Genomic DNA, 144179 nt, shown 5'->3' on the forward strand with positions numbered 1-144179 from the left:
CAAGAGGGTAAGACACAGAAAGAAATTTCTGAACGAATAGGCTGTTCCCAGAGTGCTGTATCAAGGCACCTCAGTGGGAAGTCTGTGGGAAGGAAAAAGTGTGGCAGAAAACGCTGCACAACGAGAAGAGGTGACCGGACCCTGAGGAAGATTGTGGAGAAGGGCCGATTCCAGACCTTGGGGGACCTGCGGAAGCAGTGGACTGAGTCTGGAGTAGAAACATCCAGAGCCACCGTGCACAGGCGTGTGCAGGAAATGGGCTACAGGTGCCGCATTCCCCAGGTCAAGCTACTTTTGAACCAGAAACAGCGGCAGAAGCGCCTGACCTGGGCTACAGAGAAGCAGCACTGGACTGTTGCTCAGTGGTCCAAAGTACTTTTTCCAGATGAAAGCAAATTCTGCATGTCATTCGGAAATCAAGGTGCCAGAGTCTGGAGGAAGACTGGGGAGAAGGAAATGCCAAAATGCCAGAAGTCCAGTGTCAAGTACCCACAGTCAGTGATGGTCTGGGGTGCCGTGTCAGCTGCTGGTGTTGGTCCACTGTGTTTTATCAAGGGCAGGGTCAATGCAGCTAGCTATCAGGAGATTTTGGAGCACTTCATGCTTCCATCTGCTGAAAAGCTTTATGGAGATGAAGATTTCATTTTTCAGCACGACCTGGCACCTGCTCACAGTGTCAAAACCACTGGTAAATGGTTTACTGACCATGGTATCACTGTGCTCAATTGGCCTGCCAACTCTCCTGACCTGAACCCCATAGAGAATCTGTGGGATATTGTGAAGAGAACGTTGAGAGACTCAAGACCCAACACTCTGGATGAGCTAAAGGCCGCTATCGAAGCATCCTGGGCCTCCATAAGACCTCAGCAGTGCCACAGGCTGATTGCCTCCATGCCACGCCACATTGAAGCAGTCATTTCTGCAAAAGGATTCCCGACCAAGTATTGAGTGCATAACTGTACATGATTATTTGAAGGTTGGCCTTTTTTTTATTAAAAACACTTTTCTTTTATTGGTCGGATGAAATATGCTAATTTTGTGAGATAGGAATTTTGGGTTTTCATGAGCTGTATGCCAAAATCATCCGTATTAAGACAATAAAAGACCTGAAATATTTCAGTTAGGGTACAATGAATCTAAAATATATGAATGTTAAATTTTCATCATGACATTATTGAAAATAATGAACTTTATCACAATATGCTAATATTTTGAGAAGGACCTGTATTGTCACGTTACACACCCGAACTTATCAATAAGAATCTGAGAGTGTGATGCGTATTTGTATTCACCACCCTTTATGCTGATACCCCTGAACAAAATCCAGGGCAATCATTTGGTTCAGAATTAATCCAATTTGATGATAAAGTAGTAAAATGAAAAAGCCCAAGAACAAGGCTCCATGGTGACAGGAGACATGAAGAAGTCAAAGCAAACATGCGGAAGAAAGTTCTCTGATATGAGGAGACCATGAGCTTTTCGACCTACACTTCTTGGCAAGTGGAAATTTGCATTCTTGGTCATTTCACTGTAGAATGCAAAGTACCTGATGGCTTCTAATAATTGAAATATAACTCACTGCTATAAAATTTTAATAAAGAAGATACAATTTCATCAATATTCCTAGGACAACAGAAATGCATTTTAGTATTGTTGCATAAGCTTTATTAAATGTGAAATGAGAAATAGGGCTTACATGTCTTGTTACAAGGCCCAAAAAAGGCTAAGAAAAGACACACTTACTGAAAATAGCAAAGATTCCCGCCAGTAAAGACATTTTATCCTTTTGTGGCAATAATTTTAAAATTTGATTTGATGGCTATATGTCATCTCCATACCCTTCCAAACCCTAATTTTGAAAACAACTGATGGAGATATACAGATTTGTGCTGTCTTTTTATTGAAAAAGAGAGAAGCTGGCTCTTTGCTTCCCTCACATGCTTCTCATCAACATTTAGTGAATAAACACATTACTTTAAAAACTGTTTTGGGGGGATAGAAAAACCAAAAAGAAATGTTTTTAATATGCTCAATTAACTTGTTCAAGGCTGAGCTTTTATTTTGATATAGATTATTGCAGTTTTTGGTTTAACTGAGTATTTCTAGGTGTTTTTACTTCAAAACACAAACCGTCTGAGTGCAAGCGGAGGCATGCAGTTTGTATAAACTGCAATGATGAAACATTTTTAAAACGTGTCTCTTGTAGGACTGATATTACTTGAAACGGCAGCAATAAGCACTATTTACAACTTACTCGTTTTAAAGAGGACTGGGAGTATGAGTTTATGCAGCAAAAGTTTAAGGACCAGATTAATGCTTTATCAGACACATCCTGTAGTTTTTTGCTGTATAATTTATGCTAGATTAAAATACATCTCTACACTAATGCAACATTTTTTATGCATGATCTGCAGTGATTATGTCATGATCTGATCAATAGATCTGTTCATTTAGAGGTTCTTACATGGTCATGATATCTTTCAGTAAAAAATATTCTCTGGCAGCAGTCCTAAACCACATTTTCATGATAACCTCGACATTATTGATTTATTGCATCAGAGTTGCAGCACGGCCTATTTTCTTATTTAATTAATGGCTGTTTTCCTGTGGGAGCTGAATGAAATCCCATTTTGAAGAAAATCGGAATGAGATGGCAGGATAAATAGGAGGAAATGCTAATTTTAAGTCTAAATGACAAAATATAAATAAGACATTTGCAATTCAAGTTGGCTAACAAGGCCGAGCTGATGTTTAATTTGGGCAAAACAACACCAGCAGTTCTCCGTCTTTCACAAAAAAGAAGGGGTTGCTTGGTGTTTATTTTGCTGTGTCAGTACAGGGTTTATTGATTTGAACTATATTAATTTCCATTTTCTATTAATTCACTTATCTGTGCGATTGATGGCCTTGATAGTCTTGTCCATTCAGGAAAGAAAAGAAACATCAAACTGATGAAATCTGACTGAGGATGAGTCACAAGAATGGGGCTTATATGGTGCTCAATTGTAATGCATATTTTCTGAGATTTTCTCTTTGCTTTTTGCTGCTTATGAAATATAGTGCAGTTATTCGTTTAGTTTTATGGCCACTAGTGGTGATGATTTTGTTCTGGTGGGCAAAGGCTGTAATTCAGTATTTTATCTGTTCCTGTCATAATATGTCAACGTGAAACCGCGTTTGAGTGGACAGAAAGTCAAAGCAGTGTGAATTAGATTCGTTTCAGGTTATTTCAGTCGCTGAACACTATAATGTTTACCTTCTTCCAGGCTTAAGAATATAAATCTTAGTTATTAACTTCCAGCTCTGAGATTTTGTTGTGGGAGGTTCAATAGAAAATATTTCCAAAACAAATAAAAAGAGATATGACCTTAAAATGTTTGACTTTCCTTATTAAATCTAAAGCTTGCTGATCCTTGATTTCAGATTGACCCCTTAACTGTAAAATCTTTTTTCAATGGTTTTTGCACACAGTGATTCTTATTTTGAGCGCAGGGGTTTTGAGACACTTTGGTTTTATATTTGTTTTATTAACAAATAGGGGGAAAAAAAGCAGTATAAGTTTGCAATGAAGCAAACACATCACAAACACATCCTAATACATTATGGAGGCTTAGTTCATAAACCTTTAATGTTGTGTTCCATTTTCCTAGATATTATTTTTACCACTATTTTATATGACATTTTACAAAAGTAATACAACATGAAGGAAAAGCATTTCTTTTCACTGGCATTGCACGATTAGTTTAAGAATACATTTTAAATGCCCACTTTAGTTTTATTTAGAAGTGAAAAATTTTAAACTTCAAATTGGAAAAAATGAAGGTGAAATGGTGAAGGCCATTTGAACTTAAAATCCCTAGTGGAAAAGTCTGAGATTTCTCACCAACCCTGAAATCACAATTCAAAATGGCATCCTTGATAAAAAATCCAGGGTACCTGAATGAAAAAAGAACATCTTATTTGCACCGCTGAGATTTTTCTTGTCTTTAAGTCAGTCACACATACAAAATACTAAAACAACATCTGAATGGAACATATCTTATGTTTAAAAGAACAAGATGTGGAGAAACATATTAGCTTCTGTTGCTCGGTCAATGAGCAGAAAAGTAAGTAAATCCCTCTGGCTTTTGAACTGGGAACTGGGACACACTTGGAGTCATTCCCAGATTTATGTTTTTAACTTCAGAGTGAGCTAAACTCAGGATAGGCAGTCACCACTGACTCCACTGTCTTTCCCTGCCTTTATTTTACATTTGTTTATTCATATTTAACTTAAAAATAAGTTATATCAAAACTTCTTATGAGTGTAACATGGGTGGCAGCGGAAGTATCCCTAGTGGTGATCCTTAGCATTATGAACTCCCCCAACTTTTATCCCAAAATGGTAAGACTGCTGTTATGTAATCGTGCGACCAAAGCTGATCTAATTACTGAAAACAAAACTTAGCTGGGTTATTTCTTTAATCTGAAATACTCTTGGGACAGAAATTAGGTGGTTTCTAACATTAGAGAAAAAAATGTGACTTTAATTGGGGCTCGAATCATGGCTCTGTGTGGAGGTTTCATGTTATTCTCTGTGCACACATGTGGTCTCTCCAGACCCTCTGGTTTCCTCTCACAGTCCAAATAAAAGCGTTTGAGTTTAACTGGCCAGTCTAAATTGCCATAATGTTTGTCCAACGTGTCTTTTTGTTGCCCTGTGACAGGGCTTTTCCACCAAGCAGTACCAGTGCTTAACCAGAGATGGTGTAAAGTCAGTTCTTGTGTGATAACAGAAGGCCTAATCTAACAACCCTGATTTATTAACATCATGCAACAAGTGGTGCTTGTGAACGCCTCACTCTCCCAACCAAGCGATTCTTTCTTAGCACCAGCAGCACTGAAAAACAGTCTTTACAACAGGATTTATGTACTTAAATATATTAAAGGTCAACAATGGTTCAGGACTGAGCCAGAAAAGGTTTTATGGTTTTTGGCAGAAAATAACATCTGAAGCACAGCCCTATATGTTGTTTATGCCTACATAAACTGTGTGACAGGTGATAACAAAATAAATAACAGGAAGATCAATTATGCCAATAACTGGTTTTTCTGTTGCCAATCCAGTGTATCAGTCAATTTTATTGATTGTGAAGCACAGCGTTTTTGAAGCTTCTTGTTTTGTATCTGGCTGATCAAAAATTAAACTAAGAGTTTTAAACATGGAGCTCGCAACATTGGGCGCCATAAGCCCCTGTCCACTAGCTTCTGACAATAGCAGTTCTTCGGGCTCTGATCCAACTAGCTGCTAGGAAAGGACTTTTTTTCCAGTTCTAGAACCGGAGCTTGCAGTTGTGGAAACATTAATAACAGATGCTAAACAAGCACTACAACAAGTTTAGCGCAAGAAACAGAATGTGGGGAGAAAGAGGCTCGATTGACTGGTGACTAGTCCAGCTGTAGCCTGTATTTCCTATCTCAAGCACATTAACTGCTGTATGTGGACACCAGCCCATCTGTTAACCTGCAAAAGGGTTGAGGGGCTATAGAAACTAGATGGATGACTGGATAAAATCCATTTATTGCAAACCATATATTAGATGTTTATTAATCTATAACTAATGTCATTTTTAATACATTCTTAGGCAGCCATAACATTGGTCACTGTAGCCAGTTTATTTTGTTGAAATCCTTACAGTATATTGGATCAAACCTATAATTCAACCTTACTGTTTTAAATTGCTCCAGGAAAATAACCAAAACTGTTTTGTTTTTTTTTGTACCCATGAGCTGTCAGAGTGTACCTTAGTAAAGGATTTGAAAATTAATTAGCCAGCTTGCTGGCTGTTCAAAGTCTTTCTACAAGCAGGATACAGAATCAATCACTTTTACTCAGGAAGAAACCAATTTAAAATGAAACTCTTTGATTTATACAGGCATATTTTTTACCTTTTTTTGTTTTTGTTTCCTTAAAGGACTCTTTGGTCCAGCTAGTACACCAAAAATGAAGTTGTAATCAATGTCCCACCCCCTTCTAGCTTCTAGCTGAGCCATAGCTGGCCCATTAGGGTTTTAATATGCTGCATCGAGAGCTCTCTCTACATGTAGCAGAACAGTTACACCACTGGGTATAGATCTTTAACAACCTTAATTCATAGTCAAAGGGACATAATGGTGCATGGCAGGTAATGAGCAGAGTATGCTATGTGGAAGCCAGCAACAGCATCAGTTCAAATACATCCCAGGGATCTCCAGTGATCTCCTCTGTATGCAGCAACACACATTTTTCGCCTGTATGTGTACTTTTGTGTGTTATTTCAATAAGAGAAAAATTGTATATTTAAAATGTCAGAGACTGCATATTCCTGAAGGTCTTCACTCCAATTCTTGGAGTATTATTCTATCACCTTCATCAAATGAGTGCTCGCATTTCGCTCCAGATGACGTTGCAAGTTGTCCCTTGTTAAGCAATGTTTTTGCAGATGCAGCTTATGAAGCGACACCTCGAGGTTTAACATTGCAGACATCCTCAAGAGTTGTGTGAATCCCATTGCACCAACTGAATTACATTTACATTTACAACTGTGATTAACTTAAACACTGCTGAAGGAAGGAATAAGGTAACTCTCCTTTGAAGCCAGTCTTCCTTCTTTACAGCAGTGGCATGGGCAGAGGTTTGTTTCATCAGATTTGAAACACAATCTCTTTTATTTCCTGTAACAAAAAGTTATATATTTTGGAGTGTGACTCTGCAACATGGCATTTTAACATAGCTTTAAGAGTCAGAGAAGAGTAAGGAAACCCATTTGATTTAACCACAGGAGGGGTGTCTTATCTGGCTGAAAGAATTTAAGAAGGCGACTGTTTTAAAAAGCTGTGCAAAGTGACATCTCCACAGTAGAATCCTGAGCCGCACCCCACCGATCACCAATCTGAGGATGAATCTTCATGCAGACTCTCTGGTGGTAAAGATAAAGAGCAGCAAAACAGCCAAAGTGACGCTTTTCAGCTTTACTTATGCAACATAATCGAGCAGAAGTTATCTTGTGAAACAATTTGATGAAAGCCTGATAGAGCAAAACAAGGGAAGAAGAATAAGAGAGATAAAACACGGCTGGGTGAGGCAAAGTAGAAAAGATGAAGGTGGTCGGGATTTATGTTTGATCCAGCTCTTCTGGCTTGCGGCTGTCATGTTGTAATTAAGGTAACAAATGATGCTGACAGTGCTCTGTTTATCGTCAATGTACTCGGTAGTGTGAGTGAAATATCTTGGAGGAATTAGTCTGTGGCTAACAAAATATATTCTGTGAGGTTTTTGAAGCTCCTGGGTAGAAATATGCCTGCTGAATAATCATCTGGTTTCCAGAGGGTTGCTTTCACTAAAGAATGAAATCTGCACAGACAACACAAACAAAACAGTTTAACAGCTTATTCAAAATAAGGTAACAAATTACAAAATATACATCAAGTTTTGCTTTGCCCTTTTAATACTATGGCCATACGAAGGCCATGAAACATTTCTCACTGAATTCAGAGTTAAACTAAATGTACAAAAAAAAAAAATACCTCAGCTTTCAGTCCACTGATAATACTGGCTTTGAGGTTTCTGAGCTCTTCTGCTATGCTGAGATGCCTTACTGGTTTTCCCCGCACAGAGGCACACAGAAGTTCAGAAATTTTGAGGTTACTTTGAAATAAGTCTCGACTGAAAGTCTTCTCTGCAGCTTTCGCATGACATGCATGCCAGCTGTTCTTTCATCCGAATCCACCTCTGTCACCGCAGCCCTAGACCACAGCAAACAAAAAGGATGCTTTACTGCAGTATCAGCTGTCTACAGGTCCTTGAAAAAGCATTCATTGCTTGTTGAACAATGGATTTTTGTCATGCGACAACCACAAACCTCAGTGTACTTCATCGGGATTTAATGGGAGACACCAACACAAAGCAGTGGATAAATGTAAAGTGAAATGAAAATGCATGGTGTTACATATATTTTTTTAAATAATAAATTGAAAACTGTGGCATGTAATTCCTATCCTTTTGCCTTTTCCTGATACACTTAAATAAAATGTAGTGCAAACACTTCAGAAGATATTCAATTAAATTAAGTAAATGGAGACCGTCTGTGAGTGATCTAGTCTCGGTGTAAATCCAGCCATTCTGTGAAGGCCTGAGAGGATTGTTAGAGAACATTAGTGAACAAACAGCATCATGAAGACCAAGAAACACAGCGGACAGGTCAGAGAAAAAGCTGTGGAAACGTTTAAAACAGAGTTATATTATAAAACAGATCCAAAGCTTTAAACAGCTGACTGATCACCATCTTAACAAGGCCTTAACAAAGCCTTCGTTCACTCGAGGAGCTACAGAAATCCACAGCTCAGGTGGCAGAATCTAACACTATTACAACTATTTATCATACATACCACATTTCTCAGGGAGTGGCAAGAATAAAATTGTTGTTGAAATAAAGCTAGAAGTAATTAATGTTACAGTTTACAAGAAAACATGTATGGGATACAACTAACATGTAGAAGAAGAAAAAATAAGACCAAAACCTTATGAGTGTTTGGCCTAAATGCAAAACAATGTGGGGGTTGGAAAATGAATGGTGCACATGACCCTGAACACACCATTCCCATAGTGAAGCATGATGGTTGTAGCAAGATGCTATGGGGAGGCTTTTCTTTAGCAACGACAGGAAGATAATCATAGATGATGGGAAGATGCATGGAAATAAAAACAGGGCCATCCCCAAAAAATCCTTTTAGAGGCTGTTTAAGACTGTGGTGGAGGTTAACCTTTCAGCAGGACAATGAAACTAAACATACATAGAATAGAACGAGTTAGATTGAAACATATTGGGTAAGAATGACCTAATCAAAGTCCAGAACTAAAACAATTTGGGAATCGGTGGCAAAGCTTAAAAACTACACACAATATGGCTGACATAGAGCTATTTTGCAAAGAAAAATTAGCAAAATAGTTTTATTTGCAATAACACAAAAGACAGTTAAAACTTCAGCAAAGGATGGTTCAAAATATTGATCAACAGGGTTAAATGCAACCACACGCTGCATTTTTTTGTTTAAAAAACTTTATTTTACTGCATCACATAACAGGAATTCTTCTGCAAAGCACTGAAAGGTTGATGCTAGAGAAATTATCCTGTGAAAAAATCCAGCTAGTGATTGCTGGTTGCACAGACCTGACTGCAGCTCGTAATGAAAATCACTTCGATCCCATCTAGACTTGTAAGATTGAACTGTTTGACAATTAATCTCACTTTGCCACCTTCTTTCTTCTCGCTGAAGTGAAATCATGCTAATCACATGCATAATTGAATTATACTATGAGTGTTTACTCCTAATTCCTCTTTAGTACAAAATGACTGGCTTCCCTGGCCCTGAGATGAGATGCTTGAGTGTTTGAGCATGTGTGCAGTAAAGTGATTCAAGATTTTTAAATTACAAATCGTTTAATAATTAAAAATTCACATTCTAATTTTGAAGCAAGGATATTGCTTTGGCCTTTTTTCCAATAATCCATCTGTGAAGCATCTGTCTTCCTCAAGAGTCCAACTGCACATTCCTCTGCCAGCCTGTGGGCAGACCTGGTACATGGACGGAGACATAATGACTGATTGGAGGATAACAAAATCATGTGGGTGGGAGGAACTGAAAAGCAGGAGAGCTTTCCTAGTTTGAAGTTTCAGATCCCATTTATGGCCCATGATGGATGTTTACTACTCTTCCTGTCTCACTCTCTATGTCACCATCAGACGGTATGCAGAAGGGAAAAGGCTCACAGAGACGGATGAGTGAAAGAACTCAGTCTCCACAGAGAATATAGGTACCATATTGCACGTATTGTTCATTACATCCACATAAAGTTGAACTCGATTCTGAACCTTCAGCTCTGGTCAGACGTTTACATCATACTAATTTTGAGCTTTTATAAAAATGTGGTGCACTGGTTTGAATGATCTTTTTTTTTTGACTCATTCTCATGTTGGACCCCACAACTGTGTCCAAGTTGCAATCATCAAGTCAATTTGAAGAGAAGTTGATCATTTTGGAGGTAGTCCTCCTTCATTAGTTTTGCTCACTTTGAGCAGTGCACCGGTACCATTGTCACTGAAACAGACCTTTACCATTAATTCAGTTTCAATTAAATTTTACGATTATTTATACAGGGCCAATTCACAACAAATACCATCTCAAGGCATTTTCCAAAAACTTCAGTTCAATCGGGTCATAGAGACATTTAAAGTTGATTACATACATTACTAACTGATCCTATGTATTAAACAATCCAGTCAAGCTCAGTCCATTATTTAAATTGGTAAAAAGCTTTCTATCTAAGCAAACCCTATCAAGTCACTGAGTTTCGGCATTCACTCCTCCTGAAAATTCATGTAGCGATAGCTTGCATTGTGTTGTTGACTTTGTGGCAATCCCTCATACTGAGGATCTATGTAGTGACAGCAGAAAGGAAAACTTCCCTTTAACGGAAAGAAACCACCAGCAGAACCAGGCTCAGTGTGAGCCGCCATCTGCAATGACCGACTGGGGGTTCAAGAAGCCCGAGCACACACACACAAAAAGAAACACAGACTAACTGATCCAGGGGTACTTTTCTATGTTAAAGAAAAAGTAGAGTTAATAGCAGTAGTAGCTGCTTTAGTGGCTTAATCTAGTTAGAATGTTGCGGCCACCACCATGTTTGACAGTCTGTCCATTACTTTTAGGTTTGAAAGTCTCACTTAGACCATCCAGACACTCCGCTAATTGTGGGCAGAAGTTGCAAAATATTCCAGTGTTTGAACTTACCAATTTCTTTCATCACCTGTGACAGTTTGGTTGAGACAGTTGTAATCTTCCCACAGTTTAGTGTTCTGACAGAACACTGATCTCAAACACACATAAAACTAGGTTTGAAAGGGATAAAGCTGGATAACATTAAGCCTCCAGAATGGCTCTGGCCTAAACCTAATTAAAAATTTTAAGACTGGCACAGATGCTCAAGAGCATCTGTGCCAGGCACTCAAATAATTTAAATGAGCTCCACCAATTCTGACAATGAGAGTGGTCAAATAATCAGTCAGAACTACTGTATGTCAGAGGCTTCTGTGCGATATGTATGTGACATCAATCCAAATATTATTGGGGTGTATGCATACTTTCAGGCTGTACATATAATTTTGACATGGTGTATCAAGTTTTATAGTGTTATGATCACTCCACCCTGAAACAATGGTCCAAATTCATGGTCCTTAAGTTAATGTGGTCTTTGTGCCAATGGTGTATGTATGTTTACCTCTGACTGAAACTGACTGATTATGAAAGTGAAATATTCAAAAACCAGGTAAATATCTGCTAAGATCGTCAAACTCTTTGTTAGAACCAAAGAAAAGATTAGTAGTGTTATGTGTCGGTATTAAAGGAGAGTTGAATTCTCTCCTCTCTTTCTTTACAACTGAATGATTTTGCTGCAGGAACATGGATGCAGTATCTGAGTGTCTGACACCGATGCCTCGCAGCATAACGTGATCCGATGAAGGGATGGTCATGAATATGTGCTTCCCAAAGCAGAAAACTGTTCCTCCTGATGAGAGGAATGAGGTCGGGGTGGTAGGGCAGTCATCATTCAAAAAAAAAAAAAAAAACCCACACAGCAAGTCTATACAGATGCAGCTGAGAGGTACTTAAATCAGAGGCTGAACATGGAGGATGAGCGCCCTCCTCTGGTAATCTTGTTGATCTCCACCTGTGGAACTCCAAAGGACCATTTATCCAAACCAAAAAAAATAAATAAGAAGGCATCTGAGTCCATTTTCAGAAAGCATTTTTAAATCCATTTTATTATTTTATAGCTAATTTACAACAAGCGCTTCACTGAACTGGAACATTTTATTTTGCTTCATATTGTCATAATTGAATATATTCTTCTGCATCAGGTGTAACTTTGTAATCAGTCTTTTCTGTAAAAATTCATATACTTTATAAGGAATATCACACTATGATACGGATGGCTGAGAGAGAGAGAGATATTAAGAAATACATTGAAACCCTCAAAGAAAGAAACTGAAAACATACTATTCAATCAATGTGTGTGTGTGTGTTGTCACTTCTGTGCGTGTAGTAAATGTAAATGCATGGGTGGACATGCTGAGACTGTGTATGTGTTAATATGTGTGTGTTTTTCCCACCCAGAGTGTGTAAATGCAGTTAAACTGGACCGTGGCTCCCATGGAGGATTCTCGTACTTGTTTCCATTTAGGATAGTGATGGCCGAGAGCCACGCAGGAAAAACCAAACATTATTTGTATTTACAGCATTTTGCATCCAAGACCCAAGAGCTTTCTCAACGTGGGGGACCAAAAAAAAAAGAAAAAAGAAAATATACACTCGATATGGTGCTTTAGTGACAGTTTTTAATACATAAAACAGATGCATCTCAATAAACCAGAATATCATTAAAGTTTATTTCAGTAATTCAATTTTTAAAAAGTGAGCCTCGTTAAATAGGTTGCTTCATAACACACATTGATTTATTTCTAGATTTTTTTTCCTCTTAATTCTGATGATTATGGCTTACAGCTAACATAAACCCAGAATTCAATTTCTCACAGTTAGGGCTAGCATATTTTTAAGACTATTAAATAAATATTTTAAGTGCATAAATGCCAGCCTACCTAACAGTCTGTCATACTGTATGGTGTATGCATTCAATACTTGATTTGTGCTCCATTTGCATGAATTTGCATTGCATCAATACGCCGCTGCATGGAGGCAATTGGCTCATTTGCATTCTTGGCTCTGATGTTTTGTCTTTCCTTTGTAAATAACCCCACATATCCTCTACAGGATGAAAATTTATTAACCATTCTTTTGCGCAGGTGTTTGTACTTTTGACAGTGTGGGAAAAACTGAAATCAGCATCTTAAGTAAAGATTCTGACATTGACATGGTCTCCAGAGCAGGATAGGCTTAGCACCACACACAGACCCAGCCCATCTCCTGGATTGGTCTGTGTGTGGTGGCTCTGTAAACGGAATCTGTTCACCGTCCACACCTTGTGATTCTTCAATGGGCTTGGCTTTCAGGTGTTTTGATCCTTTTTCCACCAGTCAGCAGTCTTCCAAATGACTGTTTAGGTCATAAAATGACATCATTGTAAATTAACAAAAAGTTTTTATTGGTTGTATGTAATGGGATGGATCTTATGCAAGGCATAATCATAAAATTAGCATTAATAGTTTGAAATATAACTGTCTGTGTGTAATGAATGTATATATGGGTTTCGCCTTTTTGAACTGAATTACAGAAATAAAGTAATTTTGATTATAATAATTTTTTTCTGATTTATTCACATGCACTTGTAAACCAAAACCAAAAACTGTCATTCATTAAATCTCAGCAAGTTCACTTTGGGCTGAGAGACGCAGGTAAACAAAAACAATAAATATGAATGGTTATTTCCATCAATACTTCCATATTCACGCTTATAATTCAGAACAAATAATACAAACACATGCTCCTAAAAATCTTCATCTCGATCCATTTTTCCTTCCAATTGCTGTTTCTGTCCCTTTTCTGACATCTCCAGCATTTAATATCTGTCAGTGCAAACTTCATAGATACTCTTTTAATCTTACACATAAAACCATCTTCATTGCATAACATCATAGCAGTATTGCATTACATCCTCACGTGTGTGTCTCACTCTCTCACGCACACACCCACAAGCTCACACCACTCATTTAATCTCATTGAATCTGACTGCACTGTTCAATGGTTAGGATTAATTGGAATGTATGTACCTGACTGTTGTGAAGTGCCTTGAGACAACATGTGTTGTGAATTGGCGCTATATAAATAAACTGAATTGAACTGAATTTATGTATTATGCATCATAACCACCATAAGCTGGATTCCTCTTATAGCATCATCTATATTTTATACATAATGGACAATTTCCTGCAACAAACACACACATTCAGTCACTCGGAGACACACAGCTGCATTGCACGTTTTTCAATAAGTTCTTTTTTTGTCATTTTGTTTCAAACACCATCCTATCATATTTACGTCAGATCAAAGCTCTAGTGCGAGGTCTGCTTTACACCAGCTTTAAACAGTTCATTTTGTCCTATCTGTATAACGTTTTGCTTTTTTAACAACAATAAAATGAGAATATGGGTAAACCCAACACCCAAAATGCAATTATACCCAAAAAAACCAATGGAATATTATTTGGAAATGTTGATTTTTCTTTACAGACTTAGTCCTGTTAGAAATTGTCATAAAAAAGATATATATATTTATATATGTATTTATATATAGAGGCCATTTATTTTCTTTTTAGTCTTTAAACATGACTTATATTTTATTTGTGTGGATTCAAGAGGGAGAAAGAAGCAGAGAAAGGTGGAAGAGAGACAATAAAAGAAGACTTATTCCTCCCCACACACAAAGAGGAGTTTCCACACATGCACAGCTGTGCAGAGATGCTCACAGATACAGACACACACACACGCCATGGCTTAATACTGCGGCCACTGGAAACAGTGTGTAAGTCTGCGCATTGAAAAGGGATCTCCTGGAAGAGTGACCGGCGAGGTGTAGCCGAATGCTCTGCTGTTTGTGCCTAGAGAGAGATAACATTCATCCTGGATTCTGACTAGCAGGTCAGAACAGCTGCAGAGGGGTCTGCCAGGTTTACAGCTGAGGTTCCAGCTCCACGTGTGTGTGTGGGGGGGTCACTGGATGGGGTGCGAGGTTGTACGTGTGTTTGAGTGCGGGTGCATGTGTGCGTAAGGATATAGAGGCTAAACTGTGTCGGAGCATCTATTTTCACTCAGAGCCAGCCTCTCGTGGCCATTTCTCTTTGCTCTTCTTTCTTTATGAGACATGCTAAAACACTCCTTCACAATAAGGAGGCAGAGAAGAATAACATACAGTACCTTGCAAAAGCATTCATTCAATTGAATTTTTCCACAGTTTGTCTCGCAGCAACCACAAACTTAAAATGTTGGACTGTACTTTCTGTTCAGCTATCACATGAAATCCTAAAATAAATATTATAATGTTGTGATTTTAAAATGAGAAAATGTGAGAAAGTTAAAATATTTTTGAAAGGTACTGTACCTGTTAGCTGTTTTTCCATTTCTTGTGTGATATTTCCTGTGTTTTTCTCCACCTCCATCAATGAAGATGCATGCCTTAGCATAATGAGCTTTTAATCAAAATGAATTACAACGCCTTTAAAATCTGCTTCACAATATTTAAAATGGGCAACAGAAGAAATGTTTGTCTTGGTTACAGAGATGTTATTTCAAGTGTGCACCAAGAACCAAGAAGAGATTCACAAAAAGTGCTGAGAAAAGACTCCTGGTTAAGGGGGGTCTCACCAGGATCTGAAGCATTCTCCGAAGAGGCTAGGAGGTGCTTTCAAATAAGAGATCCAAAAAGGGTCTTTTTAGAATCTCCATCCCAGGGATCACTGTCGCATGGAGGTGCTCAGTGGGGACAGGAGACTTGAGATAGGCAGAGGTGATGTCCATCCTCTGCGTTATTCCAAGCTCTACTCAGACACATCTACTCTTTTAGGATCCACAGGATGCGGACTGCAGCTCCCATCGGGGATCAAAATGCAAGTAAAATGAGCCAAAAGTGGCCATCTGTGTTTGGATTTCACTGTTTAATGGCAGAAAACTACATCTGCATGTAAACCAGATTTTAGTTGAACATAGGTTAATTTGGCCAATTTATTTTGGTGAAGCCATGGTTTAAAACCAGTGTGCATTTTAATGCTAAATACCAACTGATCCTAAATAGTATGCCTTCATTAAAGTGAAATTACAATAAACTCTTTTCTAACAATCTCTTTCAGTTTAATTACACATCAGCTTGTTCACCTCTTCTATAAAAGTGTCTCCTTTTTTGGTATCCTTACTCGCCTCATGGTGTCGCTTCCCGTGGTTTCTCGCTCTTTGTAGGCATTTGTCTCTCTGTGTCATTAAGCAGTGATTGCCTAAGCACTGACTTCACTGGAGGACGGGGGGACAGACGGGCAGGCAGGCTCGGCTGGCTCGGCTGTGAGGGGTGGAGGGCGGCGGTGGTCTGTGGTTGTGATGGTCGGGAGGTGAGGGCCGGTCGGGCGATCACAGCATCACAGCCTCTCCCGAGTGGGGATCCAGATGTAAGGCCCTGATTGCTCCTCAATCACTGTCTTTACTTTGTGATAAACCTCTTCAAAGCTGTCCCCGTCCACGACAGCTGCGGAAGAAAAACAAAGCCTAAATGAGGTGAACAACATAGGAGGCTGTAGAATGTATAGTATTTTGCAAACACCAAAAATACACACTCTCAAAATGATTTTTTTCTCTCACTCTTTGTGATTAGTTATAAATTGTGGTCGGCACCAGATTTGAGAAGAAACCTGGCATCCATGTTCTATATATTGGTAAGATTTGCCCTAAATGTGTCTCTAAAATGTAAAAAAAAAACGCTCTGAGCCCTCCCAAAAGGCACCAGAAGGGCTCAAAGCGTTTAACTCACTCAGTTATACAGAAGCAGCTCATCATTGTGGAGGTAGGCTATGTGACCATTGCTACGTGTTGGCATTTGAAGTGAGAGAAAAGAGAAAAAAATCCATCCATCCATCCATCCATCCATCACAGCTTATCCTTGCAGGTTTGGGGGTGCAATCATTGGGTAAGTGGTGGGTTACATCCTGGAACGGTCGCCTATCGATCACAGGGCAACCCAGAGACACACAGAACAAACAGCAACGCTCTAAGTCACACCTAAGGGCAATTTATAATGTCCAATCATCATAACAATCACGTTTTTGGATTGTGGGCAGAAGCTGGGGAATCCAATGAAAACCCACGGGAAGAACATGCAAACCCAGGGAATCCTGCTGCAAGGTAACAGTGCTAACAACTGTTCCACATCGCCATCCTATGAATCTACTAATATAGTTTAGGGCAGTAAACAAAAAGCTTTGGAGTTGACTGTGGCTCCCTAGGAATCGTAGTCGTCTTGCAATCAGAAGGTTGTGGGTTCGATTCCAATGTCCTCCTGCCATATGTAAATGTGCCCCTGGGCAAAGCACTGAACCTCAAGTTGCCTACCGATCTGTGTTTCGATGTGTGAATGTGTGAGTGTGATTGGGTGAATATGGCTCTAGTGTAAAGCGCTTTGAGTGATCTGTATGACTGGAAAGGTGGTAGATAAGTTCAGTCCACTTAAAGTAACCCTTAATTAATTGCACATTTCAATATTGACTCTTAAGGTTTTAAAATTTGAACGTATTTCATTCAGTACATGGGGAGCATCGTGGTGCATCTCATCAGTTAGGTATGCTTGTTTGTTCTTTTCTTTTTTTGCTTAATTGATCATACCTTACCAGATGAAAAATAGGTTTACTTCCTACTTCTATTAGTGAGTAGCTCTCGTCAATCTTTGTGTTGATCAATGTTTGCACTTCCACAAAAAGTCTAGTCCTGAGAATATACATAAAACTCTCAATTCTTTTTACGACATGTAAAGATCTTTAAAAGGGAAAGAATTTAACATTTAAACAATTTTTTATAGATAAAGAGACTAATTGGTTTATGAAAATTGGTATAGTTTAATGAAGCTTAATACCGCCACTTCCCTCAAGAAATAACAGTGCTGCATATTGTTTTGCTAGAAAAAATATTAATTTCTAAAGGTGTCACAAACTTTTAAACGCAGCTGCACCAATGCAGTCCTGTCATTATGTCACTATTTTCACCCAATATGTGTGTGCTCTTACCTGAGAAGCACTCGAGGAAGTCCTGTTCTAGTTTAAGGGCTCGGTCCATTGCTTTCCTGGCCTGCTCCTCTGTCAGTCGAGTGTTGATTTCTCTGGTAATGCCATATGGAGAATCTTTATTGGAAAACACCTTTTCCTGATGCATTAATAAATATTTAAGGCATAGTTTTTAAAATACGTACAGAACATTCTCTAGTGACTTGGGCCGGACAAAGATTGCAATGGGATGAAGTTGAGCAGCTTGTAGTCTACGCACAGCGTTAGCTGAAACATCCAGGATGCAGTGTTTTCCTTGCTGCTCGGGAGAAGCAACATTGACATACATTATGTTGGGTTATGAATAGAAAACAACCAATTTAGTTTTGATTAAGTTGCTCATTGGATGGACAATATGACGTTGGAGGCTGGATTAAAGACACCATGTCCCACATTCAGTGCATTGCAAAGGTATTCATAGGACCTGAACTTCTCGCATTTTCTGACGCTGCGGCGAAATCTAAATTCATTTTATGGGGATTATATGTGATAGAACATAAACTAATGCATAGGTGTAAAGAGGAGGGAAAATGACATGGAGTTTTTAAAAAAGAGTGTTGGGTATTTGTATTCATTGTATAACTATCATTTATTCAGTTACAGTTGAAGGTCTATTGTAATATCTCTCGGACTTTTGCAGAGCTATGGACGGAAGATTTTGACTGTTCTTTGCAAAACAGTTATAGCTCAGTTGGACTGGATGGAGAGCGCCTGTGAACATCACTTTTCAAGTATATTCACAGCTTGTTGATTGGATTCAGGTCTGGACTATGACTGAGTTATTACAACATGTGAATGTGCTTTTATCTAAATCATTTTATTTTAGGTCCGGCTGTATATTAAGCACAATTATCCTACAATGGAAGGGGCAGTCTCAAGCCTTTTGTAGCCTCTAACAGATTGTCTTTTAGACATGCCCTCTATTCAGCTTCATCCGTCCTGCTAATCGGTTCTGACCAGCTTCACTGTTTCTACTGAAGAAAATAATCCCCACAGCATGATGCTGCTACCACCATGTTTCATTTGGGAATGGTCAGGGAGAAGTTAGTTTCTCTCCAAACATTGTGTTTTGTATGTAGGTCAAAAAGGTGAGGAACTGTCTTCCACATTTTTGCTGTGTTTCCAACATAGAATTTGGAAAACTGTGGTGCAACTGTAATTGTTATTGCTATCATTTAATAATGGCTTCTTTTTCAACAACATGGCAACAATGCTTTTCCATAAAGACCAGATTTGTTAGGAAGCCTACTAATAACTGTCTCGCCAATAGTTTCTCCCACCTGTGCTAAGAACCATGACAGAAAGATTTGTAGTTAGGCCATTTTCAGTTGTTGAATTCAGTGCTCCATGACATATAGAGGTATACTGTTTTGAAACATAATTCTGCTTTAACCTTCTCCAGAATCTTCTCCCACCCGTTTACTGTGTCCCTCTTCATAATGCTGTAGGTTTACTAATGTGCTCTAACAAACCTCTGAGTCCTTCACAGAACCATCGGATTTCTACTGAAATTAAATGACACACAGGTGGACTGACTAATCAGATGGCACCTATCATTGGCCATGTATTTTATGTAAGGGTATCAGAGTAAGGGGGTGGAATCCAGAAGAACCAAACACTTTTATTTTTATTTGCAAAATGTACCAAAAACTACATTTTGTTTTCCTTTTACTCTACTGGTATTTGTTTGTTTGTGTTGGAATAGCACATAAAATTCAAATGAAATCTGTTGAAGTTAATGATTAAAGTGAGAAAATGTGAAAAGAAACAAGGGTTATGAATACTATTGCAACGCACTGTGAGGTGTTTTGCGTTTAAGTTTTCCCACAAATAATTCTAGATCGTTAAACAACATAATCCTTGTGTCTGATATAATACATGCAGACCTACGGGGGTTGGACAATGAAACTGAAACACCTGTCATTTTAGTGTGGGAGGTTTCATGGCTAAATTGGACCAGCCTGGTAGCCAGTCTTCATTGATTGCACATTGCACCAGTAAGAGCAGAGTGTGAAGGTTCAATTAGCAGGGTAAGAGCACAGTTTTACTCAAAATATTGAAATGCACACAACATTATGGGTGACATACCAGAGTTCAAAAGAAGACAAATTGTTGGTGCACGTCTTGCTGGCGCATCTGTGACCAAGACAGCAAGTCTTTATGATGTATCAAGAGCCACGGTATCCAGGGTAATGTCAGCATACCACCAAGAAGGACGAACCACATCCAACAGGATTAACTGTGGACGCAAGAGGAAGCTGTCTGAAAGGGATGTTCGGGTGCTAACCCGGATTGTATCCAAGAAACATAAAACCACGGCTGCCCAAATCACGGCAGAATTAAATGTGCACCTCAACTCTCCTGTTTCCACCAGAACTGTCCATCAGGAGCTCCACAATGTCAATATACATGGCCGGGTTGCTATAGCCAAACCTTTGGTCACTCATGCCAATGCCGAACGTCGGTTTCAATGGTGCAAGGAACGCAAATCTTGTTCTGTGGACAATGTGAAACATGTATTGTTCTCTGATGAGTCCACCTTTACTGTTTTCCCCACATCCGAGAGAGTTACGGTGTGGAGAAGCCCCAAAGAAGCGTACCACCCAGACTGTTGCATGCCCATAGTGAAGCATGGGGGTGGATCAGTGATGGTTTGGGCTGCCATATCATGGCATTCCCTTGGCCCAATACTTGTGCTAGATGGGCGCGTCACTGCCAAGGACTACCGAACCATTCTTGAGGACCATGTGCATCCAATGGTTCAAACATTGTATCCTGAAGGCGGTGCCGTGTATCAGGATGACAATGCACCAATACACACAGCAAGACTGATGAAAGATTGGTTTGATGAACATGAAAGTGAAGTTGAACATCTCCCATGTCCTGCACAGTCACCAGATCTAAATATTATTGAGCCACTTTGGGGTGTTTTGGAGGAGCGAGTCAGGAAACGTTTTCCTCCACCAGTATCACGTAGTGACCTGGTCACTATCCTGCAAGAAGAATGGCTTAAAATCCCTCTGACCACTGTGTATATGTCATTCCCAAGACAAATCGACGCTGTATTGGCCGCAAAAGGAGGCCCTACACCATACTAATAAATTATTGTGGTCTAAAACCAGGTGTTTCAGTTTCATTGTCCAACTTCTGTATATAACTACTGAAACAGCTAGAGGCCATTCATATTTTAAGGCAGTTGTGAATTTTGGGATTTTGCTGTCTTTTTATTTGTGGACAGGGAACCATTGGTGCTTACTTGCTCAGCCACCTCGCGGACGCTCTGCACGCTGGTGCCGTACAGGTGACTATTGTATTGCCCTGCTTCAATGAACCGGTGGCTCTGGATGTCCTTTTCCATCTGTTCCCTGGAGGACACAAAATGGTAGTCTCGCCCGTCCACCTCATAGTCCCTCTTAGGCCGTGTGGTGTCTGTCAAATGAAGGACAAAAAAAATAATATAATGCAAATGAACATGCTGTTATGAATCTCAAAATCAAAGCAATTACTTTTATGCAGACGTTGCCCTAAAAATGCTGTAGGTGGCAGCAGTGACATCAAACAAAAAGCCCACAAAAGATCAGTCTTTTAGAGCGACAGCAAAATTACTTACGGGGTACACAGGATCCAAACTTATCAGGGAACTCAGACAGCAGGTCGTCATTTATCCTGTCTTTCACCGGACCCAGAATGATGATCGGCCTCGCGTAATGTACTTACAAGGAGAGACAGAGAACAAACAGTGCAACTTCAGTCACAAAAGAGAAATAAAAACAAAAATGAAATGTCACATTAAAGACTTGGATAGTGGGCTTCAAACATGCCTTTGCGTGGTCTTACCTTCCACTTGAGTAACTGTCTCATAACTGTGTGGGTTTTTATCTCTCCCTGGTGAAAGAACACAGCACTAATGAGCCACAGTTCTTTTCATTATTTCAAGATCAGATTCAGCTTTGTTTCTCTCTGTGTGTTTCTGAATTCAAACGTACTAAGCACAATGCAATTTGAAAGCCTACGAAAGACATCTAGGATAAATATTGTTGGTGTGGTCCAATTTAAACTATGGGGTTCAGATAGACAACTATGATGACAGCTGTTTTTTTTTTTTTTTCAACAAATCCTGCTCATTGGAGTGAGAGTTTTAATTTTCTGCATTGTAAAACGCAACACCCTACAGAGTAAATTTTCATATATTTTCATAGAAGTTGGGTTTATGTAAATAATATGAAACTAAAAATATGGTCCTATGTTGCTGTCGTGCCCATGTAGATTAATTCCAGAGTGACTTATCTTAATAATCAAGACCTCAAAAAGTAACATTATATGATGAGCAAGCACCCTGGAGAGTTAGTCCAGGTGGCGATGGCTTCAAGTGACCAATCCAAGTCATACATTTAGAATTGTATAGTGTTTTAAAAAGTATTCACAACCCTCGAACATTTTCACATTTTGTCATGGTACATCTAAAAACGTAATAGGTTTTATTGGGAATTTATGTGGTAGACCAAAACGAATCAGCACACAATTGTTTGTGCAAGTGGTAAGAAAATAGTGTATAACTTAAAAAAAAATTGCAACCAACTAAGACCAATAAAACATTTCGTAAGCCTTTTTGGTCATGTACTCTGATACCCCTAAATAAAATTGTTTTAACAAATAGACTACAACTGTGTGTGATTTAATCCCAGTGAAACTACATCTGTTCTGTGAAGGCATCAGGGGTTTGTTGCAGAACATTAGTAAACAAACAGCATCAACAAACACTGCAGACAGGTCAGGGATAGAAGTCTAAAGAAGGTTTAGGTTATAAAACAATATCCCAAGCTTTAAAAACATCTCAGAGAGCAATGTTCAATCCATCATCTAAAGATGATAGAGAATACCACAACAGTAAACCGGCAAGGACAGAACGAGCTAGGAGAGCACTGTTCATAGAAGCAGCCAAGAGGCCCATGGCAACTTTGTACTAGCTACCGAGATCCAGAGTTGAGGTGGGATAATTTGTTGCTAACTAATATGGCATTTATGGAAGAGTGGCGTGATATATGCCATTGTTCAAAGAAAGCCATAACAAGTATCCGGCAGTTTACCACTAGCCATGTACGGTACAAAGTAAACATAGAAGAAGATACCCTGAACAGATGAGACCAAAGTTAATCATATGGTGGTGGCAGCGTAGTGCTGTGAGGATTCATTTCTTCAGTAGGGACAGGAAAACTGGTCAGAGTACCCTAAAACACTAGCAGCTGCAATCACAGCAAAAGGTGGTTCAACAAAGTATTGACTCACGGGGTTGAATACAAATGCATGCCACACTTTTTAGGGGTTATTTTGTGAAAAGTTATGAAAATGTGATTTTTTCCACTTCATATTATAATCTATCACATAGCAACCCCCCGATAATAAACATGAGCACATCTTTATGCTAATTACCTTGAGTACCCACACTGTCCCGACCATGGTCCTACAATACAGGAGAACAAAGATTATAACACATATTGAAAAAATCCTGATTTAAACTGTATTAGTGAGTGAACATACCCTCTCTTTGGTGTTAACACGAGACCACTCTTTTCTTTCCACCCTGTTGACATGACAAACTCTAATGACGGCTCCTTGCCAAACACAATACTGATTCTGCAAAGTTCTTATTAGCTGTTCAAACACAATGCAAGATCATTCGCTGACCTGTGCTTACTGGGGATGAAGCCAACCTCCTCAGCCTCATTCTGCGGGCTGACCTTACGGGCCTGCCACCATTCTTCATCTCCACAGTCCAGCACATGCAGCACGTCCCCAAACCTGAAGCCCAGGGCTTGACTGAGGAAGCCACAGTCAGCTGTCTTGTCATAGTCAAAAAGAGCCCTGGGTGATGTAAGAGTTCAGAGCAAGCATTTAATAAAGATCCTCTCAACTTATATTTAACCAGATTTATACCAAAATGTCAAGTTTTAAGGAGGCCTGTAACCAGAAAAAGCCATTTGCATTTCTTCTAAAAAGACCATTGCCATTTAGTTCAATAAGCTTTTAAAAACTGTTAAGCAGAACAGTTCATTTTATTGATGACAAACCAACCTATGATTGGATATTTTAACTCTTAGTGAGATTTTCTTTTATTTTCCTTCCATGTACAGATACTTTAAAAGTACCTTGGTGTGTGTGTAAATTACTCCCTGTGACCACATAAAGTGAGTATTAAATATTCTAAACTGCCGTAAATAAAGCAAAGCAATTGTAATTTGATCAGTTTTTAAAAATTAATACTATATTGGTTGAAGCTAGAATATTAACAATCTTATTTCTAATTATAGAAACATATAACGTTAATTCTAATATGATTAAAATTCATTTTAATTTCGATCACCGTCTCTTTCAGTACCTGATGTAAAAGCCTCTCTTCGGGTTACTCCTTAATGTCGTGGTCCCAGAGCCCATACTGCTGTTCATCAACTGTTCCCTCAAGTCATGGATTTTAGCCTCAAAACGGCTGTACTCTGAAAGAGAAAGATTACACATACTTAAAGTCCAACTAACTGACTCATAACACTGTCATTTTAAAAGGCCTAAATCATAAAATTGTAGAGCCAGGAAACCTAAAAATATTCAAAGTGTGAAATATAAATAAAACGCACTTTTTAGACATAAAAACAGCATTTGGACCCATGCCTTTCTAGAACAGAAAGGCACTACCCGATGTGACAAAAACCCCTTTTGATGGGAATGTGTTGAATTGATGTGAGGTTACTGGCAAAAATAGCAAAGGATTTAGAGAGCTTCATAAACATAAAAAGGGGCAGATTGATCCTCAGAGTCTCTCCACTTAACACAGTTCATGCCAGATCTAAGACTGACAGCTTGAGCCAAGTCAGCAATCAGACCATTAACAGGACTGCAGGTATTGTTTGTGACCATGAAGTTTCTTAGATACGAAAATATGTTGTCTTAATGTGATTTTTCTCTCCCCTGTTTGTGAAAAAAAAAATGGATCACGTCATCAAAATAGATCATTAATTTGTCTCTCCACACATTCCTCCTAAATGCTTACACACAATACTTAGCTGCAGCAACTCATTTTCCTGTGAATGAGAGAGTATTTGACTGAAGCCTCTCCTCCAAGAATGAAATTTGTAGCATTAACCTGAAGTGACTTTTTAGAGCCAAACATGTTGTTGTGGTAAAATTAGTATTAGATTAAAATAAAGCTTCAGTAGCGTGCCAGATGTCCTTGGAGCAATGTTTGACTACGGTACAGTTATGCATTTACACTGTCACAAGTTAATCATGGCCTGATTGTAGACAAGTGAGACCTACTGCTGTTTTACACAACCGCTGCTTGGAAAAAAGGAAAGGTGAGAACATGTGCACAGCAGAGTAACAATGATAGTCAGAATTGGAACCGAAATTACCTGGACAAATTTAATTCTTTTGTTTTTATCAAAATTGTTCATCACAAGGACTTCTTTTCTCACAGAACACCTGAAGAACTGAAGCCAGACTGGGCTCACCCTATCCCTGGGTTAGGTGACGTTTTGATAGAACTTTTTATTTTTATATATTTCTTAACTTGACATGGGAATAAATATAACTATAGTAAAATGCAAGCTTGAACACAACTGATAAGGAAAAGTTTTATAAAAAAAAAAAAAAAAAAGACAATATGTACCTTGTAGAAGTAATATAAAAATAATTGTGTCAGGATTTTTCATCACTGAATGTGTTATAATTGTGATTCCACCTGCGATTTGATCAAGGGTTTTAGTCCTGCTAAAGATTTTAGTGTCACTGCTATCACTTTAGGATATATAGTGCTTGCCACAGTAAACAAATGAACAGACTTTGCCAGAGGTAGCAAACCAAAATCAAACTCATCTCTCCACTGGATGACACTAATCTAATGAAACCTCATAAAAAGTTAATCATCGCCCAAACAGATTCTCAGATGACTTGATGTAGTCAATTTTATGCTAAAAGCTGCAAGTGTTACTGCTCGAGTAATCAGTAAGGCAATCTATGTAAATTATATGGAAAGTGGAGTGAAAATGTGTGCTGCGGTTTTACCTTCAGGCCTGTACTGAGCGATGATAGTTACAGTCTGGCCAGCGTTCTTCAGAGCTGCGGCGGCCTGTTCATGGGTGGCCATGCGCAAATCCACGCCATTAACCTAGTAAATGTACACACAGTAAGAGTGTTTACAGCCCCATCTGGTAAATCAGTGCCTGCTGCACTGAAATGCATGTGTGTTTCAGATTTCTGATGACAGAAAATGTCGTTACACTGAGGATCTGGTCGCCCTTGTGTAGCTCCCCGCTGAGGTCAGCTGGACCTCCTGCCAGGATGAAGGAGATAAATATGCCCTCTCCATCCTCTCCCCCGACAATGTTGAAGCCCAGACCTGTAGAGCCTCGGTGGATCAAAACTCTGCGAGGTTCTCTGGAACCAGAATTCATCTAACTGGTTATCCAAACTCTACTGGGAAAATTGTAAATGCTGTTATTAAAAATAAAACATTATGTTTCAAAGAATCACCTAGGTATGTCATCATCTCCCATCAGGCCATGTAGAACAGGAGAGAAGCGACTCGGTGAGGTGGGAGTGAGGGCTTGTGGGTAATCTGATCCCAGATAGTTGGGGTGGCTAAGTTCAGTATCCATATGAGAATATGCTGCAATAACAAAGAAGAAACCAAAAGAGCGATCACATAGCAGGGCAGTCCTTTACGTAGAATATTATACTTTCATCATTTTCCATTGTTCCTTCTTATGAATTTATCTTGAGCTCATGTACTTTGTTACAGTCACTCGGTAAGTAACTAAAAAAGTCTGAATTGTAAAGCGTTTGTTATTAGAAGTACAGAAAGAGCAAATTTTTGTGATACATCCCAAACCATTTACAGTAACTTAGAAATGCAGACTTTCAGTATAGTTGGTTAAGAAAAGGGAATGTAGTCACATTAATAGCTTTAGCATTATGCTAACACTGCTGACATAGCAGAGCAGCCCTCAAAATGAGTGATACAAATCTGCACAATGTTTAAACTTTTAGCCACAAAAATGACATTTCAACACCGCACTTAGTTGTGAAGCTATGCGCTATGAAAAAGCATTTGCCTCAATTAAATGTTTTAGAAAATCAGACAAATTTTAATATCAGACAAAGATAACCCGAGGGTCATTTGTGAACAAGTAATCGTCACCCCTTGTTAGCGAACATTTTTAGTTTCACTAGCCACACCCAGCCCAGATAACAACCAGACCTGGTGGGTTAAGAAATCAGTGATCCTGTCTGACAACATGAAGTAGACTAAAATATCTTAACACGTCATGCCCCAATATACAGAAATTGAAGAAGAGATAAAGGGAAGGATTACAAAGCCATTATTACTATTACATTAGCTAACCTTTCCAGGGCTGTGTGGCCCGCCAACATTACTTTAAAAGCACTTCAGTGACTCATCAAAGAGACCATAAAATAAGCCAGAACAATATCTAAAGCATTGCAGGCCTTACTTGAAGACTGGGCAAAAATCCTGGGAGAGATCCAAGGCCAAAACCATTGCTGATATAAAAGGGTACAAAGATCTGCCTTGCATTTGACAAAAAGACATCTTGATGACTTTTGTATGGAAAATATTCTACAGACTGACAACGCAAAGGTGTCTCTGTGTGGAAGGTATGCGCCCCAGAACATCTGGCTTTAAACTTAAACAACATTTCAGAAAAAGAACATATAACAATAGTTAAATGTGATGGTTGTAGTTTGATGTTTTACAGCTGAGGTCAATGATCCAAAGCACATCAGCAAGTCCACCTCTGAGTAGGTCAAAAAATCTAAATGCAGGCTTTGGAATGGCCTAGTTAAAGTGTAGACCAAAAGTGGTCATCAAACCATATTTGGTGGTAGTTATAATGTTTAGGTGCAATTACTTTTCACATAGGGCCAGGTCAATTTAGATAGTTTCTTTTCCATTGTTAAATGAAATAATCATTTGAAAACAGCCTTTTGAATTTCCTAACATAAAAATGTTTGATGATCTAAAACATTTAAGTGTGACTAAAAAGCAAAAACAGAAGAAATCTTTAAAGGGGCAAATACTTTTTCAGAGCACTATACATTACCTGCTTTCATCCTGACTGTTGGTCTGTAACCATAAAGAACATATTAACCAAAAACAATCAGTCACAAATTAAAAAGCTGTTTTCAAACTTGCCCTCCGGGTGTGGTGCAGGGAGGAGAATAAACAAAGCTTTTTTGGTTCAGGACCTTCAGACTCGGTACGATTAGAAATCCCCAGGTTTCAGAGTTTCAATTTTCACTCAAAGCTGTCGTAAAATAACTAATAAGCTCACCATACAGAAATTGCAACATCTAACTCTAGTAACTCAAAATTGGTTGACTGCTTGTATAAACTGATGCAAATGCAGCTTTGATATATTATTGGATGACAAAAGAAGTGTGTTTAGATGCATCCTTTCCAGAAAACCCATCGTTATATATGAAACTGAACCAGGAAAGTAAAGATTTGCACCTTTTATTTTAATAAGGCTGTATATTTATGAATCAGCTAATGTCCTATTTTGTTTGAATGTGAATTTTGCATTCAAACAAAATATTTCAGGTGGAAAAACTTGGACCTAATCATCGTTCAAAATTAAAAGATTGCAACACTTTTAATAGATATACAGAAACATATTCAGTATCCAGTTTTTCTCTCATACATCCAGTCTTGCAGTGGACACAAAGTGAAAAAAACACCTCAAAAATAAAGAGGTGCTTACTGCTGGTGAGGTCCGGTGGGTTGTATGAGTTCGTCAGAAAGAGGTTGTTTGGCTTGGCCACCCTGAGGTACACCACCTCCGCTGTGTTCTTCAAAGCTCCCACCGCGTCCTCATGCATCACATCCTCCAGACACACGTTGTTCACCTGGTTTTGGTATGACATGCAGGTGAACATGAGCAGGATTATGTTAACAGAGTACTGTAGAAGTGATAGGAGCATCCAGTTGTAAACACTTAAAGAGATAGTTCAGCAATTTTGGAGCAATCTTTGGTTAAAATATTAGAAACAGTTAATATCTTATCTGCAGCAGACAACTCTGTTTGTGTTTTAGTATGGTAGAAATCTAGATTCGTTGTTCCCAAATACTGAAGGTAACACATAGTCTGAGAGACCAAAGCAGAGTTCTAACATCTTACAACAACTCGGAAACATATTTGAACAATTTGATTCCAAAAAATCCTGGAGGCACAAATCTGTGACTCCATTGTTTGTTAATTTCATATAAAAATTTTTTGGGCATGGTCATAGTTATTTTGGTTGAACAGCATACTTCTGTTTAGAATTGAGTGATGGAGAAATAAAGGAAAAAGAGAGAAAAAGACCCCGAATTACATAAAATTGGGATACAATATTATATGTTACATGTGTAATAAACCCTAAATTCATTCAGACCCCTTGCAGATTTTGATTTAAAATGATTTTCTTTCACCCAAAAAGCTTGTCTCTGGTTGCTCTGATTTGAAATTATGTAGGCATCTCCCAAAAGATAACAAGGCAATGTTCAAAGGCCTTAATTATTTTAAAAATCTTTTTTTAATGTAAAATGGAAGTAAGAGGCAGTGACCTTCCTTGTGTGAAACTCAGAAAAGAACATATGAAGCATGCCTGGTCAAAGTAACTGCTTCATAGAGAAGTAAAGAGGTGTAAGAAAACCCCTTTCATAGCTGTTTTAGTAATGCTACAAGCGACCGTACAAGGATAAGTGGTTATAGATATAATTAATGCAACTTCATACATTTTTTATCCTACTTTAATCAGAAAGTTACTATGACTGGATGTTCTGCTCACAGAATGTGTTTCAGACAGGAAGATCATCAGTGGCACACCGCCTCCAACCGCTATTTCCCATGTAACTAATTATCAACGTCTTCAGGTGTGTTTCCACTGCAGGCACATTTTTGAGAAACAGCGTAGTTTTTTTGTGGCTGTTTTCCTCTTTCAGCCATTTCCACTGCAGGGACCAGGACCAACAAGGGTACCAGGGTAGAAATCTACTCAAGAAAACTGCCTTGGTAGGGAGGTAAGACGTTTAGAAGGGACCCTGATCTAAAGGTGGATCTGTGTAGTGGAAAGATCTTAAACATTTCTCACAAGTTACATATTATCAGCATTTTGTTATCTCTTTTATTACCTCATTACCCTCTTGTTTTATCCCACAACATTTAAACCTGGCCACTCATGTTGAATTTCACAGTCTTTTACAGAGTTTGCCTTCAAATACATGGCTAAATCTGCCAACGTTTGTGAAAATATTTAATTAGAGCAAGGGCGGACTTCTGCTTTCAACGTTTTACTCAACAGGAGACGGCATCATCCAATCTTTTTTAAGAGATTTTAACAGAAAAAAAGCTAATATATTTGTCAGCATTTCTGTTATCAAATGCAATTTAAAGCAATCACAACTGTCCAGGATTGTTGATCATTCACTGATTTTAGGTTTGAATGGAGCAGACACACTGCAACATGTGTTTGTAGTTACATTTTTCTAAAAGACATCTTGAAAGGATTCATTTTTAAAGGCTTGTGGATTTTTACAAACTTTTCTGAGTTAAAACTGGTTTTAAATTCCAGCTATTTAATTTTTTTAATCCCATTCTGGACTCTGCTCTGGCAGTGGATGCACAACCGACTACAGGAGGAGTGACATAATCTTCAGAAATGGTCTGGTTTGAGACCTCCTCCAGCAGAAACATACACAAGAAATGCCCTGGATAGATAGAAAAGTTCTGGGAGACTAACTTCCATAGAAAAAAACATTTAGAAAACCATAGTCGAAACATGTCTTTTGTAAAAAAAAACACTTGATAAAAACAAGATGACAGTTTAAAGGTTCATAAAATAATTGTAACAATTTAAACTAGTCTTAAGACAGAAGAAGTCCCCTTTGGGCTTGGTCACTCTTGGTAAAGGTATTAGTTTCAGCCTCATACACTAAACCTACCTACAAGGGCAGTTATCTGCTGCAGTTAAGATATTAGCTGCTTATAACAGGACCTCATTTTCAAAAATGAGGATCTGTTAAAACTGTATCTGTGTCACTCTTTAAATAGTCAGACAATGTAATAAAATTTATTTTTAGAGCTACAATACATTAGTTAAACATGGAATCTGTAATATTGTTGATATTAAAGTGACTTGTGTTAAACAAAAAACACATTTTCCCCATTTTTTGCATTCAATCAGTCACTTACAACTTTATTTCTGTGCATTAGTTTCTCAGTTACTATTATTTAAATTAGCTGAGGCTGTGATTAACTGACCAAAAATTTAAGCAGAAACACTTAGCATCTGAAAACATAGTCATTAGGTAACTGCTTCTCAAGCATTACTCTGAAAAAAATATATTAGACATACATTGCAGTGCTGTTTAACTCTCTGAACAAAATCATTTTGTGTTTGGTTTAAAATAAAAGCCTTTTCACCATTTAGTGGAAACTAAGAATCATTTTGGAGTTGCTAATGTCAGTTTCTGTGTTGCCCAGCAGATGGCAATAATGCTGCTTGAGAATCATTATAGCTGCACTCCAGATAAATATTTACAGAATTCAATTCTACACACATATTAGGATGTTAATGGAAGTATTGTCTGGCAGTATAAGACACAACTGTAATTATCTTGGCTCTGGATACATCACGACTGCTTCAGCACACAATATGTGAGCGTGTAAATGTGTGAATATGTGTCCATTTGTTCAGAAGATGCGGGTCTCAGACAGTTTGTGACATGTGCTGTGTGTGTGGGTGCTCTGGGACGTTTTAATCTTTGAGTGACCGACCGCTAAGATCTTGTCCCCGATCTGCAGGCGCCCATCTTTATGAGCTGCCCCTCCTTCGATGATCTTGGTGACGTAGATGCTGTTATCTCCCGGTATGTGCTGGTTTCCCACCCCTCCGGCAATGCTGAAACCTAATCCTGGGAAAAGGAGAGATACGAGGGTAGCAGAAAGTGTGGGTTAACATGGAGCAGATTTGTAAAATCCTGAGGGCAGAGCTTAGCTGGGTACAAGGCATCAGAGAGCCCACACAAAAACGGTTGATGGGTTACATGCTGTAGCCATGTACCTTTAGGCCCTTTGATTAGTTTGATTTCGGTGACTTTTTCTGCTGCTGGTTTTCTGCGGAGAACATAGAGGCGGACAATAGCACCTGCCTCCTTCAGGGCCTCTACAGCTTGGCTGTGTGTCACTTCCCTCACATCAACATCATTCACAAACAGGATGCAGTCGTTAACGCTAAAAAAATGGAGAGAGAGAGAGAGAGAGAGAGAGAGACTGTGGGTCGGAAACGTAAAAATAGAATGACTTGTGCTGGTAAAACTATCGAATGGCATCCTCCAACAGTGGACATCTCAATGTTAGATTTTTAAATAAATTGATTTTCAGATGATTATTAAGATGGCTTTATAGACTCTTTGAAATACCAGCATATTTTAAATAAATACCTCTAGTACTTTACCAGCAAACTGAGAATTTGTCAACAAGAAAATAATCCGAAGCATTATCTAAATGATGGTTTGTGGAATATTGCAAGACCCTCACAAATGTATATAAATGTGGAAGTTTTAATCACAGAGAAGTATTGATTACCCCAAAGTGAACCAATAACTGCTGACATATACAACATCTAACTATGTCTTTAACATAAGGTGACACATTCGTAGTTTTAAGTTCATGAGTATTTCCACATATTTATCAAACAGTGCACCAACCTGTTGGATAAAATGTTCCGAAATTGCTCCAAGAAGTACCTTGTGCCTACTGTAAAGTACAGTGCAGGACACTGTGGACCTGTTTCTTTCACAGGCCATGTCAGAGCTTATGGACTCCTTAAAATATCAGGGTATTCTACAGATAACTCTGGTAGACTGTACCACTTAACTGAAAATCCTTCCTCATTGGGTTTGAAACAAGATAATTAGCCAAATTTCATTTAAATGTTAGTTTGTAGAATTTTGGAAATCTCTAAAACGTACGTGTTGATCAAGATGGGAAAACATTGGAAAGCAGTGATTGGAAAAAAAAAACAACAATCAATGCTGTCAATGTCTGATTATGTTTTTACTATGAGCTGTGACATTGGAATGAAATGTTCCTAAACAGCTCCAGCAACCACCTCAGTATGGTGGAGTATGGTGATCAGTGATGCTATGGGCCTGTGTCTCCTGAGGCCCTGGGCAACCTTGTGCATGACAAGGACTCTTTGAAAACACCATATTTTGAATTAAAATCTGATTAAATCTATCAGAAAACTGACAATGGTTCATCATTGGGTGTTCAACATGATAATGACCCAAAACATAATTTAAATGAGGGTTTGTAGAAGGTTGCAACACTCCAACTAGAGTAGTGAATGTTGGAGTATTAACCTTAGAAAACCACACACTGTCAAAAATAGCCCTGCTAATGCTGTTTCTATTAAAAACCTTTTTTGCTCTTTGCTCATCAGTATTTCTACAGCTCAGCTGTTTGTTCTAATCTTCAAGGAGTTTGTGAATACGTCATGCAATTTGATGTTGGTCAGTAACACTACATTTTATGTTTTAAATGACGAGAACTGCAATCATCTTAGAGCACTTTGTTTTTAATACAAACAAGTTTTCTATTGTTTTATTTTTGTGTATGTCCCTAAAGGTGTTGAAATATGTTGCTTGTGTCGAACTGTAAAAACTAATACGGACACTTTCTGCTCTAAACAGTCATTTCAGACAGACATTTTTAGGTCAGCTGAAAATAGGAAGATGCCTCTATGCTTGTCTTGTGTATTGCAGCATAATCAGTGAAATGGTGAAGCAGTACATTTACTTATTCTAAGAGGGAATCTCTTTCTGCACTGTCTTTTGGAGGAAAACAACGCTTTTTATTGTCTATAGAGGGAAAATTAATCCTTTATTGCATGCGACTGTAATGAACACAGCATTCCATGCCTTGAACTTTAATTTTTAATTAGATGTTAAAGGTCTAATTTGCCACAGCCCAGTAAGAGCACAATATTTACATGTAAATTTTGCTGCCATTAGTTTTCTCATGATTTGTTTCAAAAATCAATTTACACTGTTAGTCAGCCGTGGACTTGTTTCTTTTTTTTGTTTAAAAGGCAACCCGTATTCAAAATATAAAAGACTGTTATTATCAGACAGTTTGAGGTTCGTAATGAATGCTGCTGAGCAGGATGGACATTTAAAAACCTGTCTCTGCCACAGTTTGCTATGTATTTTAGCTCCAGGAACATTCATGCATCCTGGTTTGCTTTCTGAGTCCTGTCAGGTCAGAGGGGCAATCATACCTGAGCCGTCCATCCTGAGCTGCAGCCCCTCCTGGTATGATTTTGGTGATGAAGATACTGGGGTCATCCCCTACATGAGGGTTGTCTGTACCCCCCGCTATGCTGAAGCCCAGGCCTGAGTTGCCCTGCAGTGGCAAACATGACACTTCTATCTGGGACATCTGATTTTAGATGCAGTACTTGTGAGAGATTATAAAGCAAAAATATGTGGAAAAAGATGTGAAATATGAATTCCCCAGACTCACTCTTTCCAATGTGATTTCCTCATACTCGATTTCTCCTTCTGTTCCATTTACCTGTCAGAGGAAGCCATTATCATTAAGAGAAAGATTGATTTTACCTTCCTCTATGATTCCAGATGCACAATACATTTCAATAAAGCACAATTCATGAAGACAAGTCATTTGGGTTGGATCATTATGTGGGAATGTGAATTAGTATTAGTGATTGATTAAGGCAGCACTTCTCTCTGAGCCTGATCTCACCTCTGAATGAACAACTTAACTAAAAATACCAGCCTTGCTGCTGTAATTAAAAAAATCCCAGAGGGAAGGGAAAACTTCCATAACTACTGTTTATAGGTTCTGACCCAGAAAAATGTTTTCTGAATGCAGCATCCATCCATCCATCCATCCATCCGTCCATCCATCCATCCATCAAGACTGTTAAAGCGACAATGTTTGCTATTAATTAAAATCAAATTAATATAATGTTAAAAAATTGGTGAAAGGATAGAAGACCTATATTTGGACATAAAATTCTTTGTAGGAACCCTATATTTCTAGTATTTAAACCAACAGCACTCAGAGTTAAACACTCAACAATGACTTTGTTGCATTAAGGGAAATAAATTGTACTGTACATTTAACACTTATGAATTATAAGGACAGTCAGGCTAGCCTAATACAACAAAAGTAACAATATGAATGGAGCATTAAACTTTATTCTTACATATGGCGAGCCATCAAGTGTGTCGGTGTTCACCACCACTGGAGGAGTGTTTCCCTGGAGGCAGAAGGGAAAAAGAAACATTAATGACACAAAGCAATGCAGAAGCTCCGATATGAAGCTGAAAGCTGCGGCGATGGCTATCTCGGCTCCTAGCCATGATAAGACAGTTCTCACTCTGCTAAAAGACAGAAAGCACCACCATTTGTTGTTATACCATCCATAATGGACACAAAAATAATCCACGCCAGCTACAATGTTCGTTCAGACTTAGCTTCTTGGTGTTTGCTTTGTGTTGCAGCAGCTACTGGCTTAATTAGATTACAGCTTGTATATAGTGCTATTGTAAATTGAGATTTTATGAATACCGAGGACAAAGATGTCCGCCTCCTGTCCAGCAGATCTGGTAGGGTTTGAAAATGTTTGTATTGTTTATCACTCATGTCTGCTCTAAGCGCTTTTCCCTCCTACATGCCACAGAAAGGGATAGGGGGGAGACGAGTGAGTTATGTTTACCAAGTCCTCACTCCCTCTCTGTTTAAAATCAAGACGCATGAACCCTAACCTTTCTGACCCCTTTTATCAAGGGCAGGGTCAATGCAGCTAGCTATCAGGAGATTTTGGAGCACTTCATGCTTCCATCTGCTGAAAAGCTTTATGGAGATGAAGATTTCATTTTTCAGCACGACCTGGCATCTGCTCACAGTGCCAAAACCACTGGTAAATGGTTTACTGACCATGGTATCACTGTGCTCAATTGGCCTGCCAACTCTCCTGACCTGAACCCCATAGAGAATCTGTGGGATATTGTGAAGAGAACGTTGAGAGACTCAAGACCCAACACTCTGGATGAGCTAAAGGCCGCTATTGAAGCATCCTGGGCCTCCATAAGACCTCAGCAGTGCCACAGGCTGATTGCCTCCATGCCACGCCGCATTGAAGCAGTCATTTCTGCAAAAGGATTCCCGACCAAGTATTGAGTGCATAACTGTACATGATTATTTGAAGGTTGACGTTTTTTGTATTAAAAACACTTTTCTTTTATTGGTTGGATGAAATATGCTAATTTTGTGAGATAGGAATTTTGGGTTTTCATGAGCTGTATGCCAAATTCATCCATATTAAGACAATAAAAGACTTGAAATATTTTAGTCAGTGTGCAATGAATCTAAAATATATGAATGTTAAATTTTCATCATTACATTATAGAAAATAATTAACTTTATCACAATATGCTAATTTTTTGAGAAGGACCTGTATAACACATGAATATGCTTTGATCAAAACTATTCTATTGTAGATCAGTTGTATTGTTTTTAGTCTTTATCCTCGCTGAAGGTTGATAACCTTCTAAACCTTCTCCACAGTCTCAAGTCTTTAGCAGCCTCTAACAGGTTGTTCTTAAATATTTCCATGAATTTACCTTAATCAATCTTCCCATCAACATTGATCAGCTTCCTGGTTTGTCTCAAGCCTACATGGCTTGAGACAAACTTTAAATAGGACTTCTTAGTTTTTTTCAAAAACAGTTTTGCTCTTTGCACTCTCCTTGAACTCCTTCACCACTTTATCCCTGACCTGTTTGCTGTGTTCCTTGATCTTCATGATCTTGATGGCGTTTCTTCACTGATGTTCTCTGACAACCCCACGAGGCATTCAAAACACCAACATTTAATTACATTTCACAAAGGTGGTCTCTATGTAATAGACTCTCTATTTTCTCTTACTCTATTCAGTGGGCAACGTCTGAAGGCAATTGACACCGGATCCATTCTGGGGTATGGAAATTAGGGGAGTGAATACAAATGCATGCCAAACTTTTGAGATTTTTATTTGTAAAACAGTTTAAAAACTGAAAAACCAACACAACTTTTAAAAATGTATATCTTAATATCTACTCTAGAAGATTTGTTTGCTTTATGGCTGAAGTAAAGAACCAAAACTCAATTTCATTTTTTAGGTTTTAGAACAAACAAAAACAACCCTAAACCTTCATAAAAAGATAATGACATAAAATAAATTCCATATTTATGAAAAATGAATAACAGTAAGCTCATAATTTCCGACCTAATTACTAAAGACTATAAAAATGCACCATTAATGTTGTTCACTTTTGGAAAATCTGTGCAGATATTGCGTAAAACTTATATACTCCTACAATGTACCTTTTAATTACTTTACATTTAACAACTTGGCTCAGTTATGAGGAACCACTACCCCGACCCCAAAAAGCCCTATTCATTGCAGTTCTCTGTGTTATCATAAAATTACAAAAAAAAATGCATAGGAGTTTAGGGTTATAATAGTACCCAACAGTACCTGAAAAACCTCAAAGTTCATGAATACTTTTGCAAGACACGATACATATAATCACTGGAGCATCATGGATCTTAGCTCCTCCAAAAGTCATTTCTGAAAGATGCAGCATACTAAAAGCACAATATGCAAAGTCAAATAAGAAAGCAAAAGTTTTCATATTAAAAAAAGCACTCCTACTACAGTCCAGCTCCAGAAATCTCTATTGTAACTCGTAGATACATTTAGGTACATTCATGTTTCTGTCTAGGATGCATCCCGTCATCAAGGTAATCTTAAAAGATAGAAACACAAAGTGAGGCGTTTGTTCAATGGAAAGCACATCCTGTGCTTTACCACACTGATTAACATGGAAGACAGTGTATCTAAAGTGCTTACAACAGCAAAGAGCATGAAACTAGCCTGCTGACCTTCACAGACCTGACAGCAGCGACACACACAGACAACAAAACAGCCACACTCAATTCATTTCCCAGCTCTTAAGATAAACTGCCTGCCAGCAACAATCCTTCATCTATGCACTGCGCATATATCTATTATATGTTTTAATCAAAATGTTGTTATTGCTGATGTTGTGGCATAGGTATAAAATAGCTTTGCTGTTTAATCATTTACGAGGAATCACAAATGTTAGTATGAAGTCACAGCAGCTGGGAATAAATAAAAACCCCAATATTAGTGAAAATGGTCGACCAGGTCCCAGGGGATGTTGGAGACATAGAGTCCGAGTGGACCATGTTCTCCGCATCTATTGTCGATGCTGCTGCCCGTAGCTGCAGCCATAAGGTCTGCGGTGCCTGTCGCGGCGGCAATCCTAGAACCCGGTGGTGGACACCGGCAGTAAAGGATGCTGTTAAGCTGAAGCAGGAGTCCTATCGGCTGTGGTTGGCTTGTGGGACTCCTGAGGTGGCTGACGGGTACCGTGAGGCCAAGCGTGCTGTGGCCCGGGCTGTGGCAGAGGCAAAAACTCGGGCCTGGGAGGAGTTCAGTGAGGCCATGGAGAAGGACTACCGGTCTGGCAAACCGTCCGGCGCCTCAGGAGGGGGAAGCAGTGCTTCGCCGACACTGTTTATAGTGGGGGTAGGAGACTGCTGACCTCGACTGAGGACATTATCGGGCGGTGGAAGGAGTACTTCGAGGATCTCCTCAATCCTGCCATCACGCATTGCGTGGTGGAAACAGAGGATGGGGACTCGGGGTTGGACTCTTTCATCACCCAGGCTGAAGTCACCGAGGTGGTTAAAAAGCTCCGTGGTGGCAAGGCTTCGGGGGTGGATGAGATCCGCCCTGAGTACCTCAAGTCTCTGGATGTCGTAGGGCTGTCATGGTTGACACGCCTCTTCAACATTGCGTGGCGGTCGGGGACAGTGCCTCTGGACTGGCAGACTGAGGTGGTGGTCCCCCTTCATAAAAAGGGGGACCGGAGGGTGTGTTCCAACTACAGGGGGATCACACTCCTCAGCCTCCCTGGTAAGGCCTACGCCAGGGTATTGGAGAGGAGAGTCCGACCGATAGTCGAACCTCGGCTTCAGGAGGAGCAGTGTGGTTTTCGTCCCGGCCGTGGAACACTGGACCAGCTCTATACCCTCTACAGGGTGCTCGAGGGTTCATGGGAGTTTGCCCAACCGGTTCACATGTGTTTTGTGGACCTGGAGAAGGCATTTGACTGTGTCCCTCATGATGCCCTGTGGAGGGTGCTCCAGGAGTATGGAATCGGGGGCCCTTTACTAGGGGCCATCCGGTCTCTGTACAAGCGGAGCAGGAGTTTGGTCCGCATTGCCTGCACTAAGTCGGACCTGTTCCCGGTGCATGTTGGACTCCGGAAGGGCTGCCCATTGTCACCGGACATTTCTAGACGCAGCCAAGGGCCGGAGGGGGTCTGGTTTGGGGACCAGTGGATTTCGTCTCTTCTTTTTGCAGATGACGTTGTCCTGCTGGCTTCCTCTAGCCAAGACCTACAGTATGCGCTGGGGCGGTTCGCAGCCGAGTGTGAAGCGGCTGGGAGGAAGATCAGCTCCTCCAAGTCCGAGGCCATGGTACTCGACCGGAAAAGGGTGGCCTGTCCTCTTCAGGTTGGAGGGGAGTTCCTGCCTCAAGTGGAGGAGTTTAAGTATCTCGGGGTCTTGTTCACGAGTGAGGGAAGAATGGAGCGGGAGATCGACAGACGGATCGGTGCAGCTGCCGCAGTAATGGGGGCGCTGTGCCGGTCCGTTGTGGTGAAGAGAGAGCTGAGCCGAAAAGCAACGCTCTCAATTTACCGGTCGGTCTATGTTCCTACCCTCACCTATGGCCATGAACTTTGGGTCATGACCGAAAGAACGAGATCCCGGATACAAGCGGCTGAAATGAGCTTCCTCCGTAGGGTGGCCGGGCACTCCCTTAGAGATAGGGTGAGGAGCTCGGCCATCCGGGAGGGGCTCGGAGTAGAGCCGCTGCTTCTCCACATCGAGAGGAGCCAGTTGAGGTGGCTCGGGCATCTATACCGGATGCCTCCTGGACGCCTTCCTCGGGAGATGTTCCAGGCACGTCCCACCGGGAGGAAGCCCAGGGGACGGCCCAGGACACGCTGGAGGGACTATGTCTCTCGGCTGGCCTGGGAACGCCTTGGGCTCCCCCTGGAGGAGCTGGAGGAGGTGTCTGGAGAGAGGGACGTCTGGGCGTCTCTGCTGAGTCTGCTGCCCCCGCGACCCGGTCCCGGATAAACGGAAGACGACGAGACGAGACTAGTGAAAATGATTAAATGAGCAAATGTGTGTTTTTTTAAGCATAAAAACATTTTCTGACAAGACACCTATAAAACTGAGCAACATGGATCACTAAGCACAGATAACTAAAGAAGGATTCTTTTTGTTTTTGTTCTACCGTTTCAACTTGTCTGTTATGGCTTCATATAACTTTACCGTAGGATATCTGAGATGAGCTAATGGATGGCAAGTACAGTACATACAGTATAAAAAGAGTAGAAATTCAAATTATAATGTGAGGTTTTTGTAATGTAGAGTAAAGATGTCTCATATCAACACATTTTCCGCCATCAAGGAGACAGATCCATTTAAATACAAACACATTTCTTGGGGGTAGAATGTTATATATAGTATTAGTTTGATGGTATGTATGTTAGTCACCCCGGTTTTAGGGAGAATTTTGTTCACCTTTTGTCAAGATACCCAAAAGATTTCTGTCAAAACTGACTGCCATTTGCAATAGTTCATCATTGCATCCTCCATGACCATGATGGTCTTGCAAAAGTAATTCCAGATCATGATGCTGGCATAGTGTTTCATTAAGGGATGGCATTTTTGAGCCAAACATTCCTTTTGCAATTGTGGCCTAAAAGTCCGACTTTGGTTTCTTTAGATCATAATTGTCCTAAAGCCATTCCTGGATGTTTTCCAAGTTACAGCAGACTTTTTTAATGCAGCCCTACCATTAGCTCAGATATATGGAGAATACGGGAGATTATTGTCAGACGAAGAACAGTAGAACTTATATAATTTATACATTTATTGCAGACAGAGTGATAAAATGCAAGCATTTTATAATGTTAATTTAGATAAAAATGGCTTACAGCTAATGGAATTTAGAAAATCAATTTCTCAGAAATTGCGATAATTACATAAAATCAACAAATACAAGGATTTTTTTTTTATCTACAAATGTCTTCCTACTCAAAAATGTGTCCATGTACTTTACAGTATATGTGCTCAAAAAATCAGAGGCTCCTTTTTGCATGAATTATATCATCAATGCAGTGTGGCATGAAAGTGTTCAGCTTGTGGTTCTGCTGAAGTGTTAAGAAAGCCCAGGTTGCTTTAATAGTGGCCTTTAGCTTGTCTGCATTGTTGGGTCTGCTGTCTCTAATGTTCCTCTTTATAATTTCCCATAGATTCTGTTTGGGGTTTAGGTCAGGCCAGTTTGCTTGCAGATTCAGCAGAGTGATGCAAAGGTCATTAAACCAAGAATGAATACTTCTGGTAGTGAGGTCAGGTCCCATATCCTGCTGGAAAATTAAATCAGTATTAGCATCTCCAAAACTGCTGATTCTGAATTCTCTTTAAGAACAAAAACGTTCATTTTAGAGGCAGAGGCAACTAACACTGCTGTGAAGAGAACAGCACTGTAAAACATAGACTTACTATTAGCAGACCCATGATGCATTTCAAGATGCATACATTATATCAATGCAGCAGAGGTACAAGATTAAGTCACAGTGCACTAACATTTAAGTTGACATGACCCAGCACAATGTACAAAATAAATACACCTTTTATTATTGCGTTTTGCACAATAAAAGGTGGCCTGAGTGTAACTTGGTAAACATGTTATATCTAAGCGAGAACATAAAACTCTTCTGGGCTTGCCCCAAATAGCTTTGGCTGTTTTATTGCTCTCTGTTCGATTGTAATGCTGCCTGTGTAAGAGCTTCATTGTGTAGCCTGGGTCCACTGTAGAACACTACGTCAAACACATCTTTATCTGGAGGGAGAGATAATAAGTATAGCCGGCAGAAACTAAGCCTACAGTGCAGACAATTTCCCTGCAAGGAATTTGACAGTGTCCTCTCTCCCACTCTGTCGAGTCTTTCAGCATCAGGGCTGTGAGGATTCACAGGGCTTTGCTGCTCTTGCCCACCTATATTTCAGTACAATTCAGCCAAGCTCTTTTCTGGCATGTCTGTACAGGCAACATTGCTATTCATCCTCCACACCAAGACCATAAAGTATCTGTATGCAGCAAGCTTAATTCCACAATTCAAACCTGTAAAATAAATGCATGCTTTAAAGCTGTAGATTTCACAGTGCTGTGCAATGATTTTGTAATTTTGTCACATTATGCAAATTTATGGTCTCCTATTCAATGTCACATGTATATTAATAAAGCAAAAATATTTAGAAATGATTACTAGCTGGCATGTTCAGAAGGTTTTTTAATCAATCACTGTCTAAGTCTTTGTCTAAACTCAACTCTCAGTTCTATCTGTGATTATGTCATATGCTAGTGTATACAAATGAATTGTAGGCTAAAAACCCAACCATAGGATTAAAACCAAACCCTCAAACTTTAATGGTAACTGGACTAAATTTATAAAGGCCTTTTCTAGTCATACTGACCATTCAAAGCGCTTTACTCTAGAGCCACATTCACCAAGTAGCATTCAAAAATGCACACACATTCCTGCACTGACACACAGATTGGAAGGCAAACTGGGGTTATGTGCCTTGCTCAGGGGCACATCAACATGCTTGCAAGACAGCTCTTCCCACTGTGCCACAGCCACCCCAAAGAAAACTTAAGGAAACTAAACTCAACCAAAAAAGTGATGACAAACACATCAGTAACTTTTTTTTTGGGTCAGTTCATCTGGTACCAATACTGGATAAATACACAATTTGGAATTATTATATTTAAAAAAAAAAAAAAACAAGCATCGACAGTAGATGGTTCATTTGTGGTATTAAACCAAAATTAAGGTGGTGGTTTTTACTCACTTTTGACATTATTCCTCATTCCTATGGTAACTATTACAATTTCATGCATTTCATGGTCAGTTATGCAATTTAGGTCATGATGCCATTAACTGACTTTTACGACAGCTAAAAGCTACTTTCCTTACTTAGGCATCAGTGCCAGACATTAGATGTAATGACATTTATGAAGCCTGGCAATCAATTTTTATTTGTATGTTTTATCCACACATTATTAACTGCAACATTAACATTTGTTGCAGGCCCAACTGTCAACAAATCATATGAAAGCAGAGAAGAAACATGCTAGTATTAGCCTAGAATAAGGCATTAGGCCTTAAACTAGACTGCATTATAACATAGTCAGCAGAAGCAAGATGTGAGTTTATTAAAGACTGTAGTTGTGTGTGCTGAGTCAGATATATGTTTGGAAATATAAAATCACTCCTGGGGAAAATTATCTGTTGCTGAATCACTGTCTAGAAAACCGGATCCTGTGGTTTCCCAACCGGTGGCCTTGTCTCAGTCTTGCACTTGCTGGACTCAGAGACCTGTCAAGACCATGGCATATCCTTTTTTAAACTACAACTTGGTATTAAAGTCCTGGCTGCACTTATATGCAATAATAAAGATTTTACTTTGAAAATTACAGTGGTGCTACCAGTGCCCCTTTGTGCTGAGGATGTAGCAAACTTGGGGGTGTTTTTTCTGATTGTACAACACACATAAAGAAAGAATGCTAAGTAAGAGGGGTCCTCCTCCTCCAGCTGTCGCCTCCACCTCCAACTGCCTGCAGCTAACGTTAACAGCATCTGTTAACATTTAGCTGGATGTATGTGCCCTTCACAGTTGTCTAATTTGTCTTTTTAACATGTAGTCAGCTGTTCAGAACACGTGACATGTGGTAGAGGGTCTGCCTATGTATAAGTTTGGGTTTTCAAATGAAAAACGTTGGAAGTTGGACCACTGCAACCAGTTTGGCTCTGGTTATTGGTTAGCAGACAGATATGCTTTGAACATATGCAGCTACAACTATATTTGTATATATTAGTACAGAAATGCTCATGAAATGGTTTGGTCTTGGTCTTGTCTGGTCATGACTCAGTCTCGGATTAGGTGGTCTTAACTACAATGCCGGTAATAAGGATTAAATGTAATGTTTTATTTTAGTGCATCTACTGTGCATGGCACTGATTTTAATGACTCATCAGACTGGAACCAAACTTCTAATCCCACTCTCACTACAATATTTGCAATGATCACTTTTGAATTCACAGATTCAGTGACAGAACATAAAAGTTTTAGCATTGACAACAGCTTTGTAATGGTATGAATCAATAAGCAGCACGTAAGCAACCTAAATGTCTTTAAAACTTGCCCACCATCTTATGACGTCGATACTTCTTGGCTTTCCGTACGTTATTGAGGAATCTTCTGCCCATCTTCTTAGCGTACCACACAGACATGAACATCACGTTGTTGTTTCAAAAGTGCTGGTAATCCACACCAAATTCTGCTGGGGTCCAAATACAACCAACAGAGGTATGCTGAACAAAAACTCTAGAAGCTTTGAAACCCACAAAGTGCAACAAAACAATGAGTGTAAACACATCCAGTGGGTCTTGGCCCTGGCACAATGAAGAAACCATGGAACACCCAGACTGCTTCACAAAATAAATATCTGTTTCAATTAACACGTCCTCTTTGAGCCTACACTCAATCTAAATAAAACATGATACCAAAGTTAGACTGCCTCAAGACAAGGAATACTGCTTAAAACCATTTCAGATCCAGGATCACAGAGTACGGCCCAATTAGTGCTTTCTTCTTCCTGAGTGTGCACTGGAGACTTCAGTTGAGAATGTTGAGCTCCATCCACCAACTTTGAAGTTGCAAAAATCGCTTTTAGTCAGCTCTTGGTTATATCATACCGCGTCATCCGTCATCAGAAAACACGAAAACATGACAAAAAAAAGTGGATCTCTCGTTCCTCCGGTCTCCTCGGCCATGCACTGCAATGACGGTAGCTCTCTGCTGCTGCTGGTCTGTGCTCAGAAAGAATGCAGTTCAGTTTTATTGCTCCCACTGTTCTGTACCCCTCCCATCCTTGCTGCTGAGGGAAAGAGTGGGGAAGTTTGATGCCAATTAATTAGCTGTCTCTCTGTGTAATGTCTGCACTGGTGATGTGAGAGGGGGAGGATTTATTCTTTGACTGAACCTCGAAGGACAGGCAGCTGAAACTGTCCAGACTCCTCCACAGAATAGTAAACTGAAAAGAAACTGGACTCTGAGATTCTGGTCTGCAATCAGAGCAGGAATATTTTGAACATGGCAACACTAATGCGGAGACACTGATCATCACAGTTTATCACTTATGACTCGGTTGATTTTGGTAAAGAAATTCAAAAAGACTCTTATTCTACTCTATTTATATGAGGCTAACTGCAATTTGGGTCTGAATCCAAGATGTCCATGCATGCTGGTATTTTTAAGCCATGTGCTATTTCATCTAAAGCTTAGGTATTTGTCACATCTCTTGTAACACTATAGGAATGGGAAGTTGTGGTGTCCGCATTTAACCTCAATTACTGTTTGTGCAGTGTTTTCTACAACAGCCCAATATTTTACAATTTACTGCTTGTGCAATTAATTAAAAAACTACCCAGATACAATGATGTGGAAGAAAAGAGCCGGAAATTGTAGTACAGTGGAAATAGGAGCTGAATACCTTCCCCTAATAAGAAAATACAAAATAAATGGACTACAAAAGGTTAAACCAATAATCGAGTGGTTTGACACTATTTGAATACTAAGTGGCGTAAGCGTCTAGTAGTATTTATTTAGTTGTTTCAGGTGGCATGTTAAAGAAAAAATGAAGCCATACTAAGTTTTATTACAATAACTATACATATGGCTTGCGATAACCAAACTTTTACATGGCCATTACTCACCATGCATCCACAGCTTCCACTCCAATAGTGCTATGTCACAGAAAAGCCCAACTTTGTGCGCTGGTGCTCCAAAACAAGAAGGGGAGTGCTTCATGCTTGTCATTACTGCTAACCATTTTTGCATTGCTTTGGTGTGGTCTGCATTGGCTTAATCTGCTCATTTTCTGTCATGGCACTTAGCAAAAATAAAAAATAAACAAATGTGAACGTCATGCTGACACTGTACTGTGACAGTTTAGTACAAACACCTTTTGTGTATTGTGACAACCCTAATAAAAAAAATTTTAAGGGATGAACCAGTGTTGTGTCTACACAAAACAGACAACTTAGCAAAGAAACGATTTAAATAGAATCTTTAGCCATTTTGCTATCACCACATGGACAACATATACTAGATTTTATTTACTTAAATCCATGAATACACAGTTTGTCGGTCATAAAACATAGGGCACCAGTAAGGTTATTCCTAATGAATCATTAAGTCCAAACATCCAGGATGTATGCATCTATCAGGTCCTGCATCATGTCTTGCAGGATTTATTTCCTGATTCTTAAAGACTTGCATTACAGATACTGTTTATCTACTGCAGAGACTTTTCCACTCATATTCCTCATACTTCCTAATATGCTGCCATGGTCAGGTAGAAGGACTGTACAGAAAATGTATAAAAAGAACAAATGTTAAACTATCTCCAGAAAGCCTAGAAAACTACAGATCAAGACCACTTCTAAAATGACCAGAAAGTATGGTTCTTTGGACCACCCCTAAAACTTTATGCAGTCCTGAATATTTTTAGTTTTTGCCTTGAAAACTATGGGAAATTGGGAACATTAACTGTCACCTTTAAATTTAGCTTTTCTTTCCTGAAAGAAACATCTACCATAGTCATGTAATACATGTGCACCACGCACACAAGCACATACAGAGGCTATGCAGAACAAATACATTTTTGTAAGGACATGCTGAAAGACGAGCCTGTCAGCTGATGGTCTCATACTCTATAATCTCTAACTGTCCTGCTGTTCTGAATGCAGAAACATCTCCCACTTCTCTTTCTTTCTCTATGTGTGCATATTTTTCCCTCCTCCTCTCTCCCCTCTCCTTCCCAAGAGACCTGAGCTGCGGCTGCACAGTAATTACACTGAAGCTGCAGGGACATATTTAAACATTTATTAAAGAAAAGTCAGCAGGTTGGAGAAGATGAAGGTAAAGCCACATACTGACCAGACAGGAGTGCACAATAAATAAGGAAGGATTTCAATAGAGGAAAAAAACAAAAGGAAAACACTAGAAAACAGTAGCTGTATTGGGGTATTCAAATTGATGCATTTGTGTCAAACACATCTCAAAAGAGTTGACTGTTTTATATATAGTAGGTGTCTAAAACTAACTCAGCTCTGTAGTAAAGAAACAGAAACATTAAATATAATCCCAGTCCTCAGACCTAAATCCTAAATGAAACCTGTGAGGTGGGCTGAAGAGAAGCTTGAGAGAGGAATCAGGACTCTGGATGATTTGGAGAGACTGCAGGGTCTCTTGTTTTACACATCTTTCCAGGGTTGACAAAAAATAGGTCAGAGTCTAAATATTTATAGCTTCTATTTTATTTCTACATTGCCAGGACATTGTTTTCCTGTTGCTTGGTATCAGTGTAACTTATACAGCTTGATCAGATTCAAAAGTTCTTGCTTTATCTGCTTCCTGCCTGCTTGTCTGCCCCTAGAATTTGACTGCATTTTGGTCTTTTATCTTCATCTCCAAATTTCTGACAGATGAAAATTAAATTAAACTTCTATTTTTGGTTTCTGTTGATGATGTTAGAATCTTAAAACTAATTTGGTGCGGTAATACTTTGCTTCATCTTGGCCATGTCTTTGTTTGCCGATTTCTGTTTTGACAGCCCAACGTCTGTTTTATTGCTCATCTTTGTCCAGCCTATGTAATGTAGATATGTAGTTTGACACTTATTAGTTGTGAGCTATGAACAACGACACTTTGTTCTTGCCATTTTAATATTGTATTCATCCGCCGTTCCATGAGACTTTTCCAGGTTGAGATCAAGGCAATATGTTAGAAATCATTTGTAGTTGAAGTTGATTGATTCAGCAACAAGAGAAAGCTTCGTCTCCTTCAGCCTCATCTGCAACCCTCTAATTTTGAGATATTCCTAGAATACCAACAAGTCAACCAAGAAACCTGTAGTGTCCGATATTCAGAAACATATACTGTTCATAGGAAATGCTGGGAAAGAAAGGAGGTCTGTTAGCAATTTATCAAACATAAAAACCTGTGGTCATTCCTACGAGGTGGCAGTTCTGTTTTAACCAGATATGTTTGACATTTACTGCAAGCATCTCATCTCTTATAGAATCTGTTCAACAATATTTTTTTTAATATTTATTTTGAAATAAATACTATTGCTGCCTTCAATTAAAATCTTTACAGTGTGATGCATTTAGTGTGGCATCTGTTTTTTTTTATTAACATGAAATGATTGGTGATAAGACACACTATGGGCATATATAATAAACAGTCTGAAAAATGTGTCTAATACGTTACATACCATTTAGTTCAAATAACTGATGTCATTTGGAGCTAAAGCACCTCTTTGCTAAATCATGCACATAATCCAAAGAGCTCCCCCTCTCTTGCCAAACCAATGCGGTGTTTTCAAAGACTATCTTACCCATAAATCAATAGGGTCCTGGACTGAAGCTGGCAAACCCCACACCATTAAAGCAATAAAGAGACAGACTGACGACACCGCCTACACATCAATGACATCCAAATGGGCACTATGCCGTCAGCAAAGACACACTCAGACACGCTGAAAGGCATTACTATCTATCTATCTATCTATCTATCTATCTATCTATCTATCTATCTATCTATCTATCTATCTATCTATCTATCTATCTATCTATCTATCTATCTATCTATCTATCTATCTATCTATCTATCTATCTATCTATCTATCTATCTATCTATCTATCTATCTATCTATCTACATAATCGAACAATTGTTCAGTGTTAGACTGCAGGAAGACTTCGGGTACCCAGGAAGCAAGAAGGTCTTCGGACAGAATTTGAAACCAAGACTATCTTACTTGAAGCCCTAAATGACAGAATTTGACTTACATTCCCTGTTGTGTGTGAAGCTCATTACCACTGTTTATTCAAATAAAATCATCTTAATAATTAGATAGAATTTAACAAATTTTGCCCAGAATGAAAATGTATTAAATTTATTTATGTGACTTAACTTTTGAACTTTTCTTGTTATGGTTTCCACTTAGAAATAAAATGTATGTAACATAATGTTTGTTTTCATTTAAAATACAAACAACATCCCTTGTAAAAATCTTCTACTGCATATCTGCAGATGCAAAATCTACGACTTTAGACATGCAGCTTTTCAGTGTACCACTATTCCGTAATGCACATGCTTTGCCCTGAAACAGAGAGTTATAGCATGAGTCAAGTGCAACCTGTCTGATCATAAAACTGTTCTACTGGTGCAACATAACTGTATTCTCAAGGTTATGAACATCACTGGGTGAAGTATAACACTGCCACCTACAGGTTTCAGTGTGTCCTGCAAAGGATTGCATGTTCTCAACCTCCATCTTACACTTTCAGCATACAACTCAAGATTTTGTATCAAACAAATAATCTTGATCCTCAGACTTATATTTCAAAATAAGAACTTGAGGTATCACTGGGGGTGTGTGGGTTTTCTTCTTCTTTATGTGTGTCCTGATGCATTCAAACATTGCAGTGTAAAAGAAGTAGCATATTTCATGTCCAAAAGTAGACAATGACCACGAGCAGAACGAATCTGCTTGACAAAGAAGATTCAAATGACAATGATAAGGAATGAATACCCTGAAATAATGCGGAGAATTCATGACTTTATGAATATAACAGTGAGCAAACCACAAAAACCCAACACATACAAGGAGAAAGGACTGAAAATGACAATGGTGAATTTAAAAAAAGTCACTTTCTGATGATGATTGATGATGATACTACTGATGTTAATGTTGATGGACTATCATGGATTGCTGTGGTCTTACCAGTGTGGAAACTGCAGAGGTGTACATTGGGGTGTGCCCCGTGGACATCAACACAGGCTGTAAAACAACAGAAGGGACAGGGTAATTGTGCAGGACACGCGGATGGGCAAAGGGAAGAACTGTGGGTACTGATTTAGTTTTGCTTACCTCTTCAGTTATAGAATATGCCTTTGATACTGAAGATTATTCAGAAATCTATATTGAGTGTAAAGTATACATTGTCCATCAAAAGGATTCATAAACCCTGAACTTTTTCATATTTTGTCACATTACAAACATAAACTTCAATGTAATTTATTTAGATTTTACGTAATGGACCAACAAAAAGTAGTACATAATTGTGAAGTAGAATGAAAATAAAACACAGTTTTTCATTTCTCTACAGAGTACAAGTGTGGCATCCATTCTGCTCTCCTGAGTCTATACTCAGAACCACCTTTTGCTGCTGTAACAGCTGCAACTCTCTTGTATGTCTCTATCTGCTTTGTGCAACTAGAGACTGAAGTTTTTCTCTCTAATTCTTAATAAAATAGCTCAGGTTATGTCAGATTGCATGGAACCTGTCTGTGAACATCAATTTTCATGTGTTACCACAGATTCTTGTACTGCTGAAAGGAGAATCGCCACTCTAGTCTTTTGCAACCTCTAACCAGTTTACTTCCAGGATTGCCATGTATTTAGCTTTCCTGTTCCTGCTGCAGATATTACCTCCACAGCACTACGGTGCCACCTCTGTGTTTCACATCAGTGTTTTCCGTATGATGTAAAAAGGCCTGAATAAACACCACACTTAGTTTGGAAATAACTTGGAAAACTATGCATCTTTTTCAGTTCATTCAAGGTGTGGTTGCAATGTGACAAAAGGTAAAAGAAGGTATGAAAACCTTTGCAAAGCACTGCATGCTTTGAACATAAAAGTGCATAAAAATGACAGGTTCCCTAAGTATACAGTAATAATGTATGATGTACAAGCCATAGAAACTTGCAGCAACCTACCTAAAAAAGTTCAGGTTATGAGTGTCATGGGAAGTCTATGAAATACTTTCAGCAGATATCACTCATTATCCCATAAATTTAACTATATTTAGAGCAGTTAAAAAGAGATTACCTAATTCTCTTGCATTTGCATATTATGTTTGATCTCGATGAATTGTTTCTTTATAAATAAATTACAAATTTAAATCATAAGTGGGATTAGGGTCCGAAATACAAAACACAGCATGGAATCAGGATAACTCATAAATGAGGTAGTTGAAATATGGATAAAAAACAAAAAGAACCAATCCAAAACGGCACAGCTGTTTACGTCTCTAAAATCCCTATGTTCAGCTCTGCACAGCTGAAACAGCCACTCTAAATACTCCCTCTGCCTAATGAATTTTTACAAATAACTGCAGCAGCTTTTGCTCCAACTTGAAAAGTTTGGGTTTTCAGCAAAGCACACTGAAGTCTGAATATTTAGACAGCTGTGTTGACTTATTCCACCACAAGACCAATCATGATGATATAATTCTGAGTCTTTATTTTTGTTGACAGAATCGACCTTTCCTTTATTCAAGGGGTCCACTAAAAAGTTATAGTCTTTCTCTGTTGCAAATTAAGACAAGGAAAATTAGACTGTTAGGTATTGGTAATTATTCCTGCACTTAAGTTTCCTTTGACCTGCAGAATTTCAAAGACCAAACCTTGTTTATATATCTAAGCTTTAGTTAATTTTCTGCTGCCAGCACCCAGTGACGAGCAAGGAAAGGAGTGCAGGAAGAAGGTGTGCAGGATGAATAAGGGGGGGAAAAGCAAACACCTCATTAGTAGTGTGAAAAAAAATTACGTTAAAACTATGCACTCCCTCCATTAAAAATAATATAGAGATAAAGAGAGATGAGCAACACAATGCCAAGACTAAACCAACTGTATGGTCATTGTGGAATTTTGAGGAGAAAATCCTTATGTGAAGGGTTCAACCACAATGGTCAGGAAAACCATGCATCATCATCATAGCCATCATCCATTACAAAACTTTCATTATCATTTCTTTTTAAAGTTATGTCAACATCAAAACAAATCAAAAATAAAATCACAGCTGAGTAGAAGCATAATCTCACACAACATCACATGAACATTTTAGAAAAATCCAATTTAAGTATCTACTCAGGGGTGACTCAATCTTACAATGAGAAATAATCATTGTAAGCAAATCAACAGTAGCACAATTGCTTGTAAAATCGTCAGAAAGTATCGTAACTGTAACTGAAGCATTTTTTAAAGTTGTGCTTTATTTTATGGGTTTGATCTGACTTCTTGGAAATGTGTAATTAGTAATCCATGACTTCCTGTTTCCTTGAGGTATAAACATGAAGAGACAAAGAGGCCGGCTTCATTTAGTCATTATCATATTTATCTGCTATCACATTCAGTAAGGAGAATGGTAAGATAGAACAAAAATCTCTAAAGATTACTGTTATACTGCAGTAAAGAGTCACATCTTGGGATCACCAAGTCTCCCTAACACCAATGGAGACTGATAAATGGGACTGATAGTTTAACTGGAACTGCCACCTACAAGTTACAGGGAAGGATGAATATGTAGAAAAGCACATTATGCTAATTGTTACATAAAGTGGAGGATCTTTGATGCTGTGGGCCTCTTTCTCATTCAGTGGTCCCGAGTGCCATGTTAGAGGGTACTGTATCATTAACTCTTTGAAATGCAAGGAGATATTAATTGAAAAATTGGGATCTCAGCCAGAAAACTGAAGATGCATCTTCACGGCGTCATGCAGCAGGATAACAATCTAAAACTACAAAAATTGTCCACCAGTGATCAATTAACCTACTGTCATAGTCCCTAGTTCTCAGACCTAAATCTCCAAACATGTAGGCTGAGCTGAGGAGAAGACAGCATAAGGCTGTAGCAAGGAGTCTGGATTATTTAGAGAGATTTTGCCAACAGAAATGGCCAAGGATCATTCTCTCTGTGTGCTCAAAATTGTAAAATGTTAGAGGGGGGGGGGGACCAAGAGCTTTTCTATTGTCAAAAAGAGGCTCTAGAAAGAATTAGGAACAGGGGTGCCAGTAGTAGTAGTGCCACTGGTGATTTTGTGTTTTGAATTCATTTTAAGAGTTGGTTTAGCTAAGGACCACATCTGGTTCACATGTGTTATTAAATTGTGCAACACAACTAATGACAACTTTTTCAAGACCTAATTTGATATTCAAATGATGAAATACACTATATCGCCAAAAGTATTTGCTTACCCGTCCAAATAATTGAAATCAGGTGTTCCAATCAATTCCAATGGCCACAGGTGTATAAAATCGAACTGCCCTTCTCCATCTGGCAATCTGATAGACAAGTTTGGGTTTGGCAGTTGCCAGGAGAACAGTAGTTGTCTGACTTTATTGTGACAAGTGTAAAGTTTGGTGGAGGGCGCATTATGCTGTGGGGTTGTTTTTCAGGAGCTGAGCGTGGGTCTTTAGTTTCAGAGAAAGGAACTCTGAATTCTTTAGTATACCGAGAGATTTTAGACAATCCATGTGGGAACAGTTTGGAGATTACCCCTTCCTCTTCTGACATGACACAAAGCAATGTCCATAAAGACATGGATGAGAGAGTTTAGTGTGGATGAGCTTGACTAGCCTGCACAGTCCTGACCTCAACCTGATAGACCACCTTTGGGATGAATTAGAGTGGAGAATGAGAGCCAGGTCTTCTCGTCCAACATCATTCTATAACCTCACAAATGTGCTCTTGGAAGAATGGTCCAAAATTCCATTATCATGCTGCTTAGTCTTGTGGACAGCCTTCCCAGAAGAGCTGAAGCTCTTATAGCTGCAAAGGGCAGACCAACTTTATATTGAACAATATACAGGTCCTTCTCAAAATATTAGCATATTGTGATAAAGTTAATTATTTTCCATAATGTAATGATGAAAATTTAACATTCATATATTTTAGATTCATTGCACACTAACTGAAATATTTCAGGTCTTTTATTGGCTTAATACGGATGATTGTGGCATACAGCTCATGAAAACCCAAAATTCCTATCTCACAAAATTAGCATATCATTAAAAGGGTCTCTAAACGAGCTATGAACCTAATCATCTGAATCAACGAGTTAACTCTAAACACCTGCAAAAGATTCCTGAGGCCTTTAAAACTCCCAGCCTGGTTCATCACTCAAAACCCCAATCATGGGTAAGACTGCCGACCTGACTGCTGTCCAGAAGGCCACTATTGACACCCTCAAGCAAGAGGGTAAGACACAGAAAGAAATTTCAGTGGGAAGTCTGTGGGAAGGAAAAAGTGTGGCAGAAAACGCTGCACAACGAGAAGAGGTGACCGGACCCTGAGGAAGATTGTGGAGAAGGGCCGATTCCAGACCTTGGGGGACCTGCGGAAGCAGTGGACTGAGTCTGGAGTAGAAACATCCAGAGCCACCAGGCACAGGCGTGTGCAGGAAATGGGCTACAGGTGCCACATTACCCAGGTCAAGCCACTTTTGAACCAGAAACAGCAGCAGAAGCGCCTGACCTGGGCTACAGAGAAAGCAGCACTGGACTGTTGCTCAGTGGTCCAAAGTACTTTTTTCGGATGAAAGCAAATTATGCATGTCATTCGGAAATCAAGGTGCCAGAGTCTGGAGGAAGACTGGGGAGAAGGAAATGCCAAAATGCCAGAAGTCCAGTGTCAAGTACCCACAGTCAGTGATGGTCTGGGGTGCCGTGTCAGCTGCTGGTGTTGGTCCACTGTGTTTTATCAAGGGCAGGGTCAATGCAGCTAGCTATCAGGAGATTTTGGAGCACTTCATGCTTCCATCTGCTGAAAAGCTTTATGGAGATGAAGATTTCATTTTTCAGCACGACCTGGCACCTGCTCACAGTGCCAAAACCACTGGTAAATGGTTTACTGACCATGGTATCACTGTGCTCAATTGGCCTCCCAACTCTCCTGACCTGAACCCCATAGAGAATCTGTGGGATATTGTGAAGAGAACGTTGAGAGACTCAAGACCCAACACTCTGGATGAGCTAAAGGCCGCTATCGAAGCATCCTGGGCCTCCATAAGACCTCAGCAGTGCCACAGGCTGATTGCCTCCATGCCACGCCGCATTGAAGCAGTCATTTCTGCAAAAGGATTCCCGACCAAGTATTGAGTGCATAACTGTACATGATTATTGGAAGGTTGACGTTTTCTGTATTAAAAACACTTTTCTTTTATTGGTCGGATGAAATATGCTAATTTTGTGAGATAGGAATTTTGGGTTTTCATGAGCTGTATGCCAAAATCATCCGTATTAAGACAATAAAAGACCTGAAATATTTCAGTTAGTGTGCAATGAATCTAAAATATATGAATGTTAAATTTTCATCATTACCTTATGGAAAATAATGAACTTTATCACAATATGCTAATATTTTGAGAAGGACCTATAGATTAAGAATGGGATGCCACAAGTTCATAGGCGAGTCAAGGCAGGTGAGCCAATACGTTTGGCAATCAAGTGTATGTTTAAATAGCAGATCTAATCAAAAAACTTACAGATAACTTGTTTTGACTAAGCAGTCAATCGCATTGCAGAAAACATCTTGCATGACTTTTATAAATGGCACAACAGTACAGCAATGTAAAGAGACAACAGAAGTAAGAGAGACTAAGTATACCAGAATTTTTTTAAAAGGTTATTACTCTGAAAACAGATTATGTCTGTACTGAGGTGTTGTAGCTGATTTCAGAAGTGAACTCCATCTGAAGTAACACCTCTAAAAATCCTCCATTAAACCTTCTTTTGAAAGGCTGTCCAAAAGATTGGTTTTCTTTGGGTCAAAGTGACATTTTCATTTTTTTATTATGTATTTTCATTGTGTTTTGTTTTTTATGCCTTCCTAAGGCTGCACAGAACTTCTAAACCATGGTGCACACAGTTTGCTTTGATCTAAACAAGTTCAAGACATGTTTTCCATTGCAATAAATTCAGTTCTCCCAGAAGAGAAGCGCAAAACGTAATAAATAATAGCAGGAAGCTACAAATAGAAATAAGGCCAGTCAGGCCTCCACAAACAATGTGAATAGCATCAACACTCTTCCTTTGACATGGTATGCTTCCTGTGGTTATTTTAAGACTGCATAATTTTTATTTCATAACTTGCAGAGCTCCAGAACTGTACATATAAATATCTGTAAACATACATACATACATAAATACATACATACATACATACATACACACACACACATATACACACACATACATGCATACATGATGCATGATGAGTAATGAGTCCTTAGCATAACTAAGGACTAATTGTGACCCGCTCTTTACAGAATTTTGTATTTCAGCCTCAATGAAGAGTTTTGCATGAACAACCTATTTAAGTTCATGCTACAGCATTTATTGGAATTAAGTCAAGACTTTGACTAGGCCACTCCAAACCCATTTTTTTACTCATTCAGAAATGTACTTACTAGTGTGCTTTGGCTCATTGACCTGTTGCATAACTCAAGTGTGCTTGATCACAAAATGATGGTTAGGCATTGATCTTTAGACATTTTTACAATGAGCAGAATTAAATTGTAGAAAAATAAGGTTGGAAATTGAAACATCCTATCTGTCTCTCTAACGTGCACTCACTTCCCAACAAAATGGAGGAACTACAACTGTTGTTGGGGAAAAACAGGGACTTTTATTCATCGGCAGTTTTGTGCTTCACGGAGACGTGGCTGTGTGGATTAATACCGGACTCCGCGCTGCAGCTGGCAGGATTCCAGCTCTACAGAGCGGACAGAGACACGGAACTCTCCGGCAAAGCGAAAGGTGGAGGAATCTGTTTTTACCTCAACAGTGGTTGGTGCAACGACGTGACAGTGATTCAGCAGCACTGTTCTCCAGACCTGGAATCCTTCATCATAAACTGTAAGCCTTTCTATTCCCCCCGTGAGTTCGCTTCGTTCATCCTGGTCGGTGTTTACATCCCACCGCAAGCTAACGTGCAGGTCGCACAGCGCATGCTCGCCGACCAGATACTGAGTGTGGAGCGGACCAACCCGGACTCCTTAGTAATCGTCGCTGGTGACTTTAACAAAGGTAATCTGACCCACGAACTTCCCAAATACAGACAGTTTATAAAATGTCCGACCAGAGAGGACAACATTCTGGATCACTGTTACACCACCATCAGAGACGCTTATCACGCCGTCCCACGTGCTGCACTGGGCCAATCCGACCACATCATGGTCCACCTGATTCCTGCATACAGGCAGAAACTAAAGCTCTGCAAACCTGTTGTGAGGACGACAAGGAAGTGGAGCAGTGAGGCTGTGGAGAATCTCCAGGCGTGTTTAGGCTGTACAGACTGGGATGTGTTCAGGACTACTACCAACAGTCTGGACGAGTACACAGAGGCTGTGACTTCCTACATCAGCTTCTGTGAGGACAGCTGTGTACCATCATGCACCAGGGTGAGTTACAACAACGACAAACCCTGGTTCACAGCTAAACTCAGAAGGTTAAGACTGGATAAGGAAGAGGCCTTCAGGAGTGGGGACAAAGACATATACAGAGAGGCCAAGTACAAGTTTGGCAAGGCAGTGAAAGAGGCCAAACGACTGTACTCTGAGAAGCTCCAAATCCAGTTCTCAGCCAACGACTCTGCGTCTGTCTGGAAAGGGCTCAAGCAAATCACCAACTACAAGCCGAAAGCCCCCCACTCCATCAACGACCGACGCCTCGCCAACGACCTGAACGAGTTCTACTGCCGCTTTGAAAGACAAAGGGACAGTCCTGCAACCATCTCCCACGACGCCCCCCAACAGCTGCAGCCACAATCCACCACCCCCACCTCCCCAACCTCAAGAGGGGCCTTGGCACCTCCAACCCCCACCAGCTCCCTACCCACGCCGAGGACGGCTCTTTCCATCCAGGAGAGGGACGTCAACAAACTCTTCAGGAGACAGAACCCCCGGAAAGCTGCTGGTCCGGATTCTGTCTCACCAGCCAGCCTGAAGCACTGCGCTAATCAGCTGTCTCCAGTCTTCACAGACATTTTTAACACCTCACTGGAGACATGTCATGTGCCAGCCTGCTTCAAGTCCTCCACCATCGTCCCTGTTCCCAAGAAGCCAAGGACCACAGGGCTTAATGACTTCAGACCCGTCGCCCTGACCTCTGTGGTGATGAAGTCCTTTGAGCGCCTTGTGCTCTCACACCTAAAAGACATCACCGACCCCCTCCTGGACCCCCTGCAGTTTGCCTACAGAGCCAACAGGTCTGTAGATGATGCAGTCAACCTAGCCCTTCACTTCATCCTCCGGCACCTGGACTCCACAGGAACCTATGCCAGGATCCTGTTTGTGGATTTCAGCTCTGCCTTCAACACCATCGTCCCAGCTCTGCTCCAGGAGAAGCTCTCCCAGCTGAGTGTGCCCGACTCCACCTGCAGGTGGATCACTGACTTCCTGTCTGACAGGAAGCAGCGCGTCAGGCTGGGGAAGCACGTCTCTGACTCCCTGACCATCAGCACCGGTTCCCCCCAAGGCTGTGTTCTCTCTCCTCTGCTCTTCTCCCTGTACACCAACAGCTGCACCTCCAGTCACCAGTCTGTCAAGCTTCTGAAGTTTGCGGACGACACCACCCTGATCGGACTCATCTCTGATGGTGACGAGTCCGCGTACAGATGGGAAGTGGACCATCTGTTGGACTGGTGCAGCCAGAACAGCCTTGAGCTCAACGCTCTAAAGACAGTGGAGATGGTTGTGAACTTCAGGCAGAACCCAGCCCCACCTGCCCCCATCACCCTCTGTGACTCCACAATTGACACTGTGGAATCTTTCCGCTTCCTGGGAACCATCATCTCCCAGGATCTCAAGTGGGAGCCAAACATCAGCTCCCTCATCAAGAAAGCCCAGCAGAGGATGTTCTTCCTGCGGCAGCTGAAGAAATTCAACCTGCCAAAGACTATGATGGTGCACTTCTACACAGCCATCATTGAGTCCATCCTCACCTCCTCCATCACCATCTGGTACGCCGCTGCTACAGCCAAGGATAAGGGCAGGCTGCAGCGTGTCATTCGGTCTGCTGAGAAGGTGATTGGCTGCAGTCTACTGTCGCTCCAGGAACTGTACACCTCCAGGACCCTGAAGCGGGCAGGGAAGATTCTGGCTGATCCCTCCCACCCCGGTCACAGACTCTTTGAGACTCTCCCCTCTGGCAGGAGGCTGCGGTCCATCCGGACCAAAACCTCACGCCACAAGAACAGTTTTTTCCCATCTGCCACCAGCCTGGTTAACAAAGCCCGGAAACCACCCTGACATTCCCCCTTTCCCCCACACCCCCCCTTTTTTTGCTGACAGGACACCTGTAACCTGTAACTCTATGCGTTACATTAACGCTCAGCTTGGACTCCTGCTTACTTGCACTGCTTTACTTGCACAATGATCACCTGCACTGTTGTATTGCTCTTGCATCTTATACTGCTCTATATTTACTCTCACTCACTTAAAACTGTGCACTTATATTTATATTATATTGTAGATATGTTTGTACTGTTTAATTTGTACTGTATTGCACCGACTACGCCAAAACAAATTCCTTGTATGTCCAAAAACGTACTTGGCAATAAAGCTTTTCTGATTCTGATTCTGATTCTGTCCTTTGCTTAAAAAGGTTTAAAAAGCTTGATTCCAAGGCTCCAATAATCTGCAATAATTTGAAGGTATGTAAAAACATCACTGGTGGACTGATGCGCAACATCTATCCAGCAAAACAAACTCTGTGTTACAGGGTTACTGGTTGCGTAATGGTGTGGAATTAACATAATTTAAGAGATCTTGAGCCCTCTGCATATTTTAAAAGATTTTAGTTTTCATGCCAAGTGAAGGTCCTTGACTCATGTCTTTCACATTTTGATGCAAAAATACAGGTTACTTCAAAATAGGTAGCCAACTTTCCTAAAAGATACATCTGTGGTACCCTTGAAAGTGTAATCAAGAGTAGATTACGAGCTTGCATATAATATAAAGAGGCATTTTATGTGTGCAAACCTGAAAAACATGATAAGGACAGTCTGTGGTATACTTAAGACTCAAAAAGGCCAGACATTTAAAATAATTGAATACAAAAGCAGCTGCTCTTTTGGCTGCACAAAATATATTCACATTAGTTTAGTTTAGTAAACATTTCGGTTTATGTGCCAGAGTTAGTCAAAAGACTATTTTTCACCTCTGTTCCTTGGACAACTGCATTACAGAGTCCCCTTTGCAAATAACAGAGTACAAACAAATGATAATTTGCTAGTTCAAACAATTAGAACTAGATTTTAACAGTTGTGAGAATGGTTATCAAAATGTGTTTGCTCCATATTTTAATGGTTTCAAAATATTATCATTGACCTGTGACCAGTTGGTAAGGCGCTAAATGATATGTGGGAGGATCAGTGCATGCCCATGTTTCTGTTGGCATGTAATTTTAAATGAATAAGGAAGTTGAGAAATTAAACTTGACCTTTAAATGAAAGATTAAGATACCATACAACTCCATCTGAGTACGTTTCTATATTACACTTAGAACATACAGATGGGAGATAATTTATATGATGCATAAACAACAGTTGTTCAAGGACATATCCTTGTGGAACACCTGTAGACAGGTTTTTAGCAGATGATTCATGATTCCTGCTGTTAATCTTGGAGTTTCAGTAATTGCTCATACTGTTTGCATTAGGCACATTTTACTACATTTCATGTGTTGCAAACTTTGTGAATACTTTTTTTATTTATATAATTATTTACGTGGCTATTTTGACTCCACGAATCAGTTGTAAAAGACAAAACACAAACAACTTAAACAATGAAGAAACATGCTTCAGAAGACAAAACCAACAGATCTCTACAGAGGAGAGGAACATATTTGTTTGTTGCATTATAATTGTATTTGTCATAATTAAACTGATTACTTTAGACTGTGGTTGAGCTCATTAAATTTGAACTTTTAATTAAAGTGGTATTAGTGATAAAAAACAACACCACAAACCTCTGGAAGCTGATTGAACAAGTAATGATCTGAACATACTGGTAGACAATAATCATAATTTTTACTGTTACTTAGACAGAGTTGATTAACACATAATGGTTGATTTTAATAGAGCAACTAAGCCTCTCCCTCATCACTTTAATGAATAATGTATTTTTCAGCTTTTAATGACAGACACCATCCTCTCTGATGTATAAGTTGTTTGTTGTATCATGCACTAAATGTGAATGGGTGCTCCCTCAGACAGTGGGCAACAAGTAAGCACTATAACAAAATGCTGTTGTATACCAAAGGTTGGTGATGATGACACTGAAGTCTGTCTGTCTGTCTGTCTGTCTGAAAGCCTGTGCAAATCAACTCGCTCCGATCTTCACAAGGATCTTCAACAAATCACTGGAGAAGTGTTAGGTCCCCTCCTGCTTCAAATGATCCACCATCATCCCGGTGCCCAAGAGACCCACCATCCTAGGATTAAATGACTACAGGCCTGTAGCCCTGACGTCTGTGGTCATGAAATCCTTTGAGCCGCTGGTGTTGAAGCATCTGAAAGACATCAAAGGCCCCCTGCTGGACCCCCTGCAGTTTGCTTACCGAGCAAACAGGTCGGCAGATCATGCTGTCAACTTAGGTCTACACTTCATCCTGCAACACCTCGACCGTCCAGGGACGTACGCCAGGATCCTATTTGTAGACTTCAGCTCGGCCTTCAACACCATCATACCAGACATCCTCCACCAGAAGCTCACCCACCTCAACGTTCTGGCCTCCACTTGTCAGTGGATCAACAGCTTCCTGACGGACCGACAGCAGCAGGTGAGACTGGGGAGCATCTTCTCCCGATCCAGATCAATAAGTACTGGTGCCCCCCAGGGGTGTGTTCTATCCCCACTCCTCTTCTAGCTGTACCCAAATGACTGCACCTCAGCGGACTCATCCGTGAAACTCCTGAAGTTTGCAGATGACACCACTGTCATTGGTTTGATCCAGTCTGCATACAGACAGGAGGTGGATGGGCTGGTACACTGGTGTAGTCAGAACTACCTTGAACTCAACCCACTAAAGACTGTGGAAATGGTGGTGGACTTTCGGAGAACACCCCCCCCCCCCCCCCCCCTCACCATCCTCAACAACACCGTGTCAGCTGTGGACCACTTCAGGTTCTTAGGAACCACCATCTCTGAGGACCTGAGATGGTCTTCACACATAGACACTGGCCGGAAGAAGGCCCAGCAGAGACTGTACTTCCTGAGGCAACTCAAGAAGTTCAACCTTCCACAGGAGCTGCTGGTCATCTTCTCCACTGCCATCATTCAGTCTGTCCTGTCTTCATCCATCTCAGTGTGGTTTGGCTCATCCACAAAACAGGACAGGTCCAGACTGCATCGAATAATCAGAACAGCAGCGAGAATAATCGGGGCTGACCTTCCCTCCATTCAGGACTTATACAGGTCTAGGGTCAGGAAAAGAGCTGGAAAATCTCTGCAGACCCCACACAACCTGCACATAAACTATTTAGAGTTTTACCTTCAGGCCGTTGCTAGAGAGCACTGTTTACTAAAACCAGCCGCCACAAAGAGAGTTTCTTCCCCCTAAAGTAACAACTCTGCTTCAAACTTCAGTTTTACAGTGTTCTAACAACCAGCACCTTTTCAGCGTCTCTAAGCAGAAATCTCCATGGTTATCACCCCTCACACTGAATAGATGAGTGTATAATTTAAATGACGGAAAGAAAGCATAATAACCCTGCCTTTCTTCGCTGCTTATTAAAAGGCAGCATTTCATTTGGCTCACCTAGAGACTTCACTTTTCTCCCCGTGTGAAATATGTAACACGTTTCACCATCAAAGCAAATAAAATCAGGATCTCCTCATTCTTAATAGCTACCGAGATTGTTGAATAACGTGTGGGCATATGAGACACATCATCACTGAATGGCCACCACAGCTTACACCTTTGCATTTGTAGTTACAAAAGGCAGTTGTTAATGTACTTCAAGCAAGGTGCTCATGTTTCTACTGATGTCAGCTTTATCCTTCAGCTTTGTTGATTATAGCTCTTATGATGTCTGTCTCAATACACAACACACATCTAAGTGCATCATTACATCTTTATTTGTTTTTTTACCCTTAGCATAATGTGCCAGTATATGTTTGAGCACATTTTATCCACACAAATAACGATGACAAAATGCTGATTGGAATCAGTTACACTGATTTCTCTTTGACCACACCTGCCTAATTGAATCATATTGTCTGCCCACTGTCTGTCCTTAAGGTGTCATGTGTCCAGCCGCACTTTGTGTTTACTGCTGTTAAGTGTAGATATCAGATTGCCTGACGTTCATGTTCATACAGGTTTAAAGCTGATCCATGAGGGTGCAGGAGGCCATATTTAATTATCAAATAAGATTATATTCCAGTCAGCGCTCTTATGTAGGATGCCAACATGTTGTGTTAAGTGCAAAGTTAAATCAGATAATGCTTTGTGTCTGTAAGGTAAGTGAGATAAATAAAAATACATTGTTAACCTGCTTAGATCATGTTTCGTAACTGATAAAAAAGATTTGAAGGAAACAAACCACGTTACAACTTTGTCATTCAAACCAAATGATATATATATATATGCATATATATATATATGCATATATATATATATATATATATATATATATAAATCATGGTTATGAATGTAACATTAATTTTAGGCTTTTAATGATTATTATTTTTTCCAACAGCTTTAAGGATTTTGGCACTTGCTCAGTCCACAGTTATGTTAAAGTGGCCTCATTTTGGACATTGATATTGGTGTTTGAGGAACTTCCAGTTTATGATCAGCTTGGGCCTTAGTGGGCCCTGGACCGTTCCTAAGCAATTCGTTTTTTCATAATGGTGACAGTTGGGGTCAGAGTGTCGAAACTCTATGACACTTGTTTATTTGGGATCATTGTCCTGTTGCAACACGCATCAAAACTAGCTTTGGAATGAAGAAATCATCCTCTAGAAGTCCTGACCTCAAACCTATTAAAACTTTGTGTACTACATGTAGAAGCCAAAACCAACCAATTTAAATGAATTCTTTTAGTTCTGCCAAGAAGAGTTTTGAAATATCCAGCCAGAATTATGGCAGACGTTTGTCTGTGGTTCACAAAGTGTGAACTTGCTGGGAGATGTTTTCACAGATATAATTGGTGGTGTGAATATATTTAAGCTTGAGTTTATAATTTTGACCCTATGTGGTTAAAGGAAATTATTTTAAAAGCTGATTTAGTTTTTTTTTTTAAGCATTGAAGATCAAAATGCATTTTTAAAAACTCCAAGTAAAATAACAGTCATGCCCATGATGAGTACATGTATACTTCTAACCAGAACTGTTCATTTATCTGTTTTCACAATATAAAGATTTCTTAATATTTGGATTGGTTTTTTATTTACAGCAATATTTCATTTTAAGTAATTTAGACAGTAAGGTTATTCACAAAATGTGTTACAAAAAACTGAAAAATAAGATTGATCACCTCATCGATGCCCCATTGAATATTCAGCATATTTAATAAATACCTACGACCCAGAAGCTAAGGAATAATGAATTGCTCTTGAAATGTACCACATTTGCAGACTGGATTTCATTGCACCAAAGTAATAATGCAACCTATTAATCCACAATGTCTATATGTAAACATGTGATTGTAGTACCTTGACAGGAGAGATGTGTGTATGTGGCGTGTAGCCATGTATCGCCTCCATGGCAGCAAGGTTCTTGTCGCTCATATGAAGCATCTCTGCACTTTTCCCTTGAGCCAGATGTGCTGGGCTGTGCTCCAAGGGGGGCGTCTCCTCATCCTGGTACCTGTACTTCTGCAAGCAGACACACACAGATGGAGGCACAGCCAAGGTTATCCAACTAAGAAGGTCTCAGGTACTCAGGGTAGTGATTTTGTGAATAAATTTAACAAAAGAGATCAAACAATTAATAGTATTTATGGCAAATAGAATTCTGGTATACCAAAGTAAATTACACAGGTCCTTCAACTGACGCACAAAGCAGCATCTCTGTCAGATAGCCTCCTTCAACCAAATGCTGGCAGACTATAGGCACAGCTTGTGCATCGCATAACATGTGTGACGCCTACAAGTGAAAAGTTGAGACATAATAGGAACAAAGGCTTCAAAAACATTTTGGCATTTTACTTCGTATAGTTATCGTCCCCCACAGCCACATGGAGCTACTAGAGCATTGATTCATGAGTTATTTAAAAGGCAGCAGTTCATGCAGCTTCTTTATGGTAACCTCACTCCTGTACCAATATCCCACACCTGGGCATCCTGCCAGCAGCCCACGGTTTCAGCCACACATGGTGGGCTTCATTCTAGGCGCGATGACACAAAATCTGCACACTGCGATTTCCATCACAACCACACGAGAAGGTGGGCAGCACAGTCACAGTGGAGTTCTGTCACACTGTTTAGAGCCTCGAAGCTTGTGCTTTCAACAAATCCGCATGCGCAGCCTCCAAAGCCCCTAGGATCACAATGCACTACTGTACTGCACTGCAGAAGTGAAGTGACACTCACAGATAATTCTCAGAATTTCATATTTTAGCTCGCTGGCTATTCCTGACACTTTCCCATCTCACTCTTTTTGTTTTCTTTATTGGGGGAAAGCAGACAGGGAGAAATAGGTGCATCACTGAGCCCTGTCTCAGACAGGCTGCCTAGCAACCGGAGCAGTGCAAAGATTGCAGTGCCACAGTTGGGGCTGGCAGCGATGGTCCTAGATCACATTACACTGAGGTAGCAAGAAAGTGACGGAGAAAACCAGATAAAGATAAAGAAGAAAGGAAATGAGGGATGGGTAAAATGAAAAAAAAAAATGATAACCTCGGCTTCATCAGTAAGTGGGGGGAAAAAAACACATCAGAATGGAGTAGAACAAGCGAAAAGGAGTCATTGTTGAATGCACTGTTCTTGAATTATAGGATAACAAGCAGGAAACAATTGATTTTTAAAATGATTAAATAAGATTTGCAATCAATGCCACAAAACAGAAACCCTTACAGCATTTGGTACTGTTATTAAATTTCATGAATCAGTGGACAAAGTGCAACACAGCTCTTTGGTGTCCACTGCTCCCCCTTTCCTCCATGACCAACATTCATGCTGCCACACTGCCTTCTGTCCTGCTAGTGGGGGATGTGACTTTCAATTCATGGAACAGGGTAGAAGTGTCCTTCTGGAGAGGCGTGTAGTAAACTGGGAGGTTAGAAACAGGATTCACATAGACGTAAAGTAAATTACAGTATGAAATATCATGTCATACTGTTGAAGTTGAAGCTGAATTTTTGGGAAATATTGACCAAAAGGCCATTCATTACTTTAGAGCGAAGATTGGGGAAACCATAGCTGCAACCCATTTTTTATTTTGCAGGTGGGTAAGTTAGTAGGTGTGGTGTGTGGGAGAATAGATGCTAAACGTTATACAGGTAGATAAATAAAGATAATAAGGTAAACACAAATGTTTTCTTTTTGTTTTTGTTCATGTACCAACTAATGTTACTACTGCAGTACAGTCAGCTCTAAAAGAGGTTAGAAAAGTAGCAATTTAAAGCTCCAAAGATGTTAGGTAAACAGTGGCGATCAACCGCACAGCAACTACAGGTGGAAAGTAGCAGCATCTTTCCATGTATTTTGCAAGGTTAATGTTTTTATTGTGTGTATCTAATCACAGTATTTCCTAGAGATCAACTGACGGGGCTTTTTGAATATTTTGTGGCACCAGTGGCCTTTCTTCTCCTTGAGGTCCGGAGTCGAACCATGGACAGCTCCATTGAGGATAAATAGCTTCTGTATTTGGGGTGCTTGGTCTGTCCCTACACCATGCTTGCCCCTAATATAGACTTTTGATGGTCAATACAGATATTTGAAAATATGAGATTCAATGTCCAACATTCAAGGAACGATTTTTTTTATTTTTACTTATTTGACTAATATGTTTGTCCAGCTGTCAATTTCATTTGCGAAATTTCTGGTGACTCACGTGCATCGTATTCACAGATCTGCTCCGCCTTCCACAAAGGCAACATCAGAATCATAACTCTCCAGACTTTTTAAAGTTCTTCCTTTGAACTCTAGGTGCTTTTTCACATATTTTCACCTGACTATTTTTAGAAAAAGGTCGGTTTTTGTGAAGCCACTTAACTGTGAATCATTAAAGCGTAACAAAAACATATCTGACTCAATAAATAAACTTATGCTGTGCTTACACATAGTATATAACTGCATCTTAGTTCGCTAGTTACTGACAACCTGTTAAGAAGAGACATTTTAGTTCCCATCTCTCTTTTGAATAAGCCAGTTTGAATGGATAATAATATACATATAATTTCGCAAGAGCCCAAAAGCTTTGTGTTTTTTTCATATTGTGTACCTGTGTGCCCTTAAAACTGAAAAAGAAAAACTGAAAATAAGGTTACTTCTTACTACTGAAAAGTCTTTTTTGGCATTAAGTATTTCTATAGCTAACACTAACCCAGGTGAGGGTGTTAAGTTTAATTATATAACATAACATAACTCCTGTTCTGGCCTATCTGCATTGGCTCCCTGTGCACTTTAGGACTCATTTTAAAATTGTGGTTTTAACTTTTAAGGCACTTCATGGTGAGGCTCCAAAATATATAGTGGACCTTTTGAAGCTTCTCTGTCCTCCTAGGACTCTGAGATCTTCTAATCAGATGCTGCTGACTGTACCCAGAACTTATTTTAAAACCTGTGGTGACACAGCATTTCAGGTGGTGGCACCGAGGCTCTGGAATGCTCTCCCTCTATCACTGCGCTGCTCCGACTCCACTGACTCTTTTAAAAAAAGTCTTAAGACATTTATTCAAGCAGGCTTTTAGCTAAAATTTTGTTTCACTGATTTCATATTGTTTTTATTACTTTTATGTTCCTTTTTTGTAAAGCACTTGATGACTTTCCATGTCTGTGAAAGGTGCTATACAGGTCCTTCTCAAAATATTAGCATATTGTGATAAAGTTCATTATTTTCCATAATGTCAACATGAAAATTTAACATTCATATATTTTAGATTCATGAGTCTGGAGTAGAAACATCCAGAGCCACCGTGCACAGGTGTGTGCAGGAAATGGGCTACAGGTGCCGCATTCCCCAGGTCAAGCCACTTTTGACCAGAAACAGCGGCAGAAGCGCCTGACCTGGGCTACAGAGAAGCAGCACTGGACTGTTGCTAGTGGTCCAAAGTACTTTTTTCGGATTAAAGCAAATTCTGCATGTCATTCGGAAATCAAGGTGCCAGAGTCTGGAGGAAGACTGGGGAGAAGGAAATGCCAAAATGCCAGAAGTCCAGTGTCAAGTACCCACAGTCAGTGATGGTCTGGGGTGCCGTGTCAGCTGCTGGTGTTGGTCCACTGTGTTTTATCAAGGGCAGGGTCAATGCAGCTAGCTATCAGGAGATTTTGGAGCACTTCATGCTTCCATCTGCTGAAAAGCTTTATGGAGATGAAGATTTCATTTTTCAGCACGACCTGGCACCTGCTCACAGTGCCAAAACCACTGGTAAATGGTTTACTGACCATGGTATCACTGTGCTCAATTGGCCTGCCAACTTTCCTGACCTGAACCCCATAGAGAATCTGTGGGATATTGTGAAGAGAACGTTGAGAGGCTCAAGACCCAACACTCTGGATGAGCTAAAGGCCGCTATCGAAGCATCCTGGGCCTCCATAAGACCTCAGCAGTGCCACAGGCTGATTGCCTCCATGCCACGCCGCATTGAAGCAGTCATTTCTGCAAAAGGATTCCCGACCAAGTATTGAGTGCATAATTGTACATGATTATTTGAAGGTTGACGTTTTTTGTATTAAAAACACTTTTCTTTTATTGGTTGGATGAAATATGCTAATTTTGTGAGATAGGAATTTTGGGTTTTCATGAGCTGTATGCCAAAATCATCCGTATTAAGACAATAAAAGACCTGAAATATTTCAGTTAGTGTGCAATGAATCTAAAATATATGAATGTTAAATTTTCATCATGACATTATGGAAAATAATGAACTTTATCACAATATGCTAATATTTTGAGAAGGACCTGTATATGAGAATAGAAGATTCTATATAGGATTATCTAAGCTCTGATTTGAAGCCAATCACAACCAGAAGCAATGATATTACTCCTGTAGTAAAACTCCTTGCAACACTTCATTCAACATCATTCCAGCATAACATCGCTGTCAGTGATCATCTGCTCAACGCGCACAAACCTGATCCTGGCAAAATGCGCACATAACTGATCAAGCGCACACAGCCTGTAATGTCACATCATGCAAAAGATCCACTGTGCTTTGATGTTGATAATAGAATTAACAGGAAAGAACTAAAGACATTATATGGCAGATTAAATCCTTCATTTGCAAACAAGATGCTAAAATCAATCCTTAGCAGGTGAAAAATCACCATTTTAAGGCAGCTTTTCCATGTGGTGACAAAGACTGAGCTTTAACCTTGTCACTAAACAAAACAAACTGCTTTATTGACAGTAACATTCATTGCAGGGCAATCAGAGCTGGATCAGTTTGATTACGTTGTTTAAATGTGAGCGTATGCCAGGGGAGGGTTTTGTTTATGCAGTAAAGAATTATTTCGTGTCACCAAAAAACTATTTAAGCACAATACAAGCACGTTGTATATCGTTAAAATATTGGTAAAACAAACAAAACGAATTTAGTAAAATCATTGGAAAATAATTTATTTTTACGTATATAAATGTTGATATCACTTTTTTGCAGTTATTTGACACTAAGTTTTAAAATTAGCAAAGCTATAACATACAGATTGCCATAACAATCTATTTTCATGTTGCTAATATTACATTCAGGCTTAAATATTGTGGCTGTTTATGATAAACTCAGAACTCTTCAAACATATACTCTCAAAAAACAACAGAACCCAGTCAATCTCCAAAAAGAATTTAAAGATCAAGGGAGACAAATTAATTAACAGACATATATGTCTTTTATATTGTTAATATTGCTTGGCCAATTTGTTGCGAGTTACGTCTAGCAAGATAAGAGAAATATCTCATCAGGCCAGATGACAAACGTGCTGTGAGTAGCACAACAAAAGCTAACAAACTGTAAAAGTCCAGAAAAGCAAGAGCCGAACGGAACAGAAGGAAAAAAATCAGCAACTGGATCATTTATAATGAGCATAACATTCCCTGCATATTTCTAGCAAACATAGCAGAGGATCTGTTTGCTTTTCCTCTTGTTCCAGCCAGTAGCACACACAATTTCCTCATTTAAATAGGGCGGTCAGTACCTGTTTTGCACCTGTTATCCATAGAACGCGCAATCATTGAAAATTGCAAGCAACACGGCCACTTATTGAACATGCAATTTATTTATAGTACATGCTATTTGGGATGTTTCCAGATCAGGCCCACAATGTTTTGCACATTTGCTAGAAGCTTAAAATTAATAATTTGCCTCTCACCTTGTGTTGCTCCATCATATACAATCCCAGTAAAACACATTGTAGTTTGTTGGTTTAGCCTCACAGCAATCTATTTACATTTGTGTAAAGTGTTTTCAAACCATTTGCCAAGCTTTTCCTTTAAAAAAGTCAGAGGTTTTCTGTATGGTGCCAACTCTGTGACACATTTTCTAATTTGTGAAGACTGAACTTCAACTAAATTTTACGTGACGTGTATCACACTTGACTTACACACTGCGCAGAGGATAAAGAGGATATAGTTGTGCTTAAGATCCACCGAGACATAAAGTATGTTGGAATATAAGATCATTTAATTTATGCTTCCTGCACACACCTGTTTTATCAATGCTTTAAAAATAGGTCTTCTATCTCCCTACACATAAAATATGTAGGCCAGAACACCTGCTGGATGGCACTTAAAAAAGCTTCACACCACCCCACTCTAACATCTATAAACCAGCCACACATTCCTACACAGAATGTCCAAGGCCACTTTCAAAGAACATTAGCCATTTGTCTCGTGATCATCTGGACACGCTTTCCTCATCAAAATCCATTTATTTTCACTCATAAGTGTCTTTGCCAGTGCTAAACCCCAAACACAGCTTTCATCTCATTTACAGTATCACAATTGCTGTTGCCAGCCAACACCTACTAGTAAAACTGTTCATTTCATGTATATGTAACCATCAGTAGATGCAAATCTCCTGCCAAATGTCACCTTCAGGCTTTACTCCAAGGCATCCCTGCACAGCACTTTGACAAGTGCTCGTATACTTAAATGGGCGAGCTTCAACAATAACAGACCTAACATTCACCATGGGGCAGAGTGCCTAAAGCTGCAACAGGCATCATGATGCTAGTGTGTGAATCCAAAAAACCTAAATAAAAAAGCAAAGTAGAGCTTCTTTATTCCCTCCACGGAGACGCTCTAGATTCACCATCTTCACACAAATGTACCTGATCTTTTGGGTAGAGTCATTAATCTCTTTGCAGTACAAACCAAAAACTTCGAAATAAGCAGTTTTTCCAGATTGTTTTCACATTATCAGAATGAAAAAATGTGATTGCATTCATTGGGATAAAGTGTTTACATACAAAGAAATAATGTTCGAGGTATTTTAAAGTCGACAAACATGATAAAAACATAATAAAAGAGTTGTAGTCACATTCAGTAACTCTGCTGCAAAAGGCGGCACAAAAAGTTATTATATCAAAGGATACAGGCATGCATTTTCATATCAACAGTAAAGAGACTGCTATAGGTCCTGTAAGGACAGTTTAGGGCTTTTGGATATTTTTCAGCATCTTGTGGTCTACTTTTAGGATGAACTTGCTTGGACGGGCGACCCTGAGGATGTTGGAAGCTGTTTACAGCTGTCTGCCACTTGTATACTATTTTCCCCACAGTGGGATGGCTGATTTTAAATTATTTAGATGCCTCCCTAAATCCTTTAACAGATACATATGTTGCCAGATAGCTCCTGCAAGCTTACCATGGTACTATGGTATTTACTGTCGCTTTAACAGTCTTGGATGGATGGATGGATGGATGGATGGATGATACTTATGTAGGCTTTCAGCTTTAAAACTCCTTCTATTTCAGATAAAAAATGTGTAGTGTTGCTTTGCATTAGATTCCAATGGTGGCTGCTATTTAACAGATACATATGTTGCCAGATAGCTCCTGCAAGCTTACCATGGTACTATGGTATTTACTGTCGCTTTAACAGTCTTGGATGGATGGATGGATGGATGGATGATACTTATGTAGGCTTTCAGCTTTAAAACTCCTTTTATTTCAGATAAAAAATGTGTAGTGTTGCTTTGCATTAGATTCCAATGGTGGCGGCTATTTGCAGATTAGAAGTGTTTGAAATTAAGCTGCAGATCATCTGCATAACTGTTTTGTAGGAGCCTATTCTTTAACATTACAAAAAAAATCCAACTAAAAGTTTGAAATATCTCTATACCTTCAGCAATATATTTTCAGAAGCTCATTAATTTTCCAGACAACCTTAGACTTTCTGAGAAAGAAAAGGAAACCTCTGAACGGGTTTTGGACTTTGTTTACTTAACATAAAAATGTCAAAAATCTAAATGAGGCAAATTATTTTTGTCTTCTTCTGCACTGTTTGACACAACACAACATTTAGGCCAAAAATATTTGCATGGTAATTTTTGTTCTTCTTATCTTAGTGATATCATACTTTCTGTGGGATGACTCATTCCTGATAAGATATCCACATGGATGCATCATTTTCAAATTGAATAATCACATTAGGGTCATATTTCCAGTAAACTGTGCCACAGGTAATTGGAACTTGCTTCCTATGAGAATAAACACACCTGAATGATGTGGATTAGCGATATAAAGGACAGTTAAACTCTTAGACCTTTCTTCTGACTTGTTTTTAATTGGATTGTTGATTTGCAGAAAAGCAAAAAGAGGAGTATTTACAGCTTGAGAACACCATAATCTTTATAAAGGTGAACTGGATATTTGTTAAAGTAAATGGGGTCTGTTATGTGACTAGCTTTTAACTAAAAATAACCCGATCTTAACTGTAAGCTTTGGTTCATCAACCAAAGAAACGTTCTCTTAGCTTAATGAATGAGAGAATTCACAGTTCAGGTGTGACCTTAGGCAAAGCTCCTTAACTGTGAATTCATGCCCTCCCCCTCTCTGTCTGCTGAAGCATGTGCACACCATTTTTATGCTGAGTGCATGCATTCTGACGTTGAACTCGCAGTGAGGGATTGTTAGTGTTAATCCCCACCAGTCGTCCGCAAACTCAGCCAAGCCGGTAGACGTCTTTTCACCACATCTGACGTTGCAGTAAAAAGGAGCAAATGATCATGAGGTTTGCTTTTAACATGAGCCTTTTAAGCACAGTGGGGTAACGGGTTGTAAATGTGTAAATGGTTATATACTTTGCCAGGCAATAAACAGGGAATAAACAGGGAATCAGAACTTTTCTTAAAGATGATTCAGTCCAATTGAAATACAAAAAAAATAGACCCCAACAGAGGCAGCTCATTTTATTGCTGACCTTATGATTGATATTGAGTTCTGTTTTTCACTGCTGCTTGTTTATTTTCTCTTATGGTGAAAAATGCTGTCTTACAGGCTTAATTGTTGTATTTTGTTGCTTAAGAACATTTGAAACTTGATAGGCAGGTTCACTGAACCTCAGAATTGATTTTATTTCACAGTTTGCTGAAATGCTTGGTGAGGTGTATCACTGAAATATACTGTTCTATTTCTGACAACCCATTTTAATCTTTTAATTTGGCATCAACATCCAGCCCACCACTGACTACTGTAAAACCTTAAATGGTTACTGAAGCTTTGAACCACCCGTTTTTCAACTTTATTCCTCTAGAACAGGAATGCCACGTTACAGTACCATAGTGGCATTTATAAATAAGTGTAATCAATTCATTAAATGAATGATTTGGAAGATAGATGTGATGCACATTATGTCAACATTCTCAAAAGAAATTTGTTCTGACAAAATACACAAGGTTAAAGTTCCTATTGTTAAAGTTTCTAACAATAGTCAGATGTTACAATTTCAGTTGTTTTAATAAACTAAATGTAAACTGTATTTATGGACTGTAGTTAAGCTTTGGGTACCTTTACAAGTCGGTACCCTATTCTGTATCCATGTTGCCTCTTCCTACTTCCATTTCGCACCTGTGAACAAACCATTTCATTACAGTATTCTTAAACTATGGATTTAAAATGTGAGTTTTATATTAACTTTAGTTAGGTATTTTCATAAATTATAGACATAGGTTGTTTTAAATTGCTGAAATCGCGTGGATAATTTAACTGAACTGCATTCTGTTTTCTGAAAACTGTATTACACTCTATTCTCATTCAATTTGGTTCTGATTCCCGTTTGTGCCACTTGATGTTTAAAAAAATATAACAGATTATGACCCCTTTCAGTGACTTCCTGCTAGTAGTCATTATTTATTGGAGACACATAACTGCATTTCCTTAGCAGACAATGAGTAGAGTGTGGAAAATTACTTTAAATCATTGGTTGTAAAAGTGGCTAAGAAACATTCCCCTGGTGGGTATGAATTGGCAAGCAGTTAGCACGCTATTTTTCAGTTTTATTTATTTTTTTATATTCTACAAAAGAAAATGAAAATATGCATTTGAGGAAGTATACCTTAAAAATACACAACATTTTGTGTATTTTATTGCTTACTACAAATGTGCCAGCTATGCATGGGCCAGTATGAGACTGCCATTGTGTGCATAGGCGAAAATCCTGGGGGGACGGAGGGGATGTGTCCCCCCCCCTTCCATAAAGATGTCCCCCCCAATAATCATTGTAAATACAAAAAAAAATTTTTTTATGATAATAGAGTAATATTTAATAAAAGCACATCTAAAGTGATCCAAGTTAGATAGTGCGTAAAATAAGTTTCCTAATTATCAAAAGATCACAACACCCCTATCCCACAAAGTGGTTTGGTCCACATGCACACGCTGTTTCTAACGGGAGGGGTTACCAGCTGCTACTCTCAGCAGCTCCGTTTTCAGAGTAGGTCAGCCACACTTAATGAGGAAACTGCACCAATGTGTAAAAGCCAGTAAGTCATGTATCACATCACTTGGTCATCTTTCGGGGTGTGGCGTGAGTGGTGTAGTGGACTATGCACGCAACCCATATATAGAGGCTTGGTCCTCGATACGGTTGTCCTGGGTTTGCATCTCGGCCTCGGTGACCTTTGCTGCATGTCTTCCCCCTCTCTGCTTCCATTTTATGTCTCAATACTTTGAAAAATTAAAGGCCACTAGTGCCGGAAAAAAAAAATCTTAAAAAAAAAAAAAAGTGATAATTCTCCCACTTTGTCCAAAACCAGCCTCTCCTATCAGCTTGCTAGCATAGAAAATAGCCTAGCTTCTGATAGGAGCACTCACAGGACAGATGCAAGGAGGGAAAAGAGATCAATGAGAGGACAGATTTTTCGAAAACCTGTCAGGATGTTATTGTCAGATATAAACCTAATTCATATTTTACTGACATTTTAGATTTGATCCTTGTGAGAGATCCAGATTTTCAAATTTATATGTATTCTTAATTGAAATTTGAGTTTTGATTATGTTTTGTAGCCTAGTAGTTATTACATGACTTAAATGTTTGGTTTGACAGATATCTAATTTATTATAAGTCCTAGATTGCTAAGTTTTGATTGGTAAAAAATTTGATACAAAACATTATTCTGCTTCTTTGAGGAAAAAAAAAATGTATTTTTATTTATCATTCAATGAGTTTATTTTTGTAGTGGGTGTGTGCTAATGAAAATATCTCCCGTGTGTGTGTTGTTGTTGTTGTTGTTGGGTGTGTGTGTGTCCAAATGTCAGTCAACCAGGTCAGCTGAAATGCCAGAGAAAAGAAAGGTTTCAGACATCCGGTCATTTTTTAGTTTTCCAAAATGCCAAGTAAGTAGAAAAACCACAGTGATATGAAGGTGTTTTGATAAAGATGGCTATGAGAAAGGAATGAAATGCTTACAAATATGTTTTGTAATGGCTTCGTTAGGCTAAGTCAAGTCGGCTGTGCACAGAGAGTCAGGGGCAATCAGACAGAGGCGTTGAGTCTCAAGTCAGTTTGTTGAGCTTTTGTTTATCAGTGTTATGAAATAAGAAAAACTCGGTTATTTAGATAAACAGTTGTTTACAGTACTATACGTTGCGTTTTGGGTATTTCTGAATATAGTAAATACCTTATTTCTATTATTTCTATTCTAGCAAATAGACTATTTAGAGTCCAGAAAAGTGAAAGTGCCAGATAGAGACCCTGAGACTTAAAATGACAGCAGGGAGAGAGAAGCAACAGCTGATGAGTGCCCTACTGTCAGCAGCAGCACAGGGACAGGGGAGGAGGATAGAGCAGGCCATGATGACCTTACTACCAGCACCAGTACCAATGGGAAGGGATCCAGCATGTTTTAGTTCAGACCTTTTTGAGTGCACAAAACCATACCAACCACATTCTCAGTGTATAATAACCCAAACTCTTGCTAAACTGACATTGACATTCCAGCAGAAATGGTTTCAGGTTTTCCCATGGCTACATTACAGTCCAACAGTCAGAGGAGTCTTGTGTTTTTACTGGCCATTGCAAAGGTGGCAGCGGATGTTTTGTTGAGGCTTAATCTGCCAATGTCTGGTTTACGTGGGAAGACCTATGATGGTGCCACAAACATGGCAGGGAAGTACACAGGTGCACAGGCAATACTGAGGAGGAAGCAGCCACTAGCCCTGTATGTACAATGCGGTGCACACTGTGTCAATCTGATAACACAAGCTGGCTGCTTTGCCTCCCCACTGATCCGGGACTGCCTTTCTTGGGTCCACTAGTTGGACATCCTTTTTGTGCAGTCGGTGAAGTTCAAGAGTATGTTTGAAAACATCGCTACATCTGATGTTGCTCCTCTGACCACCTTGAAACCACTGTGACCAACAAGGTGGACTGTTCAGAATTCTGCTATAATAGCTGTGCTAGGGCAGTATAAGAGGGTACTCTGCAGCATAGAGGAGATGGCCAAAAGTACAACTAATGCAGCCTCAACCGCCAATGGTTTATTTCAGCACTTCAGCAGAGGAAGACTGTGCTGGGCCTCACACTTGCCTCTGCTGTTGTTGGAGAGCAGGAATGACTTAACATTTCACTGCAGAAGAAAACTCAGATAGTATCTGGTATGCAGGCTGCAGTTAATCATGTGAGGTCTTCTCTTAAGGGAAAGAGAAATGACAAGAGCTACAGGGGTTGGACAATGAAACTGAAACACCTGTCATTTTAGTGTGGGAGGTTTCATGGCTAAATTGGACCAGCCTGGTAGCCAGTCTTCATTGATTGCACATTGCACCAGTAAGGACAGAGTGTGAAGGTTCAATTAGCAGGGTAAGAGCACAGTTTTGCTCAAAATATTGAAATGCACACAACATTATGGGTGACATACCAGAGTTCAAAAGAGGACAAATTGTTGGTGCACGTCTTGCTGGCGCATCTGTGACCAAGACGGCAAGTCTTTGTGATGTATCAAGAGCCACGGTATCCAGGGTAATGTCAGCATACCACCAAGAAGGACGAACCACATCCAACAGAATTAACTGTGGATGCAAGAGGAAGCTGTCTGAAAGGGATGTTCGGGTGCTAACTCGGATTGTATCCAAAAAACATAAAACCATGGCTGCCCACATCACAGCAGAATTAAATATGCACCTCAACTCTCCTGTTTCCACCAGAACTGTCCGTCGGGAGCTCCACAGGGTCAATATACACGGCCGGGCTGCTATAGCCAAACCTTTGGTCACTCATGCCAATGCCAAACGTCAGTTTCAATGGTGCAAGGAGCGCAAATCTTGGGCTGTGGACAATGTGAAACATGTATTGTTCTCTGATGAGTCCACCTTTACTGTTTTCCCCACATCCGGGAGAGTTACGGTGTGGAGAGGCCCCAAAGAAGCGTACCACCCAGACTGTTGCATGCCCAGAGTGAAGCATGGGGGTGGATCAGTGATGGTTTGGGCTGCCATATCATGTGCTAGATGGGCGCGTCACTGCCAAGGACTACTGAACCATTCTTGAGGACCATGTGGATCCAATGGTTCAAACATTGTATCCTGAAGCCGGTGCCGTGTATCAGGATGACAATGCACCAATACACACAGCAAGACTGGTGAAAGATTGGTTTGATGAACATGAAAGTGAAGTTGAACATCTCCCATGGCCTGTACAGTCACCAGATCTAAATATTATTGAGCCACTTTGGGGTGTTTTGGAGGAGCGAGTCAGAAAACGTTTTCCTCCACCAGTATCACGTAGTGACCTGGCCACTATCCTGCAAGAAGAATGGCTTAAAATCCCTCTGACCACTGTGCAGGACTTGTATATGTCATTCCCAAGACAAATTGACGTTGTATTGGTCGCAAAAGGAGGCCCTACACCATACTAATAAATTATTGTGGTCTAAAACCAGGTGTTTCAGTTTCATTGTCCAACCCCTGTACCTTGCACTGTATGGGAAGCTACAACATTGGTTGACTCAACTGAATCCATTGACCCCATTCAGGTGACACATTCAAACCGCTTTGTGGGGAAAGCATAACAACAGGGCAGAGTTCTTCAAAGTTCTTCAAAGTGTTGGATAGTGTGGAGGTTCAGTTTTGTCAACGCTTTGATCAGGAAAGTCTACAAATTCTCCAAAAGGTAGAGAATGTCCTCCTCACTGGGGAAGTAGATGAGTCATTAGATCAGTATCCTGAGCTGAACAGAGCTTCTCTCTCTGTACAGTTGCCTCTCTTTCGCAACAAATACTCGTGCATCAGCAGTTTGGAGGCAGCAGAGGTTCTCAGGGGGCTGCCAGTGGAGGTGAGGGGCTTGTTCGATCAGGTTGAACTTCTCATCAGGATTTTGATGGTGGTGACTGTGTCTTCATGTGAAGCTGAGAGGAGTTTTAGTAGCTTGTGTCAGTTAGAGACTTGGCTGCGGGTTACTATGGCCCAACAAAGACTCAACAATTTAGTTGTCTGTAATGTCCATAAAGTAAGACTGGACAAGCTAGACATAAATAAGATCTGCCAGGAATTTGTTGGATCCAGTGACACTCAAAAAAGTACATCTGGTTCTTTTGTTTAGAGAAGTGGAGCTTATTTTTTGTTAGTTGGAAATGTTTTCGTGTGACTGACCAACACTGTGATTTAGTTTTTCACAGACAGATTACATACAGCAGATACACTGATAAAATGGTCAAAACATTTTATTTATAGGCAAAATGTTACAATGTACAACTTCAGATGCCATATTTTGTGGGATAGTTGTAATATGTTTTTGTTTGTTGACACGAAAGTAAATATATATTTCTGAGGAGGAGTTTGGTTTTCTTTGATTATTTTTGAAGGTATTTCCTTTAAAGTTTTGAACTGTGAGCTTCAATTTCTTCTAAAACTACTTCAATGGACTAAAGTGTAAATTACAGCAGGATGCAAAAAAAAAAAAAATTCTGTTAGATGTAATCATAAAGATGGACCATTGCTATCTTCCCCGTAATACCATTGTTGACATTGCTGATTGAACATAGAGAAACCTGTATAGGGGTAAAATATGGGCTAATAAAGAACAATGCTATAACTACAAATATTACTTTCAATAACATAATTTTAACATGCTGTAAAATTGCCAAGGAGCAGGAAAAAGAGAGGCCGAGAGCTTTTTTTTCATGTTGCCCCCAAGAATTACTCTGTGAAATTTATCGGTTTACTGTCTCCCCCCAAAAATAAAATGGGATTTTCGCCCCTAATTGTGTGTGAATAAAAAAATCACAGTTTCACAGTATTAACAGAAAATTTTAAAGAAAAAATTTAATTACATGACCTAATTGTCAGTCAGTCAGTCATTTTCTACCGCTTATTCCATAGTGGGTCATTGGGGAGCTGGTGCCTATCTCCAGCAGTCTATGGGCAAGAGGCAGGGTACACCCTGGACAGGTCACCAGTCCATCGCAGGGCAACACACAAACAACCATGCACACACTCATTCATACACCTAACGGCAATTTAGAGTGACCAATTAACCTAACAGGCATGTCTTTGGACTGTGGGAGGAAGCCGGAGTACCCGGAGTGCACGGGCATGCAGAAAGACCCCAGGCCAGGAATTGAACCCTGGACCTCCTTGCTGCAAGGCAACAGTGCTACCAACTGTGCCACCGTGCAGCCCTGACCTAATTGTTTTAATTTAAAACATAAAACTAACAATTCTTTTTATAGTTCAGTCATTTTGAATATCCCAGTTATAATAATGTTATAGATAATTTTTTTATTTAATCATTTTTAACTGGATTTTAATATTGCATAAACACTCAATTTGGCAGTAGTTTCATGTGTTTAGAAAATGAAACTTTTTTACTGTTCTGCTCTTAATAGTTTACTAAAAGCATAACAAGCTGATATTACTTGGTTAATTCATCAGGCCCTCTGCTTGAGTACGGCCTGAAGTCGACTGCTTAACAGATGATGTTACCTTATCAACTGCATTTTTATAACACTGTTGCTTTAACAAAAGTGATGTGTAAATCCCCTTTAGTTTCTACACCATACCTGCACATTTTTCAGAAAATATAGTCAAACTGCCCAATTTGTCTTTCCTGGAAAGAAAAGTAGAACACTGGCAGTGTTCAGAAAAAGGTGGGGGAGGGGTATGGCTGCATTACACTATCCGTGAAGCAGCCAGACAAAACTCTGGTCACTCCAGCACTTTCTCTGGCATCTTGATAAAGAGGACTTTAAGCACAAAAACTGTCAGCTGTGTTAAAACTGCACTTTAAAAACTTTTGCAAACTGGTTTACTACTGAACAACTGCAGTGTTTAAGCCTCTCCTGCAGAATCCTGTAGTTGCTTATTGTGATTTGTGAAAATAGTACTCACTACTTCCAAGTGTCTTGCTCAAGGAATAAAAAACTCCCAATAATTTAGCCAGAAATATATGTTTTAATATATTTATATTATATATATATTATATAAGTGATTTTGTTTTTTAGATAGATATACTATCGCTGCAGTGCTTTTACAGGTCCTTCTCAAAAAATTAGCATATTGTGATAAAGTTCATTATTTTCTATAATGTAATGATGAAAATTTAATATTCATATATTTTAGATTCATTGCACATTAACTGAAATATTTCAGGTCCTTTATTGTCTTAATACGGATGATTTTGGCATACAGCTCATGAAAACCCAAAATTCCTATCTCACAAAATTAGCATATTTCATCCGACCAATAAAAGAAAAGTGTTTTTAATACAAAAAACGTCAACCTTCAAATAATCATGTACAGTTATGCACTCAATACTTGGTGGGAATCCTTTTGCAGAAATGACTGCTTCAATGCAGCTTGGCATGGAGGCAATCAGCCTGTGGCACTGCTGAGGTCTTATGGAGGCCCAGGATGCTTCGATAGCGGCCTTTAGCTCATCCAGAGTGTTGGGTCTTGAGTCTCTCAACGTTCTCTTCACAATATCCCACAGATTCTCTATGGGGTTCAGGTCAGGAGAGTTGGCAGGCCAATTGAGCACAGTGATACCATGGTCAGTAAACCATTTACCAGTGGTTTTGGCACTGTGAGCAGGTGCCAGGTCGTGCTGAAAAATGAAATCTTCATCTCCATAAAGCTTTTCAGCAGATGGAAGCAGGAAGTGCTCCAAAATCTCCTGATAGCTAGCTGCATTGACCCTGCCCTTTATAAAACACAGTGGACCAACACCAGCAGCTGACACGGCACCCCAGACCATCACTGACTGTGGGTACTTGACACTGGACTTCTGGCATTTTGGCATTTCCTTCTCCCCAGTCTTCCTCCAGACTTTGGCACCTTGATTTCCGAATGACATGCAGAATTTGCTTTCATCCGAAAAAAGTACTTTGGACCACTGAGCAACAGTCCAGTGCTGCTTCTCTGTAGCCCAGGTCTGGGGAATGCGGCACCTGTAGCCCATTTCCTGCACACGCCTGTGCACGGTGGCTCTGGATGTTTCTACTCCAGACTCAGTCCACTGCTTCCGCAGGTCCCTCAAGGTCTGGAACCGGCCCTTCTCCACAATCTTCCTCAGGGTCCGGTCACCTCTTCTCGTTGTGCAGCGTTTTCTGCCACACTTTTTCCTTCCCACAGACTTCCCACTGAGGTGCCTTGATACAGCACTCTGGAAACAGCCTATTTGTTCAGAAATGTCTTTCTGTGTCTTACCCTCTTGCTTGAGGGTGTCAATAGTGGCCTTCTGGACAGCAGTCAGGTCGGCAGTCTTACCCATGATTGGGGTTTTGAGTGATGAACCAGGCTGGGAGTTTTAAAGGCCTCAGGAATCTTTTGCAGGTGTTTAGAGTTAACTCGTTGATTCAGATGATTAGGTTCATAGCTCATTTAGAGACCCTTTTAATGATATGCTAATTTTGTGAGATAGGAATTTTGGGTTTTTATGAGCTGTATGCCACAATCATCCGTATTAAGACAATAAAAGACCTGAAATATTTCAGTTAGTGTGCAATGAATCTAAAATATATGAATGTTAAATTTTCATCATGACATTATGGAAAATAATTAACTTTATCACAATATGCTAATTTTTTGAGAAGGACCTGTATGTTGCGTTCAGTTTGCCTCAGAAGTCAGAATTTGAATCTGGGAATGACATCTGAATGAGCAGAATCTGTTCTTGCTGCAAGCTGGAAAACTAGTATTATTTGCATTTTTTTTAGGTTAATGACCAGATAAACTTTAATAGTTGCAACTTTCACGTAAATTTGTGGCAGCCATATTGAATCTGATCTTCACTGAATCTCATGAAATGTTTTTCCAACGTCCAAGAACAAACTGAATGCACCATTATATGGCTGAAGTACGAGTGCTACTTGAACATTTGTTTGCTGTAGGCAAATAATTTCATAGACACACAAAAAACAAGGTTGCAAGGTAGATGTGAGCTTAAATGTTTCTGTCTCAGTGGATCACGACTGGCTGCTTTACATATTTTTTCCTGTAATGTCTTTAAAATTACAGTCAGATCGGAAACAAATAAAACAGGTCAAATGCATAATGCAAAGAAATGCTTAAATAGATAAAATATGATGGATACCAAAAAGCCAGACAACACCATGGAGCAAAGCCCTAACTTAGTACTTCACCTTATGTTTTCTGCATGGTTAATCTCTGTTGTCCGATTGGCTGCCAGGAAATGAGTGACAGCGGATCATTATCATGTCCATTCCCCAGTAAAGATAGCACTGAATCAATTCACCCAATGAGGTAATTATAGATCCTGATACTGAGATGAAGGCAACCAGATCCTTGAGTTGTAAATCATTCATCACACGAACACTCCCATCAAAACCCGATCTTCTGGATATTGCTCCATCTTCCAGGGCCCTCTAATGTGAGTGATCCGCTGAATCATCGTCTGAAGACAAACCGAGGCTAGCTGTTTTTGATTCAGTGTTGTAAGGCTACTGTTGATCAGTGTTTTCATGCACATGAAAACACTGATAAATGCTGACAAAAAAATCTCAAAGTTTCTTTAACATGTAGAATCAGAATTGAGCCAGGTTTTCTTTAAGAACAAATCTTATGCAAATAACTTTTCTTAGACTATCACCTTGGGAAATGACCAGCTCTACTATAACAGAGGTTTTGGAAATACCGTCCTCCAGAAAATAATAAAACCGATAGCATAAAATATAAAATAAAAATAGCCACAGGACATAGAGAAGTGTTCCAACATATTGTTGCACTTTGCAGCAAAATGCTGTACATCTCCAAGATCCAGATTAAAAACCAACAATAACAACTTCCCAGGAGACTGCGACAGAGTAAACAAAAGCTGTTAGGATTACTAAACCTGCACTCGAACAATGGCCTTGAAAGAAGAATGCATGTAGCAGTCATGGACCCTTCTCATTAATAACAGCAACAAAACAATGATTTAGAGATAAATATCTCAGTGTCACAAATAAATATCCACTAGCTGCCTTTAAACATGAATATTAGTGGTATATTAACTCTTAATTAGACATCATCCAGCACTTATTCATTATTTAGTGTGAATGACCTAATTCTAAAAGGAAATGAGCATTATTTAGACAGTCAGTCATTTTCTACCGCTTATTCCATAGTGGGTCACGGGGGAGCTGGTGCCTATCTCCAGCAGTCTATGGGCGAGAGGCGGGGTACAACCTGGACAGGTCGCCAGTCCATCACAGGGCAACACACAAACAACCATGCACACACTCATTCATACACCTTAGGGCTATTTAGAGTTACCAATTAACCTAACAGGCATGTCTTTGGACTGTGGGAGGAAGCCGGAGTACCCGGTGAGAACCCACGCATGCACAGGGAGAACATGCAAACTCCATGTTGAAAGACCCAGGACCTTCTTGCTGCAAGGCAAAAGTGCTACCAACTGCGCCACCGTGCAGCCCTGTTATTTAGACATCTTCTCAAATTAATTAAAGTAACTGCCCAAAAACACTTAATCGTGTGTAAGGGAATGTCACCTTTTAAATATGTAAACTAAAATGATAAATACAGATGAAAATCCCACTGGATATTTTTCACTTCCAATTAAATGCAAAACCTACTACCAGGATGGGGAATAGATTCAGACTTATATAGGATTAATTGTTTGGGAACGATTACCACTGGTAATTATGTATTTTATTCTGTGTGAACAAACATTTATTAAGATGTTATTAAGACTGAAAAATTATTCTCCCTGTATTAATCTATTACAAGGAATATACTGAGTAGTGCTGGTTAAGATCAGAGTCAGTGAGTAACAACAATCTAATTTATTGTTACTAACAGGCAGAAATACTTTTATTAGTTTGTCTGTTTCTTATAGAATTAAGTTATTTACAATAAGTAATTATTATTTTTTTATTATTTGTATTAAATGTTATTATTTATTTTTGGTATTTGTTTCTCGTTATTATTATTATTATTATTATACAGTAACTAATGAGTTGCTCATTTTCAAGGTGATAGGCAGTTATTCATGTTTTATGTTACTTTTATAAGAATTAAATATTAGAAACACTATTACAGACCTAATAAAGCACAGTATATTTATAAAAAAATTATTTTATAGATTACATTTGTGTTGTGGACGAAATGAACAGATAAATCAATTAATGATTGGAATTTGAAAATTGTCTGCTTGATTGGCCTTGGCTGGTGACTGTCTGGTTGGACAATCAACAAAGCAGAACAATGTTTCTCCTTATATTGCTCTAATATACAGGACATATGGATCAGAGCACATTAAAGGGTAAAAAGGGTAAAAAAGTAATACTATGTTTGATCCATACTAATAGATAGTAGAAAGTAATATGTTTAGTTGGTGTGGTCCTTAAGATTTTTTGAACCAAACACTATTCAGTGTATAAGTTGTTTATGGTGGGAAGAAGACATTTCTTTGGTTCATTGAGGCTGTGAGAGAGTGAAAGCAATCAAGACTTTAACAGGCTGAATGGAGTACAGTAGTGTTGCTCTGTTTTGCCTTACGTAGCTATAAAAACCTCCATCTGTAACAGAACTTGCGGGATTGGGAGATTTTGGCAAAATTTAGGAAACCTCAGGGTTTAAATCCATTCTCTAAGGAATAAACACAGACTCTACTCTACCATCACTAATACAGGATGCTCAAAACAGTTTAGAGTTGTGGAGTATGATTTTTCTTCTGGCTGGATGATTGTAGCCTAAATCAGTTTTAGAATCAGAATCAAAATCAGCTTTCTAGCCAAGTTTGCACAGACAAACAAACAATTTGACTTTGACTCGTAGGGGACCCAGGCTACAGTCCTTCACGCATCTGTCACAGGTTTGAGTCCCGGTCCATTGACCTGTGCTGCATGTCTTCCCCTCTCTCTCTCCACCCCATTTCCTGTTGGTCAACTTACAAAATAAAGGCCACAATGCTTCAAAATAAACAAAACACTATCAGTGATGTAAACTCCAAATATGTTGCTGATTTATATTAAGCATATATCTAGATCAAATGCAGGAGCATTTAAAGCATTAGAGATCATTTTAGCCATTTTCTCCTCTCCAATAAACATCTTCAAGTAAGCTGATTTTCTGTAAAATGCCTGCAACAATCCATTTTTGTCAGGTTTTTAGAGAGAAATGCACGTACAACATCTGCTAGTGCCAACCACCTGACTGACACCTGTTTCTTCACAGAATGAATGACCTCAGTAATTGAACTCCACGCTGCCATTATTTTGAACAGGCCTATTTTGACTGTTCTCAGAAGATCTCTCTACAGTTTTTTCTATAGGACTTTTATCAGGGGACTGTGATGCAGATGGAAGAACGTTGATTACGTTTCTGCTGAACTGTTTCCGTATTTTGACGGGGGGTGGACGATAGGGCTGGGCCACATCATACCATTCACAATAATACCGGTAAAAAGAAATTGCCCGGGAAAATAAATTATATCATGATATGCTAATTTTATGGCGTAAATACGTCACCCTACCACACAGAGGATTACGCTCACTAGGGTCATGCAGCGATGTTCAAGATGTAAAGGTGAATGCAAACATGGCTGAAAGCATTGCTGTAGAATAATTAATTCCCAAGAAAGGATGTACTTCAGTGGTGTGGAATTATTTTGGATACAAACGAGTAGATTCCCAACAGACCACAATAATATGCAAGGAGTGCAAGAAGCCTGTAATTTTGAAAAGGGGAAATACGTCTAACTTATTTCACCATCTCAAGCATCAGCACCCAAATATTTACCAGAATTGTCTGAAAGTCGGGGAGGAATGTTCGGCAGCTAACACTTCTCAACCAAAACAACGTAAGCTAGTCCAGCATGGCATCACCGAGTCACTCGCTAGCTGTACCCTGTATGATAAATCAAGCAAGCCCTGGAAAGATATTACCCAAGCTGTCGCATTTTTTTTGGCGAAAGATACGATGCCAATCCAAACTGTAGAGAAAGAAGGCTTCATTCATCTTGTTAAGAAACTAGACCCGCGATACACCCTCCCGAAAAGGAAATATTTTTCCAAGACGGTACTCCCAGACATGTATGAAGAATGCCGTAAAAAGGTTCAAGCGCTACGGTCATCTGCGGATTACTATGCATCAACCACCGATTTATGGTCAAGTAGGACTGCAGAGCCTTATTTGAGTCTGACTGTGCACTATATTAACAGTGACTGGGAACTGTGCAGCTCAAAACTCGAGACCAGCTACTTTCCTGAGGATCACACAGGGGAGAATATTGCGACTTGCTTAAAGGAGTTTCTCCAGTCTTGGCACCTCAACGAAGAAAAACAGGTGTGCATAATGACGGATAGCGGTGCTCATGTTGTCAAAGCTCTCAGACTGAATAACTGGACTCGACTGTCCTGCTTTGGGCATCGTCTTCAAATTGCCATCGGTAAGTTTCCTTCATTTTGTCCACAATTACATAAGCTATAAGATGATAAAGTTAGCACAAGTACAGGTGCGTCACAATAAGTTAGGTTATTGAAGAGTTCTTTTATTTCAGTAAGTCTATTCACTAAGAGAAACACATTATATGGATTACTTCCTAACAGACTGATATTTTCCAGCATTTATTTCTGTTCATGATTGATTATTTTTCACTATATGACAAAAATGTGGGCTTACTGTATGTAAGTATGTTTGAAATGAGTTATGCTTTATTTATTTTCTAAAGATACTTTTAACCTGACAAATGGTCTCATTAAAACACACTATAATTCGCATAGATGTACCTGTATCTGCATTATTACATAATGTTAAGTACATTCTCAAGATGATATACAAACACCGCAACCGTACTTTACATGTTAAGAAAATTTAGAAAAATAAATTCATGGATAAATCACAGATTGTATGGGATTAATAGGCATTCTACACAATATGTGGGATGCCTTATTGTTGTTCTTGCCAACAATAAGGTCCACCAATAATCGTTTAGTGACATATCCCTAATATTATGAAAAACATAAAAATGTAAGAATCTCACTTGGAAGGACTGTGATTGGATTATACCTTGCACTCAAAATGTTAAAAAGGCTAATATTTCATAAATTCACACTGATTTAAGAAATAAAAATGAAAATTTTTAATTATATTTATTTTGTGTGCAAGGATAATGGGGAAATTAAAACTATGATTTCAATCTCTCGGTCTGTCTCTCCTCCCCTACCCAACCTATAATGCAGAGAGAAGTATGAAGGATCCCAGCATTGACAGAGCCGTGGCAGCTTGTAAGAACATTGTGAGTTCTTTCTCCCAACAGCTGGAAGAGGCAGCAGGCACTGATGGGAGGCTCAAAAAAGAGAGGGAACAGCTCAACGCAAGCTCATCACGGAATCTCCCACAAGATGGGGGTCCAAACAGAAAATGATCCAGTGGGTGTTGGAGCAAGAAAAGCCCATCAACCAGGTCTTAGCTGCTGACCGATCAACAAGACACCTGGTCCCCACATGGCAAGATCTACAGGTTCTGGATTCTGTGAGCAAAGCCCTGGGTCCTCTGGTCGAGTTCACTGATGCTCTGTCTGCTGAGGACTATGTTACTATCTCATGCTTGAAGCCTGTCCTTCAGCTGTTCAACAGTAGCATTCTTCTCATGAAGGAGAACGACACAGAACTGACAAAATCCATAAAAAGCTCAATACTGGAGTACTTGAACAGCAAGTATGAAGAAGACCCAGTGGTTGTGGAACTAATGAATTTGGCAACCATGCTTGACCCACGATTCCACGTCGGTACATGACCCAGCAAAAGAGCCAGGTAGTCATAGACAGAGCAGTCAGCGAAATGGAATCATTCCTGCAAGGAATAGAAGAAGCTGAAACACCTCCACAAGCTTCAGGGTCAGCTGAAGACACTCCAGGCCCAAGTGATGCAAAGTTGCCAAAGAAGAGACTCGGAAGCTTTTTTAAGAGGGCTGCAGTAAGTGACCGACCTGGAACAGGACCATCTCCAAGAGAGCGAATTCAAGCAGAATTAAACAACTACCTAGACTGTCCTCCAGCAGATAGTGAGAGTGATCCTCTTAACTGGTGGAAAGTGCATGAGGTTAACTTTCCTCAGGTTAGCCGTTTCCCAAAAAAGTACCTGTGCATCCAAGCCACTAATGCAGCCTCTGAAAGGTTGTTCAGCACAGGAGGGAACATTGTTACCTGTCATCGGTCTGCACTGAAGCCTGCTTCAGTGAACAGCCTTGTGTTCTTGAATAAGAATTTGAAACTTGATGAATGATGATAACCAAGTAGATGGCTATATTCTGCTAATGATTAGCAATCCTTTCAGGCAGCATTTCATTTGTTTTCAGCGTTTGTTTTGGACGTTTTGGAAATTATACCTCATTTAAAGGCAACATATTTTTATTGAATGTTACATTTATGCTCAAAAGGTCTTACATTCATTTTATTTTTGGGAACTGCACCTGCACTTTTGCTTTTGTGGTGGATTTTGTTATTCTATTTATTTTATGCAAACTTTTTCAATCTAAATAACAAGGATAATTTTTACTTTTTATTTTTATACTTTGAGATTGAGTACTTTACTAAATAAAGTCATTGTAGTAAAATTAGCCTGTTTTTTTTTTTTTTTTGGTTTTTATATAATACTGCAAAGCAACCTTTTAAATTAATTTTGTCTAATGATTAATCATAATTTCTTTTTTTTTTTGTTATATTGCAAAATGTATCGTTATTGTCTGAATACTCTGAAATATCATATTATGTTTGAGCCATATCGCCCGGCCCTAGTGGACGACTAGATTTCAGTTAGAAAACTCCTAGTATTTCAAAACTTTTTGATGTAATTCCCTCTAACAAGGTTTAAACAAGCCCATCACAGATTCACTACCATACTTAACAATAGGCATGTCATGATTCTTGGGTGTTTGGGTTTTCATTTGTTTGTATTTTTGATTGATTCTGAGTACTTTATTATTGTAACTATGGCATTGCCATATAACTTAATTCCTTTGTGTTTAGTTTCTTAGGTTTAGTTCTTGTGTTTTGTCCTGTGTGTATTCTACACAGTATAAGCTCAATGGTTCTCATTGTTTTTGGGTTCTTCATGAACTATTTTACCAGTGATGTTTCCCTTTTAAGTTCTGATTATTTTATTATTAAATAACTTTGTTTCACCCCAGTTAGTCTCTGCATTTGGGTCCTTTACAACCACAACATGACACCACAGAGTCCTTTTCCATAAATCCATCCTTTGTTTTACTCCAATTGCAGTTAGATGGTTTTTTTACCAAAGTGCTGAACATTTTACCACACATCTTCAGTTAAATCCAAGTAGAGCTTCGGAAATTCAACATAAATGCAAATCTTTGCTGCTGTTCTCTAACATTGGAGACTTTTTAAAGGCTGGATTTGTTTTAACCTTTTTGTGCATTAAAAGCTGAATTTATTTATCTGCAGGTGGCAGTAAATATGTTCACCACTGTATGTACCACACACATCTACTCGAAAAGTGTAGTGATAATTAGTGGCATTGTGATCTGGCATTGTAGTGCTAACAGACAAACAGCCATATGGAGGGAAACTCTCAACTGGCTCCCATTGTGCAATCTCCTTAACTTGGAAGGGATGTAAAACTGAGCTGTGATGGACAAACACAAAAGAAGTGAACATAAAATGTTTATGACAAACCTCAAACTACAACATCTCAAAACACACACAGCTTAACAAGAAAGGCTGTTTTCTCTGATAGGCAGCAGGCAAGCACTGCTCAGTTCTGATTAGGAACACTACAGGGATGGAAGAGAACAACAGGGGCACAGTTCATGTTCCCTATTTTGCAGATTATGCCTCTGTGTCAGTGTATGGTTTCCCTGATGATGAATGATATCTAAGTGGCCCAAAGCATTAAAGTGCACCTCCCAAGGTCAAAATCTTATCGTGCAATTTGCTCTGCTGGGCTGCAAAGAAGAAATGTGAACCTAAAGGCTTTATTTTTAGTCATGGTGCAAGAGGGAATCTAAAAAAGGAACAATGTCTTTACTTATTAGAAGAATTATAACATTATTACTTTTTACTAATACTAAAGAATAGGATTCAGCAGTACAATCCTTTCCTTCCGAGGTTGCTACAACCTGCTGTGTGTAAATGAAAACCGGATATTTATGAGGAAAAAACGCTCGATCGTGCAGTGATTTAAAGGTAAAACATGAAACGTGTGGAAGAAGCAAATACAGCAATGAAGAAATAATAAAATAGGCTAATCGGCCCTACAGACAAAACATCAGCCGCTAACACAAACCAAAACAGCGTTTTCTCCCCTCCAGAGGCCTCCTTTCTTTGAAAATACAGATTTGCATGTTGGCTCACCTTACACCCGAACATAAGAGAGAGGGTCCGGTTGCTGCAGATGACCTTACACTGGCACATGACCGGTGAGAGACACTTTAAATTCCTGACAGGCAGAGACATCAGTTCGGAGCCTCTCAGACTCTCCTCACGCACCACCACCGCACGATCAGCCCCGCCGAGACACAGCAACGTGGGGATGGAGGGTCGCTGATGCCACGGTATAAAAGGCCGCCTGCCCCGCTGCGACCGCAATGCCGTTGCTTTTCTTAGTGTCCGATATTTGCGTCCGCAACTAACTTAAAAAAATTATAAATTTCAGTCGCAACGATGAAAGCGTAAGTCCACATATTTTTGCCTAAAGGGTTGAAGCAGAAGGAGCATCATTCAGTTTGTCTCCTTCCCTTTTACCCCGCTCTCTGCTTGATTACCCGTAAAGTTTATACACAAAGCGCAGCTGGATTCTGAAGAGTGAAGCAAATACTGATGAATAACTAATTATTCATTGAGGAGGAACCAAAGAGTAAAATTTTAACACAATCACACATAAAGACACAAAGCAATATATTAGTAAAGGCGATAAGAGTCAACATTTAAACATTTATATCTAGCTGACTCGTTTGATGTTAAAGCGTGATCGCTGCGCCCCCTGTTGGTTCATGATAGAAATGAACGGGGGTTTTCAGAAGTGCTGAAATCATCAGTGGTGGATGGAAACTGTTGTTTATTCGCGTCATAATCTGCAGCATTTCAAACATGGATCCACGTGCAGATTGGTGTCCCTATTCTTTAAAAGGGGCATAATTCATGCATATCTACAATTAAATCTCCACATCGACGGTCTTCATGTTTACATCAAACACACTGATGATTTTCATGAACACTTAGTTACACACAGCAGACCCCACATGCAAAATCGCAGGATTTTTGTTTTAATGATTCACCTAAAAGTTTTACAACTTCTACTTTATATCTGACCAAGATAACCTGAGCAATTACAAAAAGCAATTTCCAAATCATGATTTTGTTGATTAGGGGAAGTATGCTATTATGTTTGTATTTGGCAGACACTTTTATCCAAAGCAACTTACAAATGAGAATATAACAATGCAGTTAACATCAAAACTAACAATAAGCTACTCATAAGGATGACTACCAGTCAGGTTTTGTCAGAGGTGACTGGGGAGACAGTTTAGAAAGAGGGTAACTGCATAGAGGGAAATACACAAAGAGAACATGTAGTAGAGGGGATATGGGATATGAAAGTGCAAGGGTAGGAGATACTCTCTGAAAAGCTGAGTCTTTAAGGGTTTTTTGAAGATTGACAGGGATCTCCTTGTTTTGGTAGCGCTCGGTAGGTCATTCCACCATGGTGGGACGACACATGAAAATAGTCTGGCTTGTCTTGAGCATGGTGTAGGCAGTACAAGATGAAAATCCCTTGATGACCGGGGTGACAGAGCCATGAGATAAGACTTTGGGAGAGCATTCAAGAAGATGGGAGCTGCTCCATTAAACAATTGTTAGGTAACATCAGTGACTAAAATTTGATGAGGACAAAGTTTCTGACCAGATGTAATGGAAATCACACCTTCCACAAAGTAGACATTTTATCTCATCATTTCACAGATTATTTTCCCAAAGGTCTTTATCATTTAATATTATGTCTTCAAGAAAATATGTAGAAAAATGTGATTTGGCTTTTAGTCATATTTGAGGGACCCGTTCATTCTGCAGGCCAGGCAGTAATCAGGCCTAGGCGTTGGTGGTGACATTGAACTTAACTTTACAAAAAAAAATAATGTTATTATTCACGATTCAAAAAGGCAGGGCAATGATAGTCTAACATAGGGCCAGGTTGATTTGACTTTTTGACCTTAATAGTTGAAATCATCATTTAAAAACTTTACACATTTACTCAGATGATATTTGAATCTTATCTGAAACATGCAAGTGTGACAGAAAAAAACCCAGAAGACATCTGTAAGGGGGAACAAACATTTTCACTGCACTATACCTCTACACAGAGCTATTTAAAGTGGACCCACTGAATTAAATGAGGTTAGAGTCAGACTAAGTGTTTAAAAGCGCACTGAATAAAAAAACATTGTAAAAAATCAATGTAACTGGTGCTAGCAGTTGCAACAGTTTTTGCTGAATCTGCAGTTGTGCTGTAGAAGGCTATTGTTCCACACACCAGGCTTACAGCTGCCGCATACTAAAATCACACTGTTCTTCAACCTACATGCACAACATTAATATGACATTATCTAGTACTGTGCAAAGATGTCAAACCTCAATGTTATATTTTTTGGTCTCCACTGCTCACTCACTCAGCCTTTTCTGAAAGGTGTTTTACAATGTCTTGGTAGACTTCTAATACCTTCTTGTTGCTGTTTTACTCATTTCCTGTCTAGTACACATGGTTAGCAACATACTGTGCAATATGATCTTTAAAAAAATTAAGGAAAATGGAGACTGTTGGAGAAAAAAAGAAGATTTGACATCTTTGAAAGTCATCGTCACAAGACTGGACACAGCACCTGTAAGATGATGCTTCAGCTGATCAAACAGTGTTACTTTTGGTACTTTTTATAGATGAAATGATGAGTAAATGTTGAAATATAATTCACCAAAAAGGAGTCATATGCACTTTAGAGTAATTTATTAGAGGTATGCAACAAAACATAGACTTTGAGACAGGCCTGAGCAAGAGTGAATAGGCTCAGGGTAATTTTCCCTTCTCTAGCAGACTGGTGATCATGGGTGTTGACACCTCTAAATAGCTGTAATAAAGTAAAAGAATAATCACTCTAAACATTTTCCACAAGAATGGACATTATGTTATTCAATATTATGCCCAGCCTTTCTGTGAAATGTCCCCTGCGTTTCTTTGTGCTGCCCAGCTGAGTCCACAGGGTGGAGTGAGAGAACCAGGTAGGCTGGATTTAAATATTGTGCATTCATCTCAGAACTGACTGCGGCTCAAGGCTCCCGGGGTGATGTCAGCGTTAAATTGAATACAGAGACCAATCTCTATACACTGGTGTCCTGCTGATGGTTCTTTTAATGTTATCCTCCCCCTACAGTGTGGGGGATATCCTGGGTAACCTGCAATGTGCTAAACTCATTAGCGACTTTACCAATCCGCACACAGCTAAACGATAACCTCCAACACTGATTAAACGGTTGGCTTTGACTAAATACATTTCTCTCTTTTAAAGATATACAGTAAATACTGCCAATAACTCAAGACATTGGAAATTTACTGTTTTTGTGATTTTAATGGGGCAGCTGCTACAACAGGACCATAACACATGTTTTTGAAATCTACATATCTATAGACATTGTTAATTAAATCAGTATCAGCACACAAGTAAAATGGGGATGAATACCCATCTATACAATAAACTATTGATATCATTTAAGGTAAGTGGATTTTCCTCTCCAGTAGAGCATTATGTAAGAGCAGGAGTCACATGGAAACCTGAAGCGTGGTGTGCTGAGCATAGCATTACCATCCTAATGCTGCATTGTATGAGGAGAGAGAAGAGTGAGAGAGAGACGTGCCCAAAAGAGTGTTTCCATGACAACATCTGCAGGGGGTGGTAGATTCCTAAAAACGGTTCACTATCTTGATTTTATTTTTCTTTCGTTGCTGCTGTAACAACATTGGGCATTAAATCAGAACTATATATGTCCAAAGTGAGACCCTTGAGATGTTTTTTCTTAAAAGACAGAAAATATGTGAGCGTTGTCAATTTAAGGTTGGCTCACTGTGCATGTAAGTGTCAAAACACTGGGCCAATTCAGTTGTGTGGGTAGAGCCAGATGTGTCACATCTCATTCACACACATTTTTTGAAACTGAGACTCTCAATGATTAGGGAAACAACTATCTTTTACACTAGCATTTACACTGCTGTGAAAAAGTATTTGCCCATTTACAAATGTGTGTTTTTTTGCATTTGTTCTCACAAATATGTGGTTTCAAGCACCCAAAACATTACAGTCAGACAAAGATAACCTGAGTAAATACAAAAAGGCAAATTACATTTTAATTTATTAAGGGTGAAAATATATCTAAATTAGCTTGACCAAATGTGAAAAATGATTACTCCCTAAACCTAATAACTGGTTGTGCCACCCTTGGCACTAACAGCTGTCATCAAATTTTACATCACTGTGGAGGAATTTTGACCAAGTCTTCTTTGCAGAATCGTTATAAATATCTGAGGGTTTTTAAGCTTGAAAGGCCTGTTTAACGTCATGCCACTGCATCCCATCCAGATTTAAATCTGGGCTTTGACTATAGAGGTGGACTTTATTAGTGTGCTTTGGTTCATTGTCTTGCTGCAAAACTAAAGTGAGCTTAAGGTAAAGATTTGGAGTTATTTTCCAGTAAAAAGTAGAATTCATGTTTCAATTAATTACAGCAATCCATCCACGTCCTGACAAAGCAAAGCAGTCCAAGACCATCACACTCCCATCACCAAGTATGGCTCCATGTATGTTTTGTTTTCTGAAATCCTGTGTTAGTTTTTCCCCTAGATGTAACAGGACAAACACCTTCCAAAACATACTGCTTTTGTACAGTCCACAAAATGTTTTCCCAAAAGTATTTGGGATAATAAAAAAGTTTTTAAGGCTAACATAAGATAGGCATTTGTATTCTCTTTGGTCAGCAATGGCTTTTACCTTTAAAATCAATCAAGCTCATTTTAGATATACAGTTAAGCAATCATACACCTGACACATTTTTATTTAGATTTATTTTTATTCAACCAAAAAAAAAAAAAACAAAGTCATTTCTGAAAGAGCTTTTGTTCGTCTCAATAATCAATGAAAAAAATCTTGAAGAATAGCCAAACCCTTCTTATAATTGCTGACCCGCTTGTTCCATGTTTCCACTGGTGTTTTTACATTTTATGTTTTGTCTTGAATTTGGAAGGCCTCCTTGCCATCACCCTTATCTGTAGCTCCCTCCTCAGATTCCCTGATCTGATTATCATTAGCTTAGCTCCAAAATATTAATATTACCTCCAGTAAGAACAAAATTGTTGGCAAAATTCTAATATTTCTTTAGAACTAAATCTGCCAGGGTGCCACATCTCATTTCTCATTTTGGTCTTAACTTTACTAAAATTCTCAACCTGAAACAAACAAATGTTCAAGTAGTGCATTGACAGTATATTGCTGCACATGCTTTGTCCTTGGAAGTTGGTAAAGCAAACAGAACGCCTAAAGAAGTCCCAGAGATCAAATTCAATGTAACTTTGTCAAAGTCACTGTTTGCTTCAGTTTGGCCACTCATGGCAGTACTATCATAGACTGGGGCATGAAACTGTCAGGTTTTGGGGATGTTTGAGTTTTGTTTTGTACCTTATTCATGATTACTTTTCATATGGTGGCTTGGTTTATTTACTTTGAGTATGTTTTCTAGTTGTCACCTTTTATTCTTTATTTATTCTTGGATTCTGTTCATCAGGTATTTTAGTTTTTGTTCTGTAGAACTCCCGTTGGTTAGATTGTTTTACTGTTCAGCTGAGCCACGCTTTGTTCACTTTTGTCTTTACCCATAATCAGCTTCATCTGGTCCACCTGTACCTTGCCAATTAGTTTCATTCTGGTTAACCTGTTTCATGCTCTATACTCCTCTGTTCTGTTCACTCATTGCTGGATCATTATATGTCCCTATGTTTTTGTTTCAGTGTCCATCTATGTTCTGCCACCCATGTTTAGTCTGTTTTGGTTTATTTGTTGAACCCCTTTCTTTTCACTTGGTGCTTTGGAAAACTTTGTATTTTGTAAAACTTTGCATATGAAATCTGCACTTCATTACGCAGCTGCCTTTAATATTGGTCTACATTTGTCAGTGAAAAACAAATTCCCTGGATAACAGAGTCTTTATTCTAATTGCTCTTTTTTTCCAAACCAACAGTAAATTGTGAGAATCACTGCAAAGCTGAAACTACTATTTCCACTTGCAATGCTAATTATGTGGTATTTTCAGTGCAGTTCACATGACGAAAACACTGAACAGATTTAACGGTGGCAGACTGATTGTTGTAAATTATCTTTTAGCTCACTGCAGCTTGTAACGTGTCAACTGAACTGTGTTTGCTTTACAGAATCACTATAGAAAATGCAATTTTACAGGTAAGCAACTCTGTGTCATGTGCCGTATAAAAGAAGCAGCAAATGTAGTCTTCAGCCTTCGCTAATCTCCACCTCTCAGCAGATTTAACACTGAATTGTAAAGCTGGAGACACTTGGGAATCTCCTGAGGATATCTCAGCCCTACCAACTTGAAAAAAAAACAAAAAAACTTGAGAATTACAGAATTGACCCCCAAATTAAATCTGCAGTATCTGATTTCATCGTACTGTATTTCATTTTAGTCCTGTGGCCATTCCCTTTAGAACAAAGCCACCTAGATCAATGAAATTAGTCTTTATTTGTGCAGAAAAAAACATAATGTTAGTATTTTTTTAACTCAGTAAGTGAATTGAAGTGTTAGGTTAGAAACAAAAGCCACAGAACCATTTATTGTTTTATCTAAAGAACTAATGTTTCATATTTCCTATTTCTGATCTTGTTTTCATGCAGAATTAGACAGCTGTGTAAATTTCACATCTCCATATAGAGTCCTTCCCAAAAGTCATGATCAGTAGCAATACATCATGCATAAAGTATGTTTTGCATGATTAATGTCAACATGCAAAAAATTAATAATGTATAATTTCAAAAGTACATTAATTTTTCTTCTTATGTTGGTGGCAACCAAAGCTCTGAGACAGAGAAATGGTCAAATTAAGCTGTTGGGAAAAAATGATCTGCATCGCTCTCCAATCGACTAAGTACATCATTCTTACTGTAATTATAAAGAAGAAAAGCTGATTTTCTTCCTCTGATGAGCTCAGAATGTCTCACAGTAGCTATTGGTCTCATTTTTTGCATCCGTCCTCCCTCAACTCCAAATTGCCCGGTTTATATATGTTAGCCAACACTAGTGTTGCCATCCACTTCCAGGGCTTCCAGACCAAAACATGTATAAAAAATACATAACATGTGGAATTTAGATCACAACAGGCATCAAAATAGAGTCTCTTGCAAAAGTGTTTACACCTATTGATTATTTTTTATGTTAAGACCCCCTAACTTTGACACTTGAAACAAATTCAAGTGCAACCAACTGCCTTCAGAAGTCACTTAATAGGTAAATAGAGTCCACCATGTGTGAAACTCCATCTCAGTATAAATCCAGCTGTTCTGTGACAACTTTAAATGTTTGTTAGGGAACATTAGTAAATAACATTATGAAGACCAGCAGAAAGTCCGGGGCTAACGTTCTGGAAAAGTCTAAAGCAGGTTAGGATATGAAATAATATTTCAAACTTTGAACAGACCACAAAGAACTGTTCATCATTCAAAAATGAAAAGAGTATGGCATATATCAAGACATGAGAATCAACCTAAAGTAATCAAAGATGCACTCAAAAGGTATGTGGTAACAGTTTGGTGACCGGACAATTATGTAAAATCATGAATCTGGCCTTTGTGGAAGAGTGGCAAGAATGTAGCCAAAGCCTTTAAAACTCCCTATTTTCAATTCCTAATATGTGTGGCTAAAAATGAACATTGAACACTTCATCCCAACCAAGAAACATGTTGGTGGAAGCATAATACAGCTGGCATATTTTTCCTTCAACGAGGACGGGTAAGCTACCCAAAGTTCATTCAGAGACGGCAAAAGACTTGAGCAGAGGTTCACCTTCCAGAAGAACAAGAGCTGCAGATGGAATGGTTTAGATCAAAGCTCATTCAAGTGTTAGAATGGCCCAGTCAAAATCCAGACCTAAATCCAACTCAAAGCCTTAAGCAAAACTCAGAAATTACTGCTCTCAGAGACTGAGCTTCAGCTGATTTGCAAAGAAAGAGCAAAGCTATTTGCATTTAAATCTGCAAATGTGACATAGCCCAAAACTGTACATTGCATTGAATTTTGGTTCTATAAGTAATGGTTCGGAGGGGATGGATACAATTGCATACTGCATTGTACAGAATATTTGGGGAAATTGTGAAAACCATGTTACATTTTCCTTCCATTTCACAATTAAGCATTTCTGTTGATCATTTACATAAAATCCTAATAAAATACACTAAGGCTTGTGCTTATAACGTAACAAAAGATAAAAATGTCCAAAGTATATGAATACTTTTGCAGGCATTGTATTAAACTGATAAGAAACAGGATAAATCACGAACAACCTTTCTTTTCATCTGTGTCTGCTCCGTTATGCTGCTGCAATCTTCGAGTATTGCTCTAAACATCCATTTTAAAAAGCGCAACTTTTGTCAGCTTTTCCTGTTGTGTATGCTCTACAGGCTCTTTAAAAGTTATAATTAACATTTGAACTGTGGGTCTTTCATTTCAGATTAGCAGTCAAGCATTTAGGGTTTGGAGTGGAGCTAATGTAACAGTACATCGCTTTATCGCTCTTGCAAATAATGAAATTACAAAGAAAGATTTTATTAAATGTAATTTCTGTCCACATCAATGGGAAGAGGTAGGACATATGTTGATAAAACTGTATTTATTATAGAAAAAGTTCTATTTTTGATCATAAGTTGATGCATTTATAAAGATACAATATAAAGAAATGTAGGAGCACCGCCTCTACTGTTTCTCATTTAGGATTTCCACAGAGTTGAGTTGCAACGCTTTGACTTAGTTTCTGTTGTAACCGTAACAGTCAAGTTCCCAATTCACTCTCTGTACTATTCTGGTAACATAAGATGGTCACAAGGCTGCAGTGTGGTTGGGACAGTTTGCCTCAGTAACTGTCTGATGTGTACTTTATAATTAGATATTAAAGCAGCATTACTGGATTTTGCTAACTTATTTAATCTTTAGAACTTCAGGTTTAATAATAAATGAAATAAAATGTAATTTTCATTTGAATACAACCGTATTTGTCTATTGGTGAAACATATAAAGCACTAACTTCTAACCCTGAAGTTATCATCGAGGTGTCACACATTCACGCACTGTATTGCAGCAGAAATGTCTCAGTTATTTTCTCACAACAGAAATGTTTAAAGCCATGAGAGGTTTATATACCTGGACTGGACATCTCAACCACAATCAGGTTTTTGGCACCAAACCTTTAATTTATGTCCCCTCTGATGAATATATTTAAAACTTAGGAGCACACTTAAATGTAATGTGGATAGGCAAATTAAACATACCTGCTCAAAAATATGCAAAAGTCCACACCAATATTTGGGTAATTGTCCATCAGCAAGTTGCAGAGAGACCACACACTTTTTATTGCCATCAACAAGCTCCTGGCCTACTTTATGACCGAATAGCTGAACGCTCCTCTTATCAAAATCGGTAAAGTTCATGTAAACTGGTTTGATGTGTGCTTGGGATCATTCTCTTGTTGGAACAACAAACTGTGTCCACGTTTCAGCCATCCAGATGTTGGTGCGATGCAGCAGTTTCACTGGCAGTAAAACAGACAGTAAGCATGATGCTACCATCCACCATGGTTTACAATGTTTTTACTTTTGAAACATTTTCCTTGATTCCTCCAAACATACTTCTTGTCACTGTAGTCAGATAGCTCAAACTTTGTCTCCTCTGACTATGAAACTGCTCTCCAGAAGGATTTTGGTGTGTTCATGTTGGCAGCTGCAAATTTAATCAAAGCATAAAGAAAATTGTGGTTTGGATCAAGCTGGTGTTCCTAATGCTTCCACTTTATGATAAGCTTGAGCCTTGGTGGTTCTTGAACATCCCAACCAGTTTCTTTCATCTCAGATTTAAGTTGGACATTTGACACATGGACAGTTGGATAGTTCTCCAAAACTCTGACAACCCAGGGTTCAGACCAGGAAGCAGGGTCGTAGTTTAATACTCCTCTCTCCAGGTTCTATACTGCTACCCACCCATTACCCTATTAAGACAGTGTCTCGCCCACAGCCAAAATTGAATAGATTAAAAAATAATAAACAAGGAGGAGGAAATCAGGAAAATCTCATAAAAATAAACACAACTCAGACCAAAAAGAAAAATAAAACAATTAAATGTGGCCTACTGAACATAAGATCTCTCTCTTCAAAGACATTCCTAGTTGGTGACCTGATTTGTGACAATCAGATTGATTTATTTTGCCTCACAGAAACCTGGCTGCAGCAAGAGGATTATGTTACTAGAAATGAGTCAACTCCTACTAATTATTTAAATTTTCACATTCCTCGAAATTCTGGGCGAGGAGGAGAAGTAGCAACCATCTTTCAGTCCGATTTATTGACTAGTCCCAGACCAATCAATAGCTACAACTCTTTTGAATATTTAAACCTTAGTTTTCCTCATCCAAATTGCAAAGCACTAAAACCACTATTTGTTTTGTACCGTCCACCAGGCCCTTACTCTCAATTTTTAGATCAGTTTTCAGACCTTTTATCTGATTTAGTGTTAAATACTGAAAGTGATAGTCTAAATATAGCCTTTAATGCTATCTTAGACTCAATTGGCTTGCTCAAAACATTAACAAACCTACCCACCTTTGTCTTCATTCTCTGGACCTTGCGCTGACATATGGCATTGAGTGTAAAGATATTACAATATTTTCTCATAACCCTGTCCTGTCTGACCATTTCTTAATAACCTTTGAGTTTAATTTAACCGAGTACTCCAGACCTGAAAGAAAATTTCATTATAGTAGATCATTATCAGGCAATGCTGTAACAACCTTTAAAGAATCTGTTCCACTTTTGATTTCCTCATTATCACAGAAAAGCACAGTGGAGGGCAATAACTTTGTTTCTTCCCCTTCACAAATTGATTATTTTGGTCATAGTGTTATTTCATCATTGCGTGATGCATTAGACAATGCAGCCCCCTTGAAAAAGAAGATAATCATTCATAGGAGGCTGGCTCCCTGGTTTAATTCAGAGCTGCATACTTTAAAGCACAATGTTAGAAAATTGGAGAGAAAATGGTGCTCTACACACCTACAGGATTCCTACTTAATCTGGAAAAATAATAATCCTCAGCAAGTGAGACAACATTGGAAAAAACTGCAGAACCTGATTTGTGTTTGGACTGTTTTGATCCTGTGAAGCTTCCTGAGTTATCAGAAATATTAGCTTCATCTAAACCTTCAACTTGTATGTTAGACCCAATTCCAACCAAATTATTTAAGGAAGTGTTCCCTCTGATTACCAGCCCCATTTTAGATATGATTAGTCTATCTTTAGTAAATGGATATGTACCACAGGCTTTTAAGGTAGCTGTAATTAAACCTTTACTTAAGAAACCTTCGCTTGATCGAGGTGACTTGAAAAATTACAGACCTATATCCAATCTTCCATTCTTATCTAATATTGACCACTGATAATAAAGTAAAAAACCTTGGTGTTACTTTTGACCACAACATGTCATTTAAATCCCATATTAAACAGGTTTCTATTATTTCCTTCTTTCATCTCTGGAACATTGCCAAAATTATAAATATCCTATCCAGGAGTGACGCTGAAAAACTAGTCCATACATTTGTTACTTCAAGGCTGGACTATTGTAATTCTTTACTATCAGGATGTCCACAGAATGCAGTTAAAAGCATTCAGCTGATTCAAAATGCTGCAGCAAGAGTTCTGATGAAAATTAAAAAGAGAGATCATATTTCTCCTACTTTAGCTTCCCTTCATTGGCTGCCTGTTAAATCCAGAATAGAATTTAAAATTCTCCTCCTCACATATAAAGCCCTTAAGGATCTAGCTCCATCATACATCAGAGATCTGATTGTTCCATACGTTCCTAACAGAGCACTTCGTTCTCAGACTGCAGGTTTACTGGTGGTTCCTAGAGTCTCTACAAGTAGAATGGGAGGCATATCCTTTAGTTATCAGGCTCCTCTCCTGTGGAACCAGCTCAAAGTTTTGGTCCGTGAGGGGGACACCCTGTCTACTTTTAAGGCTAGGCTTAAAACTTTCCTTTTTGATAAAGCTTATAGTTAGAGTGGCTTAGGTTATCAGGGAGGGAGCCTTCCTCCCTCCCTGTTGGTTGGAGTAAGGGGGAGTCAGGTTTAGCCTAAACCGGCTCAGTTATGGTTGAGGTGCAAACACACCCTCCATTTCTGCTACCTGTATGACCCCCTCTCTTTTCCAATGGTTATAATCAGTCTTTAGTATAACAATGACCATCAGTGGGACCCTTTGTGGGGTGACTTGAGACGACATTGTTGTAAATAAGTGCCGTTTAACTAAATAATCTGAACTGAAACTATCTGTGTAGTTATGCTGCTATAGGCTTAGGCTGCTGGAGGACCACTTTCACCCTCTTCGCTACATTCTCACACTACTCTCCAATTTTGCATTATTTGCTGTTATTTCAGCTTTTAACTTTGTTCTCTCTCTTTTCTCTTCCTAGAAGCTACACCTGGTCTGGCTCTGTGTCTACCTGTGACACCTTTCTGGAGAGGGGCATTGTCCAAGCTTCTGCTGGCAACAACTTAATGCTCACCCTCTACCGATGATCCACATAGCCCTGTCTTTTAGTGTTTAACCCTTTCTCTCTCCTAGACATGGCCATTGACTGAGCTTAACTGTAACAAACTCTATGTGCTCTCTTTCAGACTCTAACCTTGAAAACTGGCTCAGGGTTTACCTGTTCTTTCTTCCTTTAGTTGTTTCACGACTAAAGGAGCTACATCCACTAACATTTATCTTTCCTTCCCATAGAACGTACTCCTGGATCAGTGCTTCTTTGTTCTCTTTGTGTCTCTGCTCTTTTCTCTCAAACCCCCAGTTGGTCGTGGCAGATGATCGCTCACACTGAGCCTGGTTCTGCTGGAGGTTTCTTCCTGTTGAAAGGGAGTTTTTCCTCTCCACTGTCGCTACATGCATGCTCAGTATAAGGGATTGCTGCAAAGTCAACGCCAGTGACTGTCCATTGTCTCTACATGCTCATCCAGGAGGAGTGAATGCTACAAGTCACTCACTGGATGCAATCTGCTAGGTTTCCTTAGATAGAAAAACGTTTTATCCAATTTGAATAAATAACTAACTCTGCACTGTTCAATGGTTAGGATTAATTGGAATGTATGAACCTGACTGTTGTGAAGTACCTTGAGACAACATGTGTTGTGAATTGGCGCTATATAAATAAAACTGAATTGAATTGAATTGAATTGAATTGACAGAGTTATGTGTTCCAAGAGGACAATGACCCCAAACATGTCCAAACTGGTTTTGGAATAGAGAAAGCGGGTTGACATTAAGCTTCTCACCCCTACTGATAGTTTATAGACTATACTCAAAGTGGGCTCTGTGCCAGGAAACCAAAAACCTAACTCAATCCTACCATGTTTTAAACACCTGTCAGGTTGCTTACTGTAACATCATTCTACCCAAAAAAATTAAATGGTTAAAATAAACCATTAAAGCCCCAAATCAATTTGACAATCATGCCCATGAGGGGCTGCATGTAAATCTAACCAGAAACTAATGAGAATCTCAATGCATCACAAACTATTTTACATTTTCACCAGACTGTGAAAGTCAAGGTTGTTCTTTTTTTAGCCACCTCTGATAAAATGCAACGAAGAGGCTCAGGCCCCCACTTATTGCTCAGGTTTGGTAAGAAGGGAGCCCAACAGGGTGTCGGTCCAACCAGCAAAACCTCCTGCCAAGATGCTGAGAGTCGGGTAGATGTTGCAGTATGTATTTTTTCCACTGCTTAGAACTGCCATCTAAAAGGGCCGAACATGTCTGCGTGATTTGCTTGGAAATTGGAAGCAACCAATTAAAAATTAACAGCTTTCTTTAAGTATTTCATGTACAGATTCAAGTTCTTTATAGGATGGATTGATGTAACAATTATGGAAAAAAAGTTAAGAACTAAACAATAAATTGAAATAACATTCATGTGTTTTTCAAACTACGACCCTGCTTTGCTTTACTAAAAGCATTTAGAAAGTGAATCCTGTGGTCCACAATTCATGTTAACATATTATCTATCTTTATTGGCATTACACCAATCAAACCCTTCTTATACCTGCTGACCAGCTTTTTAAATGTTTCTATTGATATTTTAATGTTTTGTCTATGGTGGCGGCTTTAAAAGTCTTTGAGATTGGAAGGCCTCTTTGCTGAATCCATAATATTTAGCTCCCTGCACAGATTATCTACCAGATTCAAGTTGGGGCTGCGGGAGGGTTGACTTCCACCCCCTTCGCAATGTGCACAACAAAGACACAGTTAGAAATTGTTACTGTACACTACAGCTGGCTGGTTACGCTAAAATGGGTATTGATATAAATAAATTTGTACTCTTCGTTTAAAAAATTAAAATAAAATAGAGATGCAATTTGAACGTCCATGGTCACAAAAACATCTTTTTTACCCGCTTCTCCTTTTGTTCATTGTAACCATTTGTTATAACGTTTTGAGTCAACATTAGGATCATAATGATTAGCAAATGATCATGTGAAATTGCATTTTATTAAATAAACCATAACAATGAATGATACACATGCTAAGATGTTAGTGTCTCTTTTAGCACATATTAAAATCTGATATTAGAATTAACATTCTAAGGGTGATATTTTGGATCCAAGAATTATTTTGATGATTTGAACCTTATTTTGTTCTGCTGATTATATTCATAGTTATTTCAGATTTGCAATGTTTTCCTCAGTTATTATTGGGCTCAATAAGAAATGTCAGCAGGTCAAGTACTGAAAAGTGAAATTTCTTCTCTGTTTTAATCAACCCAATATATACAGGGACACCCAAAGTATGGAGGACCCTCAGACATCTAATGCAATTTACAAAATATTTTAATAAACATATGTTCAGCACACTTCTAAAACAAGAAAAACAACTTTGGTAAGAAAATGGTCAAAATACTTGCTATTACAGTGGTACTCTTGTCTGACTGATTTATCAGCACAGCCTGTGCCATCAGTAGTTGCCTCTCGATTGATTTTTGTTTTATGTGGTTTGTCAGCTGAGAAGTTTTTACATGCTGTTTAAAGCCAAAGCATGTTTTTTCCCCGTCCTTCAGTTTTTAAACAGACAGAGCTCAGCCATTTCCTACAGCAGGACTGTTGGGTATGTTATTTTGGCTATTCAAGATGAGTAATTAGAATATCTTCATACCTTCATCTCCCTGCTTCGTCTTTCTCTCTCTGAGATAAAAACAGCTTAATGTAATCCTGTACTATTGAGTAACACAACGTTCACTGTGTCAAACATCATCAAAAGAATTCCTTTGGATTATGAGTTATTTTATTTATCTTATTTAAATCTCTGCATCACTTATGCAAAGCTCAGGGTTTAGTTTCACATGCTCGCAACAACATATTCAAAACACTAGAAGCTTCCTGAAGTAACTCTGAGGCTTGTGATGAACCACGTCAGGTAATACTGTAGCTGTCATGATTTGTCATTTGGAAAATGACCCAATTGCAGATATTATCTAGCAACAGAGTACTTTAATAAATGAAATAGAAAACTTACAGATGATGTGACCTGAGGAAAAAAGTAGAGAACAGACAGGAGAACTGACAAATGGAGAACGTGTAAGTTGGAAGAATCCTGCCGTGAACCAGGAGCTTAAATACTGGAATCGAAATGGACAAAGGAACCGGATGGGCTAATCAGAGGAAATGTGAAGCAGTGGTGGCAGAATGAAGGCAGGGAAGCTGTGAGAGGGAGACTAATTAACATGAATAGAGCTGGGCTAAGACAAAAAGTAACTATCAAACCAAGGGGAAAGTTTTAGCAGAGACCCAACACACATAATTCTAAATGCACAAAGAACAGAACACAGGAAAAACTAAGAAACTAGACACAAAGGAATAACTTAAAGAACTGCGAAATGATGAAAACATAAACACAAAAGAAACCCAATCACCTAAGGATCAGGGCCCATATTTACACAGAATCCTAAGACTAAAAGTAGCTCCTAGTGACATTATTCTAAGACAAATCTTAGATTTTTCTCTGAATTTTACCTTGGTAAGATAAAAGTTAGCATCTTAGGCCTTAAGAGAGCTCCTAAAGTGAACAAATGTTAAGAGTAGTAAGAAGGACCTTTAGTGACTGCCTGAAGCAGAGACGATAGTGGAAAGACAGAGAGGAATATTCTCCATACAATAAACAGTGAATTAACAAGACGCTACTGGCTCGATTGTGCAGGGATCCACTCCCTAAACAGTCGAGTAAATAAGCACGTAAACGTCTATAACAATCACACAGTTATTGATATAGAGATAACATAAACGTCCTCATCTCCCTAGGGGGAAATTAAATAGTTTCAGCAGCAGTACAGGTTAAAGATGCACCTCTAGGAAGGTAATATTAGGAAGGGTCAATAAATAATAGAAACAATAATGAATAACCATGAATAAAAACTTAACAAAATGACAAACAATATAGTACAGAATTATAGAACGTAAAATACTTTCAACTATTAAAATTTGGAAAAAATCTGAAAAACTCAAAAAAATATATATACAGTACAGACCAAACGTTTGGACACACCTTCTCATTCAAAGAGTTTTGTTTATTTTCATGACTATGAATATTGTAGCTTCACACTGAAGGCATCAAAACTATGAATTAACACATGTGGAATTATATACTGAACAAAAAAGTGTGAAACAACTGAAAATATGTCTTATATTCTAGGTTCTTCAAAGTAGCCACCTTTTGCTTTGATTACTGCTCCGCACACTCTTGGGATTCTGTTGATGAGCTTCAAGAGGTAGTCACCTGAAATGGTTTTCCAACAGTCTTGAAGGAGTTCCTAGAGATGCTTAACACTTGTTGGACCTTTTGCCTTCACTCTGTGTCCAGCTCACCCCAAACCATCTCGATTGGGTTCAGGTCCGGTGACTGTGGATGCCAGGTCATCTGGCGCAGCACCCCATCACTCTCCTTATTGGTCAAATAGCCCTTACACAGCCTGGAGGTGTGTTTGGGGTCATTGTCCTGTTGAAAAATAAATGATGGTCCAACTAAATGCAAACCGGATGGAATAGCATGCTGCTGCAAGATGCTGTGGTAGCCATGCTGGTTCAGTATGCCTTCAATTTTGAATAAATCCCTAACAGTGTCACCAGCAAAGCACCCCCACACCATCACACCTCCTTCTCCATGCTTCACGGTGGGAACCAGGAATGTAGAGTCCATCCGTTCACCTCTTCTGCGCCGCACAAAGACACGGTGGTTGGAACCAAAGATGTCCAACTTGGACTCATCAGACCAAAGCACAGATTTCCACTGGTCTAATGTCCATTCCTTGTGTTCTTTAGCCCAAACAAGTCTCTTCTGCTTGTAACCTGTCCTCTGCAGTGGTTTCCTAGCAGCTATTTTACCATGAAGGCCTGATTCACACAGTCTTCTCTTAACAGTTGTTCTAGAGATGTGTCTGCTGCTAGAACTCTGTGTGGCATTGACCTGTTCTCTAATCTGAGCTGCTGTTAACCTGCAATTTCTGAGGATGGTGACTGGGATTAATTTATCGTCCGCAGCAGAGGTGACTCTTGGTCTTCCTTTCCTGATGTGAGCCAGTTTCTTTGTAGCGCTTGATGGTTTTTGCAACTGCACTTGGCCACACTTTCAAAGTTTTCCCAATTGTTCGGACTAACTGACCTTTATTCTTAAATGATGGCCACTCGTTTTTCTTTACTTAGCTGCTTTTTTCTTGCCATAATACAAATTCTAACGGTCTATTCAGTAGGACTATCAGCTGTGTACTGTATCCACCTCCTGCACAACACAACTGATGGTCCCAACCCCATTTATGAGGCTTGAAATTCCACTTATTAAACCTGACAGGGCACACCTGTGAAGTGAAAACCATTTCAGGAGACTACCTCTTGAAGCTCATCAACAGAATGCCAAGAGTGTGCGGAGCAGTAATCAAAGCAAAAGGTGGCTACTTTGAAGAACCTAGAATATAAGACATATTTTCAGTTGTTTCACACTTTTTTGTTCAGTATATAATTCCACATGTGTTAATTCATAGTTTTGATGCCTTCAGTGTGAAGCTACAATATTCATAGTCATGAAAATAAAGAAAACTCTTTGAATGAGAAGGTGTGTCCAAACCTTTGGTCTGTACTGTATATATACATAAATACAAACTCTAGACAAGATTAAGTACAATAATCTATACATTAATGTACACAGAAGGAAGATGTAAATGAGGTGAATAAGTATTTGATGTACTGTACATTATGATGTCAGTAGCCATAGCCTAAATGGTCATCTACAATGCTCCCTGTCTGTGGAGGCGTTCTCTGATGTGTTGCTTTCTCCTCTCTAGCTTCTTAATGCAGCAGGTAGCAGCAGCTACCAGTAGGTACCAGAAGGTACCAGAGCTCTGCTCCTCTGTCCAGTTCGGTTTTCTCCACCTTTTTTTCCATTTGGTTTTGACCATTTTGCCCAATCAAACCTTTTTATACAAGAAAATAATCACAGTAAAAGGCTAGAAAAATATTGATGAACATGTAAATAAGGTTCAAACATTTTAATGCTGTGTGACAATTGTTTTGAGTTTGCTAAGTTTCATCATCATGATTTACACAGTTTTTAATCCAGTTTATATTCTATGATCAACTAATTTATCTCCATTGATTACTAGGAGCCCATATGTCTTTTGTTTTTATTTTTCATAACAGCCAATCACAGCTCTTTGAAGACAGCGTCACACCTAGCAACAGGGTCAACCACACCTACTTAGTAAGATAGGACTTTCTGTCATCTCCTCACTCAGAGTCACTCTCAGCAGCTAGCTGAATAAATCTTAAACTGAGATTCCTTGGCAGGAATTATTAAGCTAAGATAGGAGCTATCTGAGAGGACACTGGATCTTGGTGAATATGGGCCCAGAACAGTTGCTTTGCGATGTTAGTCAGACCATCTTCATCTAGATTGTTTTGCCTGACAGGAATTCACCTTTTATTGCACCCTCCACTTTTTATTACCCCTTTGGTTCATTCATATAAAAAGCATAGAGATACATTTATCTTTTTTTGCAGCGGTATAATCACACTGAAAAAGAATACGTGTTTCTCTTCTCTTTCCCATTTTCAAGAGAAGTAAGAGAAATGGGTTTCTATTTCACTTATTTATACCCCAGGAAAATAGGAAGTCATGGATCACTAATTAAGTGTTCAGATAAATACAATTAAGTTTTAGGGCCGCCAGTAATTGTGTCACCAGGATTGTTTTCCTCAACGAATCGTTCATCCATCCGTTGTCTATACCCGCTTGTATCTGCAGAGTTGCGGGGGGGGGGGGGGGCTGGTGCCTATCTTCAGCGGTCAGTGGGTGAGAGATAAGTCTCCAGTCCATCACAGGGTGACATAGAGTAACACAAGACAAACGACCCTGTGCAACCACTCACACCTAAAGGCAATTTTAGAGATCAAGTTTTTGGACTGTAGGAGGAAGCCAGAAATCTCAGAGGTAAACCATACATGTACAGGAAGAACATCAAAACTCAATGCAGAAAGACCTCAGGTCGAGACTTGAACCCAGGACCTTCTTGCTGCAAGGCAACAGTGACACCAACTGTTTTAACGTTAATTAATGAATCCAAATTAAGATTGCGTCTTTCAAAGAGGCTTCAGTATAAGATCATGCTGCTGCAGCAATTAAAAATTGGAAAACATTTGTTTTAGGGCTTTTTACACATCCCTACCAGGGTTGCCAATAAATGTGCAGTGCTGTATGCTGATAACAATAAGCATGTCCTACACTCTGAAAATGGATTTTGGAGTGTGTTAAATATTGCTCATTAAGATTATTTGAACTTTAATAAAGTACAAGCAGTAAGCATCTGGTGTGCTGGTATTGTTATGAATCCACTTGCAGAGTTGAGTAGGGGAAGAGCATGTAGAGCAAAACAGTATTATAATGAGAAAAATAACAAAAATTCAAGATCTGCAGAAATTCAGAGAACAAAAACTTGAGGACCAGGAAAAACAAAGTACAGCAGAAGATCGATTAAAGAATGAAAGAAACAAACAGGCATACAACTCCTGGGGAGGTGATTGGTGCCATGGTAACCAGGTGAGACTAATTAGGGAAAGGCAGTGCTGCTGGGTGAGGATGCATAATGAAAAAAGAAGGGTTTTAACAGGACTGTTGGAAATATGTATATGAGTTATTGTTTAGTTTAAATAATGTTTATGTCTGAAGTTCTACTATAGTTAAGATGATTCCTATGATTGTTTTTTAGTGCGAAAAAGTGTTTGTGGAAAGTTAAGGAATGCGGTCTGGAGTGGATCACTCCCTGGACGTGACAAGCTTATATAATATATGGGAATGACTACTCCTTTAGGTTGAAATCTCTGTAAGCATTGGCTGAACCGATTCCCGCTTTTTGCTTGTAGGAATGTGAGTTGTAAATAAAAGGCTGGTGCAAGGATTTCTCCCTTTGTGAGAAGAAAGTCGCTGTTCTGGCAGAGGACTGTCTCGTCCTTGCAAGTCGAACTTACTTGGTTCACTTGTGTCTTATTTTACACTTGTCTGTGTTTATCAGCTTTCTACCTCTAACATTTTCTTGGTACTTCGAGCCGGATCGCTAGAAATCTGCAGTGCGTGTGGGGTTTCAGTCTGCGCAGCCTTCAGAACGTTTGGAGAACGAAAATCCTGCACAGTAAATTCTGTGTTGGTAGCCACCGAATCGACCGAGGGGCACCAGGGGGTGGATTAATGCATTCTGACAGACAGTGTGAACGAATGCACAGGTAAGACAGAGCCAAGTATATAAAAAGAAATACGTGAGCCAGTATGCGCGGCGTTTAACAGAACTGGAATTTTTAGAAAAGGCCTGATAATAAACAGGGGTGTGTATGAATGCAGAATTACATGATTCACTCAGTGAGACAACCTTGCTGGTGTTAACATAAAGTTGTTGATTGCTGAGATGTGTCGTGGGGAATTCTGATTTGGATATTAGGTGCTATCAAATCTCAATCTAAAACCCCGTGCAATCTCCGAGAGTAGAACTCAATGTGGAAAACCGGATCAAAACTAGGTGTTTGATCTAGAAGCCTGTTTTCTGGGAGATGTTGGGAGCCCGTTGAGGAATTCTGTTTTGATTTGATGGTAGGCTACAAAAATAAATATAACAACTATACCCCTGTTATATAAATATATAGATATATAAGTAGAGCAGAGTCCGAATAATAATAATAAACTAGAGTAAATAGGATAAACGTATATATAATAAAGCACAAATAATCAAATAAATAGCGCTAATATAAATTAATAGAAGTAGAACTCAGTTCTTAACAACAGTTTTTAATAGATAAAAAAACTACTTTTAAAATGGGAAACTGCGTCTGGAAGCAGCTCCCATTAGAAGGAGATGCAATGCTTATGCTCTCAAAATATCCAGATACAGTAAAAAACCTCGCTAAATGGGAGAAAGATTATAATTTTAAAGGAGGTTTTTCGGTTCCTGCTTGTACCTATTTGGTACAGAGACTAAAACAGAAAGTCAAACTTAAAAAAAAAAAAAAGCAAGGAGGTTTATATAGCAGAAGCTAGAGAGGAAGATAACGACACTTGTGTACTAAGCGGGAGGGGCAGGCAGCCACAACCCGCTGCTGCAGCTGCGACTGCCCTGAACCCTTAGCGCCAGTGGAACAGATAATCCACGATTTGTTGTGGGAAATGTTAGAAGGAGAGTTTAGACAGAGAGCAGATTATACCATCTTCAACCAGACTAAACAGAAAATGGGAGAGCCAATCATTGAGTACATAATGAGAATGGAAGAAGTGTTTAAAAGGAATAGTGGACTGCAACATGGTAATGCTGATGAAAGTCCCTATCAACAGCAGTTAAAAAAATGCCCTCCAGGCAAATGCTTTACCTAAGATTCGTAACTGGGTCACAAAACATAATATTGATCTACCCACCTGCTCGGTTAGCAGTTGGCAAAACTGGACAATGCATGGTGAAAAAGGTGGTCAGTGGAAAGAAAAAACAACCCCCTACTGATACCTTCTATGCTGAAGATGAAATATTTTATGCAGGACCAGTAAGTAGGGGGAGGGGTAGAATGAGAGGAATTTTCAGAGAAAGAGGAGGTCTTAGGGGGCGTTGACGGAGGCAAGTGAGAGGGGGAGATGACGGAAGAGATGATGCATATTGGTCCTGTGGACAGCATGGTCATTGGGCTAGAAACTGTCCAAATGGCCACCCCAGTCAACCGTGACTAGATGATAGAGGGGTCACTATAGATAATACTCATGATGAAGATGAAGAAATGATGGACATTGCAGCAGCAAATGCATACTGTTGCATTTGGAGATCCTCTCCAAATGCAACAGTATATGTCAGTCTACATGAGATACTAATAATTTCACTTACTGGTATAATATCTGATTGAATATGTGAAACAAACTGACTAATATAATAATGAAAGTTTTTCAACAGGTGATGCTCATCCAGGAGGAAGATAGTGGGATGCAGTGTTCTAGGAAATGCAGGTCATTTATTAACAATAATGTTTTCTCCGATAGGTGGAAGCTGGAGAAATAACATCACACTGTGTGGAAGTTTTGCTGACTAATCATAGGTGGATCTATGAAACATTATGTGCACAGACCAAATGACCAAACGGCCCAAGACCAAAAGACCAAGGTTCTGACTGACTTATGAACCTCACTAACCTGACAATGATAACATGACATTTCTCCAGACTGGACGGACCCAACAGACAACAGCTTCAAGGTGCACCCCACAAACACCACCTTATTGATCCTTGGTGGATAAAAAAGAATGGAAGCATTCAAAACAGGCCTAGTGGAAACAAAAGGGGTTATAAGAAAACAATGTGCATTTTAAGAATATAAAAAGAAAATCATATTGGAATTTTTGCAAATGAAATTGCTCTGATAGAGAAGTAAGTAAGTAAAATGTATTTGTATAGCTAATTTCAGCGGCAGGGCAATTCAAAGTGCTTTACATTATAAAAACACAAAATCCTAAAAACCATCAAGCGGATATTCATGACAGTCATGGGGGAAAGGTTGTCAGTGTGTGAATGTGTGTGAATGGGAATGACTGATTTCATTATAGAGCGTCTTTGAGGGACCTTAAAAGCACTAATAAAGGTCTGATGTTCTGATGATCATTGCCAAACTTCTATCTCAATAAGGTTTCCAGAATTTTTCCAAAATCATATAAAGATAGCAACGGTTCTACCTGTATTGAAATACTGATAAACATAAGAAAGCTCATAGACCTGTCTTCAATTTTTCACAATTCTTTTACAAACAGGTAATTAAACTTTTATGTGGCCAATGTCTGTCCATTTTGTCTGTCTGTTTTTGTGAAATGAATGTCTGTTTCATGTTATGTAAAAATTAGGGTATATGCGCACGATAATAATTAAAGTTTACAAGAGCAGGTCTGATCCTTAACAGTACCATAATATTAGGTCAGTTCTCTATGGTAAAACAAAAGGATTTTAACAGATGTTTTGACTTTTTTCAGTCAGGTTCAGAATGATCAAATTAGACTCAAATGTAACACAAGATGAAATGTACCTTAACAGAATTACTGGACTGGACTGAAATGGAGAAAACTTGAGTTAATTGAAACAAACTTTAGTTACATGAAATAAATGCAAAGTGTAATTAAAAGTGAAGTTCTATAGCTGACTGAAACTGTACGGTGTGTTTATAAAACTGGGTAGGACAAACTAAGATTATAAGACATAACATGCTCTTCATTTTTGTTTTCATCAACTTTATTAAGCCTTCTAACTGATGAGTGAGTTTTTTTCAGAACTAATGAAACCTAAAGTAAAACAAGCGAAATTAAAATAATAGCAACTAACAACATTAGTGACCTCATTCTTAAATATAATAAGGACTTACTGCATTAAAAAAAAGGCTTGATTAGAATAGATTAGAAAGATTAGAAAAACAACCAGATGATTAAAAGAGAGCAACTTTATCATGGTCAAACAAAAACATTTGCAGGAAAGATCCAATTTAATTTTATTTAACCCTATCTATCGTAATACCATACAGGTTTTATTAACATCTTGGGCAGCACATATTATGTATAGAAAGAAACAAATAAAAAGGGGTATAATTGGCAGTACAATGGAAAAATGCGGAGTTATTACTGAAATTATTAAATGCTGTGCTGTTACCAGCTAAATTAGCTAAGTGTAAATGTGAAGGGATTACTAGATGCCCTGAAGGAAAGCCTATATTACCTAAATCAATGTTCCACTGGGCTGCAAATGTGAGCCATGTGCAGAGCCATGTCTCAACAGAGGGGATGATTGGCCAAGTGAACAAACAATTCACTACATATGGATTTAATACTTACTAAAATCTTACAAAAAACTTTTTTTGTGCGTCTTGTTTGATTTGTCTGAAACATAACCCCCAAGGAAATCTTTCCTTTCAAAGGACCAGATGCTATAACATGCTATAAGGGGCTATGTACATTTGGAATTCCAAGAAGGATTTATAGTGATAATGGAGCACATTTTGTTAACAAGGTCATACAAGAACTTGGTTAATGTTTTAAGATTGACCTGAAAACACATTGTAGCTATCACCCCCAAAGTGCAGGGCTGGTAGAAAGAACAAATGGGACAGTTAAAAGTAAGCTTAGGAAGACAATGAAAGAAACAAAAAGAAATTGGGTTGAATGTTTATATATAGTAAAACCTAATATTAGGATAACCCCATCAGCTCAGGGTGGATTAACACCTTTTGAAATAATACATGGCAGACCTTATTAAAGACCTACAAAAAGACCTAAAAGATCCACAACAAGATGTGACGTTAGCAGATTAAATAAGGAAGATATTACAGTCTAGAGACATACAAAATGCTAATAATCTGCCAAATTATGTTTCTGAAGCCCTACAGGTTCCTGGTGACGTGAAAGGTGATTGGGTGCTGATTAAGACCAATAAAAGAAAACGTGGTGTGATCCAAAGTGGGAGGGTCCATTCCAAGTGTTATCGACAACTCCTACTGCTGTGAAAATCCAAGAGAGGGCTACTTGGATACACAAAGTACATTGTAAAGAGGTGAGCCTGTCAGTCTTTCCACCCACAGGCTAGGAAGTGATAGTCTGACTACAAAGGGGTTGTCGCCATCCAGTGGAAGTTTCGTCTCAACGTCAGTGAAGACTCCTAGCCCTTAGGGGTGAGAGAGAGGCTAACAGGTAAATCTAAAGGAAAGATGTTGAAACATTTAGTTTTGTTTATCATTTGTGCCCTGATTGTGTTAATAATATGCTAGAAATTTCCACAATCTCATGATCTCCTGAAATTAAAGAGGTGGATAAATGAAGATTTCCATGGAATGTTTATACAAGATATAAATTACTTGTATGAGACTAACAGCTGGTACCAATATAAAAAAATTGTAACCAAGTCCAGGAACATTTCTGGTTGTTGTGTATGCACTGAACTTCCTATCTCTTCCAGCCAGTCCAGGTTGACAGCTAGACCAGTACCAGTGCCAAAACATGAGTGTTTTATCAGAAAATGCGTTTCTGGTGTCAGTACCAGTTTCCACGTGGTAATGGGTAATGTAACATTTTACAAATCTGATGTTACAGAGTTTAAACAATTTAATGTTACAACCCCTGTGTCCAACTACAGGTCCTTCTCAAAATATTAGCATATTGTGATAAAGTTCATTATTTTCCATAATGTCATGATGAAAATTTAACATTCATATATTTTAGATTCATTGCACACTAACTGAAATATTTCAGGTCTTTTATTGTCTTAATACGGATGATTGTGGCATACAGCTCATGAAAACCCAAAATTCCTATCTCACAAATTAGCATATCATTAAAAGGGTCTCTAAACGAGCTATGAACCTAATCATCTGAATCAACGAGTTAACTCTAAACACCTGCAAAAGATTCCTGAGGCCTTTAAAACTCCCAGCCTGGTTTATCACTCAAAACACCAATCATGGGTAAGACTGCCGACCTGACTGCTGTCCAGAAGGCCACTATTGACACCCTCAAGCAAGAGGGTAAGACACAGAAAGAAATTTCTGAACGAATAGGCTGTTCCCAGAGTGCTGTATCAAGGCACCTCAGTTGGAAGTCTGTGGGAAGGAAAAAGTGTGGCAGAAAACGCTGCACAACAAGAAGAGGTGACCGGACCCTGAGGAAGATTGTGGAGAAGGGCCGATTCCAGACCTTGGGGGACCTGCGGAAGCAGTGGACTGAGTCTGGAGTAGAAACATCCAGAGCCACCGTGCACAGGCGTGTACAGGAAATGGGCTACAGGTGCCGCATTCCCCAGACCTGGGCTACAGAGAAGCAGCACTGGACTGTTGCTCAGTGGTCCAAAGTACTTTTTTCGGATGAAAGCAAATTCTGCATGTCATTCGGAAATCAAGGTGCCAGAGTCTGGAGGAAGACTGGGAAGAAGGAAATGCCAAAATGCCAGAAGTCCAGTGTCAAGTACCCACAGTCAGTAATGGTCTGGGGTGCCGTGTCAGCTGCTGGTGTTGGTCCACTGTGTTTTATAAAGGGCAGGGTCAATGCAGCTAGCTATCAGGAGATTTTGGAGCACTTCATGCTTCCATCTGCTGAAAAGCTTTATGGAGATGAAGATTTCATTTTTCAGCACGAACTGGCACCTGCTCACAGTGCCAAAACCACTGGTAAATGGTTTACTTACCATGGTATCACTGTGCTCAATTGGCCTGCCAACTCTCCTGACCTGAACCCCATAGAGAATCTGTGGGATATTGTGAAGAGAACGTTGAGAGACTCAAGACCCAACACTCTGGATGAGCTAAAGGCTGCTATCAAAGCATCCTGGGCCTCCATAAGACCTCAGCAATGCCATAGGCTGATTGCCTCCATGCCACGCCGCATTGAAGCAGTCATTTCTGCAAAAGGATTCCCGACCAAGTATTGAGTGCATAACTGTACATGATTATTTGAAGGTTGACGTTTTTTGTATTAAAAACACTTTTCTTTTATTGGTCGGATGAAATATGCTAATTTTGTGAGATAGGAATTTTGGGTTTTCATGAGCTATATGCCAAAATCATCCGTATTAAGACAATAAAAGACCTGAAATATTTCAGTTAGTGTGCAATGAATCTAAAATATATGAATGTTAAATTTTCATCATGACATTATGGAAAATAATGAACTTTATCACAATATGCTAATATTTTGAGAAGGACCTGTATGTGGAGCTTCTTGCAGGTTCCCATGTTTCTCATTGTGTCGTAGGTATGGAGCTAAATTGGGGCCATAAAGTTTGTTCACACAAAAAAAATTTGAACCTGAAAAATAAAAGTTTGTTCAAAAGAAAAACATTTGAACCTCAAAAATTGTTTTGAACCTCACCCAAAAAAATTCAAAAACTGAAAAAAAAAAACAGTTTTGCAACTGGAAAAAAACAGATGTGAAACTGGAAAAAAAACATAGTTCAAAACTACTTTTCAGATTCAAGTTTTTTTTTCAAACTTGCAGATTTTTTTTTTCGGCTTCAAACTTTTAACCCTGTTTTGGCATGGGGGGCGGGGCCTCAGATCACGGGGTGCGAAATCATGACTGACAGCTCAACACAGCGGCTGAACAACATATTCCCAGGTGTTGCATTCAGGGACTGTGGAAATTGGAATTATCTGTAATATATCATCGATATTCTATATATATGTGATTGCTTTTGAAAGATAACATGCTTCACCGATAGAAGCAGCTTACGTGAATACACGACGCGGATCTCTGAGGAGAAAACATGATCTTGACAGATTTGCACAGCATTTTAAGTCCGTGTTGGAGATTTTCCATGTTCTCAACATAAAGCAAAAAACCGCTAGACTAAGCGGCGGTATGAAACCAGATGCAAAACGAGCCGGTATTTTCCGAATATCCTTGCATAATTAACCCTGGACTTGTTTTCACATGGACTGAACTCGGGTTTCGGTTCCTGGTGCATTTTTGAAAAATCATCAATGGAAATCAAATTTATTAACCAATGGAGGCCTGGATTTGGAGTCACACACAAAATTAAAGTAGAAAACACACTACAGGCTGATCCAACTTTGATGTAATGTCCTTAAAACAAGTCAAAATGAGGCTCAGTATTGTGTGTGGCCTCCACGTGCCTGTATGACCTCCCTACAATGCCTGGGCATGCTCCTGATGAGAAGGCGGATGGTCTCTTGAGGGATCTCCTCCCAGACCTGGACTAAAGCATCTGCCAACTCCTGGACAGTCTGTGGTGCAACGTGACATTGGTGGATGGAGCGCGACATGATGTCCCAGATGTGCTCAATTGGATTCAGGTCTGGGGAACGGGCGGGCCAGTCCATAGCTTCAATGTCTTCATCTTGCAGTAACTGCTGACACACTCCAGCCACATGAGGTCTAGCATTGTCCTGCATTAGGAGGAAACCAGGGCCAACCGCACCAGCATATGGTCTCCCAAGGGGTCTGAGGATCTCATCTAGGTACCCAATGGCAGTCAGGCTACCTCTGGTGAGCACATGGAGGGCCATGCGGCCCTCCAAAGAAATGCCACCCCACACCATTATTGACCCACTGCCAAACCGGTCATGCTGAAGGATGTTGCAGGCACCAGATCGCTCTCCACGGTGTCTCCAGACTCTGTCATGTCTGTCACATGTGCTCAGTGTGAACCTGCTTTCATCTGTGAAGAGCACAGGGCGTCAGTGGCGAATCTGCCAATCCTGGTGTTCTCTGGCAAATGCCAAGCGTCCTGCACGGTGTTGGGCTGTGAGCACAACCCCCATTTGTTGGACGTTAGGCCCTCATACCATCCTCATGGAGTCGGTTTCTAACCGTTTGTGCAAACACATGCACATTTGTGGCCTGCTGGAGGTCATTTTGCAGGGCTCTGGCAGTGCTCCTCCTGTTTCTCCTTCCACAAAGGCGGAGATAGCGGTCCTGCTGCTTGGTTGTTGCCCTCCTATGGCCTCCTCCACATCTCCTGGTGTACTGGCCTGTCTCCTGGTAGCGCCTCCAGGCTCTGGACACTATGCTGACAGACACAGCAAACCTTCTTGCCACAGCTCACATTGATGTGCCATCCTGCATGAGCTGCACTACCTGAGCCACTTGTGTGGGTTGTCGAGTCCGTCTCATGCTACCACGAGTGTGAAAGCACCACCAACATTCAAAAGTGACCAAAAAATCAGCCAGAAAGCATAGGTACTGAGAAGTGGTCTATGGTTCCCACCTGCAGAACCACTCCTTTATTGAGTGTGTCTTGCTAATTGCCAAAGATTTCCCCCTGTTGTCTATTCCATTTGCACAACAACATGTGAAATTGATTGTCAATCAGTGTTGCTTCCTAAGTGGACAGTTTGATTTCACAGAAGTTTAATTTACTTGGATATTATTGTGTTGTTTAAGTGTTCCCTTTATTTTTTTGAGCAGTGTATAAATCTCCGTTTGTGTCTGGCATCCAGCAGAGAGGTGTGCAGTGCATCCGGGCTTTTTTCTGATCTCTGCTCTTCATTGTCAGCTCAGCTGGTCGCCGTGAAGCATGTGATCATTTGTAACAGATCAGCTGTTCGCCAGCGCGCAGCAGATCTGATCTGCCTGACTGGAGCAGAGGAGAGGTTTGTCCGAGCTACCGCACCCTGTTGGCGGTCAGACTTCTCGGAGTTCCTCCGGTCATTGGTCCCCAGAAGCGATCACACTCTAACACTGACTCTTAAAGGAACGACTTTCAAACAGTTTCTAACTTTCAGCTCCTTTAATCTAAATTAGGCAGAGGAATGATTACAGAGATCAGCGCCGAGGCTCTCGTCTTGGACCGTTGCCGTCTGTGAGAGGATGACAAAGAGCCCTGAAAGAAGGTCACATATAGTTTTACATCTGGCACTCCGATGCAATGGATGTGCCCTCCCTCAGTGATTATCAGCAGATTATGTGTCACCATTGTGGTGTCTATCTGGTAGGTTGTGTAGTAGCGGGTGTCCATCCTTAATCTAAGTGTGCTGCTGCATTCTAATCAAACCAGTTACAACCTGCTCCACCATCAAACCCAGCGCCCCAGCCACAGGTCATTCATGACAAACCTTGGGCCATTTATCCTTGTAATGTGTGTCGATGAGCATTCTTTTCTAACAAAAAGGAAACATTAGAACTTATGCTTTATATCATTATGGTATAAGTTGGAAAAACTGCTATGAGTTATATAAATAAAGGTTATCCTTAACAGGTTAATATGGCATAGTTTATGGCACAATGGTCCAGAAAAATATCAGCGCCCCATAAACTGTCGCCTCTTGCGTACTTGATGTTGCACACGCCCTGCGTCTGTGCAGGGCGGTGGGCCGGTGGTTCAGCTCGTGGGTCAGTGGTTCACGGGCTGAAGTGAACCACTGGCCCAGCGACCTGCGTCTGTGCAGGGCTGTTATTAAAAACTAAACATTCACAAAATAAGAAATGCCTAAGCCAGCGGTCCACTGGGGATTTCCCCGGTTTCCCTGTATGCCAGTTTGCCCCTGGCTGTGAGTTACTTCACTAAATGAAGACCAAACATGTTTTAATTAAAAATGCAGCAGAAACCGAAACCCGAGTCCAGTCCATGTGAAAACAAGTCCAGGCTTAATTATGCAGGGATATTCAGAAAATACCGGCTCGTTTTGCATCTGGTTTAATATGGCCGCTTAGTCTGGCGGTTCTTTTGCTTTATGTTGTGAGCATGGGAAATCTCCAACCTGAACTTAAAATGCTGTGCAAATCTATCAAGATCATATTTTCTCCTCTGAGATCCGCGTCGTGTATTCACGTAAGCTGCTTCTATCGGTGAAGCATGTTATCTTTCAAAACCAATCACATATATATAGAATATCGATGATGTATTACAGAAAATTCCAGTTCCCACGGTCCCTGAATGCAACAGCTAGGAATATGTTGTTCAGCCGCGGTGTTGAGCTGTCAGTCATGATTCCACACCCCGTGATCTGAGGCCCCGCCACCCACCCCAAAACAGGGCCAAAAGTTTGAAGACGAAAAATTAAATCTGCAAGTTTGAAAAAAAAACTTTAATCTGAAAAGTAGTTTTGAAATATTTTTTTCCAGTTTTACATCTGTTTTTTTTTTTCAGTTGCAAAACAGTTTTTTTTTTTCAGTTTTCAAATTTTTTGGGGGGGGAGGTTCAAAATAATTTTTCAGGTTCAAATGTTTTTCTTTAGAACAAACTTTATGGCCCCAATTTAGCTCCATACATAGGCACCGGTTCCATCCCAGTGGGGACTATTCCATTGCGCATGTGTAACATGACTTACTATTATTCTTCCCACCAAGCTTGACTAGGGGGAAAATCCATGATCTAAAGGGCATTTGTGCAATAGATGGATTTCACTGGATGTGTGGAACTGCCACGTATTTGCAGTTGCCTCCAAGTTGGAGTGGTGTTTGTGCACCTGTTTATGTCACTGATCACACTTATGTCATTTCAGTTCAACCTTCCCTAAACAGGAGTAAGAGGGAACTCATCCGTGTGAAGCCACATGACAGTGTGTGGGGATCAGAAGTTTCTGAGGAATTCAAGCATAGATCAACAGGAAATAAGATTTTGCTAAGTTTATTCCCATGGTTGGGAGTAGGAACGAATATGCTTAGATTAGAGACTATACATTATCGACTGGGACTGTTTGTTAATGCAACCACAAAAGCTCTTACAGGACTGCCCACCGAAGTCACGGCTCTTCGAACTGTGGTGTTGCAGAACAAGATGGTGTTGGACCTGATGACGGCTTCGGTTAGGGGAGTTTCACTCTCCTGAACAAGACCTGCTGCACCTACATTCTTGATGAGACCAATGGCGAAGATGGACACAGAGTGAGCGATGCTATATGCCAATTAAATGAAATTAAAAGGGGTACGCAGCAGGATTTCCATCCAGGCTGAGGAAGCCTTTCTACGTGGCTTACTTCAAGACCGTGGTGGCAACTGTTTTTGAAAATAATGACCCCTGTCATCGCTGTGTTATTGTTGTTTTACCTTTTTACTCTGGGCATTGTCCTCTGTATCAGAGCAATGATATTAAGGATGGTTGGAGGAATTGTTGGTACAATGTTGTCCCAGGATTACCAGCTTCTGGACAAGAACCAGAACTATGATGACATTATGGAGGAGGAATTAATAAACTTAACAATAGTTTAATGTTTTAATGAAGTATATGCATAAAGCTTTTTGGAAGTGTAAACATGGATGTGATATTAAACTAACCAATAATAAACAGGAGGGAATTGTTGGAAACATGTTTATAAGTTATCATTGCTTGGTTTAAATCATGTTTATGTCTGAAGTTCTACTATAGTTAAGATGATTCCTATGATTGTTTTTTCAGTGTGAAAAAGTGTTTGTGGAAAGTTAAGGAATGCGGTCTGGAGTGGATCACTCTCTGGGCATGACAAGCTTAAACCATATATGGGAATGACTACACTTTTAAGTTGAGATCTCTGTAAGAATTGGCTGAACCAATTCCCGCTTTTTGCTTGTAGGAATGTGAGTTGTAAATAAAAGGCTGGTGCAAGGATTTCTCCCTTTGTGAGAAGAAAGTCGCTGTTCTGGCAGAGGACTGTCTCATCCTTGCAAGTCAAACTTACTTTGTTCACTTGTGTCTTATTTTACACTTGTCTATGTTTATTAGCTTTCTAGCTCTATCAAGGACACAACATGGATCTCACTAAATCAAAACTAAGGACTACCACTGAAATAAAAATCTTATATAACTTATATTATAGAACCCCCATTAATGACAACAAATAAACGACCTAATATAATCCAAATACAAAATCAAAGGGTTGGACAAAAAACTAAGACCTGTGGATCATAAGGTCTACATGTGGCGAAGGTCAAAGAAGGTTTTAAGTGACTTTGTGTCTACAGAAGATAGGAAGATAAAGAAAAAGGATATCCAGGGAGCAGTAGTTGTGAGCCTTGATGTCAGAGGTCAGATGAGGATGGGCAGACTGGTTTGCAATGTTAGAACAGCAACATTAGCTCAGATAACTAAACACAGTGTGCGGAATAGCATTTCATGCAACATCTCAGACCTTGAAGCAGAAAGGGTACAGCAGAAGCGCACACCCTGTGCAGCATTTGACTGCTAGTAACAAAAAATTGTCAACAATTCACGCAGGTTTACCAAAGTTAGACAATACCAACTAGAAAAACATTACCTGGCCTGACAAGGCTCAGTTTCAGCTGTAGCTTTGGGGTGGTAGGTTCAGAATTTGGTGTAAACAGCACAAAAGCTTGGATCCATCTTGTATTGTATCAAGAGTTCAGGCTGGGGGTGTTGATATATTAATGTGGGGGACAGTGGTCTTTTGATATTGGCCACATGGGCAGTTGCCCAGGGCAGCATCAGTTCAGGGACACCATGTGCACCAGCTAAAAAAACAAAACATATCTATAATTCAATTCAAATTCAATTCAAAGACACTTTATTGATCCTCGAGGAGAAATTAGAATTCCAGTACAACCCATCCAAACATACATCATGACACAAGACAAGGGGGGACGGGTCACCGAGGCTTTGCTGCCCACTCACAGGCGCTGCCCTTGTTAGAAGAGAAAAGAGGCCACATTAGGTAAGTAGAGGGAAAAAATCATATTTCACACTTTATCCTTAGCAGGATACAGTTTGAGATTGCAAAAAACCTCAGCACAAAGAAGCAACAAGTTTACAAAACAACATCATGCCGGGAACGGTGAAGGTGGTGTGAGGGGGTGCATATGTTTATCTTGAGCATGTGTGTGTGTGCAAGTGAGTGTGTGCAAGTAAGTCCATGAAGCATTATCCCAGAGGCCATTGTCCTTGATGGTTCGTTGGAATGTTCATCAACCGGCCACAAAGTTCTGAGCAGCTCCACAGATGTCCTCAAGGAAGGGAGGGTGCAGAGGGAGCAGAGCGTCATGTTTACATAACTTCCAGGAGAAGTTGAAGATAGCCAGTGATCAAGGCTGTGCAGGGGAGCCAGATTCAGAAAAACAATAATTATTTGGGTTAGGCTGACTCTTAATTTTCTGTCAGCCTTGAAAGTCTTGCTGGTGCTTCCCAAAGGCGAATCCAAACAGCCAAATTCCTGGTCTTTGGCCAGATCCGAGCGAACAACTTTCTCCAAGATTTATCCCATTTCACCCCTGAGTCCAGGAACCGCAACCTGCCTGCGATCCTGTGTAAGGATCACATCCAGTGTGCGATTCAGCTCACGTAACATCTCAGTCTGAGTGCTGATCATCCTGAAGATCCCATCACACATGCCAGGCAGCCTCACAATTGCCAGAACAGCTGCTGACATTCTCCGAATTTCTCGATATGCCAGGTAACCGCTGACTCCAAAAAGCAGTAATCCTGATATCAAACATCCAATTATATACATATCTTCCACATCCTCGAATGACATTATAGACAAACACACTCCTTCTGCCAGGAGTCCATTGTGTATCCAAACATGGGTTCTGTTGCTTTTATGTTTGTGCAGTCAATTGGGAGCTTTAATCTATGTTTCTTGGCATCCACTGTTTGGTGCTGAGAATAGCGATACTAGCTTTCGTACATTGTACAGACCTTCACTTTTTTTTTTTTATCCCTTCCCAGAATCTAAGTCTCGAAATTTAACAGATTCAGGGCAACAAGGGTAGGAGCTTGCCAAGGGCACCATTCATGTGAAAACCACCATTGCTAGGGGATATTTTCTCAAGGCACACTGAGTTCCCAAGTATAAATTCTGCAAATTTAAACAACACTGCCTACCCAAGTAGTGCTGCTGACCATGTCCATCCCCTTATGATCACAATTTACCTATATTCTGTTGGCTATTTTCAACAGGACAATGCCCCATGACAAAAAGATAAAATCCTCTCAAACTGGTTTCTAGAACAGATACTTCACTTGACTCCACAGCCTCCACAGTGACCAGATCTCAATCTAATAGAGCACCTTTGGGATTAGGTAGAACATCATGGAACATCATAGATGTGCAACAGAAGAATCAATCACAACTAAGCATTGTTATAATATCACTATGGACTAAAATCTTTGAGGAATGTTTCTGACAATGTGTTGAATCACTTATGAAGAATTAGGGCAGTTCTGAAGGGCAAAGAAGATCCAACCCAGCATTAGCAAAGTGTACCTAAAACAGTGTGTCCAACTGTTCAGTCTGACCATGAAGGGAATACAAAATATAATCACATTAATTCCACAGGTGAGCTTACAAAAACTACAACAAAGTAGTTTGAAAGTCTTTTTAACACCATATCCACAAACCCACACGATCATAAAAATACTATAACATTATGGTTTATGGCTGTTGAGTTGCATCGAGGCGGCCAAAAATCAGCCTCATCACAGTGTCTCAGTTAATTAAAACTGGAGGACTTTTGGACTTCCTTCTGTGCGTTCATTTTCACGGTTTCTTCTTTTCAGTATGGGTATTAAAAGCTGAAAATATATATTTTTGACAATACTTAAACCCTAACATAGTCTTTAAGGAAGTAATAATAGTGATGTTTTATGGAAGATTCTTCTAATTCTACAGGGACTTTAATCCAGTGTCTTTGTGTCCTCAGAAGGATGGAGATACACATAAGTATAAATTCTTTTCAAATATCTTAAAATCTAAACTATTTTATAACAGAAAAAAACTACAAATCTTTATGTTACAATCAACAAGTCTCATAGAGTTTTCCTCTACATGCTTTTCTGAACATGCGCCCTTAAACAGCAGCACATGTGCCAGGCCATGTTCATACGCAATACTCAGGCTGGATGAATTAAACCTTATACAGAGCACATGTATAGTGAAAGAAATCCCAGAGTTCTCGCACACATATGTCACACGTATCTATGACAGTGGAGCAGATTACGGGCATGTTCGATGCAACGCACTCTGATGTAGATACTAAGCTCCCATTAACCTGCCAGAGCAACTAGCAGACTTTGAGCTAACATGCAAAACAGAGGCAGCAAATGAGAGATGGAAGGAAGCAAAACGACACAAATGCTGAGGTGATTTTACCTACCACACACGGGCAGAGAGAAGGGAGCTTAGTGCGGCCCTTCATGAGCAAGAGACAGAGGAAAAACAGCCTCCCAGACACCCGCAGTAAAGGAGGAGAGGGATGGGGAAAAAGAGAGAGAGAGAGAGAGGGGAGGAAAGGCTGGTGAAGGGGAAGAGGAAATAAAAAAAGAGGGAGGGGTTGAGAGGGTAGACGGGAAGAGGGAGAGTGGGGGGGGGGTCGTACCAGACGAAGAGAGAGTATTCCTGGAGGCCAGAGTAGTTGGTTTTGGATATGTCTTGATGTTAAAAGCAAGAGTCTGAAAAGACAGGATGGCCAGTCTGCTCTAATCGTGACTCATAAAATATGTTTGCCACCGTCGGTGAGTTAGGGAAGGACAAGGAAAGGAGTTGTACGGACAGTGAATCAACCTTCAGTAGTATTTTCTTTTCCAAGAAGTTTTCCTTTGCTTCCTCAATGAAATATTGTTACACAAAGACTTAAATAAAAGTGCATTTATCAGACATTTTATGTAACCCCAATAGATTTTCATAACTCGTTGTAGGTATTATTTTTATTTCTTCAGTATAAATTTATTTTACTGATTTGACATTATTTTCCTTTAATAATTACAGGGTAAAGCAAGGGAATTTACAGCACATTGCAAATGTGTTAATATCATTCGAGCTCTTATGTCATAACATTTTCAGAAGAAATTTTTATGTATTTACCAACAAACAATGAGATAGGCCAGCCCTAATTAGCATATATCACGAATAAAAAATCTAAAAAGTGTGGCTTGCATTTCAGTCCGCTTAAGTCTGATACCTCTAAACACATTTAAATGCAGTCCACCTGTATGTCATTTAATCTCAGTATAAATCCAGCTGTTCTCTCAAGGTCTCAGAGGTTTGTTAGAGAACATTAGTGAACAAACAGCACCGTGGTGAACAAGGAACACAACAGACAGGTGAGGGATAAAGTTCTGAAAAGTTTAAATCAGGGTTAGGTTATGAAACAATATTCAAGGTTCTGAACTTCTTACAGAGCTCTGTTCAATCCATCATCTGAAGGTTAAAAGTGTACAACACAACAGCAAACCTAGCAAGACATGGCTTTCCAACTGAACTGACAGGCTGGGCAAGGACAGCATTGATCAGAGAAGCAGCTAAGAGATCCATGGAAACTCTGGAGGAGCTACAGAGTTTCTCTGCTCAGGTGGCACAATCTGTTGATAGGCAACTATTAGTAATGTACTCTACAAGCCATTGTTGAAACAAAGCCTTAAGTCCTGTTTGTAGTTTTCTACAAGCCATATAGGGAACACAGCAAACATGTGGAAGAAGGTATTGTTTCTGGACAACCTTCAAAATGCTATTGTAGAAATAACTCAGAACCCACAATCTCAATGGTAAAACATGGTGGTGGCTGCATGATGCTGTGGTCAAGTTCTTCGTTAGCAGGGACAGAAAAGCTGCAGGGTTGATGGCAAGATGAAATGATTCGGGGAATGCATATACATGTTTTAGCCTGGCCTAGTCAAAGTGCAGAACTAAATCTAAAAGAGAATCAGTGGCAAAACTTGAAAATTGATGCTCATGGATGATGTCCATTCAGTCAGACTGAGCTTGAGCTATTTTGCAAAAAAGAAAGGGCCAAACATTCAGTCTCTGATATGCAAAGCTGATAAAGACATAACCCAAAATATTTACAGATGTAATTTCAGCATACTGTGGGTTAGGGTGTATTGACTTAAAACAAATGCAAATTGTTTTACCCCTTTGCCCTGTTGAGGTCACTGAGGAACTGGAACCTAACCCAGCTGTCAACAGGACTTGTAAAGATGTGCAATCTCACAGTGCTAAGTAGGTGAAGAAAAATATCTGATTGCTGTTCTTTTGTCATGTGCACAGTGTTCGGTAACTTATGCTATTCTCTAGAGATTAAACAGTTCATTAGAAAATGTCTGATCTTCTTGTCTCAGTTTGGGATGTGTTGTATTTGGTTCAGAGCCTTAGAGCAGTAGCCTTGTCAAGAACCAAACTGCAGCTATCAGGCCCAGAATTAGAAGATACCAACATTATTTTGGTGATCTTTACCCCCTTAGTTGTTTTTTGTTTGTATTTATTTGTGATACTTAAATATGTGATGCAGATCAGATCAAAACAAATGTTTTTCTAATTTTGGCAAAACAAAACTATAACCAACCTGCTCTGATTTGTGAAACAAAATCCGTCCCCTTGTTAAGTCAGGAATTAACTTTGATTAAACAAACATTTTGGTACAAATGACTGAGCACACCAAGACTTGATTGCTACCTGACCTGGAAAATCAAGAACCTGTCTAAGAACAAGATGTAGGCTAGGTAATCTCAAAAAGCAACACATCATGGCCCGTTCTAAAGACGTTCAAGAACAGATTAGAAACAAGTCATTGACATCAGTGATTCTGAAGAGGCTGTGTAACCCTTTCAGACTGTGAGACACATTATCCACAAATGAGGACAACAAGGAACAGTAGTGTGTCTTCTCTGGTAACAAAAAGGCCGATCTCACATTTGTCAAAAAATATCCCAATGATCCCCAAGACTTCTGGGAAAAAAATAATCTCTAAAATTCGATAGAAATTGGAACGTTTTTGGAAGATGTGGATTACATCTGGTTTAACACTAACACAACCATTATACCATCATATAACGAGTCAAACATATTGATCTGGGGCTGCTTTGCTCCTTCAGGGCCTTTATGACGTAACATAACTGATGCAATAACAAATTTTGCTCTATTGCAGAAAATCCTGAAGGAGAATCTCCGGCCATTAGTTTGTAACCTTAAACTCAAGTGTACTTGGGTTAAGCAGCAGAACTTCTGCAAGTTTCGTGTAAAAAGCTAAAAAGTTTAATGGCTTGCAAAAGTTTTTTATGGCCTAGTCAATGTTCAGAGTTTAATATGATAGTTACACTGAGGCATGACCTTAAACAGGCTGTTCATGCTCGGAAAACCATCCAATGTCACAAAATGACGCAATTCCGCAAAGATGAGTGGGCCAAAATGAATTCACTGTAATGCAAAATACTTATTACTTGTAATCTCAAACTCTCACCAAGCATTTTATGATTCAGGACTCGTCTTAACAGACTGATTGACATAGAAAACATTTGCTTTGATTTGGACTGCAGAGTTTGTAATATGTTTGACGTTATAAGCACCAGTTAAAACAAACATGTCAGAAGGTTGGGTGATTAACAAAAAACAATGCCATATTAGATCTAACCCCGCTGCTGGTTTGCTGAAATAGCAAATCACAACTTTTTTTTTTATTGCTAACTGGGTCACACATTATAACAGTGATTTCCTGGGTGAGTTTGTTTTTTGTGGCGATTTTTTTAGTTTTGGTGTTGGCTTTGTGTCTGACTTGGTTGTAAACTGATATTCGTAATTATTCTTCTCCAAACAACACTCACTAATTCATAGGTTATAGGTCAGTTTCTCTCCTCCGATTTCTTCAAGCAATCAGCAGGAACAACATGGTTTAAACTCATTCATACAGTCCCTGCTTCAGTGGGTGGTACCCTCTGCTGCCTTACAGTTTTTTTTAACAGAAATGTTTTAAAACATCAACTTTGACTAGTTTAATGCTAATATGATGTGAAGATACACAGCACCAACAAGTCTTAATATATCTCATTGTTTTCTATTTCAGTGTACTACTGTCAATTACTGCTGTTGATTTCAGGCCACTTTTATTCTCTCTTACTCTGCTCTTCCACACCCTCCTATTTGCTCCATACTTTGGATACTTTTAGTTTCCCTCCTTAGAACAGGTTCTAGATAACAGTGACACAAATCCCCACACCAAAATTACTTTGTCATTAAATATATTGTAAAGCATGAAACTTTGAGTAAAATTATAAATATAAATATATATGTTTTTGTTCATATTCATTTTTATTTATGTTTTTTTTTTTGCTTCTGTGGTCAAGTAAACCATGAAACAACTTAAACTGCTACTATGTCTCAATAAACAAAAACCCCAACATCTGATTGGTTACACTGCACAGCAACTCAGCTGTAGACCAATCACCTTTTTTATAGTAGTGTTAGCCTTGCTGAGTGACTTGATTTGTAGGATAGAGAGAGAAAATAACACATGATGTTCTGCAGCACATGATCATGATGTTAGAATATTTTTTGAATAATTATTTAAGATTATAAAATAAAATATTTATTTTTATTTATAGGATAAAGATAGATTAATTTATTTGAGTTTTGTTTTATTTCCCCATGTATATATGTTAGTTTTGGGACTTATTTTATTTGTTGATTTGGATACTGTACCTGCAGCTTGAGCCATGTTCTGCATGTCAGCACCAGGTAGTATTTTAGGGGAACTGAATTTCAAACAACACCGATACCGTTTTTTCTATTAAAATGAGAGAGCGGCTGCCTGACCCAAAGCAGAAGGACAGATTGAACCTGCATATTTTCCTCTCACTGCCAATTATTTTATACTTTACTAGAGCGTCTTAATAAACTTGAAGTCAGAAGTTGTGTCAGTGGCCAAACTATTTTGTGTTTGTGGTGGATGGAAGGGGTTATCACCCACTACTGCTAGGATAATTAGGAAGAAAAAAAGTGTTATGCAACCAAACATAAGGTAATATTTATCTTCACAAACAGGCCTATTTTTTCCTTGCAGGAACCCCTAGGAACAAGTTGTTACAGAAATCGAGTCTGGAGGAGACACAGGCAAGGACCAGTTTCTACAGCATCTGTGAGGTTGATAGAAGGATGCAGTTTAGGGATATTCTTAAGATGGGAGGAACAAGTTTTAAACAGATGATTGATGTGGTTATCAAATGAGAGGTGAAGGGTCCAGTCTCACACAGAGGTTTGTCATTTTCGTTGAGAGAGGGATGACTTGACTGGGAAAAGATACCCATTGAGGAGTACAAACTAAAAGGCTTCGGTTTTGGTGATGTTTAACTGGAGAAAGTTCTGACTCATCCACATCTTTAATGGTAATGTGGTTCAGGTTTGTGATTTAGTGTTTGGTTAAGAATTTTGGTCACTTCACAGTCTGGTATGCAAATTTTAAAAGCCACAACCGCTCGCCTTCAGTGAAATTTTACTTTCTGAATGTCAAAAAGTGCTTTATTCAACCCTTAGCACATTTATGCCCCCAAAATGTTATATTTCAGCCTTAGTTTTATAACACTGAGAATAAATTACCAATATTGATTTATTCTCTGTACTAATAAATCTATGAAGCCTCTGTGAAGACCTGGAAGGTTTTTTAAAGAACGCTAATTAACAAACAAGAAAAAAAACCAACACGTCACAGATAATATTGTGGTAAGTTTATAAAATACATCCCAGTGAACATCCTACAGAGCTCTGTTCAATACATCATTCAAAAATGTAAAGAGTAGAAAGAAAGAAAACCACCAAAAAGTATTTTTAGTTTGTTAAGAGCCATGTACATTGCGGTGGCAGCATTATACTTTCGGGATGCTTTTTCTTAGCAGTGACAGTGAAGCTGGTCAGAACTGATGCGTAAATAGATGTAGCTAAATACAGCGCAATCCTGGAAGAAAACCTGTTAGAGGATCCAAAAAGGCTCCAAACTGGGTGAAGGTTCACCTTCCAACAGGATAACTAAAAAAACAGCCAGAGCTACAATGGAATAGTTTAGATCAAAGACTTTCCATGTATTATAATGTACCAGTCAAAGTTCAGACCAAAATCCAATTGAGATTTAATTTGTTCACATGCTTTCTTCATCCAATCTGACTGAGCTAGAGCAATTTTGGAAAGAAGAATAAGCAAAACTCTGAGTCTGTCAGTGTGCACAGCTGGTAGAGATATACCCCCAAAAGACTTAACTGTAACTGCAACTTCAGGGAAAGATAGTTCAACAGAGAAGTAACTCAAGGTGTGTGAAAACAAATCCCATTTTCAGATTTTATTTGTGAAAAAGTTGTATCAAGTATCATTTTCCTTTTACATTATGCACTACTTTGAGATGGTCTATCACACAAACTCCCAATAAAACATTTTGAAGATTGTGGTTGTAACAAGATAAAATGCAGAAATTGGAAGGGGAAGTTTTACAATGAACTGTGATAAAGGTGATAATAAGTTTGTTTGAATTAATTTTACAAGGATATTTTATAAGAATATTTTATAATTTTATAGCTCTCTGAAATCTGTGAAATATCTTGCTTTTAAGAATTCAATGTGCTTTTTAATGGTGTAGATTTCCTTTCATATATTTTCTTTTAACTCTTTTAACTATTCTAGCTCAATATGTGCCACAATTAAAATTAAGGTACTTTCACCAGGAGGAGGTTTGATTTAGTGTGTTTTACTGTAAAAAAGCATAACGCCAACACAGAAAATGTTATGCCAGGTGTCATTCCTGCCTGTTGATTACTGTTATATTGGTTGTATTTGTCTACAGTTATTTTGCATTTTCAGATTTTTTATTGGGTAAGATCCTTTGTGTGAGGAAATACACAGACTAAATGCAGTATGACCCCACTGGACTGTTTTACAGTGGGCTGCTGTCATGTGATGGATGGATGATGACACCTGCAGACGTTAGGCCCAAAGCCCTCCGGACCTCAATGACACACCGAGCTGCGGCTTTGGCATCAGCTCTTCTGACAGTAACTGGAGATTACTGGAGCACATCGTGACACTTCCATCTGGGACGAAGCCCGTCAGAACGGTGTCAAACGCTGCATAACCCACCGATCCAACCACATGGGCCCCAACGTTTATTTTTTATTGTGCGTATTTATGAGCTTCCTTCCCCGAGCGCCTCCACAGAGGTCATCCTCCTACCTGAACGCTGTGGGCTTCACATTATCAACACCCCTCAATGGCTGGACTCTGTCTATATCTCCCCATCTCTCCCTTTTTCTCCCATCTCTGAATCCTCCCTTCCTCCTTTCATCTCCATTCTCTCCATGATGATACCCCTGCCATGTTGTCATGGCAACAATCAGGCCCTGATTGCTTGGTTGCTTGGCAACTGACATCACCTATAAGAGGAACATGAAGATACAAAGCCAGAGACAAACAAGTCACATTAAACATCAGTGCTTGTGCTTTACTGTGTTAAGTGTGAACAAATTTGGATTTTTCTTCATGCTGACGTCAGCTCACATTGCTTCGCACATCGTAATTAAAAAAATTTTTAAATGTTAAGCCACAGATAGGTACTGAATACAAAACAAACAATTTAAAAGTGAATCATCCTCTGAACTGTCTGGCAATGATTAGGCTCCTGTGAATGAAGAATTGATGCAATATTTCAGTCACATGTATCCTGTTTCCTAGGAGGACACAGACAATGATGTCTCTAGTGAACACAGATCCGGTTAGTCGTAAAGCAGCGTAAACCTGCACTCAGGTACTGAACCGTTTGCATGGATGGTACCAGCTATTGAGACGTGACAATACCCCTGAGCAAGGTTGTCATGAGCTCCTGAGCTGTGGTTTAACAGCATGCCACAAGGTGTAATTGTGTGCCGCATTGACAAAAAATGAGCCCTGCTCTCTTTTATGAAAATCTGATCCTGTTTGCAAAGGTAATGCAAATGCTTTTCACATTGATGATATCAGCAGCTCCATATTTGTCATTCTACTATTGTGGCCTTTTTTTTTTTTACCTTGCTCCTCTGTGAACCACCTCACATATAAAAACCTAAACACCATAACAGATAGTCGATAATAAAAAGACGTGTGAGATTATTATGGGGAAGGTGAGCTCTAATCCAAAGAACCCTTATGACGTTTTCTCCTCATTCTTTTATTTGCTCCTGATTTTGATCGTTTATTGTTTCGTTGATGCAACAGCAGCAAAAGTTAGTTGTGTTTGTTGTTCTGCAGGCTCATGTTTATGCCATTAAAAGCCTCATTCAGTGTAGGGCGACAAAGTTGCCAGCCCATACTGTCCATGATGGATCTAATGTGTCACCTGTCATATGGACAGTTTCAGAAAACACAGCTCTGCTGACAGTCAAAACATTTGTGAAGATCCTCGGCCTACTCTGTTTTATACTGTTTTTCAACGAGGTCCAGAAGGAGGATTGCTGTTAACTGTTGACAGTAATGGTACACAGCTTCTGTTGAGTGTTCATCTTGAAACACATACAGTGCATTGCACAACCATTCATGCTCCTTTAACTTTGTATTATTTTATCACATGACAACAGCAACATTTTCATTTATTTCTTCGGACTAACACAAAGTAGTAAATTTTGGTGATTATATTTTGAGGAATAAAACAAATTGTCTCATTATTCTTTGGAAAATAGCTCAGTCTCTATCAGATTGGATGGAGAATGTCTGTAAACAACAATATTCAAGTCAAGCCACATATTACTGGGTCATTCTAACAATAATTTGTGTTGATCTAAACCATCCATCCATCCATCTCTTTTAAACAGCAGTAAAATAGGATTTGTTTGGTTGAAGGATGCTCTGTAATTGTATGATTTCACAGGAAAAATAAACAGAAAGTTCCCTAGTAGAAGGAATTCCAAGTGGAAAAACTTAAACCTGAAAATCCAATTTGGTTGCCCTGCCTCTAAAAGGTTGTGATGCTGCAATACGAAAAGAAATTCTTAGAATTGCTTGTGATTTTTATTCCAATAAATCCTGCTATAAATCCTGCTAATTTTCTTTCCTGAACATGTTGCTTTGTTTAATTGAACAAAATGAAGAGAAATTGTCATCTGTTTGTATTTTCTTAAAGTAATTATTCTGGTCATGGACCACACCAATTGGCCATTTCAACTGATTTTCTCACTTGAAAATGGGAGATGTTTTAGGTGTTGGGTTTTTTCCAGATCCAAGTTTAGTATAACTCCAGTTCCATTTATTGCATTAAAATCTGTCCGTTTAAATTTACCTTGCAAAATATTAAGACTAAAAATTGTTCTAAGTGTCACGAAAGAGAGCCCCAGTACCAACAGTCTTACCTTAGTTTAAGAACCAATAATCTATAATACTCCACTGTCATCATGGATGTACAGGGGTTGGACAATGAAACTGAAACACCTGGTTTTAGAACACAATAATTTATTAGTATGGTGTAGGGCCTCCTTTTGCAGCCAATCCAGCGTCAATTCATCTTGGGAATGACATATACAAGTCCTGCACAGTGGTCAGAGGGATTTTAAGCCATTCTTCTTGCAGGATAGTGGCCAGGTCACTACGTGATACTGGTGGAGGAAAACGTTTCCTGACTCGTTCCTCCAAAACACCCCAAAGTGGCTCAATAATATTTAGATCTGGTGACTGTGCAGGCCAAGGGAGATGTTCAACTTCACTTTCATGTTCATCAAACCAATCTTTCACCAGTCTTGCTGTGTGTATTGGTGCATTGAATTCAATTCAATTCAATTCAATTCAATTTTCAATTCAATTCAGGTGTTTCAATTTCATTGTCCAACCCCTGTATGTTTGGGGTTGTTCTCCAGCTGAAAGGTGAACCTCTGCCCCAATCTCAAACCTTTTACAGCTCATAACTGGTCTTCTTCCACTGTTGCCCTGGATTTAGCTCCACACATATTTTTGGTCTTCTGCCCCCAATGGCATGTTACATGTAGCACAAAAAGTTTAATTTTGGTCGGACCAACTTTTTCATGTTTGCCATGTCTTCTTGATGACTTAATGAAAATGACAAAGCTCTTATGGATTTTTTCTTTATACTGTTTAGTTTTTTAAGTGAAGGATTGAACAATCCTATTGATGGATTTGCACCCTGCCCCTGATTGTCAAAGATTGAGCTATTGTTTTATAACCTAAACCTGTTACTGGTGACATCTGGAGGCAATTAGTTGCACATGATTTTATTAAGAGGCACCAGAATAAAAAGGATTGATTATTAAAGGCACTTCACAGTTTTTCAGAAATTTTATTTGCAATTTGAAGTAAAGTGCACTGATCAGACAATGAAAGCTGTAGTAAAATGATGAATAAAACATTTAAAGAGAGAAATGGAGCAAATTACCTTCTTTTAACTACTGTCCTCACATAATTTGAACATTCTTCATAAATGGAGCTGTTTGAAGCAAAAGATACAACAATGTGCAGCACAGATTGGGTTGTGTACATTTGACAAATAAAAGCTCCCACCAATCACCTCGCTGCTTCATATGCCTGGTGGGAAGACTGGTATTATGAAGAAGCTGAAACATTCACTTATGGCTTAAACATACAGCGAGCCTTCTGCGATGTTGATTCTGCAAGTCTAAGTTGGTGAAACAAGAATATTAATGAGCATTTGTGTGGGAAAAGACGTCTTTCTGACTCAGCCAGCACCAACGAAATAAAATTATCTGGTGTTTGTTGCTTTTACAACATTCTCAATAATGAGGTTTTTTGGATTTTACACCTTTGGTGTCGCAGTAGAGACACAATAATCATCAAGCAAGGTTGCAGTTACAATGCACAACAGCACAGAAGCTACTTCTGCAGGAGCACAATGCTGTTTGTGTGGATTCTGTCTGATCATGTAGGTGTGCCTTTCTTTTTGAGAAAGAGGCTGAATGTGTGGGTGAGTGGTGCAATATGCAGTTAAAGAAACAGAGAAATCATTTACAACATCACTAATTTTCAATGTTTCTTCACAGAAAGTGGTAACCTGAGCTACACTGATGACAGAAAAAAAATGAGGAACTGGGATATTTATGATGCCTTGCTAAAGTAATCATACCCTTTGAGCTTTTTCATATTTTCTCACATTACATGAATTTCAAGGTTCTTCATTGGGATTTTATGCAATAAACCATCATGAATTAGTGCATTACTTCGAAGAAGACACTGGATATTTTCTGAAAGAGTAGGAATAACTGTCATGATCCATGATTGTTTGTGTTTTGTTTTCTTTTGTGTTTTTTTGTTTTGATCATTTCTGGGTTTATTATTGCTTTTAGGTCTTGACACATTCAGTTCATTTCTCTGTGTTCATTTAATTGGGGTTTGCCATACGATTTTATTCCTTTGTGTTTAGTTTCTTACTTGCTCTTCCCTCTGTGAATTTTGGTTTGTTCTCCTATGTTAGCGTGAGGCTTTTTCCATTCTTAATTAGTAGTTTCTTTTGTGTCTATTTCAGGACCCTGTGTATTAGCTGTGTTTAATAGTCTCTCTCCATCAGTCCCCTTTGCAGTCTACCACAAGCCATGCAGGGCCCGGAGAAAAGCTGTGGAAGAAGGTTCTTTGGCCAGATTAGACCAAAATTTTACTTTTATGTCCTACATTGAAAACAGTGTGGGAAAAAAAATTAAAATGCATATTACCCCAATAGTGAAACATAAACCTAAAAAAATAAAAGTGAATTTTGGGAAAAAACATAAATAAATAAAAATTGTTAAAGGCTAAAAAAGACTTGTGACTGGGATAAAGGTTCACCTTCAGACTGTTTTCAACAGAGCCAGAGCTAAAATGGATTTGTTTAGACAAATATTCATGTGTCAGAATAGCCTTCTCAAAGTCAGTCAGTCATTTTCTATACCGCTTATTCCATAGTGGGTCGCGGGGAAGCTGGTGCCTATCTCCTGCAGTCTATGGGCGGGAGGCAAGGTACACCCTGGACAGGTCGCCAGTCCATCGCAGGCCTTGTCAAAGTCCAGATCTAAATCTAATGTCTGCAGAAAGACATGAAAACTGATGTTCTCCATACAATCTGACTGAGTTTGAGCTAATTCCCAAACATGAAAGGGCTTGGGGTTTTTTTTTTTTTTTGCAAAAAATGTTGGAAACCATACATCGTTTTCCTTTCATTTTCCCATTTTTGCATTTTATTAAAGTTATTAAAGGTTGGTGTTTTAATTCAACAAAATCGAAAGTTCAGACAGTATTTGTTCTTTTGTAAGGCAGTGCACATCTCTTTCATCCCATCAGCAGAGTTGTGTTTTATTGTCCAGCAAAAGTGTCAATGTCACCAAACTTGCTTTGGGGGTATCCCATCCACCTCTCACTCTGCCCCTAGAGTAACTTGGCAGGATCAATGTTTCTGTAAAGGTCTGATGGATGCCCGTGCCCTTGAATGGGGATCATTTGAGCTCATCACTGGATCACTAATCCTAACGCACTGCACATTGTACATGTACTGTCGCACACTCATAGAAGGCTGAGCGCAGGGTTTTAGCTTCACTCCATGTCGCAGCAGCCATAAGCTATCCCATTCTCATATGCATTCAATAACGCATTCTGGAGAAATAAATATTCATATTGGTCGACTGGCAGCTGAGGATAAAAACAAACGCAATGGGCAAAAATCCACTCAAGGAAGGAGAATGTAGCCATACATGTAAGATGTGTACAAGGCTGCTGACTTTAACTACATCTTGGAGAATGTATAATTCATAAGAAGAAGCACTAACTAGAGTAGCCTGGAAAGTGCTGAAGAGGAGGGCAGAAGGTAAGATACTGAGTGGAGAGAAGGGCAGAACAGTGAAAATGAAAAAAAGGGGTAAAATGAGATAAAGGAAAGAAGAGTGTGGAAGAGACGACAGAGTGAGGGATTAAGGAGGTGAAGGAGGCAGAGAGGACAACATTTTTTTTTTACAGGAATTGGATGTGTGAGAGTCGAGGATTGGAATGAACGTGGCAACGAGGAGGGGGGTGATAATGAAAGGGAAACATGCTAAACAGGGCTGAAGAATAAAGATGCTGTTAAAATGCTCTCCATAACCTTGTTTTCACACAAACTCAGTATTTTTAGTTTTCAAAAATAGAGATAAGATCAGATTTTGTGCACTGTATTTGCTCTGTCCTCAGAAAGATAAAACCACCCCTCTCTGACTCATTGCCAAACGGGGAAGGAAAGTTAAAGATACCGTCAAGCTCACAACCAAATATAAATCCTGTGACGTCTCTTCAAAGCTGATATGCCCTAATATTCCTGTTCTAAGTGTTATGTAATATCACTCCTCTGTGCTTCACTGGTATAATTTGTTGGAGTCTTATTGTTTATTTGTTTCAAAGATTTTTGTTTAGTGTAGGAAGGAGCAAAAAATTAAACAAACTGTTCAAAAAGTAATAATCTCTCTCTATCTCTACACATATATATATTTATATACATATATATATATACATATATCTATCATATATATATGTATATATATATATATATATATAAATTACTCACAAGAAGGCAAGAAGGGATATTTGGCTTTCAAGTGAAATGTACGGAAAATGCAAAAAGTGTTAAAAGGGATATTATATCATGAAAGTAGGGCAATTAAGTAGAAGAACGCAATGATTATTTATTCATCTCAAACTATTTATTGAAATAAGTCAATTTAAGAATTTAAGAAGTAAGTTAACAACAGTGGTGGGTATACCACAACAAAAAATGTCAATGTCATGTGTCCTTGAGCAGGAATAACAGCTTGACAACAATATCTCATGATGTTAACAAGTCAAATTATTTTCAGCTGAGGCATGGCATCCCACTCTTCATGAAGCGCGGCCCTCAGGTCATTGAGGTTCTTGGGTACAGAGTTATGAGTCTCTAGAAGGCGACTCAGCTGATTCCATAGGTTTTCTATATGATACAGGTCTGGAGAAAGTGCAGGCCGCTCCATTCAAGGTACCCCAGTGTCCAGCAGCCATTTCTTAATGATGCAACCTCGATGACCTGCGTCATTGTTGTCTATGAAGACTAAATTAGGCCTATGTTGTGTCCTTAACTGAAAGAAAGTTTTCTTTATTTTGGAGCACTGTTTATTCCCTATGATGCACACATGGGGAGCCATATCACTCATCACTCTAAAAAGAGTATTTGGGCTGTAGTTCATGTCTAGGACTTATTTACATTAATCTAAATTGTTTTGGTTTAGTGATGACAGCTTACTTTTACAGGTTCAATTAACTAAGTCACACATTTCATCCGAAGTAACTTTTTACTTTCCACCCAGTTAAGTTTAATGCAGCTGTAGTATCCTACGTATGACATTGTGACATAAATTTTGCCCGAGGCCAAGACAGACCCCACAGTACAGACACCGACCGCATGTGTATGTAGCGACAAACGTTGCATTTGGTGTCTGTATTTAGATGTTATAAACAGGTGCAGGTGAAAATTCAATTCTGATGTGACTAGCTTATTCAGAGGACTGCCTTCATGTTTCGGCAGCAAGGCGCTAGACTGCAACAACACCTCATAGCGGCTCATTTGTTGCAGTGCCGACAGGACTTGACTTTATATATGGACATGTTACAAAACGGACAAGGTGGTGGTTTTTCAAGGGTCAGCTTTCCTGGACAATGTGGAGATGATGGTGATGTGTGGTGATCTTTATAGTGTGTGAAGCAACGCTAATTTAATCTGATGCACCTCCATGGTACCTATCAGTGTGAGCTGCTGCTGCTGCTGCTGCTGCTGCCAGTGAAGCCGTCTCTCAGGTGCTGCTGATATATGATATGACGTAAAAACGCATAATATCCTGACGGATAACGCTAAGCTGGCATTTTGCTTAAAAAAATTTGAAGCACTTGTGAGTATTCAAAATCTGACCCTTGTTGGGCATGGTGCTGGTGGTGCAGGGGGTTAAGTGTATGTCCCATGTATGGAGGCCTTAGTCCTAGATACAGGTTGTTGTGGGATCAAATCCCAGCCTATTTGATGTTTGCTGCATTCCCTTCTCTGCTCTCTCCCCCTATTTTCTGTCCACCTAATAAAATAAAGGCCACTCTTGCTTAAAAAGAAATCTGGCCCTCATCAAAATTGAGTTTCTGACAGGGATCCGAGCTAATCTATTGGCTACTCAGAAGGCAGCCATGATGAAAGGCAATTTTTTATAATGTAAACCAAGTTGGACCCCAATGGTCAAAAATGAATTATAATTTATAGTTGCAAAACATTACTGGTAACAACCAGTCTGCGTAACAAGCTGGGCTTCAACAAGGTTTTACATTCATTGTGGTTAAGAAAAGGTCAACTAGTGATATGCATTTAAACATCTATTTCAAGTTTCATTATGAGGTTTGAGCTGTTTGATGTGAGGACATAAGCATTAAAAATACTTCCACAATCTTGAATGATGCTGACAAAAACAGTAAGTATTATTTGAGTATTTCATTCCCTTATGAAGTTTCAAAAGAAGGGTTGCATGGTGGCACACTTGGTAGCACTGTTGCCTTGCAGCAACGAGGTCCTGGGTTTGACTACTGACCCAGGGTCCTTTTGCATGGAGTCCGGGTTATCTCCAGATACTCTGGATTCCTCGCACAGTCCAACAACATGACTGTTAGGTTAACTGGTCTCTAGGTGTGAATGAGTGTGTGCGTGGTTGTTTGTCCTCTGTGTCTATGTGTGGCCTTGTGATGGACCGGCGACCTGTCCATGGTGTACCCTGCTTCTCGCTCATAGACTGCTGGAGGTAGGCACCAGCTCCCCTGTGACCTTGTATGAAAGAAGCAAGTACAGAAAACGGATGGATGGAAGTTTAAAAAGAAATGTCTAGTACACCTAATCATTTGTTGCAAAACTGCTCATGAATTTAAGATGTTTTTACAGTTTTACAAGTTTAAGTTTCTTTTATGCAATGGAGATTTCTTTTTTTAGCCAACTTGAATTTCTGATTATCATGAATGTTTTTTATGCCTATTAGGAAAAAAACGAAATTAACCTGTTAAAACATACGTTTAAGACGATATACATTCAAGCTGTGTTTTAATATAGCGTGAGCGATAATGTATTTTTGGATAATTCAGTTTTTTTATTTTGAAGCAACTCAATATTTTCAGTTGAGTTTCCATAAAATTAAGTCAAAAGAGTTTGAATTCTTTATTTGAAAGAAACTGAATGATTTAAGTAAGTCTAACTTGAAATAATAAATTAACTTGAATAAACTTAATTCAATTGCTTGTTACCAATTGGAGCAATTCATTTCAGTTGGGTCGACTCTTGTCTTTTTACCTGTATGAAAAAACACCGCTACCTGGCAAACATCAAATTGACTATTTCTTAAAGTTCTTAAAGAGTTTGCATTCCAATTGTAGACATATAGAAGGTGAGAAGTTACCATTCTTGTCTTAACTGTATTCACTCAAGGTCAAGATTATGATGCTCATAACTAAAAATTTAAAGGGAAACATTCCACCAAAGTATCCAGCACACTTGCCCAGTGGGCATGCCATTTAGGACTTAAAGACAGCCAAAGAAGACTTCAGACTTTACAGGGTTTTTTTTTTGGTCACAGAAATCACCACTTAGTACAATAGTGCTTTAATTCATTCGTCACTCACTGGCTTATTGTGCCTTCACCCACACACAGTAAAACTTTGAGCACAGACCTTCACAGGGGAAGCAACATTGTTCACATAACCTGTTATACAGTATGTGGGTGTCAGGGAACAGCTCACTCGGGGAGCTGCTCACCCATCAGCTGCTACACGATGGCAAGCCACACTGCTTACCTGCAAGGCAGCCAGCATCTATTAAACTTTGATAGGCTACATGTAAGGCAATACATTAAATCGAATCAAAATCATTCTACTTGGTCATATGTGTATCCAAATCACTACTAGTTCTTTAATAGTGGTCGAAATAAAATATTTATTTAATTTCATGCAGTTAATTGTTCATGCATGTATTTTGTGTTTGCATGCAGCCCTGTATAAAAAATAAAACATTTCTATGTCTTAACAAAGGGCTACTTTGAAGACCAGTCAATACATTTCTTAACGTACGTTTGTGTGCTAACTTGGTCTATTATAAACTGACCATCTGTCTCACAAGTTCTTGGCAAAAGCCTGCTCTTC

At 39.2% G+C, this 144179-nt stretch overlaps 1 protein-coding gene across 1 annotated transcript; it reads right to left on the reverse strand.

Moving 5' to 3' along the window:
- Positions 1 to 11814: 11814 nt before the first annotated feature.
- Positions 11815 to 91749, reverse strand: LOC124876270 (disks large homolog 4). The gene is made up of 22 exons (XM_047378912.1): positions 91357 to 91749; positions 64640 to 64801; positions 49920 to 49976; positions 35114 to 35167; positions 34408 to 34458; positions 34163 to 34287; positions 31943 to 32112; positions 31657 to 31793; positions 28600 to 28744; positions 26351 to 26486; positions 26098 to 26254; positions 25883 to 25985; positions 24204 to 24318; positions 23513 to 23689; positions 23366 to 23408; positions 23258 to 23288; positions 21665 to 21712; positions 21438 to 21539; positions 21084 to 21256; positions 17974 to 18086; positions 17792 to 17883; positions 11815 to 16263 (listed from the first exon to the last, which is right to left on the reverse strand). The coding sequence occupies exons 1-22, from the start codon at positions 91456 to 91458 to the stop codon at positions 16157 to 16159; spliced, it is 2400 nt and encodes a 799-aa protein (XP_047234868.1). The 5' UTR covers positions 91459 to 91749; the 3' UTR covers positions 11815 to 16156.
- Positions 91750 to 144179: the final 52430 nt, after the last annotated feature.

The sequence above is a fragment of the Girardinichthys multiradiatus genome, chromosome 11 (genome assembly GCF_021462225.1).
Source record: "Girardinichthys multiradiatus isolate DD_20200921_A chromosome 11, DD_fGirMul_XY1, whole genome shotgun sequence".
Lineage (NCBI taxonomy): Eukaryota > Metazoa > Chordata > Actinopteri > Cyprinodontiformes > Goodeidae > Girardinichthys > Girardinichthys multiradiatus.

What these genes read in the sequence shown, in the direction of transcription:
- LOC124876270 (XM_047378912.1), bottom strand. Translation starts at nt 91,458, where the DNA reads ATGTCTCTGCCTGTCAGGAATTTAAAGTGTCTCTCACCGGTCATGTGC. An exon ending in GCTCAGGATGGACGGCTCAG is followed by an intron (nt 32,113 to 34,162) that starts GTATGATTGCCC and finishes CCATTTTTTTAG; the next exon opens with CGTTAACGACTGCATCCTGT. An exon ending in ACTAATCAAAGGGCCTAAAG is followed by an intron (nt 31,794 to 31,942) that starts GTACATGGCTAC and finishes TCCTTTTCCCAG; the next exon opens with GATTAGGTTTCAGCATTGCC.